Below are 140,002 nucleotides of genomic sequence, written 5' to 3'. Positions count from 1 at the left end.
TTTTCCCAGACGCCAAGAATAGCAAAAAGCTGCCGTCTTCTGCTGCCAGCCTCCTTCCTTCCCCGACAGCGTAATAAGCTTGACCTTGAGGAGGATCTGGAGGGAAGTGCTGGCACGGTCTGGGATCTGAAGTGATTTAATCTCCCATTAGTGCTCCAGGAGGAGACAGGCACGCCGTCTCCTCTGCGGCCGCCTGCCGCCAGAGGTATTCGGGGTTTTGTTCAAAAACCGAGATCCAGATCCTCCGAGGTCGCTTCAGGTCAAGTGCCTGAATCGAAGCTGAGCCTCAGCCGAGCCCTCGCTTCCCCGAGAAGTGTGATTTATACAAGCCTCAAACGCTGCAAGCGAAAGGCAGCGAGCCCCGAGGACTGGCGTTTCTGTTTAAATAATAACGCCGCCAAACCCGGCCTGGCATTGCCAGCTCCGCTTGTGCCGGGTTGTTCTCAGAGCAAAAAAAAAAACCATGCCTGCAAAGAGCAGCCAGCCGCCACTAAGCGCCTTGGCAGTGCTGGAAAAAGCACGTCCGCTTCCTCGCTTTCCCTCCCCTGGAGGGAGATGGCAGCAGTGGGATCAGCCCGCGCCGCTCCTGCCGGCCCCCTTTCCCGCGGTTGCCCCCGCTGCCAGGACCCCTCCGCACAGCCGGGAACTGTGGCAACGGGCAGGAGGAACAGCCGTGAAGTTTCCATCTCCGTGCAAGCGCCCTGGATGTAAACTAAAACCCGCAGCCACACCGCAGCACACAAGGAAAAGCTCTGCTAGAGGAGGAGACTTGCTTCTAAGGAGGCGTTTGGGTTTCTTCCTCCCCAAGCTTTCCATAGCAGCCTCAGCTTTCTTCCTGCTCATTCGCTATTGCGGTTGAACTGGATTTTGGAGAGATCCTCGCTTGGGCTGAGTGGGTGCCTCCATGGGTGGTGGATGCCGGGCCCTTTTGTGCATGCTAAACACACAAGACAACAACAGGCACTGAGCCCGGACCCTTCGGGCTTATTTTTACCAGATGCGTGAACAGGATGTCCAAAGGGTGAAGAGGCCACCGCTGTGTTGAGAGGAGGATGCCGAGGGTGGAGGAGCTGGTGCAAGTCCTCCCCGCGTTAGAGCACAACGTGACCTGCTTCTCTTGCCCCCTACTCTCATCCTGCCTGTCCCCTGCGGTGCTTGGGATCCCTCACACTCCACTGCACCCTGAAGGCTCTCTGTAAAGCATAGAAACCTCCGACCTAGCTTTTTTTTGAGGAAAAAGTCCCCCTGGCCAAGCTGCTGCTGCTGGTAGCAAGCCGTCTCCAGCAGAGCTGTGTACTGCACCTTGCCTGCGAATCTGCTCCCTTGCTTCCAGGCAGAGCGGCACAGTGAGCACTGCTGCCAACGGAGGCAAAGCTGAAGCAGGGGAGATGCAGAAAGCGAAGATGGTGCATGAGTCACAACAGTGCCGTTAAAGTTTCCTTCCCCCCAGTACAGCAACCCCCCTGGGCAGAGCCACTGGGGCGCACTGGGAAGCCGTGTTTGCTGTCGCTAGCTTCTCGCCACGTCCCACGTTTGCCAGCCGCTGGGAACAGGTATCCTGCTGAACGCCGAACGCCGCCGAAAATCGCGGTATTTCTGCGCCCTCCTGGGCTGCCAGGCAGCTCTGCCCGTTCCAGACGCTGCAGCCAAGCCCCTGCGGCCACGTGCTTCAGATAGCAACGTTGCTGGTTCCCAAAATAAATGCTTCGGGGCCATTCCCAAAGGCACGGCCAAGGCGCTGCAGGTCCAGCTTCCCAACGCCGTGCATCCCCCCACAGCCTGTCAGCAGCGCACGAGGCTCCTCGCCTGCGTTACCTGCTGCCACGCTGCACATCTTTGTCCTTTACCGTCTGTTTTCTGGCTTTTTCGCCCGAAACGACGATGGCATTTCCCCTTGACATGACCAAATCGGGTGGGGATGGTGCAGTTTCCCCAAGCTGAAGCGTTGCAAGCTGTAGAGGTAGGTGATGCCAGCCGGTGTTGCACGAACTTCTTCAGCCACTTGGGACTGGTCCGCTTCGAGTATTTCTTTTCCAGGTGGGCCATCATGCGGTCTGTCGACGCCACGCTCTGTTAGACCTGCTTCTTGCCTTGATTGAGTTGTTTTCCTTCACCAGAAAGCAGCCTCCAGTAGACCTGGAGTCTACCCGCTTTTCCCATTATCCTGTAAGTTGGTCTCTCACCACCAAAGACTCTCCTGGTGGATCATACACGGAATTGGATCGGATAAGCAGGTAGAGTTCAGCACATGCAATGTCCACGCACATAAATAGAGCTATCACACATCTACATCTATCACACATTTTCCTATATATATCTTCTTTCTTTATATATATATTTTTTAATGCAGAAGTCCCATCCTGGCAGAACCTGATGTTCATTTATCTCAGATTTTGGGCAATCCACAGTCTGGGCAGGGCAGCATCTTCGACCGGGGTGCCAAGAACCTGGAAATGCTGAATGCGCCCGCTTGAACAGATGCACACAAACATTTCTCTGGGAAAACCCTGGAAAAAGATGGGCTGCCATTCTGCGTGGATGTATATTTGTGCCAAAGCTCCTACTGTATCTTTGCTATTTTAGAATAATAGCAAATAATAAAAGATTTGAACAGTTTCTGTTGAAATTAAAAAAAAAAAGTTCTTGGAAAAGTGCAAATGGGGTTAATTCGTCTTAAAAGGAAGAGAGAGCACATTTGGCCAGCGCTGCTCTCGTGGGAAGGAGGTAAACCATCGGAAAGCCGCGACGGTCTGCAAATTTAGGAGGCCTTTACGAAAACCGGCACCTCTGCAAGGCTGGCGGAGTAATTCCTGAGGACAGTTCCTCCGTCAAACACCTGGGCCGTGTTGGTGTCCATCCACAGGCACCCTTCTCCTGGCAGGTAGATGTCCCTCCACGTTTGCCCTTTTTCGGTTATCGGGGCCACCAGGACCTGCAGTTAAGAAGAGAAGCGCTTTCAGCACAGGTGGGGTTACCTGAAGGCAACGCCAGCTGCTCCGAGCAAGCCAGGAGGCCAAAGGCGGACATGAGCAACCACAGAGAAACCCAGGACTAGAAATCCAAAATAAGAAAACTTAGGAAAGCTGGTATTTCCTACACAACAACACTCCCGTTTCCAGGCAAGTTGAGCAGGATGGAGCAGGTGTAGATAGCACGATCACGGTGAGTAACGGTGCCTGGTGCTGCGGATGGGATGGGGCTGGCATGGGACACCCCTTACGGCAGCTCCATCAGGCTAGACAGGACAGATGAAGGTTATGTTAGACTCGAGGAAAGCCTGCCGTGCCCACGTCGCATAGGAAACTCATGGCAGAGCTGGGAATTTCTCTTTGCTCCCACGACCCTGCAGTGCAGACACTTCAGCGTCACTGTTTTTAATCCGTTAGTCCTATATAATCTTGCAAGAAATCAAGCAGAAACTTGTCTTGCAATCAGAAATCAACCCATTGCTGGGGATGGGAGAAGAGCCCCCGTTTCCCTCAGCAGGCTTTAGCTCTAGGCTGCCAGAAGGGAGGGCTTCAAAAAACTGGAAAAACAGCAAAGAGGAAAGAGGCCAAGAACGGATAACTCCCGTGCCAACGCACCGCCCGCCCCGCAGCTTGCCAGCACTCGTGCACCGAGCTGCTGTCATATCTACGTGCTAATGGAGGTGGCACGTCCTGCTCCCTCCTCTCCTTCCCTTCTGCTTCCCACTGCTGTCTGCGTGGCTCAACCCTCCCTTCCCAGCTCCTGAGCTGCCCAAGAGCCTCAAATGGTTTTCAAAATCTCCCTTTTTTTGATTTATGGCAGAAGAACACTTCTAAATTGCTGAAGTCGCCTGGTTGGCAGAGGGGTCCTGAGATCTTTTTCTCCCTGCTGCTGCAAGGTAAAAAAAAGCAGTTCCTAGAATTATTCCTGATAAATTATTTCACTTCAGAAACGGAAAGAGGTTTTCAGGACCCTAAATGAAGAATTTTGCAAGAAAATCACAGCCCTTATTTGAGAGGAAAAAAAAACCTAGCTGCTTTAGCTTAAATTTAAAGCTACTTGAACAGCTGAAGCTTTGAGCTGTATTCGTGCAGAACTGGGTGCGCGGGACGATGAAGGAAGAGATGGTAAGAGGAAAAAAAAAGAAAATAAAACTATAGAAAAGCAGGATTGTTGTTCCCAAGCCTGAGCCAGCTGTGGCGGCATGGGGTAGAGGCATTGGAAAGGGAGGAAAGCCTGGTGCAACATCTGCCCACATCTGCAAACGTAACTCAGCAACGCAAGCCGCTCTTGTACCAAAACGAGGACAAGCTCCTCATGAACCTGCGCCGGGTATCCCAATACTATTTCTCACCTCATCTCCGATGAGGAATTCGTCCTCTATCGTGAAGGCAGCCGGATCCGTGGGGCTGAGCCACCACACCGGCCGGAAGATGGGATATCCCCACTCCACCCAGTCCTGGCTGTATTTTACGATGAGCGGAGCCACAAAGTCCCGGTGCCTCTGGATGCATTGCCTGGTGAGATTCAGGACCTGCGGGGAAAGACACGGCACGTTCCTGCATCCGATAAACAGCAAGGCGAGCAGGAAAGAAAAAGAAATATAAATATATGTATATATAAAGTATATATTTCTTGCAGGAAGGGACAAAAGCCTGAACCGCTGAATTGCAACATCCCGATCAGGTCGCGCCAGACAACGCGGGGCGAGCAGGTTTGGTACGGTGGGTAAAGCCTGCTTAGATATGACCCGCAGGGTCAGGGGACAGCTGCTGGCAGGCAATATGTGCCTTTAACCAAAGCAGCGAAGTCTTCTCCTGCTGGCAGAGAGACTTGGTCGCTTAGCAAGCGGGGAAAGCTCACGGGACCCAGGCAATCTGGGCCAAAAATGAGGGCGAGAGCGTGCGAAGGTCTGACCTGGTGGGTAGCCAGCAAGCCTTGGGCAGGGATTTAAGCCACGACGTGCCCCAAACGCAGCGGGGGGGGTGCAACCCCAAGCGGGAAAGCAGGGACGTACCCAGGCGTCGCAGCAGGCCCACGGCGGCGTGCTGAAGGACATCACGGGCAGGAAGGTCACGATCTGCAGCCACCGCACGTACAGCTCTTGGTCCGCCGGCGCCTCGTCGGCCAGGGTCCCTCCTGCCGGGCAGAGGCGAGCCGAGACGCCGCTCGCATCCCCATCCCGCGTCCCCCCTCGTGCCCACGTGGCAGATGGCGCTCCCTTACCCACGGCGTCGGGGACGAAGAAGCTGTAGCCCAGGAGGCTGTAGTGCAGCGCGGCGGGCACCAGCCCCTTCAGGCCGCCGTGGCTCCAGTCGGCGCGCAGCGGGCTCATCCGCACGAAGAGCGGCAGGTGGCTCGACCTGGGGGGGCACAAGGGGCGGCGCGGCCTCCTCGCAGCGGGGTTTTCCCCAGATCGAAGCGCGTGAGAAAGGCGGCTGGGGGCCCTGATAAATCCTCTTCACGCTACCGCTGACCCTCGGCTGCCGAGAAGTCCCCGCTCGCGCTTTGACTCCTCGCAGCGGCCACGCTCCGAAGCGGCACGGAAGCAGCACCACGTTTCCCCACAACCATGAATTAACCCCGCTGTGGGTTACGCGAGGATGAAAAGCAAGAAAACCACATTTTTTTGCTGCCACAAGCCATCGCCAATGTGGAGGGGTTGGCCAAGGCTCTAGTGCTGGATGCATTGGAAAAGTGTCTTGGTTGCATTGGAAAGGTGGCAGCACCCGGGGGCGTTTTGACTCTCTAAAGTATAAAATAATAATAACAATCAAGGAAAAAACCTCCTAAAGGAGGAAGAAGGGGAGATCTGAGAACAACGCTGCCCTCAGCCTCTTCCTGCCCGGGCGCCGGGGACCCACCTGGCTCCAGCGGTGACGATGGTGCCATTGCCCAGCCGGGTGGCCACGGCGGCAAGCGCCTCGGCGTAGCCGTCGCCCCGCAGCCGGCCGGGTGGCTGGAGGCCGCGCTCGAGGTAGGCGTTGCCTTCGGCGCCCTCGAGCGCCGCGTGCTCGGCGCCCAGCGCCTGCCGCAGGCGCCCGGCGCGCGCCACGAACCAGCTCACGGCGGCCTCGCTGGTGGCGTCGAGGCGGGCGGCGAGCTGCCCTTTCCAGGGGGAGAGAAGCGGCACCTGCGGCAGAGGACACGGATGGTGGCATTTTTGGGGAGGGGAGGGCTAGATTTTTCCCAGGAGGGAGGCAGGATGCCGGGAAGGGGCGGTGCGACGTACTGAGCCCTCGGGGCGCAGGCGCAGGCTCAGCCAGCGGCTTGCCGCCGCGCCGTCCCCCAGCGACCGCAGGAAAAGCGGCGAGGCCACGCCGGCGTAGGGGGACAGCGTGATGGAGAGCTTCATGGGCTCGATGGCGGAGAGGTCCCAGGGCTCCTTGGCGCCGCGCCGCCGCCGCCTCCTCCTCTCCGCGGGCACGCTCCAGCCGTCCTGCGGGGCGGAAAGGCAGAGGCGAGGGAGAAGGAAAACCCAGCGTACGGCACCGGCTCCTGCAAAGCGCCGCGGCGGCGAGCCGGGCGCCGCGGGCGGGCGCGACGTACCACGTCGGCGAGGGCGGCGGTGCAGCGCTCGCCCAGGGCCAGGAGCCCGTCCTTGAGCCGGTGCCGCTGCAGGCGGTTGGAGAAGGCCCTGAGGCCCCGCTTGATTTTGGCGGCCGAGCCCGCCGGGCCGCGGTACCACCAGATCGGCGACCTGCGCGGCGGAGGCGGCGCCGTGGGCACGGGGGCGCTCGGCACCCGCGCCGAGGACCGGCGGAGCCCAGGGCCGCCGGCGACGAACCCCGGCGGGGGCGGAAATTGGGTTTCGAGCCCGGAATCGGGGCGGGGGCAGCCTTACCGCAGCAGGGCGGCGTCGGGCGGGCGCCGGGGCGCCGGGGCGAGCTGGCCGCCCGCGTGCCGGTGGGCCGCGGCGACGTCGTCGCTGGCGCAGAGCCGGTAGCGCAGGGCCGGCGCGGCGCTGCCGGGGGGGCTCTCGAGGCAGAAGCGCCTGCCGCTCTCCACCGAGAGGAAGAGGGGCAGGTCGGGCGCCACCGTCACCGTCACGCCTGGGGGGGGGGGGGACGAGAAAAAACGGGGAGGGAGGGGAAAAAACAGCGCGTCGCAGTCATTTCCCAGCTCTTCTCTCCCGCCGCTGCACACGGCCGCTGTCAGGCTGTCCGCGACGGGACGGGATGGCTTGTTTGGCCCCGTTCCTCGTGAGCCCGCTCATGTGGTTTCGCCCCGGCGCTAATCCGCTCCCCGTGACGGGCTTGGTTTTTTTTTTTTTTCCCTTTTTTCCCTTTTGCAACGAGGTTTGATGCCGCTCTTGCCGAAGCCAAGAGCGGGCAGATCCGTGTCCCCGCGCCTCCTCTCCTGCACCCCAGTTTGGGAACGCTTCTGGGCATAAAAACGCTACGGGAAAGTCCAAGCCGTTGGGGCACAGGGCGAGAAGTAGCTGGGAGGGCTTGTGGGACCGTGTTGAGCCCCGGGGACCGCGTCGAAGCAGCATCTTCAGGGAAGCAGGCAAAAAAACCCGACCGATCCAAGCGGCCCGGCTGCCGTTCGCGCGCCAGCGGCGATAGGAAACGGAGGAATAAAGGAAGCGGTCACCTGTCGATCCCAAAAAGTATCCCTCCAGCACGGGCCCGTAGCCGCCGGGGTTCCGGCCGAAGTCGCTGATCACGAAGGGCTGCGGCTCGGCGTCCACGGCGTTGAGCAGCCAGCGCGGGGCGCGCACGCCGCCGCCACCGTACCAGGAGACGTTCGCCATGGAGAAGCAGTCCTGCGGCGCGGGAGAGCGCCGTGAGCTGCCCCCGGCCGCCCCCCGAGCCGCGGGGTTAGTCGAAATTATCAAGCGGCGGGCATGAAATGGGGGAAGAGCGGAGGAAACGAAAAGAAAAATCCTAACAAAACTCTGGAGCTTGCCTTTAGGACCACAAAAGTCTTAATTTTTTAATCTAAAGCTACTTTTGCTCCCTTTGGCCCTTATGCCAGAGTTCAGCGCGCAGCTGGCTGGAGGAACACGCAAGTCCCGCCACGGGAATAACAAAAAACCTTCAAATTTAGTTTGCTTTAAAAAAAAAAAAAAAAAGCACACGCAAAATACCCCCAACACCCTATGGTTTCAGATAGATGGAACTTAAAGGAAAAGAAAATCCATATGAAACACCCTGACGTCCCGGCGGTAACACCGCTGCATGATACCCAGCGCCCCAGGGATCCCAAATCCTTCACTTCCGCACGCGACAACAATTATTAAAATTAGCCGGTTTTAATAGTTAGAGCTGCTGGTGGGAAGATGCTGAAAACCAGCGTCCGGCTGAAAAAAAACCCCTTTCTCCGAGGCCGGAGAGCACCGAGCACCTTGCGCGGGCCAAACCCCCCGGAGCACGGCCCCATCCCAAGCCAAAGCGCTTTAAAAGGCCCAAATGCCGAGCGCTGCCCGTTTCCCTGCCTCCGAGGCCCCGGGCCACCGGCTTGGCGGGGCTCGTTCCCGCCGGGGAGGCAGGAAGAGGTTAAGTCTCCCCGAGGGCCGGCGAAAGGAGAGCTGAATTATTAAAGTGGAAATCTTCGAGGCGCGGAAGAGCTGGGCCGGGTTTCAGCTCAGCTGTTTGCACCAGCTAGGGAGGAAAAACAAAAAAAACAGAACAGCAAAAAAAACCCTATTCTTGAGATTTCTGGCTTTCTCCGAAACAGGAACGTTCTGCCAGGCTGAATCGCCACCCGAGGGCAATTTTTGGCCGAGGAGGAAGAAACTATTCGCGCGCCCCATCCCGTTCCCTCGCCCGCTGCCCGGGGAGCATCCCGACGGCATCCGACTCTTTTGTCTTTTTTTCCTGCCTTTCCCTCCCTAGGCGTTGTTTGAAGAGGTGCTTTTTTTCTCCCCCCTGCCGAGGAGGCAAAGCAGAGGCTACGCAAGCAAAAACCCCCCCGTAAATCTCAGCGCGCTGAACAGCCACCCTGGGCCTGCGGTCGGAAAAAAAAAACCCTTCGCCAGCTTTTCCCCCCCACGGGCCACCCCTGCCCCTCCGAGCCTTGATTTATCCCACCCGCACGCAAGCACGCAGGCACCCTGCGGCGAGGGGTGGCTATTTCGGCGCCTGGCCCGACCCATCCCGTCCCCAGCCCGGCGCCGCTGTGTCTCCCGCGGGCGCCGCACCGAGGCTGCTTATTCCTGCGTGGGGGCTGCTTTTTCCCGCAGGGGGCCGCGCTGAGGCCGCTGTTTCCCGCGCAGGGCCACTTTTTCCCATGCTGGGCTACACCAAGACCACTTTTTCCAGCACAGGACCACTTTTTCCCGCACGGGGCCATGCTGAGGCCACTTTTTCCCGCACGGGGCCATGCTGAGGCCGCTTTTTCCCCGCATGGGACTGCTTTTTCCCGCATGGGGCCACGTTTTCCCGCGCCATTACCTTGAGCACGGCGCCGGGCTGCAGCGGGGTCCAGGCGAGGCCGTAGCACTCGGCGGCGCCGGGGGCCTCCTCGAGGGACACGTGCAGCTCGGCCGCCTCATCCCAGGCGCCGCAGAAGCGGCCGCCGTCGGGGCGGCAGCTGTCGAGGGGCAGTGGCAGCCCGGCGGCCGCCCCGGCAGCCAGGACCACGGCGGCCAGCGGGCGCCCGGCACCGCCGGCGCGACGCAGCAGCACCAGGGCGCCGGCGCGGCGCTCCCAGGCCAGGCCGGCCGCGGGGCCCCGCAGCAGCCAGATTCGCCGCGGCGCCTCCGCCGCCTGCCACGAGACCACGCCGATGGTGAGGGCGAAGAAGACGGTGACGCCGAGGCAGGCCACGGCGCCCCGCCACGGCTCGCGCGGCTCCGTCGAGGCCGGCTCCCACAGCGGCGGCAGCGGCTGGCTCGGGGGCCTGGCGCGTCCCGGCGGCATGGCGCCCCGGCGGCTCGGGGCTCCGCTCGCCTCCTGCCTCCGCACTCCCGGCCGGGGCCGCGCGCGAGAGCGGAACCGCTCCTCCTCGGGTTACTCCCCTCCCTCCCAAAGCAGAGAACAACAGAGTGCAAAAAGAAAAAAAAAAAAATTAAGCTTCAATCCCTCTTTGCAATAATAAAGCGAAAAAAAATTCCCTTTGGCAGCTTTTCCCCGCCGCCGCGGAGGCTAAAGCTGCTTGTTTTCCCCCCGTGCGCCAGCGAAGCTCCGGCTGCAGCCACGGGAGCCCGAGGACGTTACTCGCCGAGGCTATTTGATCCGAAGGCGCCCAAGAGTGATACCTAAGACCAGGTGTCTCCCACCACCGCCGCCGCGCTCGGCCCCTGCCGGGCTGCACTCACCCTCGGCTACAGCAGGGCACTTATTCCCAGGGGAAGAGCCCAAAAAAGGAGTTAATGCAAACTGCCCCCAGGTGCTGCGGCCGGAAAAACAGGTGCCTGAGTGGCAGCGGCAGCTCGGGATCAGCCCTATTAGACACCTGAGAATCCACCTGTGAGGAAGCTGCGGCACCGCAAAGCGCTGCTGCTTCTGAGCGCCAGCTAAAATACAGGGAAAAAATAAAAAATAAATAAAATTTGAAAAAAAGAAGGGAGAAGCGGTACTTTTGCCCCCCCGGCGACGCTACGGACAAGGTCTCGGGACTGGCAACAACCGTGGGTAATAAGGGACTTCTTTAATAATTAATAAAACCTGATCCCCGCCGCGCGCGGTTCCCCGGGCGGAGGCTCCCGCGGGCCGGCCCTCACTATCAATATTTTCCCAAAGCCCCACGGTGCCGGGGACGGGACCACTCGGCGGCACGCCTCAGCCGCACCGCCGCGGGCGCCTTGATTTATTTTTTTTAAAAAAGAGAGAGAGAGAGACGCCTGGCTTTGCCAAAAATAAGAAAAATAAAAAAAAATTGGCACTTCTTCTGCCCCCCCACCCCGGCGCTGGGCGCGGGAGAGCGGGAGCAGCCCGGCGGCGCTGAGCCGCTATCCCCATCTGCTGGATCGCCGGGAAACGCGGCGAAACCCTGCCAAAAAAACCCCCAAAACAACAACCGTCCCCGGGGAACGAATTAAAAAAAATTAAATTAAATATTATTTTTCATAGCCCCCCCCCATAGGGCCTGCAAAAGGCACCCGCGGGGGATGCACTTATTGTGCTTTATTTACGGCGGCGTCCAAGGAGAGAGAGCGCCGGGGAGCTCGAAAGGGTAATAAATGCCTTTTTTTCTTTTGTTTTTTCCTTTTTTCTTTCTCTCCAGAAAAGCCAGGGGTTAACGGGCATCTGGGGCGCGAGCAGTGGGAGGAGAAAGAGGAGGAAGGAGGTGAGGACACGGCGCATCGTCCCGGCCGATCCACGTCAAAAACAAACCACCACCCCCAAACCCTCCGTGGACTCTGAAAGGTCTCCGAGATGCCGGGGGCCGCGGGCCGCTCACTCGGGGATGTAGTCCCTGAAGGAGTTGAAGCTGAGGCTGCGGCCCGCCGGCGCGGCGGCGGAGCTCGCCGGCATCCTGGGGATCTTCTCCAGGAGCTTCGACGGCGTCCTCCTCTTGAAGGAGCCCGGGGAGAAGTGGCCCTGCCTGCCGAGCTCCCGGTACAGGGCGCCGAAGACGGCCACCGCCTCCTCGTAGCTGTCGCGGGTGGAGATCTCGTGGAAGGGCAGCTTCAGCGCCGTGGCGAGGCCCTCGCCCTCCGCCGTGGGCACCATGCGGTCGTACTGCAGGTCCTTCTTGTTGGCCACGATGACGATGGGCGGCTGCTCGCCGCCGCCAGCGCCGCCGCGCTTGGGGCCGCCGTGGAGGTGGTGGACGAGGAAGCAGAGGCGCACGGCCTCGTCGAAGCTGCAGCGGTCCGTCACCGAGTAGACCACGGCGAAGGCGTCGCCCCAGCGGATCTTCTCCTCGAGCCGCAGCGAGTCTTCCTCCTGGCGGGGCGCCCACGCCGGTCACGCGGGAGGGTCCCCCGGCCCCGCCGGAGGGGACGCCGGGAGACCCACGCGCGCTTCCCACCTCACCTGGCCCGCCGTGTCGAGGATCTCGAAGTGCACCGTGTCCCCGTCCATCACGGCCACGTGCCTGTAAATCATTTCTGGGGGACGAGGGGACAGAAAAGCGCCCGTGAGAGGTGCCACCGGCTTGGTCGCCAGCCACCCCGGGGCGGCAGATTGCCACCCGCTGCAAACGCCTCTGACACCGCCACATGTCCCCGTTGCAAGTATATAAATATATTTATATAAATATATTTAAATAAATAAATACATAAACAAATAAATAGATAAATATATATATTTGATATGTGTGTGTGTGTATATATATATATACATATATACATATAAAAACCTAAGAAGATGCATGGCCAGCAACTGGCTGGTTTTTGAGATGTTCCCGCAGCAGCTCGGTTTCCAAAAAGCAGGTGCTCAAAAATCCCCCCCAAACCCAAATACAAGGAGAAAAGAAAAAAAAAAAAAAAAAAAAAAGAAAATCAGCCCCGGCGCCTCCCTCCCCGACCATGTCTCTGCCACAGATTTTGCCTTAGAGGACCATCGGAAAATATGGGAAGAGGGATGCTGAGGCTGCGGGAGCGAGGGTGGTGATAGAGAGGGGCTCTACCTACCCAGCGTTGGGTCATAGTCTCCGATGAACCTCCGGGTGATGAACCTTACAGTCAGCGCTGGGGGGGAAAAAAAAACAAAAAAACACCCCAAAACACAGCAGAAAAAGCCAGTTAGGATCAGCAAAGCAAACGGTGGTGACTTGGGAACGAACGGGAGCGAAGCTGAGCCCCAGGCCCGGCAGGGAACCGCGAGAGGCGTCCCGGCAGTGGGACGGACGCCACCACACGCGTGAGAGCCTGGCGCTGCCTCCCAAATTCACGACCACGCACCCAAAAACACCACTCCTAAGAAGCCAGATGGGCTTTGGAGCACAGGGGAGGCTGATGAATGGTGTTTTTTGGCCCTGAGGCCGCACAGGTTGATGCACGTGTCATTTTACTGCAGCCACCATGTCCACCTCCCTGGGGGTGAAAGTCATGGGCCCTCCTTGCTCCAGCCCCATGCTGCCGTGGGAAGAGCCTGGTGGCTCCATCCAAAGGTGGCCTCCTCCTCCTCCTGTTGCATCCTTTAGGATGCAACGCTTCCCGCGAGCAGACGCCGGGAGCAGCGCAGTGAGAGCAGCGCGGGGACCGCGTGGGGGAAACACGCCCGTCGCTTGGCCCGAGCGCTCGGCCGACGTGACCCAAGAGCCCGTGGCACTGTCTCGGAAGCGGGGAGGGCGAGAGCGGTCCGTCTCCGTTCCCAGAAAGCACCTGATGCCAGCGCCGGAGCGCGTGCTGCTGGTGTGCAGGAGCAGCCGGAGGAATTCGATTAAAACCTGGCTCGAGCGCCAGAGCACCCGGGCAGCTGCCAGTCGGAAGGGGTGGATGGAGGCAGACGGCCCTAAGCCCGTCCAAGGGGCCATATAAGGAACTTTTTCCCTCCAGCCAGCACAGGAATAACCCCACGGCGGGCTCTTGCTGGGGACCCCCGAAGCGCTTAGGCTTCGGCTCCTTTCCAGCTTGGCCACGCGTTCCCACAGCCGGCATTCCCGCAGCCGGCACGCCAGTGCCCGTCTGTCTTTGCAAGCGGCGCTTTGCCCCCCCACCCCGAAGCACGGCACCGTTTCCACGGCCCAGGATCACCGGCACGAGGTGGGAGCCGATGCAAGGCGAGGGCTGCGGTTACCCCCCCTCCCCACCGCCGATGTATAGAGCCGGGTCGCGATCTCCGACGCGCCGACGGGGTTCAGCCAAACTCGTCCCCGCTCGGAGGGTTTTGCATCTCGGCTCCGTTCGTCGCACAGCGCCGCGAAGGCATTGACAAGCCCGAATCCCCCCCTCCGGCTTTAGCTCTCCAAAACCGGACTTTGCTTTCTGCTCGCCGCGAGGACCCCCGAACCCCCCCCCCCCCGCCGAGAGCGTTTTTCCCCCTGCAGCGGAGGAAGGATTCGCCGGCGAGCGAGGAGAGGGACCCGCCGGCGCCCGTGGGAAACGCAACTCCGGCCGCGCGCGCGGCCAGCTCCGCGGAGCCCGCGGCGCCCCCGCTCCCGCCGCGGCGCCCCCCTACCCGTCTTGCCCACGGCGCCCCCCTACCCGTCTTGCCCACGGCGCCCCCCTACCCGTCTTGCCCACGGCGCCCTGGCCGAGCACGACGAGGCGCAGGCTGCGCGCGGGGCTCAGGCTGGCGGAGCGCCGCAGCGGCCGCGGGAAGCTCATGCCGGCGGCGTCGGGGCAGCCGCTCCGCGCTCCTCCCCGCAGCGCCCGGCCTGCGCCGCTGCCGCTGCCTCCTCCTCCTCCTCCTCCTCCTCGCTGCGGGGAGGTGGTGACATCCCCCCCCCCCCCCTTTGCACCCGCTCGGGGGGGCTCCGCTGAAGCCGACGCCGGCTTCGGGGCGGGCTCGCGCTTCCGAAGTTGGCAGGGGCAAGCAAGGCTGCAAGGATGTCCCCCCCCCCGCTCCAAAATATCCCCCCCCGCGCCGGTACGCTGCGCCGCCGCCGGCCTTTCGCTCCCCGCGGCCGAGCAAGGTGAGGAGCGACTCTTGGCTCCCCCCCCCCCCGAAATCAGCAGCTACAGTCCCCACTGGCACCAAAGAGCCAAGACTTCAGCTCAGACCCACAGCCCAGCTTTGCCACAGGCACTGGCAAGGGGTGACAGCGCAGAGCGGCCACCGGAGCTGGCAGGCGTGGGTGGTCACGGCCCAAACTCACCCCGGCGGGCAGCAAAGCGCTGGGAAGAAGGGGAGGGCGACGTGCAACGTCTCGACTCCGGGACGTGCCCGTGGCGGAGCAGATGTCTGGGTGACACCCGCAGAGGAGACCTGACCAAGGCAGCGCGTATGGGTCTGGCCTCTTAAGGCTTTAGTCATTTCTCTGGCACGGGGGATCTCTTGGTCCGACAAACCCGGGGGACTTTGCTTTGCAGCGGAGCGCAGATCGTCTGCGCTGCCTTGGACCAGGTTCAAGGTAACACGAGACCTGCCCTATATTTATAGTCCATATCATGTATCAAAACCAAGCCGTGCTGGTGCCTACAGAAGACACCAGCGTGCAACCAGCAGGCCAAGTGAGCGTCTCACCTTCAACAGAGAAAAAGGACATCAAAGCGTCGCTGCAGCCAACAGAAGACCCATATCCATTAGCGCTGACGGGAAAAAGCTCCGGCTGGAGAGGGGGATGGTCACACGGGTGCGTCGAGAGGGAGAAAGCAAGCGGAAAAGGCAGGGAGGAGATGCTGAGAGCCGGTGACTCAGCCCCGAGCGCTGCCGGCCGAGGAGCGGATAAGAGTTGAGCTCACAAAATTTCTTCAGTCCGCTCCTTCCAAACCAATGCCCCGGCTCTGCAGTTTGGGAGCCCCAAACCGTTCCCATCTGCACTCTTCCGCAGATGGGCTTGCTCTTCCCATGGCAAGCGGGGCCCCATCCCGAAATTCATCTTGCCGTCACGAGCAAGCATATGGTTCCTGGCATATCTTTCTGCACATCATCCGCTTGCAACGACCACACTCCTGCGCCTCTTCTGCAAAGCTGACAAAAGACATTTTGTGCCTTGACTACATCTGGAGGCCAGAAGCAAATGACAGGAGCTCTAAGCCTCAGATTTGAGGACAAAAGCTCATTCCCAGCTGGGGCAGGGGGGAGGGAGGTCAAGGGAAAAAAAAAGTCTGTTATGTTCCTTTCCTATTTTTAGCCTGGTTTCCTACAGAAATGAGATGTTGGCTGGTCCCTCTTAAACAAGATTTTGAATACATTGGCCAATTCCAGCCACATCCAACAGCCCAAAGCCACAAATCTCTACCTGCCTTAACTGCAACTGTTTTACAAAGGCGTGGATCTATAGGGACACGGAAACGGATCTGACGAGACTTCCCAAATCAGAAGTGTCCATGAAGCTGGTTCTCCACTCCCTGCTGAGGAGCTGCCGCTTCTTTGGCAAAGCTGGACAATGCCCACACCAGCTATAGGAGGATTGATGGTACCTAAAATCCAGCATAAAGCCTGCAAGAACAGTTACCTCATCCAAAGCTTGTCCGCGACCTGCAAGCAGTGAGTTTGCATCAGCTGCGCCACGTTGCAGCAACATGTTTAGACCGAACACTGGGTTTGCCATGACCTCAGTCCTCTGAGCAGCGGCAGATTTGTAGCTCTGGTTGCACCTCCATGCTGTGGGTAGGATCAAAGCAAAGAAATAGTACTGCAGTCAGCTGAAAAGGCAAGAGAGTATCAGGGAGAGCAATCCAGCAGAGTTCAGTTGGGACACGGGAGCTACCTGCCTCTAAAAAAGAGTCACAGAATTGTTCTTAGTCGCACATATCCAGAATCTCAACCCCCCCCCCCCCCAAAAAACAAAAAACACCCCAAACCCAAAGCCCTCTTACTCGTTGAACTGTTTCCCCAAAAGGCTTGATGTACATTCAGCAATGACAGAGGAAAACGACACTGGGTCTATTTCTGCATCTCCTTCCTCCAGTATCAAGGAAAAGACAAGAGATGGACCTTTAAGAAAAATCTATATGGCTCTGCTGCTGTGTCGAGGAAGCGATAAGACCTAAGCTTGGATTTTGGGACTCTCTTTCAACAGACTTTTTAGACTGGCTTCTAATGCAGCAAAGCTTTGGGAGCTGCTCAGTGAGTTAGCGTGTCCTCCTCAGCTGTGACAGAGCTAAGCATTTCAAAGACCTTACAGATCCCTACAAGGCTTCATGGGAATAGACTGAAGGTGGAGGAGACTCAACGGGGAAGGCTGCAGGATGAGCTCAGCCCTATCAGGCACAGGAGAAACCAGGCAGAAGAATCACCGTAAATGTTCTCAGCATGGGGAAAGCATCGTTCAGCTCTGGGGCTACCTTACACCTTAGTCCATCAAGCTCAAGAAACATCCTTAGGGAACCGATCTTTCATCCGTTAGGCCCTCAGTGACCTCTTCTGAACCTCTCAAGACTCTCACTGGCGAACGCAAAGGCATACCGAGACGCTCGCCAGCGCGTCCAAGGACAGCTCTCACCAAACCAGCTCTGCAAGGTAGAAATGCTACTCAAAAACATGGGGTGCTGCTCTTGCAGTGGAGCCCACAGAGGAGGTGGTGGAGAGGTGACATTTCTGTTAAGCTGATCTCCTATGCTTTTTTAGGGCAACACCTTTGGGATTGAATACCAGCATTCAGTGGAGTCCACCTAACACACGCTCTGGTTGTGGTAGGTGTTTAAGCCCAGCCAGGTGCAGAGTGATCTTTTGCTGCTCACTGCTTCATGAGGAGAGCTGGTATCCATTGCTAGCCCGTGACGGGGCTGTGAAGGAGAAACATCTCTGGATAGCCTGTGTCCCGCTTCCCTCCCTCCCTCCGCATTGCTATGCTGTTTCACTTACCTCCAGAAAGCCCCGGACTAGAACTTGCATAAATTTGGTTTTTGTCCTCCTGGAAGGAAGTCAACAAAACCTAGGAGTGCTACAATTTGCACCATTATGCTCAGCTCCAACACGGCAAAGTGCTGGCCTTGAGAATCACTGGATATAACCACATGCTGCAGAGAGGTGAAGCAGAAAGCACCTCTAAGAGAGGGAATAGCTCCACACCGTTCAAAGCCATCTCCAGCAACCAGGTTGGGTCGAACCACTTTGACCCCAACACCAGCTGCTTGAGAGGACAACGGAGGCAACACTCATGTAAGCCACCAAGGAACAAATTTGTCTCCAGGGAAAATGTATGCCTGACTTCTCCAGAAAAAGGTTGGCTCGGGCCGTGGCGCTAGATCTCCTTTGCGTGGTGGGAAGAAGCTGCATCTTCCTACATGTGCATTCAGCTGCAGTGCCACATTTGCGTGGGACCTTTTCACTGGACTGCAATGGAAATAAGGCTTTATGATTTGCAATCACTGACTAGATCACTTCTTCCAAGACAGCAAAGCACCTGCAGCAGAGCCAGATGAAAGTAGGTGGGGCAGATCTTGTCTTCTGTTGAAATATTTGTGGTCAGGCTATTCCATGCTTGCATTTTTTTTCTAAAGACGCCGAGTTTGCATTGGGAAAGAGGCCAATTTCACCCATGAATCACATCCCTGCACACACACAAATCCAGCAGAAAGAAAAAGTTGTCCGAAAGCAGGCAAAGAACAAACTCACCTTGGGCTGTGGCCTCAGCTCGCGGGATTCCCATCATGCCGCCATTAGGTCCAACCTAAATCCCTGCTGGATCGCTGGCTATTTTGAGGTCCAAACAAATTTGAACTTTGCTGCCTCTGAAAGAAAAACAATCGGCGTATTTATTTTCATTTTAAAGAGGAAGGTAAAAGAAAAGCTGGTCCCTTTTTTCTCCATTAAATGAGTTGAAGGCGCAGCAGCTGAAAGACCTAGGCAGAAAAAAAATACCTCTAAGCTGCTTTTGGAGCCTTTACCCTGTTTTCAAAAATGACTAAGGGGTTTCAAAGCTAAAACCAACGTTTAGCTTAGTCTACTGAGCCCCCACCCCGTATTTCCAACTCACCTAAGTATTACACTTGATCCTCTCTCCTTAATGACTGTACAAGTATTACTCTTATTGAGACATTATACTGTGCAGCAAGCTTCACTGCTGGCACGCACCTTGACAGTTAATGTAGGACAGGGCCTTCAGAAAACGCTCTCCAAGAACATAACTGAAGCCACGCCACCCTGTCAATAAACATATTTTTGGTTGCTACAGCAAAGACAGCATGCGATTAAAACGTGCTCTCTGGCTTCAGGGAGCGATGGGCCGGCTCCTTTTGTCCTAAGCCGCTTTGCAGACCCATTCTCTGCTTTTACGGAAATCAAAGGCTGTCCTTGCTTCAGAGGAACAAATATGGCCAGAGCAGCTCGGGGATGGATCCCAGTTGCATCTCCCCGTGTTTTATAGATAGGAAGAGATAAAGGAGATGAAAGACGCCTAGCCCCGATGCCTGCTCACGCCCAGGCTTGCCGGTCGCTGTCGGACTTCTCTGTAAAGGTTTTGCAATGGCCCAGACCCAGCGGTGAAGCATTTCTTTTCTCTCCTCAGTAAAAGGGCTTAATTTTTCCGGTCACAAAAAGGAAAAAAAAAAAAAAGAAGAAAAACCCTCTAGCGCGAAGAGGAATCAAACCAGCACAATTTCCCAGTGTTGCATTCTGCCTGCTGCTGAATTCTAACTGTCAAGGCGTATTTCGATGTGCAGCCAAAATGCGTCCGGATCATGCTGAGAAAATAAATCTGGCTCTGCGTACGAGTTCAAAGACGCCTTTGCAAAGCAGACGGGAACAAAAAAAAAAAAAGAAAAACCAAGGGGGCACATTAGCAGCATTTCCCTTCCACCCTGGAAGCCTGAACGACATGTCCTAGGAGCTCCTCAAGCTGCTTCGCCACTGCAACAGCATCGACGCCCGCAGTTTGCGACGTGGCAGCGAACCCAAGCGTTAAGCGGGGCCAAACAGCCCAACTCGGTCGCCGAGTCCTTTTGCAGGCCCTCGGGTCCCCCGAAGAGGCGCTTCCGTGCCCTCCCGGCTTTCTGCAGAGGCCGGCCGGCCGCGGGAACGAGCGGCCACTAGCACTCGGCACGTATCTCGCCCTTCATTACGCCGCGCAAACAGCGGGCGCTCACAATGGGAAGCCTTCCCGTGGCGAGAGATGGCTTTGGTCGCGAAGCTTATTTTAGACCGCGGAACGACTTGCCAAGGGAAGGAAGAGAAACCCCGTCACGTCGGTAATTTAAAACTCATCCAGACAGCGCTGGGGAGACGTGCTAGCCCATAGGATGACCAGCACGAGCTGTTTCCGCTTCGCTCATGACGTTCTCCTCCTTGCTGCCAGGCCGCTAAACCCAAACGCAAGCGCCTCCAAGCTACAGGCTTTGCATCCCGGCACCCATGACCTTCCCATCCCGGCATCCTCACCCAGAGCTGAGCAGCACCAAGAGGAGATAAGGAGGGTTCTGCTTCTCGTCTAACCCCCGGAGCCGCCCGCGCTTCGCAGACGCCGGGCCGAGCGCCGCTCCCAAATTCCACCCTGCTCCGACATACCGCCCGCCACAACGCGGTGACCTAACATAAATTTCCACTGTGAATCAGTACTTTAAGCAAAAGTCTCTTCTGCTGAGGAATTCCTGCTCTTGCTCAAACTACTCGGTGCGGCAAATATCAGCCTTACTGCATCCAGTGGGCGAAAAGACCAAAAGGGGACTCCCACCCCTCAACTCCCCGCCCCCCCCCAAAAAAAAACACCGCGAAGCCACCCTAATTTCATATAGTATCCCATTTGGATTAGAATTATGTTTCCCGAGGGCTTTTTTGGGCGGTGGGGGGAGACCAGTTTCAGAGATCAACTCAGGACATTTGGTTTTCCTTTGGCAGAAACACCGGGCTCTTTCTTCCAGCTTCTGAGCCTCGAAGTCCCTTTTGTTATTCCGCAGCGTTTCTCCCCAACCGGCAAGGCTGGAAAATTCCCCTTCCCTACTCCCGCTGCCACCGTGAAAGCCAGGCCACGCGTTCGCTTTCTTAGCCCCAGCAGTCACAGGCTTTAAGAAACACCCAAGGACCATGAGCTTTCCAGTAAAATTGTTTCAGCTAGCACCGCCGCTTCCGCTGCGGGCTGCGAACAGACTGTAACGGGAAGGCAGTCGCTGCGCTGGTCTGCGCCGGTGTACTCTTTATGCCAGCCGCTTGACACACTACGTAGTCCAACTATCGTTTCTGCTGGGGTCTGTGGCCCCAGCACAGAGCTGGAGCCCCCTTTGGGATGGGGAAAGGAGGTGGTGACACCAGCGGGACAGGATCTTGGAGAAGATTCCCTCCCATTCCCTTTGAAAGAGCTCAGAAAGGAGGATGCAGGATGCAACTACCAAAGCCAGTGGCAGAACGGGCCCTGTCTAGCAAGAGTGAACAGCTGGCTGAACAGCTGTGCCCTCTGCCTTAGGTCTCACCTGAAATCCTGCGGTCAGAGGTCTTGGTTCAGCGTGAAGGTCTGATATGGAGTCCTGTCGTCACCTACTCAGCTGTGCTGTCGCAAGGATTTGAGGGGCTGCACCCCCAAATGACTTGAGGAGCAGGTCTAACCTGACCTGGCTCATGGCACAGCTTCACAAACATCTGTCCTGGCAGAGATGAGGGCATGGCAGGGGATGGAGGGCTTATGCCAGGAGCTACCACCAAAAAAAAAGTCTTCCTCACGCTATAAGTTGAGGTTGGCTTCATCTTTTTACCCAGTAACTTTTAAAATCTAGTTGTTCAACTTCCCTGTAGAGTTAGTAGAAAAAGAACAGCATCTCCCAAGGGATATTCATGCCAGACCATCCTAAAGGGGGAGAGGCAAGTTCTCCTCTGCAGACGACCATCTCCCTCCAGCAACCAGACAGCTGGCTTAACCCAGTCCTACTCTTTCTCTAGCTGAAGTCAGGCGAGATGAAACACAGCCTGAACCTGTTTATGGCATCCAGAGTGATCTCCTGAAGGTTTATACCAACTTGTGAAAGACTTACAGGGCAACACCCCGATACATGTTGTTCAATAAGTGACAGTGCTCGACTCAAAGACAAAGTGGAGGGAGAAAAAAATACTGAGACCTAGAAATCAAGTCAGACTCAGTAGATGAGGCACCAAGTCTGTGGAATAACTAGGAAAAACACCCTGAGCCACTGATATCTGCGCTATACAGACAATTTATTACTGGGCAATAGACTGGCCCACCTTTAAGAGGACAATTTTTCAGCTGCATCTCGGCTTGCTAGTCTTTAAGGATTTGCACTGCTTAGCATGTAGTAGACTTGGGACCCTGCAGTCAGTAATTTTCACTGCTCTCTTCAGCTCCGTGTTTGCCGTGGGCCGTGCTGTACCACAGCTTATTCCCTGAAGCCATGCAACACCAGCGTTATATTAACTTTAGGCAGAGCTGCAGGAATTTTGTCATGAGAGGAAGGCGAAAAAAAAAAAAAACCCACCACCACAACAAAACATTTATCACCCTTATGAAAACACCTCACCTATTTATAGCGATGTCCCTGCAGTCCATGGAGAGCAATGAGCGTTGCCAGAGGGCAAATCAGCCCACCCAGAGCCATGCCTGCCTCTCTGCTAGCCTTGAGTGCCCTCACAGCCCCAGCGCAGGGAGGCTTGCAAGGACAGCAATAACTAAGCCCAACAGCAGGATGTTCCTAAGACACGTTTCTAAGATGAAAACCTGATTTCCTATAGCAGCTGGAAGCACCCGGAGAGGTGCGCGGCCGTCGGCGTGAAACAGCTTGTCAACTAGCAGCAGATCCTGGGTTGTCTAAGACTCCTTAACAAATAAACACCATCAAGGCTGAAATACTAGTTCTAACAAAAATATTTCATTTTGCTTTTTTAAATAAAGAGAGTTCCTACAGATTTCCATTTCAGACAATAACAGGAAGCCCAGAACTTTCCGATGACAAGGCGGTTTTATTTCCACGGTTGCCTCAAGCAATAATAAACCCTGAGCCACGCAACACCCAATCAATCAGTCACGACAAACTGGGGAAAATGTCTATGGTGTTTATCCGGAGGACGGCCTGTGGGTTCCTGATGACTGAAAAAGAATGAGAAGAGAGAGAAAATAAATAAATAAATAAATAAATAAAATCAGATCACAGCACAGAACTGCTGTGTACCTCTCGAGAGGCTCCCGCTGGCAAAGCCGCACGAGGCTGAGGCATGCCAAGGCGTGACAGTTTCTAGGAGGGGGAGCGCTGACAGATGCCGCCACGTTGGCAGGACAGCCACATACCATTGGTATGGCATGAGCGAGAGGTCCAGGCAGGGCTCCCATGGGAGCACGGCGGATGGGTCAAGGTTTTAATGTCCGTCCCGCTAAACTCTGTCATGCTCTTCCTCCCTCTCGGTCATATCTGAGAAGGAGCAGTGATTTGGGAATCAAAAAGTCTATTGCAGGATACCGTTAAGGCTTGTTAATATCTGCGACTACGTATCTAATATTTGAGGCTTTGGAAGAACACCATTGCTTCTCCACCCTGTATATATATATATATTTTTTTCTCCCCAAAAAGGTTTTTTGCAAAGATATCCAACCAAGGGTGCTGGACGCAGGGAATAAAGCCACTGTGCTCCGAGTACCTTGGGTCACGCCTGGGGCGGTGGGCTGGGAAAGAGGTGTTGTACCATGTGGGGTCCCAGGGGCACAGCAAATGAACGTCCCTCCCCAGGCACTGCCCTCGGGCCGTGATATGTCCATCTCCCGGACCCAGCAAAGAAGCAGGAAGCTCTGTATTCTTTTTAGCTTACTTTTCTTCCTTTGATAATTGTGTCTCTTCCAAAAGCGCATGTTAATTTTTGGCCACGACTCCGTCTTTTCGATCACGGTAGCCTCCACGCGGACAAGATCTTTCCTTAAAAAGAAAAAAAAATCCCACCTTGTAATTCTTTAAGTTCTCCTATCAAAGGGCAGGTTTCTAGGGAAGACACAAGCAATGTGTCCTGCCTTACAAAGCCCAGGTCTGCAGGAACTACTAAGTCACTGGGGAGAAGAGGGAGATCTGCCTGGTTGTTGGCTTCCCAGCACAAAAACAAAGGCCTCAAGGCGCTACGTGGATCGGCCAAGCGATGTGCTAGTCTGCAGGGCAGTACTCTGCCATACCAGGGATAAGATCAGGAACAGTCAAGGACGCAGTAGTAGTGGGAGCCTGCAGGAACTTGCAGGATTACAGCGAGATAAATTCCCCTGGCAAGTTTACATGGTTCTGTACTTTCTGCTGCGCTTATGGTAAAGTTAAACCCAACCATGGGCCTTTTTCCTGTGCTCTACTGGTCAACACAGAAGTCCTTCCTCCTTCTATAAAGCATCACGGCCAGCTGGAACAAGATCTCACCTTACTCACCTAAATAGCCCCAGCAAAGGCCGTGGAAAGAGAGCAGCTCTGCCCCACTGTTTTTAGCAGGAAGCACAGCTAATCGGCTGCCGGAGCAAGTTGCTTCTCCTCCCACACGCCTCTCTTCTGCCTCCCACTCTTGGTCTGCCCTGGTTGTTTACTCCAAATCGGAAGAGAAGATGGGGCCTCGCGGAGGATTTCACGTCCTGCTCTGTTCAAAGGGACCTCCCGGCAGCCAGGGGAGCTCAGGGATGAGGGCGAGACTACTCAAAGACTCGATTGCTTCTGGACCCTAATTCTACACATGGAAGCTCTCAGCAAGCACAAATTCCCTCCCCCCATCTCTTTCCACAAGGATGGGGTGGGAAAGACGAATATGGCCAGCGTTTCCATCACACGTGACTAAAATCACAGTTCTGCCCCCCCCATTCCCTTACCGACACAGGCAAACACGCCTCATGCCCACGCAGGTATTCTATGGCGCACGGGGAGAAGTTGTCCTACCGAAGTTAGGAAAAGAGCTCTGCCATTTTTACCTGCCAACTGAAAAACGGCAGAGCCGAAAAACAAGGTGATTTGAAGCCCGCACTGAAGGACAAGCTCCCTGGCTGCACAACAGCTCCTCTCGCAGAAACCCATCGCCTCCAGACAAGAGCCAGACTAAAGCTCTGGAAAGCGTGGTTTTAATCAACAGCCATGGTGGAGGAGGAAGAGACACTCTTTCATGTTGCATCACTGCAGAATACCATTAAAAGCTCATCAGCATGCTCGCTTCTCCACCAAGAGACATTTAAAGAACATTTTCCTGACAAATGACTCTATCTGCACTTAAAAAGGGGGTGAGGGGAAAGCCCAGCTAGTCTAACTCTTCACCGAGGTCACTAAGAGGCCAAAGGCATTGAGATGTTTACCATCTCTATTAGCATTCACCCTCTGGGGTGTAATATATAATCAGAGATTGAATCCTTAAGGGAGGAGGGAAGGACAGCCAAAGAGAACCGATATATCTGCATTTAGTGACTAATCCAAAAGAAAATAGCTGTAACATAATCTAGATGTTAGAGACCACTGGGTGACCCTGACATCCCAGCTAAGGGATGCTGCCCAGATCCGGCCCAAGGATAGGACCAAGAGCACTACTGAAATACACGGCATTGCAAAGCTAGGAAAGAAAGCAGAAAATGAATGGCACTTCAGGGGTTGGCTGTGTTTCACCACCATAATTAGGGAGCTAGAGGCTTTCTGGGTCTAACTCCCGTCCACCGGAGGCAAAGGGAAGGCTAAACTCCCACTGACTTCTCTCAGGCTTGGATTGTAAAAGCATGCAAGAAGCTTGCTAATGATGATCACATGGGAAAGCTGGAAACCAGCCAGGCCAGAAAAAAGCGACCGGGTCACTGAAATCTGTGCTGCTTTTAGGGGAGCCCGTGTTTGTAGTAGCACAGCCAAACCCTCCTTGCTCACTGCTGGGCCATGCTAGCCTTCACAGGCTTTGGGAAGTATTCAGACAAAGAGAGCAGCACTGATACAGATTTGTTGACGAGTGACCTCTCCCCATGCTGTTCGGAGATGCTGACAGCCTTGCAAGCAAATCTTTTGAAGGGTGTTTTTTTTAGATACAGTTGAATATCAAGGCAGCGGCTTCACTCCGCAAGTCAAAGTTCAGGGCTGGAGGTCCCAGCGCAAGGCTGAAGTAGGGCAGAAACCAACATGCTGCTCAAGCACAGAGGAACAGAGAAGTGCTCAGTAAAGTAGGATCTAAGACAGAATTTTTATCAAACTCTTAGGTACGACTGAAACGTCCACAAAACATTTCCCAGATGTCTGAATTATGTCAGCGGCTGAGATAGATATTCAAGCCTGCTGTTTTCAGTGGCAAAAAGTTTCACGAAAAAGCACTTCTAATAGATCTTTGAAGGAGGTAAGAAGAATTCATACTGAAATCTCATAGGTCTAAATTGGGATGAAAGCTGCTGTTAAGCAGTGAAAGCAATCCTTTGACCCCAAAAGATCAAAACTCTTAGAGATAACAACTTTGCCATCACTGACAAGCTCTCTCCTTCCCTGCAGAAGAGGCACCTGCATCTCAGCCTGTCTTTCTGGGAGGAGAACAGGTCTGCTGCATGTTGTCATGTACTTTCCCAAATCTGCAGCCACTGGAAGAATGGGCAGGTAGCCAGGAGAAAGGCTTGGGTTACACCTCTGGGTCCTTTAAAGGAAAAAATTCCCATCAGCTACGCTTCGCACCTTTGTAAATAAGCAAAACTTACTTCACTTGGGTCTAAACATTGAGGGCCTGAAATGCAAACCTGCTCGAGCCTACGTTTGCTTCTAATGACAGCTTTAAAAGCGCGCAGCAATTTCTGCATTATACAGCTAGGCATGAAGTGACTGCATACCACTTGCTACCCTAGCGCCAGCTGACCATCAGCGAGCAAGCTGCTTGAACAAAGACAAAACCCAACAAATCCCAGAGCAGAAGCCAGCCAGAAGTTCCCAGAACTGCCTTTGCCACGCAGATATGTTTTGTTGTGTTGCTGTTTTTTAAAGCTTTAAAAGGAGCGTCATCTTGGGAGGTATCCGAATGCTAGAGAAAATTAGAACATGACCATCTGTCCAAAACAGGACAAGTTCCTACCCGCCTCCAAGTTTGAACGGGGAGGGGGTGCAGCTGTAATGAACTGTCCTACGCAGACACTGGTGCAGGCATTCACTGATGTGTTTATTTTTGAAACAGAAAAAAAAACAACAGAAAAGCCTTTGTTTGCATCCAAGCTCTTATCTCTCCTCCAAAATGTTTGTGGTTTAGGCACAACTGGGAACTATGCGAAAGAATTACAGTTCACGTTGCCTCCAAAACACTGGGTTCTGCTCTCCTTTCCTCGGCTCGCACAGAAGAGCTGAGGGAGTTGGGCACGTGGGAGGTTTCCCTACAGCTCTCGGAGGGAGGACAGGACCTCCCTACCACCTTTTCTCCTCCCTTGGTCAGCCTCCTCGCGATCCTCCTCTGCCAAAGCTACTGCAGGTCAAGCTAACGCTGGCAGATGTGCAGCTCGGTCTGCCTCGCACACTTAGAGCGCTTGCAGGGATCGAGCAGCAGTTTTTCTTCTTGGCCCAGAGCTCCTGGGTCACTGCGCATATGTCAAGCCCAGCACGCAAGCAAAGCTGCAAAGAGCCATTTCAGAGCCACTAGTTGACAGTGCCTGGCCAAGGACAGTGCTCCTAAAGCACCTGAAATGACACATCTCTGTCTGCAGAACCCGGGTTTTCACTTGAGCTATGGCAAGATGATGTTTCGAAGTCCTAATAATGATTCTTCCCCTTCCTAACCTCTTCCACAAATGGAAAACCTGGCAATAACGCACAGGCTCCTATCCCAGATCTATGGACAGCACAGTTAGAAAAGCTGGCAGACCCCAAAATCCTGTGCAACACAGGGATCCCATGGTTGTTAGCAGCAGTGCAGCTGAAGCCTTATTATGAACTATGCAAACATTTTAAGAATAACTCTTAAATCCAGACAACCTGCCGGTAACAAAGAAACCGGCCAGAAGAAAAACCAACCTGAAACCACATGGTATTTCTACCGTGAATCTATAAATCACCAGAAAATACTTCTGAGATGTACAAACTCCTCTTTATCTTCCCGTCCTCCACCTCAGTGGCTGCAGTTCAAGCCAACACTGCTAAACGTGAAGTCTAGCCTGCAACCGGGCAATAGCCAGGGCTTCCAGACGCTCAGCTCTCTCGCAACCCACCTTACCTTGACTTGTATTTTGCCACTAAAACCTGTTGTTCTGGGGAAAACCACAGTTCATGACTTCGTTTTGGCTAGTGCTAAGAACTGAAACAGTAAGAGCTAGTCCACATACCGCTTCTTTTGGCAAAGGAAAGGCTGAAGAACCGGGCATATTGCTAGTTATTGGAGCAGGTCCTACAGCATTAGAACTGAGCTGGTGCCAGTGGGGTAAACTCCTGCTCCCCCAATTCTGTGATCCCTGGAGTCACGCGACCGCGAGGAAGGGAGAATTACAAACTCTAAGGAAGGATTAAGGCCTGCGGGGTTAGGACGAGGGCAAAAGAAAATGGGTTTAACAGCCCCCCCCTCCCCCCAAACAACCCTCTCCTCACTCAAACTCGGGGATAGGCAAGGATTTCTGGGTTATTCTAAGATGACCATCACTGCAATTAGGGTTAGGGAGTAAAGATGCCGAAGAGCAAGATTTACAGCCAATTTGTGCAAAGGTTACGCAATAAGAAAAAGAACCATCCCAACAGAGGTGAATATCCTACAGTTACCTTCGGAACGGGCATCGCTGCTCTATCCTGACACCGTGGTAATGGTTAGAGTTGGAAGAGGCTCGTGATTTATTGGCGATTCTTTCAAAAGCCACAGAGCTGGGAAAAGGGCTAGCGCCAATAAACTCGCAAGGTTTCTCTTCGGTTGGGAGACTGTAGGAGCCCTGGAGCTACAACTAAGTGTAAGATTTGTCTTCGATATGGTTCTTGTAGCAGACACCTTACCCCAGGAGCGGCCTTCCAATGAGCGTGAAGTCATCAGCACCAACCAGCAAAACCTGCGGAAAACAACTTAATCAGACATCACTGGTTCATCGTGCAGAAATGCAAACAATATTGTCCAAATTCTACAGTCACCATAAAGGAGCCAAACTGCTCGAAAACAGGCCTTTACACATTTCAAACATTAAATTGTTACTGGATAGGGATGGGGGGGGAAAGGCAGCTAACAGCCAAGAAACAGACTCATTAAATAGACACACTCCCAGGAGAATTTATCTCACTAAAGCACGCTTTAGAAGCCTCTTTCACACTGATCAGAACACACTGAACGTTTCTGTTCTGGGTCACCAAAAGTTGCAAAGACACGAAAAGTGATACAGGGAAGAAGGAAAATATGCCTCGTGTGGGATCTGAATGAATGGCAGCTCTTAAAATCAGTGGATTTTTATAGCATTTGCTACATATCCTCTAGCGAAACACTTTGCTCATCCTTCTCCATGAGGCCCCAAGATGGGTGATAAAGAAACGGATGGCTGGGGTGGATTCACCGCAGGTACTAGCTCTTTTCTTCAGGGCATTTCAACCACCTGCCTACGTGTAGGACCAGGCAAGGTAATAAAGAAGGTATCATCAGAAGCGGCAGCGTTTCTTATGGTCTGTCTCCTTCCCACACTAATTGTATGGCAGCAGTTAAAAGCAATACGCATACGGTCGTTAAATGTTCTGGTTTTTGCTTTAGACAGATACTTGCCAGCAAAATCCCAACAGGATTATGATCGCAGATTAGGCAAGTTTTTAAACCTTCTTTACCCTCATCTAGGTCTTTGCACTCCTAGCTGGCTGCTCCATGTGAATCACTCCCGTTGCACGCAAGGATGCAGGGGACAGCTGAAAAGCTGCCTCAAAACTGGACTTTAAAGCAACAGACAGGTAAAAAACCTGCCTGTCTCCTTAGCCATTCTGCTTGGCTTAAAACAACCAAAGATTAAGCCAGCAGAACCCCACTTCAGAGTCTTTCACTTAAGATTTGGAATAATGAGTCTCTACAAGTTCATGCTAGTTAACCAAGGCCAAGGATAAAGATATTGAATTGCATTCTGGCAATTATCTCCTAAATGTGCCGTCCCTCTCCCTCCGCCCGACACGCTCAGCCTGATAAGGATCTTGCAAAGCGCTGAGCGGTGACGGTCCCTCTGGGAGTACTCCGAGTGTTTTGGGTGTTGCAGTCTCAAGGTAAACACCATCCTTAGGTGCCGTCTCTAAAAACAACAACTGTGGTTTTTTTCTTTCGGATGAAGTCGGTACAGCAAACATCTGCCTCCTAACAGAGTCTGGCGCAACTCGTTCCAACCCTGTTCAGTGGAAATCACAATCATATTATCACTAACAGGGTAACTGAACCTGGAACAAAATTAAGGCCAAGCAAATAGCTGGAGTAAGAATGGGAGATCCAACAGAAGCTCTTCAGGACTTTTCAAAAACCGGTCATTGCTTTTGCCTCAAGAAACGTTTGCAGACAACTTGTTCTGCCCCCCACACAGCATGGGGGCTGTGGAACCAAGGCACGTTACCTTTTCCATCCGGATTCGGTCCCCGCATTCAGCCTCCAGCACGTTGTCCATCATAATCAAGTCTTCGCTGGTTACTTTCCACTGCTTGCTGGCAAAGTGGACCACGGCGAAGAGCCGCCCATACTGCCCAGTCGCGATCATCTCGTTCACCTTTTGTACCACCTCTGTTGGCAAACAGTGGGGAGGGAATCAGCGGGAGGGGAGAAACAGCAAGGTGTGAAAAGCTGTTCAAGACTAATTCAGCCACACTGCTCTCCCACAAAACCTGGCAGCATCTTGGAATCCTTGAGCAAAGCTCAAGGACTATGTTGTTTCCTACACACGGAGCGAGCCTCCTTTCCTGCAAACCTATGACCCATTTGGACATTAGTTGCTGGCAAAGCCTTACCTAAGCACACACCTAATGTAGATACTGGGCTCCCCAACCTATTTCTCAGGCATCCTGAAATGCCCCGTGTCGCAAACAGAAAGCGTTCCAGAAGAGAGGGCCTGTTCGTGCATCAGGAAGGGAGCTCTCCTTAATTTCCCAGCAATATACAGAAGACACAGGCCTCCGGATACTTTGTAAGGTATCCGGGAACACCAGGAAGAGTTCTGCAAAGTACGCAGGAATAAGGACATATTAACAAAGCCTGCACTGAGAACTTGTACCTGCTGCACAGTAGAGCTCTTCCTGTACGTGCATACACACAGAGCTGGTGCCAGAGGCAGTACAAATCCCTGGGATGAGGCACCACACACGCATCAAACTCAGTTTTCTGTGGTCGCTTTTCTGTGCAGTCAGGCCAAAACCAGTCTTTACAGGAACATCGAAAGGTTTGGCTTCATGAGTGCCTTTCCCCTGCCAAATTGCAGCTTTCCACCCCCTCGAGTTGTTCAGAAAAAGAGTAACTTTGTAACTGGAAAAGTAGATTTTCTTCATTGTCCTCAAAAGCGTCTGAATCATTTTTTCTTGGAATGTAAACAAAATATAATACCCATTTGGGACAGACAAGAATTTAGCAGTCGGGCAAATCAAACCCAGCCCTTACAGGAACACCCTAAAAGCGTCCCAACAGACACAAACTATTCAAGGTTAAGAACAACCGAAAACCAGAGGTTAGAACAGAAACTATTTTGCAACATGGCAGTTGCTCCGGTTCCCACTACAACAAGAAGCAGAGCTTCTGTGTTGTTAGAATTGCTATCGAGGAAGAAAAGACAACCGGGTGCTCTTCTCTGACACAGAGTGGTCCACCACAAAAGGTCCAGAGAAGAACCATGATCTCCTTCTCTTTGTTATGCCCTCAACTGCACAACAGGATACAATAAAAGAAATTTCTTCTAGCTCGAAACCACTGGTCCACTTGTATCAGTAGCCCGGGGGTAAACGTTTCAAAACAGCATGCCAATCAGCACTCGGAACGCTCACAGCTCCCACTAAAGTCAGTGGGATTTGTGGATATCCCAGATCTCTAATTCAAGCTACTTAGTGGCCTATTCACACAGCCACACATGAAAACGCTGGCCTACAATTTTCTCTTAGCCAGAAACATGCAGAATCACGCTTTAAACAAGGGTTATTTCCGTGTCAAATTTCAATTGTCCACCCGTAGGACTATAACAGGAAAAAGTATATTTTCTTCACTGTAGCTAGGACCTAAAATCGTTGGTAACTCTTCCAAATATCTCTAGTGACAGGACACAGCAACTGATATTACCATCTGATTGTCAGTATGGCTTGTACCTCAGCACCCCATGGAGCGAACCCACTGAAAATATTTATGGCTGTTTCTACAGCCAGCAGGACAAGATAATGCAGAATTCAAAACGCTCTAGATGTTGTGAGTTTAAGACAGCCATAAAACCACTCTGACTTTGTTTTGGATAAGCACAGTCAGAACACAACGACGCAAGCTCGTAAACAGCAGAGGGTTACAAGGCATGTAAACCACAGTGGCCCAAAGATCCTGCGACAGTCAGCCAGAGGAATGCAGCATCCTGTTCACCACAGGGCTCAGTAAACCAAAATGAGCACTTTATGGTTCACCGGGTCACAGATGCTCTGGGACAGGACACCCATTCATCACTTGAGCAACCCCAAAAGCACAGAGGGGACAAAAAGCAGGATGAAAAGCAGCCAGAGAGGAGACCTGGAGCAGGAGACGCTCTGCAGAACGCATCACTCACACAGTTACTAACGCGCTTCAGCTACGTGACAGGAGACTATCTGCAAAAAGGTGGACACGGCTTAGCCCTGCTCTTCTCACTGTTCCTCGCACGAGAACTTCTCTCCTTCACTTCCTGGGTCTCTTCAGCCCAAGGCAGGGAAGCTTTTCCAAGATGTCCCAGAGGCTAGCGCAAAGAGACAGCGAGGCAGCCTGTTAACAAACACAGGAGCTCGTTCCCTGCGCGAAGCAGGCAGAACTGCTAATTGCTACCCCCACGGCAACTGTAAAAGAAAGTCACCCGCTGGGGCTCATTACTGCCGATGTCCAAGACGCATCCTGTACCGGCGGCAGCTTCCCCACTACCGTCCCTAGCACGGTCTGGATGACAACGGCCCCACCTGGGCAATATGAGACTAGACACGTACGCTGTCTCGGCATTTGATTTTCACACCTCCATCTGCCAGGGGAAACCGCCTGATAACAAATGGAAGACTGACATATCTTGATCAGGCCAAGCAACGTGAATGGCTGCTACACAGCTACGTGCGCTTCACTTGCTGACGGCTGTGCGGTCCACGAGCTTCTCAGGTTGCGTTCAACTGTCCTGCTGACTTGGGGTGGGGACAAGAATACGTCCGCTAGCGCTGCGTCACGCTTCCCACCCGCCTGTTGCTGTACGCCACACCTCTGCAGCTCTGCGATGTGCCCATCGCTCAACTGCCTCAGCCAGCTGTAGCATTTTGGTTTACGCGTAAAACCAATATTGCTTCCTCCTCGCCAAAAGGCACATTTCATTGCTTAGGTCGCAACATATCACATCAGGTAAGACTCCCCTGGGAGCGCTGCAACCTGGCAAGCTGTCACAAACTACGGAGACATCACATTCTACCCAAATCTCCAACACCAGTAGCTGGAGCACGAATCCAGTAACACTAAAACACGTCAGAAACGAGACAAAAACGCAAAGAACAAACAGCAGCTCCAATCATCGAAGACACTGATTTACGCCCAGTCAGGCCACCAAGGACAATACCGGACTATGAGTCTTCGCTTGGAGACTTGAGACCTTACCTGCATGATACTTTGCTTCTTCTAGCGGATCTGGCAGTTTCACTTCAGGCCATGGTGGTGAGGATAGAGATGTTTTGGCAACAAGTCTGTAAACGATAAGGTAAGATTCACTTGTAACAAACAGATATTGTGAAGAGATACAAAACACGGAGAGTAGAGAAGGTAGAAGAAGTTGGAGACAAAGTAGAAAGCCTGAGTGCTTTTCCCCTGTGGGGGCAGAAGTTGTACAGGAGACTTAATGGTTTGGCTGCATGAAAGATTCAACCCCAAACGGCGTCAGGCCAGAAAGCAATTTCCCCACAGACCACGTCTGACTTTGCAGCAGCTCACGAGCAAGGTGAGGTACCAGCCTGAAGTACGGTGGACAGAGGGTGGCAGGCAAAGCAAAAGCAATGATCCACCTCCCCTAGGACTTGCTCCAGGTGAGGATGCTGGATACGGCAAAGTCCCCAGACCTTCCTCCCAAAACCTGACAAAAGCACTCCAGCGGCACAGGAAACACCGCACAAGTGACGAAGCTGCAGCCTGCCTCAGAAGCCTGTTCGAGCACGCGCGGAAAACGCTTGTTCTCATTTCCGAGCTAAACCTGCAGATGCTCTACCAGAACACGCAGTTGCTGCTCCCAGGGCATAACGTCATTTAGGTCCACCACGAATCGCAGCAAGCTTTAAGCAAAAGACTGAGTTTTAGACAAGGGGCTCTTGGTAAGTTTTTCCAGGCACATTTACAAGTTACCTCCATCGCAGCTGAGAGGCTGAACACGCGAATGCTCCTCAGTCAACTCCAGCGCAAAGTACAAAGCCTTGGACTTATCAAAGAGAGGGAAGCATCTGGGAGGAGACCTGCCTTTGATGGGGAAGAAGCACTGAGAAGCATTCTTATATCAGCCTCAAGGGCTACGCATGAGTGAGTCACACACATCCTTTTTCCCCCCCCCCTTTGTTTTTAAAAGATCTTCACTGTTAAATAGATAGTTTAGAGAGGGTCCTGAGACCACAGCTGGGTTCTTTGCAGGAGACTTTGAAGCTGCTCATCCTCTGACACTTACAGGTGCATTCCCCGAATGGCAATTTCAACAGCTTCTGTCACCTCCGGTGCAATTCAGCATTCAATACACTAAATATTCATCCCCAAAGCCTCTTCTGTGCCACTACCGTGTCTGTCTCCAGACAACACCACCGCGCTGGACAGGGACTGGAGGAGGGCTCTGGCAGGACTTGTTTGACCCTCGCCTACCTTAGTTCTGGTGGACCACGAAAGGGAGCGGGACTTTGCACTATCTCACACCCAACCAACCAGGCCAGCACAAAGTTCCTCCTAACGACTGACTTCACTAATGTGCCAGCACATTCAAAAGGGGCATATTCAACCCTAAACCTTCCTTCAAGGTCTCGTCTTCCAGCTGTGACACAAAATCCCTGTAATAACGTCTCCTTTCGAAGCGCTCTGGGACTGTACTGCAAAAGCCTCTCCCATTTCAAGGCTTCACATCAGTCCCTGAGGATCCTCCTGGGGACCAGCCCAGCCCTGCACCGTTTTGGGCTGGCACTAAGCACCACAGGCAGGTCGCTTTAGTATCATTCATCGACACGCTCACAGCTGAACGACAATTAACTCCACTCAAGTGTGCCACGGGGTGTTAATTCAAAAATGAAACACTATGTGAAACTCACAGTTTGAGGCTGCGTGGAAAAAAAGGCAAACGGAGCTTTGCAGTAACAGGCAGTTTTTCCGAGATCTCTAGGACAAGCAGCAACAACAAGGAGGACCAGAGGCAACTGTTTACATCCCTGTCTTAGAGACAGCTACAAAAACTAGTGATTTGTTCCCAAAGCGACACAGCGGGGGGGGGGGGGGGGGGGAAGCACCACCCTAACCAGAAGAGTACTTTGAACGGGCAGCGTTTTCACCAGAACAGTGACCCACGTTTCAGGGCGCAGGGAAAGGGGGCACGAGGCACGTATGACAGGCTTTAGAGATATCCCGAGAGATGCCTTAACGCACTAAGGGTCACGACTGAAACGCATCGGCTCATAGCTCCCTGTTGAGCCAGAAGCAGTGATGGAAGGGTTAGGTTTAGGTTTTAGGTAAGAAGACTTCGGTTTAGGCGAGCGAAGGGAGATTCAGGCTGGCTCTAGAGGAGCTGGGCAGAAAGGTATCGGCTTCTGGCATGCGAAGAGAAAGGCACTGCTCAGTAACCACCGTCTCCACCGCGACGGGAAGTTAAGGAGCTCCTGGGGGCTAAGATCCACATTTCCCACAAATAATGCAGCGCAAGGCGCATGAAACCTTTGGGAAGGAACAGGAGACTCCGCGGGCGGGGGCTGAAACCCGCCGGGCCGGGCCAGGCGGGGAAGGCGCCGCACAGGCCGCGGCAGCGGGGCCTCTGCCCGGGAAGGCGCCGCTGGACGTTACCCGTGCTGCGGGACCTGGCTCTGGGAGCTGCGGTGCCGAACAGCGAGCCGAAACCAGGACGCTACAGGGGGAGAGAAAGAAAGAGAAAGGGGGGGGGGAAAAGGGGGTTAAAACCAAGCGCCGCCCGGGGGGCCCCGGCCCCCCACCCCCCGCCCGCCCCGCCGCGCTCACCCGCCGCCCGCCGCGCCGCCGCCATGGCCGCGACCCGGAAGCGGAAGTGGAGGGAGGGGAAGGGGCGGGGAAGGGGGAGGGGGCCGGCGGCCATGGCGGCGGCGGCGGCGCGGCGGCACCTGGAGCTGCTGCAGGAGGAGCGCGAGGCCGAGCTCGCCCAGAGCAGGTACCGCCCGGCCGGGGCCTCCGTGCGGGAGCCCGCCGCGCTCCTCCCGGGGGGCTGCCGGCGCCAGTGGGGAACCTGCGGCACCGGCCCCTATAGGGCCTGCTGTCACCTATGAGTGACCCTGGCAGACCGGCCCCTCTAGGGCCTGCTGTCCCCTATGGGGAACCCTGGCAGACCGGCCCCTCTAGGGCCTGCTGTCACCTATGGGGAACCCTGGCAGACCGGCCCCTCTAGGGCCTGCTGTCACCTATGGGGAACCCTGGGGGACCAGCCCCTCTAGGGCCTGCTGTCACCTATGGGGAACCCTGGGGGACCAGCCCCTCTAGGGCCTGCTGTCACCTATGGGGAACCCTGGCAGACCGGCCCCTCTAGGGCCTGCTGTCACCTATGGGAGACCCTGGCGGCCCAGCCCCTATAGGGCCTTCTGTCACCTATGGGAGACCCTTGGCGGACCAGCTCCTATAGGGCCTTCTGTCGCCTATGGGGAACCCTGGCAGACCAGCCCCTCTAGGGCCTGCTGTCACCTATGGGAGACCCTGGCAGACCGGCCCCTCTAGGGCCTTCTGTCACCAATGGGAACCCTGGCAGACCGGCCCCCCTAGGGCCTGCTGTCACCTATGGGAGACCGTGGCGGACCAGCTCTTATAGGGCCTGCTGTCACCTATGGGGAACCCTGGCGGACCAGCCCCTATAGGGCCTGCTGTCACCTATGGGGAACCCTGGCAGACCGGCCCCTCTAGGGCCTGCTGTCACCAATGGGAACCCTGGCAGACTGGCCCCTCTAGGGCCTGCTGTCACCTATGGGAGACCCTGGTGGCCTGGCCCCTCTAGGGCCTGCTGTCACCTATGGGAGACCCTGGCGGACCAGCTCTTATAGGGCCTGCTGTCACCTATGGGGAACCCTGGCAGACCGGCCCCTCTAGGGCCTGCTGTCACCAATGGGAACCCTGGCAGACTGGCCCCTCTAGGGCCTGCTGTCACCTATGGGAGACCCTGGTGGCCTGGCCCCTCTAGGGCCTGCTGTCACCTATGGGAGACCCTGGCGGACCAGCTCTTATAGGGCCTGCTGTCACCTATGGGAGACCCTGGGGGACCAGCCCCTCTAGGGCCTGCTGTCACCTATGGGGAACCCTGGTGGCCTGGCCCCTCTAGGGCCTGCTGTCACCTATGAGTGACCCTGGCAGACCGGCCCCTCTAGGGCCTGCTGTCACCTATGGGGAACCCTGGCAGACCGGCCCCTCTAGGGCCTGCTGTCACCTATGGGAGACCCTGGTGGACCAGCTCCTATAGGGCCTGCTGTCACCTATGGGAGACCCTGGCAGACCGGCCCCTCTAGGGCCTGCTGTCACCTATGGGAGACCCTGGCAGACCGGCCCCTATAGGGCCTGCTGTCACCTATGGGAGACCCTGGCAGACCGGCCCCTCTAGGGCCTGCTGTCACCTATGGGGAACCCTGGGGGACCAGCCCCTCTAGGGCCTGCTGTCACCTATGGGAGACCCTGGTGGACCAGCTCCTATAGGGCCTGCTGTCACCTATGGGAGACCCTGGCAGACCGGCCCCTCTAGGGCCTGCTGTCACCTATGGGAGACCCTGGCAGACCGGCCCCTATAGGGCCTGCTGTCACCTATGGGAGACCCTGGGGGACCAGCCCCTATAGGGCCTGCTGTCCCCTATGGGGAACCCTGGCAGACCAGCCCCTCTAGGGCCTGCTGTCACCTATGGGAGACCCTGGCAGACCGGCCCCTCTAGGGCCTGCTGTCACCTATGGGGAACCCTGGGGGACCAGCCCCTCTAGGGCCTGCTGTCACCTATGGGGAACCCTGGTGGACCAGCTCCTATAGGGCCTGCTGTCACCTGTGGGTGACCCTGGCGGACCAGCCCCTCTAGGGCCTGCTGTCCCCTACGGGAAACCCTGGTGGCCTGACCCCTATAGGGCCTGCTGTCACCTCTGGGTGGCCCTGGCAGACTGGTCCCTCTAGGGCCTGCTGTCACCTATGGGTGACCCTGATGGACTCCCTCCCATAGGGCCTGCTGTCACTTCTAGGAAACCCAGCCAACTCACCCCTATAGAGCTTGATGTCACCTCTAGGAAACCTTGCTAACGCACCCCTATGGGGCCTGCTGCCACCTATGGGAGACCCTGCCAGACCCACCCCTATAGGGCCAGCTCGTCCCTGTGGGAAACCCCCTTGGCCTGCCCTTTAGGGCCTGCTGTCACCTACAGGACCCGAGACCCCGCCACCCACCCCCCAGAGCCCCCCCTCTCCTCCCCCAGGCCCTGGGGGGTGCTGCGGTCCCACGGCCCCCCCAGCGCTGCAGGGGCATCACCCCAGAGACCTCCCGCCCCAGAGTTTGAGCCTAAACCATCTCTCACCTGCCCGCTTGGGTGCATGGCGGTGGGGAGGGGGTGCTGCCGGGCCCCCCGGGGGCCAACCGAAACTTCACCTCTCTGCGTCGGTCCGGCAAACGACCGTCGTGCCCGTTTTGCAGGACATGGCAGGAGAACATCTCGCTGAAGGAGCTGCAGCGCAGGGGCGTCTGCTTGCTCAAACTCCAGGCCGCCAACCAAAGAACCGGCCTGTACGGACGGCTGCTCGTGACGTTTCAGCCCCGGACGCACAATTCGGATGCTGAGCTGCCCTCCAACAGTTTTGGGCCTGGTAAGTGACGTTTCTGTTGGGACAAAGTAGCTAAACTAAGAGATGACCAGTGTTTTCTCACGTTTTTGCCATGCAACATTTGTAAAGACTGAGCAGTTGATGCAAAAAGAGAGGAGAAAACTTTTAACGACTGGAGGATGAATCTAGAGAAAAATGGCCCTGGTCTCTTGTTATTAAACGTTTCATGGCACGCTTTGTACAAACCAAAGCGTTGATGCTTATGTCTTAACCTGGTCTCAGGGTAGGTAACGAGGTTCTGTTCCTTCTTTTAATTTCCAAATGGAAAGCGGTTTGTCCATTTCCTTCCCGAGTTGCCACGTTTCCTCCCTTCCCTGTACCGTTATTTTTTGCGAGGAAGAGGCAGCGAAGTTCGCACCTTATGTATGAGCTGACAGGCCTGGATATCTGTTGAAAATAGAGGCACTAAAGAAACGTGAACTCACCAGCACACTGCCTTCCGGATCTCAGGAGTCCAAAGATGGGGACAGATGGTCCCCAAGAGAAGCTGGCTGCCCCAGCTATTTTGCCCGTTTAGTTTACTTTGGTTTACTAGGTTAGCTGGCTTGCTAAACACGTGTGTTATGAGGGACCGGACAGCAAAGAGAAGGATGTGTTCCTTCCTTAAGGGCTTCACAAATTCTGACCTTGGCAGGAAACATGGAGCTGGAGTTGTGGTTGATGTAGGTGGACCCGCTCTCGCCACTGGGCTGTGCTGGTTGATGCTGGGTGAGGATGCTGGTTGCTCATCTCCTCGGAAGAGCTGCTTTTCAAAATGCTTGTCCCGCTTCACCTTTCCTCCTCTGACTTGTCTTTGCAGGTGACATTGTGGGTCTTTATGAATCAGCTGGCCAGGGTGATCCGCTCTCCACCGGCATCGTAACGCGCGTCACCTCCAAATCAGTGACTGTTGCCTTTGAGGAATCTCGAGATGGCATGCTGAGCTTGGACCGAGAGAGCTCCTACCGCCTGCTCAAGCTGGCCAATGATGTCACCTACAAGAGACTGAAAAAGTAAGAGCAGTGGTGATGCAGCTCACCTAGAGCTGTTCCACTTAGGGGTGCGATAGCCAACCGAAAATTGCTGGGCTGATTTGGGGAAAGCCGTTCAGAGACTGATCTCAATTTACTTCTCTCGTCTTGGTTTCTCTTGTTTCCTATCTTCTTCCCCTTAGTCCTACAGCAGCTCCAGCTTAGGGGAAGTATCCACCTTCTGGATGTGCCTTTCTCTCTACTGACTGCTGAGAGAATCCATATCCCTTTCTGAGCTGACTCAACTGGGTGTCTTGTGCTGCAGTGCCCCAACAGCATAAATTTATCTGCCTGCTTATTGATACAGTCCTGCCCCTCCCTTCTTCCCCACCACCCTCTCTCACCCTCACCACCCATTTTAATCCTGTGTTGTACCAGTTCTGGTACTCACTGGATTCTGTGTGGTGCCTTTTCTATCCAGAGAGGAGAAGCGAGTAGCTTTTTGCTGAAGTAAGGTGCTGAAGAGGTTCAGCACAATCTGACTGTATCAAACCAGAGCAATAAGAGAAAGTGGAAATGCGTGGCCAGCCTAAGGGATGTGTGAGAAGCAGGGGGGATGCAGCAATTGGGTAGGATTAGTCTGTTTTGGAATAACATCCTCAGCTTCAGAAGAACCGAATCTGTGCCCACAGTCCTCTGTCATTGGGATACGGTGTCCTAGCCCTTAATGTACTTGGGAATCTCTGAAGGAATTCATATTGTGCATATAACCATGCTATTTTCTTCTTTGGCAGGGCTTTAAATGCACTAAGTCAGTATCGTGGTGGTCCAGCCTCTGATCTGATCGACGTCCTCTTCTTTTCTTCTGATCCAAGCGCGTTCAGTGAAACAAGTAAGGATGTTTTTTTCTGAGCATTGATAGCAGGCTGGTGGCAGGTGCTTTCTGGTCTCTTTCTAGAGAGATTTTCTGGACCCTCAGGGTCAGAGCTCAGATTTGTGAGCTCTCCTTCCATCAGTCCACTTGTGTGTCTGTCCATCTTGCTGATTATTACTACCCTGTGACTTGCCAAACACGTGACATGTCTGCTCTGTAAGCCCTGGACCTTCATAGCCCAGCATACGCACTGAGGCTGCTGCTGCTGCTTTTGGTCTGCCTTAGCTCGCGAGGCTGTGAGCTATGCAGGTGGAGAGCTCTTTTGGATGTATCAGTGAGAGCAAAGACATTATTGCCCTCGTGCAGGTTCTGAGCAGAGATCCTGGAAACTTATCCTGAGGAAGGGGGAAAACTTCAATCTCCAGAACAATCAGCAAAGCCTGAAGTTCCCTACCCGCAGGAAAAGGGCTCCATGCTCCGTTATGAGGATACTCACCTCTTCCAAAGCCACATCTAAATGTGACAGAGGCAAAGAGCCTTAAGGGATGCTGCGATGCTACTACTCCTCTTCCAGACCTGCAAGTCCCCTCTCTGGGGCTGAGCAGCTGAGAAAGGTGCTTTTGGCCTCTCAGTTCATGACCTGATCTTTGAAACTGCCCACAAGAATGCAGATTCCTCTGGTTGATCTTTGTGCAGTTCTTCTCATCCACACCAAACAGGCTGCTCGCTTTGCTCTGGGGAAGACCCGAGTACTGTATGCAAGTAATAAGCGGTATTGTAGCTGGCAGCACTGAACACCTGCTTTTCATACTGGTTTGTGAGTGGTTAGACATGCCTACTGGTGTAAAAGCCCTGATCATCACTGGAAGTAGGGAGAGAAATATCTCAGCTGTTCAGGTGGCTAATGCTCCCCCTTTTCTCTGTGTGCCAGGTAAAGCTGAAATCTGACATGAAGCATGCAGTATTTGTGATGGTGCAAGTTGTTTGCACACATTCCCAAGTCTGAAACCTGATTAAATTTATGGGGCATTTATTATTTGGCTTCCTGCCCCCTGCCATCCATAAACTTCAGGGATCAGAAACTGTCAGGGCTGCTTCTACGGTACTGAAAATCCATTAACTCAGCCTTCATGGGAATTTGAAACAGCATGAGAACTCATGTGTACTTTTTTTACAGCTTTCTAATTATGTTCAGTCAAGTTGGAGTTGTGCAGGCTGTCTTAGTTTTATCACCAAATACTTAAAACCTCTCAGATTAGCTTTGCCAACAGCTATCCCCAAAAATGCATAGAAGTATTTTACTCTGATCTTCCTTGATGCAAGTCTTTGGAAAATGAAAGAAGAAATTACACAGCTTATTCCTTCAGAGGAACCATGGGGAAACCAAAGCCTCTGCCTGCTTAAAGCTTCTGATCAGCAGAATATCCAACCGCTTGGCAATTGCTAATGAATGCTCTCGCTGCAGCATCTCTGGAAAGAAGGGAAATATTATCTGGGCAGAGGGTGGATTAAGTTGCTTAACGGGATCAGGCAGGTAGGCTAAGCCAGAAGGAGAAGGCAGGTCTCTCCTGAGGTGCAGTCAAAAGCCTTTGCGTGCTCACCTGGAGGGTCACGCTGTTGATCCTTGGTCCCCTTGCTTGCTTTCCTCCCTGTCCCAGCATCCTGTGCTTGCTGTTGCAGCTTTACTGTTATCTTGGTTACTGCATTTGGTTGTCCCCAGTGGTTCGATGCATATAACTATTCCCCTTTTTCATGTACAGTATCCCATTCCCTTTCAGAATACCTTCAGGCTAGATTTTTGATATAATATACCAAGGATGAAGAATTAATGTTAGTGTGAGTCATACCTCCGTAGTTCTAAGCACTGAGCTTAAGCTGAGTCAAACCTCTTAGCCTTTTGGCTACCAGGGACTTCGGTGTACTCAGGTTTTTAATATTAGATAAAAGAATTAAATTTTAATGAACCGTCTTTCTTAGCAGCTTCAGCTCTGCCTTTTCCCCATAGTGGCAGAACTGCCTCTCTAATGAAGAAAAATTCCTTTTCACAGAATTTCCCAGACGTGCCAAACTAAGCGGAGATGAATTTTACCTCTCCCCAGCGCTGAGGATATTGATAGATAGAAACATTCAGCCACATTAGAGAGAGGAATTGCAATATGATAGGACAGCATATCATCTGAAAACAGCAAAATGCGCTGGCAGGGTGAAAAGCCCTTCCATTTACCTTCTCGCTATATAGCTTGTTTCTCGCCAACCAAGAGGAGGTTATGCTAGCCAGGAATTAAATAATAATGAGTTTAACTTTACACAGGTCCTGCAAGGTGCCTTGAGCAAGCTGCCTGCTTCCACCGAGTTGGAGGCGAGGGCACTCAGCAGCTTGGCTGGATCAGTCTCAGAATTAATAAGTTCCTGTGCATTTTCATAGGACTAGATGTCTATACAAAGGAGACCTCTATTAATGCCACTCCAGGCTGCAGTGTAAGCTCCACTTCAACTGAGTGCCTAGAAAACCAGGAGCAGGAGTGACCCCCTATAAACACCCATACAAAGAAAAAGCTTGCACTGATGCTCATGCAGGAGGAGAGATCAAGAGAAAGGCTCAGAATAGATGAGATCTGTGTCTGGAGGGGGAGCCTTTGTCACTGCTTCTTGGGTAAATCATTGGGAAGAGCCAAATTACAAGGAGATTGAGGAGCAAGAGGGCCAGCAGGGATCGTAAGCACCCAACTCCATGCCTAGATATTCAAGGGTGTTGTTCAGGTGACAGAGGGCAAAACAGGCCCCAGCAAGTGGTATGGGGAGCAGCAGAATCAGTGAAGCCTAATTTTGCAAGTTTGGGAATCTCAGGGCTCTCGCGTGGGCTCTCAGAGGTCAGAAAATGGCTTGAAATTGGTTCAAGCGTTACTGGGGCAGGAGGGTAGACACTGGCAGGGTGACAGACACACAGCAAGTCTACAAGCTTCACGTCCTTAAGAAAGCAGGCTGTAAGTACCCTGGCTGTGGCACTCGGTGCGGGTTTGAAATGCAGAGCACTTACCAGTAACATTGAGCGATGGAGTTCCTCGTTCCAGCAGCAAAGCTAGCGGAGTCCAAACGCCGTCCTCCACTTTGTTGGCGCTTTCTGCACTCGGCTGTTTCCTGACACACAGCCTTTTAGCCAGGAGGGAAAAACATCTCCATCTTCTTCAAAAGGTTATTTACATGAGGTCTCTTCAGGGCATGCCCAGAGAGGGTTTCACTAGCCTGGTGGACTTTTGTGGCCTGCTATCTGCTAAGTAGCTTATAATTGTGTTTGGGTTTTGCTGCTGGGCTGCGTTTTGATTTTCTCACCACTGGATTGCAGCTGCCTGGGGCATCTTGCAAGAGCACGCTGCCAAATGCTACGTCTGGAGGATCCATATTAAAGTCTGTGGTGTCCCGGGAGGGTGCCTAAACCCAGTTCTCAGCTTATTAGACGGATAAGGAGTCTGATAAAGCCAACTGAAACATGGCCTTAAGTAGTTATTGGCTGCTGGCACCTGACCAGTGTCTAATATTGGCTTGCTAAAGAAACCACCACTATGCACAGAAGGATAATGGCAACAACAGCAATTTAGTGCCCTTTTACTCAACTCCAACTGACTTCCATCATCTGCTGCTGCTGCAAATCTGCACACAGCTGCTCTCCACAGTCTCGAAAATCCTGCTCCTTCCCAGGTGTAATGGGTACAGGCATGGCTTGTACTGGGACAATGTCCTGGAGCATGATTGGTTTGGGAGAGGGCTTTTATGAGGTGGTTGCAAGTAACTAGTAAGCAAAATCCCAGGCTTTTGACCTTGAGAAGCCTGAAATTAGTTGGCAGCAGCTTTCTCATCCCATGAACTTTTACAGGCAACAGGAAATCTCAGCATGTGGGCTCTCCCACCATCGCTGCTGTGAGATGCTCAGGTTGCTCTTCCAGGTCTAGCCAGGAATATGTTTGGGCTCAGGGCTGAGCAGGGCCAGGCCTGATAAATGTTTGGTGTGGGGGGCTGGACTGTGACTGTCCACAGTCACTGACTCACTGTCCCAGCCAGGGACTTCAGGATCAATTCAGAAGGCTTGTGGCTCCCCATCTGATGGGGAGTGGTGGAGGTCATCTCTCCTGCACAGAGGGCAAGGCTGAAACCCTCCTGGAGATCATGAAGAGTGCCAGGGCACTCTCACAGCCCCACACCCATTGCATGGCCGGAAGGATCATATTTCCACAAGCTGTGCCCTGCATACGATGCTGTTCACCTCTCCTCCCGAGCTGCTCTAATTGCTTATAGATTGAGGCATTACCTATAGCATGGCATGTTGGAGCCCAAGTCCTTGCAACACACTTAAAAATACGACCCAGAATAAATATCCTTGGCATAACATAAGAACACTAGACAGGCTGCAAGAGGAATAACCCACAGAGTAGTCTAAAGTCTAAACATGATGGTGTAACCAGCAGGTGGATGGGATCTGCCCTTGCGATCTGCAGATGGGAATGGGACTGGTCCCCACCACAAAGCATTTCCAACCCTTACCTTGCTGCCTCCAGAGAAGTATGGCACAGGAGAATGGGCTTTCCAAAAGGTGAGCTCTAAACTGGACAGGGTTTCTGGTCTTGTCACACTTGGTGGGAAGCAAAATCTGGAAGCCTGTCCGTAAGAAACACTCTCCTTTGCTCTCTTCCTTTTTAACCTGTGCCCACAGCCCAGAAGCATTTAGGGTTTTCACAGTGGAAATCCCTGCAAGAAATCCTTCCCTGACTATAGCTGTTGTCTTGCAGCACGCGTGCAGGGATCCCTGCGCCCGTACGTCGGGAGGCTTTGCTAGCCAGCAGAGGCCAGCATTGCTCTGCTTGCTGCGCGCAACAGGGCTAGCCGGGATGGATGCACGTATTTGCTTTTCTTGCGGAGAATTCTCTATTGCAGGCCTAACCCTGCACAGATGTGCTGAAGGAGAGAGCTGGTACCTACTAGTCCTGCAGCAAGCCAAGAAAAAGCAAGAGGGTATTAATCTGTGTCCAGACACTGGCTGACTCACATGGTCACATGAAATGCAAAAGGCATTGCTTAAATCTAATTCTGCTTAATTGCTCTAAAAAGATCATTAAAAAAAAAAGAATAAAGAAAGCCCAGTGAAAAGGCAGGGGTGTCCCCAGGAAAAGCCAACCCAGCAGAGAGCGCCCTGGGGAAGCACCAGCAAATCCCTATTTACGGCAAAACTTCCCCTGCTGCTTGTCCCCTGCACTGGGCTTGTGCTAAATCACCTGCAAAATCCCAAACACTCCTTTGTCCGTCTGCTGTATGGTACCTCCTGTCATCAAGGGGGCCATGAAGAGGCCCTTGAGATTTGCGGAGAAAACTAGGCAGTCGGGACAGCTCAACTGCCAAATACTTCATAGGGAGAACAGGGACAATTCCTCTTTGCAGGCTCAGTTACGTGCCTGGAGTCTGTCTAGCAGTGTTTGGCTGTAGTTAGGTTATATTGCCGAAGAGCTGATTATGGAGGTCTGGTTTGCTCTTTGTGTCCATACACAAATGGTGAGGAACATATCTTGGAAGGTATATTGAGATGTGGGAGACCCTCAGCTCTGAAGAACTTGACCTTATCCTCCCAAGAGGGAACCATTCTCTCACAGGTGCATTCCCACCTGTGTTTGGTGCAAAGGCTCCTTTCATGGACTTGAACATTGCCCTCAGACATGCTCCTGCCACCCGAATTGCTGGTACCATGCAGAAAAGGACCTTGCTTCCCCCAGCAGGGACCTGGGCAGAGCTGGAGATGGCCATGCAGAGCTCATGCTACACTGCTAGAGCCAGGCTGATGGATGTCTTCTGGCAAGATCCGTGCAAATCTGAAGCAGGCTGCTCCTAAAGAGCAGTTGGCCAGCCCTGCTAGAGCAGCTAAACCACATCCCTTCAGCTGGCACTGCTCAGAGCCCAGCTGCTGCATGGAGACAAGGAGTTTGGAGGAGCCACAGCATCCCTGGAGAGGCTCTGCCCTCCTCCTCACCCTCACTACCATGCCAAGCCTAGAAGAGAGTCACATTTCCCAGCCTGCCCACGCTGCGACTGCTGCCAGTGTGTGATTAGAAGGGAAGAGGGTATGCATGCGTGCGGAGAAGCTGGTTTCTGAGCTCATTCGTTGAGCAAGGAAATATCAATGACTCCTACGCCCCAGCTGCTCCTCGTTGTGGGAAATGCCTTTCAGTTTTTAAGCTTTTCTTTTTCCCTGGCCCATAGGTGCTTGCTCTTCTCAGTCACTGACACACCATCTAACCTCAAATTATACATAAATAAAGCAAGAAGCAGGCTAACAGGAAAAGATACCCTTTTCTTCCCATTTCTTCCTTCCCCACCAAACATCCTTTTAACTCTTATCTTATTTTTTCCCCCTGGACATCTCATTTGGTTGCATTGCTTCAAAAGTCAGTGCACCAGAGGTTACACAGGAGTTGCACATCAATTAGCCTATCTAAAACCTGAGGAAGCTTCTCTGCTTGGGATCAAGCCCTTAATGCAAAGGTAGGCATACGTCAAATGATGCCCAGAGATTTTTCTTATATAAGCTTTCGTGGGAACATTATTTTCAGTAAAACTCAGTTTAATGAGTCATCATCTCTGCTGTAATTAACTTGCCATAATGAACAAGGAGATTAGCAGCAGCATTATGTGGGATGAGAATAAATATGGGTTCAAATTAGATAAATCTGCAAGTTAAAAAAAATGGTTTGTGAGAATCCTATCTTTTGCAATGAGACCTACCATCTTGTAATGAAATTTGCATACTCTTTTCCCTTTTTCCTTTCTGATCATTAAAACCCAAACTAATTTTAGTTTTCATCATTTACACTGGTTGTTTGTGTCTCTCTCCCCCCCCCCCTTCCTTTTCAGTTACTGCTGAGTGATACAAGACTGCTCTTTTCAGCTCACAGACACTGTAATTTTTCTGCTGCTTTTTCCCTAGCACTGTGTTAGGTTTGTTACCCAGAAGAAGAATGATTCATTTGAAAGATCAACTGTTTTTCCCTCTATTTTCATTGACTGTTTACTATTAAGTATTCTGACTTGACTTTAAAATAACCCCACAGGATCTCCCCTCTCCAGGAAGTCCTAAATGTTTGGTATTAGGATGAGTAAATGCCTCCTTAAATGCTGCAGAGTGTCAAAACAGACTAGCTGTGATCAAAACTGAACGCTTGCTCCTTCTGAAGCATAGGCAGGGTAGGAAAGATAGGGGAAAGGAGGGATGTAGGATGGGTAACCTGCATGGGTCATTTGTTCTGAAAGCAGAGCGAGCCTTACTTTCGCCAGTCTGTGCTCTTTTTGTCACCTAGGTAGTACGCGGTGTGCCTTGCTCCCCGAAAGTGTTATTCTCAAATTGCTTTGGGCCAGCTACTGAGAACATCTCATTCATATTTCTAGATTTGTGCTTCTCAGCAAGCACCCAAGTTAGGGTGGAGGCTTAAACCAATCTCCTGCTGTTTCCCCAGAGCCTTTGAAGCTCTACAATGACTCGCTAGATGCATCGCAGAAGGAGGCCATCTCCTTCTCCCTGGCACAGAGAGAGCTCGCCATCATCCATGGACCACCCGGCACCGGGAAGACCACAACGATAGTAGAGATCATCTTGCAAGCTGTACAGCAAGGCCTGAAAGTGAGTATCAGTGGCAGGACTGAAGCGACAGCAGCCCCATTGGTTTATTTTGCAAACTCATTGGGCTTTGCTGTAGCGGATCCAGTACCAGCTATGTTGCACTGCAGCTTCTGGCCTGGCTTGCAAGAGCTGGGGAGTTTTCCCTGCCAGCTGAAATCAGGTGCAAATAAAAGCTTTGAAATTCAGCTCCACTCACTACTGAAGACCCTGCACTAATGCTGCAAAGCAAAGCGAGCATTGCCTTTGGTGTCTGGAGGCTGTGGAGATGTCTGTGGCTCACTCCTAGTAATCGTATATGCCGATCTCCTCCTCTCTGCCCTGCCAAGCATGCTGCTACTTGGACACTGGCGCTCCCGTGCTTCCCTGAACTTGGCAGTAACAAGCCCTTGGTTTCTCCCCTCCCAGGTCCTGTGTTGTGCCCCTTCCAACGTCGCGGTGGATAATCTGGTGGAAAGGCTGGCCGGCTACAAAGCCCACATCCTGCGCCTCGGGCACCCGGCTCGCCTCCTGGAGCCCATCCAACAGTACGCCTTGGACGCAGTCCTGGCCCGTGGCGACAGCGCTCAGATAGTGGCGGATATCAGGAAGGAGATCGACCAGGCCTTTGTACGTGTCCCTGTACCGTCCCTGGCAGGGGTTACCTGCATGCCAACCCTCCAGATTAGCGGTACTCAATCTGCTAGCCAGGCAGGCTGCCTTGTCTATAAATGAGAATTAGTTCTGGCATTTCTTAGGTGCCCTAAAAAGGTACCAGCTATCACCAGGTGGTCTGGATTGCCCCAAAAGGAAAGGTATTTCAGAGGCTGCACCTCTGCTGGGAGAGGTGCCTGAGCTTCCTCATCCCCTGCTGGCAGCGCTCACCTCCATCTGCTGTAGAGGGAGCAGAGGGCAAAAAAATAAATGCTCCTAGTCACATTCCACATTGAAATGGCAAAACCCCATCATTACTGCTTCTTTGTGGGGAGATGCTGCAGTGCCCTGCTCTCCACATTGTCCGTCTGGCATTGTTCACGCCATCCTCTTCACCAGAGGAGAGGAGAAGCGGTCACATCATTGATTCACTTCCTAATTAGGTGTCTGGCTGTCCTGACACTCCCTCCCACTCTCAGCCACCTCAAGTAGAAAGCAGAGTACACTATAAAAACCACATCCTTAATTTCTTCTTTCACCACCTAATTGCCTTAAACTTAATTTAAGAAGTAGCTCTTTTACTTGAGATAATAGCTTTGATGCCAATTGGATTTTTTCCCCCCTGCTTCCCCTTCTGGAGGCAGCATTGTTCAGAAGCAGCTCTGCAGATGTATCCAGCTTGAGAGATCCTGCATCTCACCAGAGGTGCAGGAGAGCATCTTCATACACCTGCACACATGCTGCGTCATATTTGCCCAAGTATATATCTGCCCTTCAGAAAGGCAGTGCACTTTTACTTTTTAGATGATGCCGACTGAACATGGCTTCCGACTCCATAAACACTCATCTGCAGCCACTGCTATGGCAGCAGCTTACTTAAGTTTCCGCAGAGGTGGCTATACATCATGTGCTGTTTCTGCTGCTGTCATCAAGCATATTTGCAGTTTGAGCAGTTGGGGAAGTCGCTTGACAGACAAGTTCGTGCAGATTTCTGCACATCGATATAAGAGAAGGAGAAGGCATCTGAGGGCTGGTAGGGTTGTACTCACAGCTGAGAGGCAGATTTATGAAGGACATGTACCTCTCTGCTGGGCTGGAAACCTGATTATATTCACAGCTGAAAGCTGAGTTTCTGTTATTTCTTAATTCATTTTGCAGCTCTCACTAGCTATTGATTTTTTTTCCCCCCCTTCTCCATGGGAGACACTTTGAAAGGTGGGAGGAGATTTTTTCCCTGCTGCTGCTGTGCCCATTCTCCATAATAGAAAGGAAACTAAGGAGAAAGCAGAGCCTTCAGTACTAAGGCTTCCACCTGCTTCCTCCTGAGCAGGATGGAGCACATGGTGATGGGAAACTGGGACTGGCCACCAAGGTTTGTTCCACTCAAATACCAAATGAAAAGGCCCACAAGCTATCATAACTCCTGCAATTCAGCTTGCACAGTGATGCTTTGAGCTGCGCATGGACCAGGTCTTCCACAGAAGGTGCTCCTGACTCACTACCACCTCTTCTTCTCTCTGGAGAGCTCAGCTCTGAGGTCCTGACCCATCTCTTACCCCTGTGGGGCTGCAGGAGCTTTCTCTGGTTTTGGCCTCCCAGGTTGTCCCATCAGGAAGGGGAAAGGGAAGGGGCAGCCAGGCCCAGCAGCTTTGCAGGGCCTCTCCATGATGCTGAGGGAGCTCTCTGGCTGTTGTCTGCTGTTCCAGGCTCAGCCTGGGGAGGCAAAGTACAACTAGGAAAGCAGAGGAGATGCTGTGGGGACAGGCAGTGCCAGACTTGTGTCCTCTCCTGCCTTAGTTTCTCCTCTCCAGTGCATCCCCTACCTGCCCCTTTACTCAAACCATTCCTTTCTTCTTTCCTCCACCACCAGCCCCAACCCCAGGAGAAGTAGCAACATGTATGAAAGCCTGTGCTCTCATTGCATGGTTTTTCAACCCTTTTTGTCTCCTTCCCTCACTTATTTAGGCTGTGAGCTTTCCATGACATCAGCTCATAGATACTGTTCACACTGTGCTAGTCCACCCATTTGAGGGATGACCTTGGATGGGGACATTCACCTGCTCATATTTTACAGGCAAGAACATAAGAGCAGCAAGCCAGGGTGACAGCAGGGCAATACCCTTACTGCCAAGGGCGCAGTCCCACAGTACCTGTGCAAGGGCAGAGCAGGTCCAGTGACAGTAACCAGGGTCAGCCAGCAGTCCAGATCACCAGGCAAGTCCAGAGCAATAAGGCAGGGCTGCCATAAAGCCAGGAAGGCAAATCAACCAGGTCAGACTCAGCACACAACCCCTATAGCTCAGGTGAGGAGCAAGATCTGACCTTAAATGCTGCTCCTGGACCTATAGGCAAAGGGTGCCTGGGTGGGGGCCCAAACGAGGCAGGGCAGGGCAATTAGAGCCTGCTGGCACCTTGTGCTGACAAGCAGCAGCTGGGATTTGAGCTCACTGGGCTGAGCACCTTCCTTGGGGCCCATCCTGCCATGCCATTTTTACCTCCAGCCTGGGATCCCTTTTACTGGGTTCCTCAGCTGCTTTCAGAGCTGAGATTCAGCCGGATGTTTGGGTCTTAATGCTACCAGCAAACGTCAGAGAACAGTTGCTGTTGTTAATCGTCTAACTGGATCTTTTTGCAGAACAAATATTAAACTTGGCCCAACTGACACCAGCAATCTTGATTTCTGGTCTTCCTGCATTTTTAGGGGAGAAGTTGTTGACGTTAGGCTGCTCTGTGCCTTTAGGTCAGCTAGCAGTATTGTACCTGTAATGAAAATCAGGGTTGATGTCCACTCTTCCCCTTTAGATCAAGCTTTTCATACTGTCAAGGTTTAGCCACAGGCACATTTAGTCTCTATTCAAAAGGAAAAGATGCATGTGGGATCACATTACCTGCCTCTCTGTCTGCGATCCCTCCCTTGTAACCTCTGAACCCATCTGCCAATTTTAACTACACTTAACAGACATGTAGATGCCTCAGAGTCATTAAATTCCTACAAACTTAATCAAAACAGGTGGCTAGGTAGAGGAGAGAGGCACAAATCAGTGTTTTTCCAAGGGGAAAGGCTGCAGCCCGAGCTGATCCCTGTTATTAGACACCAGAGAGTCCATCCATGCAGAAGCTCATTATAGGAACCATCACACTTCATCAGTCCAGCTGCTCCTGGAAGCCCTTGTCCACAGCCTTTTCAGGTTTCTCACGTCATCAGCTTTACCTCCAAGGAAATAATCTGGTTCCAGCGCTCCAGCGCTTTTGCCATTTGAGAGCGCTCAGCGTTTTCTCGAGGTGACTTGGCCGGCACCTCGTAGCTGCCAGCCTGTAGCTGGCGAAGTGCTAGCAACTGGCAGTGATGGTTTGATGTTACAGATACACTTCAAGCGTGGACTGAGTTTGAGAAATAGCTGCCTGGCTCCTGAGTGGCGATGTTACTCCTGCGAGAGCTCCCGATGGGCCAATGTGTGGTGGTACTCTCGTTTTGCTGCTCCACACTCGGAGCCTGTGAGCGTATCGGCATCATCTATCTTTTGCATAGACAGAAATATTCTTTATGCTCCAAGCAACACCGGTGGTGGAAGGGGCTTTCTGGTCAGGGGAGGGAAGAAAACCCAAGATTTTCTGAGGCTGATTAGGATAAGCCAATGGATAATGCTGGACGTAGAGAAACCGTGCTGGATCTGGCAGCTTTGGTTATCTAAGAAGCTGCTGAACGTATTCCTAGGCCTAGAAACTGTCTGTTCTATCTTGATTCTTCTGTTTTACAGGCAAAAACCAAAAAGGCTCAAGACAAGGGAGAAAGAAGCCATTTTCTAAGTGAGATAAAGGCACTGAGAAAGGAGCTGAAGGAACGAGAAGAAACTGCCATGACCGCAGCCCTCACCCATGCCAGCGTTGTCCTTGCTACAAATACAGGTGAGGGATCCTCTTTTTCATGCGGTGTGATATATGTTAGAGCAGCAGAGGCTCTTTTACCTCTTACATGCATCTCACTGCATCTCAGGGCTTTACATCGCTTGCCAGGATGCATGTGTTTGGTTGGTTTTATAAGTCACCCAAGTGGAATAAACCACATGGGATTTAGGGAGCTGGTCCGGGTATTGGTCAGGCGGCGCCTGTAGGCATGTCTGCATCTACAGGGAGGAAAGTAATGCCAGTGCAATCAAAGGGAAAACACAAACGTTTAACGTTTAATACGTGCTAAAGTGCTTTTCTAGATCAGATGCACAATACACCAGAGCCCGGTTATAATCTTCAGATTTGGTTGCTCAGGGATTATTTGCTGAAGGAAAATGTGAATAATTTTAGGTTATGGAAAAAGAGCATCATGGGGCATTCACAAGTCACTAACATGAAAGCTAAATGAAAGAGAAATCCTTCTGCTGTGTTATTTGCTGGGAATTAGTCTCTTGCTTCTGTAACTTTGCCTGAAAAACAGGGAGGGGATTGATTTTCTTTTTTTTATAACACTCATATTTTGCATTGGTCAGACAAAATTCTCTCCTGGGGCTCTGGGGCTTGCCAGCCAGTTTGGAAGTCTGTGCAATTCTGCTTCAGCAAAAGGTAGCGAGCAAACAGATAAATAAAGGGTTTGGATTTTGTGTTTTCCGCAGTTATAGCAATCTTGGTATTTGTCTGAAGCTACCTCGTTCGATGGGACTTATTTATGCAAGCCAAACCGCTCTGTTGCTAGGTTCAGCAGAGAGAGAATTTAATCATGGCAACACACAGGGATACGAGTGACCTTTAGTTACTGGGAGTTCGATAAACTCAAGTCCGTAGGGCTAGAAGGGAACAAACGCTTCCGCACAGCTGTACGCCACCTTGCTACAGTCTTCTTTTAGATAGAGAGACCCTTTTTATTAAAGCCTTTTCCTTCCACCTGCAACATGGCAAAATTGCAAAAGCCAAGCTCAAACTCTGTGCCCCTTGTTACCAGAGAAGATTCATATCAGGCTGGGAAAAAAAATTTAAAGGAGAAAGTGTCTCAGCTGACAAATTGTAACATCTGACCTGGTGCAAAGCTGTACAGGCAGCCGGGTTTACAGCAGCAAAGCAAAATCATCCCTAATCAGAGCTGCTTTCAGAGCCACGCTGCAAAAGCAGAGGAGCTTTTGAAAAGCCGTAAGCAGCAGTCTCCTGGTCTGGCACGCTGGCTTCTTAATCACTTCTGGCCTCCTTTTTCTTACTAATTACAGCAATATTTTTGATGCCTCTGAAATGTACAGTTCTGATCAATACAGGGATCGATATCTTTTTGTGGCTGGATTATAGCAGGACCTTTGTGAGGGCTTGGGAGACCAACATTGCAAACGGATGCGTCCGATGTAAAAAAATAGCCCGTGCCCTTACTGTCCGATTACAGTCTGCTGTGCTTTCCCTTCTCGCGCTCTCCCAAGGAAGGACACGGCAGTGCAGACGGGGACAACAGGGCTGGGGAATCAGGGTCTCTGCTGTCAGAGATTGATCTTTCTCCCTTGGGGTCTCTCAGTACCTCGGGCAAGGCGACTCTCAGGCCTGTCGTCCCCTCGGTTTTGGTTGCTGGGAAGTTTTGTTTGCATTTGAGGGCAGAAGGGAAGTGGGCGTTCATTTTGCTCTGCTCCCGCTCTGCGAATTAGTCAAGCATATTGTTCTGTTTATCATGTGTTTCACTGTTGTTTTCAAAGATACTTGGAAGCCTTTGGGCCCAGATGCCGGGGCGAAAAAGGACAAACAGAAATTGGCAAAAACAATTCTGGCATATACATATAAATGTATATATATTTGGCATGGACTAGAGAACCGAACTGGCAAATCCCTGCCGAGAAACCTTGTTCTACTGCCCTCCCGCAATCACAATTAAAGTGTGCGTGATTTGTGTCAAAAATGGGTCGCTTGCTCTTCGGTGCTAAGCTGGGTACCTTCTCTTTGAATTAGGCGCTTCCTCCGATGGCCCACTGAAGCTGCTTCCCGAAAATCACTTTGATCTGGTGGTGATAGATGAGTGCGCTCAGGCCCTCGAAGCCAGCTGCTGGATACCTCTGCTGAAAGCGCCCAAGTGCATCCTGGCTGGGGACCACAAGCAGCTTCCCCCCACCATCGTCTCGCACAAGTAAGGAGCGGTTCGCGGTCCTGCTTCTCCCATTATTTATGAAGCCAAAGGCTTATAAACTCCTCAGGTTTCACGACATTTTATTAACGTGGGTTATTCGGCTGTATCCTCCATGGGTTGGGTTTAATCACGCAGCCAGAATTACACCAGAGCTGTTTTTCTGATAGTGGCTGCTTAAAGTTTAATGCGGCTCCGTCTGAGCAGGCTTTCCTTATCACATGGTGACGTGACAGTCGGTCGTGTTACCTGCTGCTGGCCAAATCCCATAGTGGGAAAGCGCGTGTGGTTGGCGCGGAGCTGGGAAGTGGCCTCTTGGGCTGGTGGGTGCCCGCTGGGCAACTGCTCAAGGGCTCGTGAGAGCTTTGAGTTTGCAGCCAGGACGAGCAACCTGGCTGGCAGCCTTCAGCCCCGTGCTGGAGCTGCCGAGCGAACTCCGCGAATTGCCCAAGGCACGCGCGTCTTGCTGACTCCGCCACAAGGCTGACGTGACACTCTCGACCAGACGGGAGCAGAGACGTGGCCTGCAGGAGGCTGCACGTTGCTTTGAGTTTTGTAGGAGCAAGCTCAGGTGAGTTACCTTGGTGGAGTCACTGAAGCAAACCCCAAGAACTGCAGGTGATGCTCTACCACATCCTGGCCTTGTTTGCGGTGGGATTACTTGCTTGCAACGTGACAGGGAGCTGTCTACTTTTGAAACAGGGCCGTGCCTGTTTTGCATGGGTCCTCTAAGGTGGATCAGGGGCACAATCGAGCAGCTGGGTGCCCAACCTTTTTGGGGATTGCCATTTGTCCTTGTGCCACACGTATTAGGATTTGCATGCCCACAACAGAGAGGATCGAAAGCCCAAGGCAGACAAGAAGAGCGAGCGCAACGAGGCAGGAAGAGCGGGCAGACCGTCATGCCAAATCAGGCTTCCAGAAGGAAGAGCTGTCACACTGGAGACATCAAAGGTAGCTCTGTGGCAGCGTGGAAACAGCCCTGCTCAAAAGCCTTTGTAATGACGTGGGGACCTTTCCACTCGCTGCAAAGGGCTTTGCCCAAGGCGTAGGGGCTGGCGAGATAAACACCGTGAGGTGGAAGGATGCTCTCCTGGCTTGCGCTGCTGGGGGATCGCTTGTGGCCTTCAGCGTGCTTATCAGCATCCTTCCCTCAGTCATCTGAAACGTGCCCCGGCTCTGAACAACTCCACGCGTTGAGCTGGCAGCGTTTGCTTTTGTTAGGTTTTTCCCCTGAGTGAGGAGTGCTTATGCTATGAACTACGACTGGGTTATTCAAAATGTGTTTATTTTAATAGATCTCTTTCCTGAGAGACAGGTCATTAGCAGAGATACAGTTTTTTGACTCTGCTTCTCAGCTCTGTGTTTGTGTGCTGTGAACCAAATTCTTGGTTTTCTCACTGTTATGCCCTGAAATTTTTAAAGCAGTTGGAAAAGTTGCTTAAAAATAAAAATAAAACAGATCCACATCCGTTCAAGTTAGTAAAATGATAAGCAGAGAGTGAACAAAACAGAGAAATTCTGGTTGCATTGGCCAGTGTTTATATGCAGATTTTAAAACCTTTGATTTAAAAAAAAAAATCATCCATTTTCTAATGATGTTTTTCTTCCGCCTGCCTAGGGGTTTGGCCTGGTTTACCTCCCCTTTGCTGAGGGCAGGCTCTGTGGAGTGAATACAGCCTCGTGCTCTGTTTAATCCAAGTCTTCTCTTCCCTTTATTAAATTCTTCCTCTGTGGTTCCACATTTATTTATCATATTAATGTGGGAGCTGGTCCACTGAATTGCTGCAGTGCTTGTTATCGCACACACCACCGTGATTATAATATTTTGCAATACGTACAACGCATGCATTAAGAACAATTAGCTTGTGGCAAAGATCTGTGTGCAAATTGCCTGCGCTTCAAGGGGGATACACCAGCCGAGGAGTCTCTCAGTGGTTTAAAATACAGACGTGTGCATGTTTGTTTATCGAGCTTTATGTCTGGAATTACTGAACTGTCAGTCAGCATGAGCAGAGAAAGAGGGCTGACTTCATAAGCCCTCTCTCCTGCTTCCAAAAAATCATTAGCAAGATACATATCTATAATCTCACTTGAATTTTGCACACGGTAAATGAAACATCTGAGGGAGGCAGCGGCTCCCAGCAAGTGGCTAAGAGATGGTGCAAATAACGTTAAGGCACCGTATCATGTTAAAGAGAAGTCCGATATTGCTGTTGCCTGACGCACAGCTGCTTGTCGTTTTGCAGATGTCGGCAGGCAATATGCACGCTCCTCCACTGTCTAGAAGAGCTGTCTAGGTTGGTGAACGGCAGAAGAGCCTTTCTGGTACCCCCTACCCTTCCTGTCTCTTGCTGTTTATTTACTGCAAGTTTGCAGGCTGTGTCTCCGTGCCTAGGTTTTTCCATCCATAAGTTGGGAATAAGTATCTTGCCTACACACAGAAGCCAAATGGCTGGCCAAGGCTGGGATGTTTTTCTTCTTCATTCTTCTTCTTCATAGGGGCTGAAATCTGTGCTGAACAGACCACGTTGTTACTACCCTGGTGGGAGGAGAGGCAGCTGGGGGCTAGTTGGGAGCCAGAGCCAGCTTAGCTCCTGGTAAATCCGTGCCTGCTCACAGCAGAAGGGAATTAGGTTTAATAATTTGGCATCCAATAACAAAACTACTCCCAGTGGAGAGGAGCTTCTTGCCTGATGTGCAAGGTACTGTTTGGAGTATGCATCCAGTTACCAACAAGAAGTTTGCAATTTGGTCCTTCTAATTTCTGGGTTCTCATTCCAGCGTTGAGAAACTGCAACGCAGCTGCATGATGTCCTGGTCTTAGCAGTCTCCTCAGCCAGCAGGATTCATCTCGACTGTGCTTCTGAGCGGTGGCACTGGTTTGAGATTTTCCACCCCGCTCTGTGCTTGTGCCAGTAATTTGTTCCAAATTATGAATAAACAGAGAAGAGAGGGATGGATGCCCTTCCTCTCCTTAGGCTTCTGGCTGTGCATGTGGTCATATCTCGGGCCCAGAGCTCCAGCTGCAGCAACACTGACTTATAAGATCAGAAGCAGTAGATGGATGAAAACGCTCACCAAGTTTTTGCCGTGGTCCCAAGGCAGCAGCAGTTGGGATAACTACATGCTAGTGAGGCACATGGGGCTGTCCAGCCCCTCAAACAGAGGCTAGAGATTTGTTTCCCCAAGACTATCAGGCTAAGGGCAGAACGCAGTAGAAATTCCAACTGTATGATCATGGATGAATGGGCCTGACGCTCAGCTGACATCAGTTTTGGCCCCTCAGTGAAATAAAGTAGATTTCCCTCAGGTGAAGAGCTCTGAAGACATTTACAGCATCTGTCCAGAGGTGAATCTCCTAGCAAACACTTCACTCTGGCGTGGCAGAAGGTTTCCCATCCCAAAGGCACCTGTGCTGTGTTACTGTGACAGTCCTTCAGCTCAGTCTGCTGCTTTCTCATGATGGCTGATGCCAGAAGCCTGTACTGGTGCTGCATCTTGGAGATGGTAGCAGAGGTCTTCACTGGTAGGATCCATCTGCCTGCAGATCTCCTGGATCTCCTCCTAGTCCTGTTTGAGGAGTTGCACTGTTCTCTCCTTCAGTTTTGAGTTCATGCTTACGCAGTGAAAAGCTGTCACTAGTTTGCCTCTCTCCTGCCCTTAAATGTGATCATGATGTCCTCTGTCTCCATCAAAAAAAAAAAGTTTTGCTCCTTAGTTCCTCTGGGTATGGCTTTCACCAAGCTGTTTATCTTTGCTGTTGCCATTGTTCTTTAAAGAGCGCAATAGTCTTGTTGTGTATTTTCAGTTTGTTTTCCTTCCATATTTTTAAAATCCTGGTTTCACGAAGAACTGGTCTTTGTAAGATTGAGAGAGAGTGTGGGTAGAAGTCAGATCTTCTGGCTTTCAACCTTGGCACAGTTAACAACTGTACAGGCAAGTCAGTTGTTAGGTCAGCTCCCATCTCTTGTGGAGTAATCCGTTTCGGACCAGAAGCTCTGGTGATGTTTAGACGCTGTGTCACTCTGTGCCCCTTTTTAAGTTACATATGTTTAAAATAAAACAGAACAGAGAGAATCTGAATCAATCGTGTTAACAGATTTATGTCTTGACCTGGTCTACCATTAAATTATGGTCCGAGAGACTTGCTGTATTCAACAAAATTATTGCTCAAGGCATCGACAGGTCTGCGACCCAAGTGCAGGTCAGACACAACACCAGCCACCAGCTCTGTCTTTCAGACAGTTGCATCTTGGAGCGTAAAGTGCAAAAAGCCAAGCTGACTTCAGCTTATAGGAAGGATTTATGGGTTGTGTCCTCAAATGCTGGCACTTTCTAGGCAAGCCTCTGCTTTTAGTCTAAAAAGTAAAGCTGCTCGATGCTGCTGCATATACCAGACTGTCTCCTCTCAGTTCCCTCAGTAACTCTTGAAACTCATTAGCTAACCCGAAGCAAATCTGTCAAGGTGTGGAAATCTTGGAGATCTTCAACTCCATAAAAGCAGATCACAAAGCAGAGACCTGAGTTGATTCCTTCACCCGGGGGAAGGTCGTCATGTGAATTCAGCCGGAGTAGCAGACACAAGAGAAGCCACACAGGAGGGAGCCAAAGGAAGCTAGACTTTGAGTTCTGCTAGCTGTGCAGCTTCCTGTATTTATTATTATTATTATTTGAAGTATGTTAGTTTAGCACTGGAAAACTCCAGCTAGGACCCCACTCTGTTAGGCATGGTATAAAATGAAACAGTCCCTGTTCCGGTCTGAATAAACAGTGCGAAGCAGGAAAGAAGGATTATTGTTTCCGTTTCATCTCGTGTCTTACAGGAAATCTGTGATGGCATCAAGGTCTGAGCAAGGTCTCTTGAGCCCCAGCCTGGCGTTTGTCTATGAGCCCATCTTTCCTGTCCTTTCACTTACTTCTATAGGTTGGCGTTTTATTAAGTGAAGTTAATTAAAAATGGTTATTTTAAAGCTTTGCCCATTGCTCAAGCTGTTGTAGGTGGTGGTGGTGAGAATCAGCTGCCCGCTCGAGCCCTCAGCCATCCTCTTTCTTAGGCCTCTCTGTTGATGGACACTTCCCCGGAGAGTCACAGGAGTCCTTGGGCTTGGACCCTTGGCTGCTCCTGGAGCTTCGCAGCTGTGGACATCTCTTCCTTCCCTCAGAAACTGCTCTTTTCACTGTCAGCTACTGCTGCAGTGCTCCCTCCCTGCCTGGCCGACACTCAGGAGGGGGCATTGCGTGCACTCACCTTTGGCTGTCATCAGCAAAACCTCCGTGCGATGAAGGCCACCTCTTCATCTCCATGATGGATGTCTCCCTCAGCAGCTGAGATGCCATTAACTTCAATGATGAGGCCAAGGTTTTCTTAATAGCAAGATTTCGTCTTATTAGATAAGATCTCATAATGAGATAAGAAAGACCGAACATCTCCTACACCTCCAACATACCAGTGCATCCCTCACAACTTTGCAGTCTCTGTAGAGCCAAAGCAGAGTAATGCAGAGTACCTTGTCCTGCAGAAAGAAAGCTGAGATGAGGCGTGTTGTCCTGGTTGAAGGTAAAATTGTGTAATGCTGACGGAAAGTAGTTTTTCTTTTAAAGCGCTCTTGTTATCTAGTGAAAGCCTCCAGCAAGCATTAGCTTGGGAGTGGAAAAAATGTCAGTGAGCTCCAGCTGGAGTAGCTGACAATATGACTTGATAGCCCTCCTAATTAATTGCAAATATTGATCAATTAGAACAATTTATTACGAAAAATCTAATTATTTTTCCTTTAAACTCCGTTAAACGTAATTAGCTCTTTTCTTTACAATCTGAACTCTGGTGTTGTTTAATTGCCGCACAAGTAAAAGCATTTGCTTTATCGAACATGGCACATATCACACTTCTACTCTTTGCAGCAGAGGCCCCCTTCACGATGCAACTAAAACAGATGCTGGAGAGCGCTTTGCGCAATTGTGGTCTCTGCAGTCTGTGAGATGAGACGCAAAGGCAGATTGCTCCTGTCTACGTGGTGTTAGGTATTTCCAGAGGACTAATTAAGGAGCCGAATCACCCGCTGGCTCCCTCCCTGGTTAATGGGAAGACAAGAGCGTTTCCAAGGGATGATTCACCCAGGAAACAAGTCAAACCCTCCCGCCTACCTGCCTCTCTTCCTCCATTGATGACAGCAGACCCGGAGTGGGTGGACTCCTATTTTGGGGGCCTCAGTGAAGGGTCTAAAGTTAGCTGGCATGAATCTGGGCTGCCAGAAGGATCGTCTGTTACTATGAGATGTGAAGCTGGTCCTGCTTAAGTCGGAAGCCTTTACTAAACAGGAATGCCGTTATGCTTCATAGGTGCGATACTACAAGTGCAGTCACGCAGCCAGGCTTCCCCGTGGCTTGTGTCCAGCTCCGGGAGCCAGGCCCTGTCTGCAGTGCTGTCCCCAACCTAATGGGTGCCCCGGAGCTGTTATGACCTTTTTATTATTGGCTTTTTTCTCCCTGCGCTCAGCGTTTGTAGGGTGCGTTTTGCAACGCTTTTTCCGCTTGAGGCTGACGTAGTTTTGGTGAGGGGGCCAAAGGATGCTTCTCCCCTTCCCTTTGACTTACCTGCCTTTTAGCTCCGGATGAAGAGAAGCAAGCAACTGAGACACGGGCAGAGGTCTTGCAACCGGCTGAGCTGAGCCCTCCCCATGGGGAGGAGTCCTGTGTGGCCAGGGCAGGCCAGCAGTGTGGCATCAGACCTGGTGAGAAAGGTGGGAAAACGTAACACCCGAAGCTGCCATTCTTCCCCCTCAACTCTGTTGACAAAACCCATCATTATTGGGTTGTCTTCCCAAGAAACAATTTGTCCTCCTGGTTTTCATACATCATAAGGTCAGTAGCTGCCCCATGCACATCTTACAGTACATTTGCCTAGATCTTGTCCATGCTGGATGCATTTCTCCAGAAAGAGGTCGCAGCAATGGTGAACACCAGCCTGAGGCTGTTCCCCTCTTGACCATCCTCTCCCAAGCTCACTGACAGCAGCTTCAAGCCTCCGCCTGGGTTTTGGCCCAGTCCCAGAGCGCATCTCCATGTCAGGACACTTTCTGCTGTCTGGCAGGAACATGTGTTCTCCTCATTTTCATTTTAGTCCTCATTCAGTCTTTTTCTGTCATCCTAATTAATCTGTCTCCACATCAGGGCTTTGGTTTATTTATTTGTTTTTACACTCTTCAGATATCTGCAGATGATTATCAGACCCCTTCCTCTCGACTTGTTTCTTAGATGAGCCTGGGCATCTTTAGTGGTCCTGTTTGGCCTGAAATCCCTGTGCTGGTCCTCTGTGCTTAGGAGTTTGATACTTTGCATGTCAGGTCCAAACAAATTTGCTTTCACTCCATCACTCTATAGCAAATACCAGCCCTTAGTTTTCTTTGGTAGCCTCCACGGACAGAAATAGCAAGCTGCCTTCTTCCCTCATATTTGATATGAGGTTGTTGATGAGTGTTCATATTTGCAAGGCTTTATAAAGGCAATATCCAGAGAAAGGGGGCGTCCTGCACAGCCTCACTTAGTGCTTCACCTCCATTTGTGAGACTTCTTAAACCTATACGAGCGTACCAAAGCCCAGAGCGCAAAGCAGAGGATAGCTAATGCTTTGCATGTCCACCACAGCCTCAGCATGTTTTTGACATTAAGGGCTCTCGAGGTGGGCTGACATCCCTTCTCTTGACTCGGCTGTCCACGTTCGGTGATGTGCAGTGGAAATGCGAGTCAAGCCAACATCACTTTCTGTGTCTGAGGGAGGAGAGCAGCTATCCAGCGAATAATTAAAAAAAAAGATTGAAGGTACAGCTCCATCACTCGATGGGAGATTTCCCACTTGTTCCCCCAGTAATGACTCTCGACGCCTACGTGGCAGGCTGGCTCGTCACGCCTGGCCCAAAAAGGGTGTTTCACGCCACAGTGGGCACAAGAGCCCTTGAAATACTTGGTTCCACTTGGCTATAGATATCACTGTTGATTTGCAAAGTTTCCTCCAAAGGCTGGGTGATGACACCTTACCTATACAGCGCAGCTGTGTAAGGGCCTCATCCTTCCGCAGTGCTGGTGCTCACAGGAAGGTGGATCCAGGCAAAGCGCAGTCTCCTCTTGTACCTGAGCCAGAGACTAGCTGCCGGGGGCTTGTTTGGATAGTCTTAGCTTTCCTAGCTTTACTTCAGAGGAGAAAATTCCTGAGCGTTAGGAGTGTGAGTCTGTCTGTCCAACCTCCCCTCCCAATTTCATTGCCCTAAAGCAATTGATACTTAAAAGCTTTGGCTCTGGGATTTTGTTGGCATAGAAATCGACTGTTGTAGGAAGTAATTACGCTGTAAAATAATAGGAAATTTATTAACAGGTGAAATATCGCAAGCAGTTTAATATCCTCATTATTAATTCAATATATATGCTCATGTAGATCCCTGCAGTGGAAACTCTGCTGTTAGTGTATTGAAAGGTATTTTTTCCAAGGCTTGCTGTGAGTTTTAATGCCTGCCCCATGCTTTATGATATATTCTTAGAAGAAATACCTCAGCATGTTTATCACTTGGTGTTAAAAAAACACAGGTTTCTGCTGCCGGTTCTGTATAAAATCAGTTCTAGATTTGATCCTAGGTTTGCAAGAACTTGTGAGCCGAGGGAGGGGAGTAAAGGACAAAATCAAAGGGGAGATACCTTTCAGTTGGTAAGGGCTGTTTACCTTGCTGAATCCCTTTGAGCCTTTGGCAGCATTTTATTTTTGTATTGCTCAGCCGAGCCATGCCCCAGCTCCTGGTTGGGGACCACGTGCTCCTCGTTTGACTTGCCTGATGGGATTAATGCGGCGGACGAACTCTCTTTATTAAAACTGCTTCCTTCCCTCCTTGCCTTTGAGGTCAAGCCTGCCTTTTCGAGAGCCCCATGGGACCGAGCAGAGCTGGGGAGGATCAGGCTGCCAGTGACTTCCCGGCTGGTCGTGAGCCTGGAAGGAAGAAATATAAATCCAGATAAGTGGAGCCAGATCGCAGCCCCACAACTCTGCTCTTCCCCTCACTCTGCCTAGTCTCCTTTTCTCCCGTACCCTCAGCTGGGAGCAGGAATACCCATTTAAGTACATCCATGCCGTGGCTGGAGCAAACATGTTTGCTGGAGCTGGAAAGGCCTGGTGGTCCATCTCAGTCAGCAGCCGAAAGTACCGCACGGCTGGAAACCTCCATTCAGTAATACAGAATATTACTGCGACTCTGAACAGCCCTTCTCCCAGCTTCTGGGGCTGCGTGTGTTGTTTCATGGTCATTATGTTGGAAAAGCCTTTGAAAAAGCAGCACTATCTCTGAGGTCCCGCTGCTGTGATCATTCCCAGTTTATGACCCTTTTTTACGGGTGCTGCATTCTGCCATTTAGCAAGAAGGTCAGCTAATCAGAGGCGACATCTCTCCTCGGAAAGATCTACCCTCAATTTTCTCTTCTGCAGTTTTAATGAATTTGCAGCCTCTTGTTATATTTACCAAGTGCCCTGTTGTTAACATGACAGGCCTGGCCAGTGCGGCAAACAAGACGCTTGCTGTGCTTCCATGTACTAATGTAATGCTTCCCAACAGCAGAAATTGGATGCGTGCTGTGGCCTTTAGCCTCCGAGGGAATCATTTTCCCTAGCTGTTCTCCTGCATCGTTTCATCACTGTCACACTTGCTCACAGTGCTTTGGGAGCAACCAGAACCGCTCGCCGCAGCCTTGTACAAGGCACTTCATGCACAGGATGAAAAAAATTTATGCTCTGAAATGCTCAAAATCCACAATCAAAGCACAGGGATGCTTGTCCTTCCTCCTCGGAAGGATGCGATACCTCTATCAAACCCTTTCTGCATGGCAAGGAGAAGGCAATTAGGCTCCTGGAAGGCTTATTTCATTAGGTGTTTTATTAATTTGTGTCACAGAAATAAGCAGCAGACCTTTGCCATAAATGATGGAGTGTTGGTTTTCTTAATGGGATAATAAAGCAATAAGCACTAGAACGCATTAGTGTGTTAGTCTCGGGTGAGTGGCCAAGGAGTAATGAGAAAGCTTTAGCGTCAAGTGTCTTGATAAAATGCTAGCGAGGTCTGGCTGCGTTGACACCGAATGTTTTAAGAAGTAAGAACAGACATCTAGACTCGGCTTCTGACCCGTTTTTTTTCCCTGCAGGGCTGCTGCCAAGGGCCTTTCACTCAGCTTGATGGAGCGTCTCATAGAGAGGTACGGGGAGAAGGCCACGAGGATGCTGACGGTGCAGTACCGCATGCACCAGGCCATCATGCAGTGGGCTTCCTCGGAGATGTACAGCGGCCGGCTCACCGCCCACCCGGCGGTAGCCCAGCATTTGCTCAAGTAAGCGCCTCGCTTTTCGCTGGTTTATCTGCGCAGCGATGTCTTTTTCTCCCGAGTGCATGTGGAGCTTGTCCATATCCCCACGATGGAGTTTTCCATCCCTCCTGGCCCTGCAGGATCCTCCTGCGATAACATTTCTGTTTCATCCTTTATTTCACTGAGGAATCACTGATTTGGGTTGTCCTGTTTCTTATGAAACAAGAAACCATACATGGTTATCTTCCATTTACTCCTTTGGTGTGATAAATGATGAAACAAAGTACGTCCTTACATGGGCCACTGTGTAGCCCATCTTTGGCCCCAAAATCAACATCAAATTTGTGCCGTTAGAAAGCGACACCCCCTTCTCGCTTGGAGAGTCTTATTGCTAAGAGAGCATCTGAGGTAGGTCTGACAGCATCAGATCCATTTGTCTGCAGCGGTTTACCCTTTCTTTGGTAATTTAAAAGAAGCGACCAGCATTTCATTTCCACTGCATCCTGGGATGGGCCGGTGTTTGCTGACACAAGCCGTCGCTGGCAGTAATCGGTGCTTTTTAAAACTGCAGGCAGCACCGTTCTGAGAGGCGGATGGGAAAACATTAACTCTCTCTGTTGGACTCGGAGGAGTGCAAGATATCGCAGCGCTTGTCTGCATGGTGCCTCTGTATTTTTAGCAATGCTTTTTTTTAAATGCAAGTACTTAGGAGTTTGAAAAACTGATATTCCTCTAGACTCCTTCCATTTCATAGTGGCTCCTGTTTTGGATGAAAATAGCTGGAGAGGCCAACTTATCATGCTTGTTTTGAAATAAGCTCATTTGTGGACAACACCATGAGGTAGGAACCTATGCCCAGACACAAAGGGAGAGCTCTGTACGTGAGACAGCGCTGGCAGGGTGCTCAGACCCTCATCTACACCCGTGGCAGCCAGCAGGACTTCTGCTTTTATCAGTTTGCTGTGTGTCATGGCTTCAGGACTGTCAGATCTTCAGCCCAGCCTGCATCAGTGAAGCAATGCAGACTTCCATCTTGGTTTATATATGTCTATGTGTACATATGTATATATTTATATATGAGTGCGCCCATTGGATTCTGTAGATAGGAGTGGACAAGATATCTTTCTGCGAGTTCAACTGTGCCAGCAGGAGCTCAGCTGAGATGCATGGGCCTCATTCAGCAATAGCTGAGCCGTATGGACCTAATTCCAGAATCGGCGCTATCCAAAACGTTCTCCTTGATTGTTCTTGTTCCTTGCCTCGCTTTTTTTTTTTCCATTTAACTTTGTAATTTAAAAATACTGATGAAGAACCCCAGGCAAAATGGTTTGAAACCATTAACATTAGAAGCTTATTGAAAAGTTGAAGTTAGCTGACTTTGTTATGCTAATGAGCCGGTTTATTTTTATAGTTGATGGAGGAATGAGTGTCCCACTCTCTTCCCAGCCCACAGTGCAGCTTAGTTGCCTGCTCAGGGCCTTATCCCGCAAACAGCGGTTTCTGAACCTGCAATCAAATCTGCTAGTCCACAGTCCTGCCGATACAGCACATGAATACAGCAGTCCTCAGTTCAGGTGCAAGACCACGTACAGTTTCTGTGCTTCTGCAGAAGACCAGGTAATGCAGGGGCTTTATTAGAGTATGATCTTACATTTAAGTTGCTGGTGCAGATCCTTTTATGGTATTAGTGACCGTCTCATGCCTGGTGGTGGCTTAAGCCAAATGATTTGCTTAATCCCCTTCCTGAGCAAGAAGTAAATAGGTTTCACTCTCTTTTCTCCCAAGAAAAGCTGACTTAAGCAGAAGTATCCTAGAGAAGGCTGGAGAGTGCCCACTTGCACATCCTAAAAAGCGGTCAGAGCTTGGCCAGCAGCTGCAATTGCAGCTACAGCATTTAACACGCAAACACTGGGTTTGCAACTTTTTCTTGTATCCTTCCCATGGGCTGGCAGGTGATGGCCAAGGAACATGGACAATCCCAAAGCTTGGCCCGGTGCGAGGAGGAGGATTTCCATCTCTGCTGAATGCATTCAGAGATCTTCCTCTGGAGGAAGATCTGACTGGATGTAGGCTTCAGAGGTGCTCTGTAAACAGGGAGCCTTGTAGTGATCCCAACCATAATCCCTGCTCCAGCTCCAGCATTGGCAAAGCCAGTCCAGAAGGTTACATTCAAGCATTGAAATCGCAAGGACCTTGGTGCCGCTTTTGGAGAGAGGTGAAAGTTTAAGTAGGGTGTCCAAGTTTTGAGACGTGTGGCTGGGAGGAGGTCCAGGCATCGTCTGTTGTATTTATAAAAATACCTTGTGCTACAAAATGGTGGCAGGGAGTCTTCGGTGCAGCTGAACTTGTAAAGCCCGATTCCTGGGGGCCTTCGCTCATGATAACTAAGCTGGGTAGCATCCCCAATGTCTAATAGCAAGGCTGAGCTCCCACTGCAGCCTTTCTCTGAGCAGCGTTGTTGATTTAAATCTCATCTCCTCTACTGGAAAAAGCATAAATACTGGTCTCTGAAAGTATTACAGTTCTGCTCTGAAGGACTCTGTATTCCTGACCATCTTCTGCTCTGAACTCGGAGGCAGTCTGGAATGCTTGGTCTGTGATCTCTTAGTGATTCCTCCAGCATCAAATGCTGTCTTTGTACTTTAAAATTTTGACTTTTAAAGAAGGCAGGAGCCGGGAATATTCTGGGTATACTCCGAGACCATCACTTGCTAGAGACAGCTTCCCATTCCCAAAGGGTCTCTTCATCCACTGTGCATGGGGAGATCCTTGGGGTGCAGTTGCTGATCTCTACAGGTCACTACGACAGTGGACAACCTGCTGGTATCTGCTTTTAGGCATCCTCCCCCAGCAGAAATAATTAGCATTAATGGCAGAGAGGGAATACCTAACTAGAATTAACTGGGTTTCCTGATAAATAGATTTGTGTTTTGTCAAAAAGGGAATCTTTGGTGTCCTGCAGCATCTTTTCAAGGGCTGAGCATTTCCAAGGGGGCAAAGTCCTTCTTCCCAAATCTCCCTTCTTTCTGAAGCAGGTGGCCCAGCACATGAGAAATCCCCACACATCTCCAGACTCAAGTTCAGGAAGCTGCAAGCAGCGTTTTCCACATTCCAAGTCTGTGACTCATTCCCCTGAGAAAGTGGTTTGAAAAAAAATCACGAGCAGTTTCTGCTGTCAGTTTTTATCTAATTAATGTGCTGGGTGTCCCTTCTCTTAGCGCTTTTTTTTTTTGGCGCTAACATCCCCTCACTGAGCGAGGAACGTGCGGGAAATACCCCCAACAGCACGTGCCCCAGAAGACGCTCAGAAGACAGAATATCCCTCGGCTGTGACGTGTAAATCACCCGGCTGCAATCCCAGAGGAAGCACGAGGTCCCCAGGTGCCCTGGGGTAGCACATTGAGCCTGGATCCAGCATCTGGCTGCAGTGACAGCATGATTTGTGATTACAGAGCAAGAATCTCTCCTGGAACAAAAATCCATGCCTGCAGCGATTTGCAGCAGTTGGGAGAACTGCCTCATCCCCAAGGGTTAGCAAAGCGCTGGAGAGCTTTTCTTCAAGGTAACAGCCTGTTCTGCTGCAATCTCTCTGCCTTAAATGAGCATGAATTCTCTGCCCTGAAAAATTTATGTGGATAATTACTCCTCCAAAGCAATGTTCCTGTGGTTGAGATTGTTCCTGGCACTGAGAGATGCTGCAAGGGCTTTCCGTGGCCACCACGAGTAGGCAAAGAATCAGGATTAGCTACATGGAGAACTGGGCTTTTTTTCCCCCAAAGCCTCTGGTCTGCATAGAAGTGGCCAGTGACAGGGCAGCAAGCAGGGCAGGTATTAAAGAAATGGGAAACCTATTAAGTCTTTGTATTACAAAGAGAAAGAAACCCATCTTGCTCTCTGCAGGGGAGGGAATATGCTGATGCGCAAGTGGAGGTGGCCCTGCTCCAGAGGAGATCTGTGGAAAGGAAAGTTGATTGCTAGTCCCTGCGGTCCATGGAGATGGGGAAGGTACCTCGTGTGTCCATCCAAATTCAATCACCGACCAGTCCCAGCAGCTAGGGGAAGAGTTTTCCCTTGGGCTCAGGACCTGCCTCTGCCCTGCTTCGCTGTAGGATGGGGAAGGTGCATCCTGGGCTCTTTTGCAGAGGTTTTGGCTCCCTGGTGTAGCTGTGCTGGTCCCCATACCTTCCCAGCCGTGCATTACGGCAGGAGTAGCTTCAGACAGGAGAAATATGAGTTTCAATCAACAGAGGAGTCTGTTGTTGTTGATGGAGCGAGAAGCGTTCAGAGTTCGCTGGAAGCAAAGGCAAGCGATGGCATACAAATGCAGAGGAGCAGACCTGCAGCACCAGGAGTCCCGGAGACGAGAGGCTGCGGCCAGGGCCGCGTTCTGAACCGGAAACCCGCGGCTCCTCCAAATCCCGCGAAAGCCACGGGGGCCAGGGTCGTGCTTCCCTGGTTGTCCCTTGGGGCTAATCCTTCTTTTTGACCACTTGCCATGTGCCGCGTTTACTTGCAGACCCTTTGGAGCCACAGCTCTCCCTGACTGGTATGCGACGTGCAGCTCCAAGCGCAGCAGCCGGCCAGTCCAGGCTGGGGCCTCGTGCTGCTGCCGTAACCCCCAACCTGCGCTTGTCCGCTCCTTCGGCCTTGCCCCGTTAGCGTCCGCATGCTTGGCCCTGCCACGTCCATATTTTGGAGCTGTCTTGTGGGCTTTGCATTCCCCCCCGCTCCCTCTCCCATCCTCTTGCTAGGCTCTGAATTGAGCAAGACACTTCCTTGGGTATTAAAACATGGATTTTTTTTTTTTTTTTTTTTTTGGAATACAGCTGCTTCGGATGTAGAAACGATGTTAAAACCCAATTCCTCTGTGGTTCCCTGTGCTGGGCTTTCTTCTCTTGCCCAATAGCACTGCTGTCAAATCTCCGCTAATACTGCAGGCGCCGTCTCCCCCCACTCAGCGCCTTAAAAGCGGAAAGCAGCTGCCACATCTCCCTGGCTTTGCACATCTTTCCTGTTTGAGGCCATTTAAGCGAGGTGCAAACACCCACATACCGTACCCTTGCTTCGGCTTGCAGACAGCTACGGTTCGTAACGGCCGGGCCACGTAACATCACCGGCGAGAAAGCTCTCGGCGCTGCTGGCCGGGCTGCGCGAGCCACCGCGGGGCCAGCAGCTCTCCGCTTCGGGGTGGTTTAGCCTCGTCCCTAGGAAGCGACGTACGGCTGCGTTTTCCCTCCGTCGTCGCTGGGTTGTCGGGATGCCCGATCGGCCCTTCGCTGTTATTTCGGTGTTATTAACTGCCCCTCTCCCCAATGCCTTGCACAGGGACCTGCCAGGCGTCACGCCTACGGAAGAGACTTCCATTCCCTTACTGCTGATAGACACCGCCGGCTGCGGCCTGTTTGAGCTGGAAGAGGAAGACGAGCAGTCCAAAGGGAACCCAGGTATTGACATTCGGGCAATTTTGTTGGCGGGAATCGATGGCCCGAGCTCCCCGGCCTCTTGCAGGCTGGCCACGGCGCCAGCTGCAATAATCCCCCCTCCCCGAGCAGGTAGCAGAGGGAAGGTGAGCTCCCTGGGGAGCTTTGCTCATTCAAGAAATCGTTTCCTCCGGAAATCCCGCAGCCTCCGTAGCTCAAAGGACTCCAAGTCGGCGGCGATGACAGCGTGTGGGCGGCCACATCGGCCGCCTCCGTCCCCCGCAGAGACTTTCTCTGCTTCCCATGAGCTGTGGAGCGGGCCAGGGTGGAGGATCCCTGCGACGGATGCCTTGTCCTACATGGGTTGCCAGGGTGGAGAATACCCCTTGCAGAAGGACAGACGCAGCACAAGCCCATTTTGGAGGGGCTGTAGATGTGGCTCAGAACTGCTTCCTGGGTGAACTGGTCCTCTACTCCTTTCATAAAGCCTTGGGTGGCTTTTCTCCACAAATCTTCTCACCCTTCCTCTCAAGGCACCGCGTTTCCTGCTTTCTGACTTAAAAAATAGGTCATTATGGAGCTTGAGTTCAATGTGAGGCTCCATAGCTGTTCTGATAAAGGACGAGCAGAACTTGAGCTGAAAATGTGGTGGGTGGTTGTGATTTTCTGTTCAAGGATGCCACTAGCTCTTCTAGATTTAGTCTGGCTTCTCCACACCTGCCAGACTGCAGGCAGGAGCCGCCTTAGCCTTTCCTTGTTGAAGGGATCCAGCCCTTGGATGCGCTGCTAGCTCCCTTACACCATGGGGAATAACCCAGGGGCATCCTATGGTATTCCCTTTCCCCCAGCTTGATGAGAAGCGGCCGATCTCCAGAGAGGCGGGCAGCAACCCGCCTTGTGCAAGCGGTCGCCTTCGGCCTCTGCCTGCCAGGCTGTTCCCACCGCTTCCCTGCTCCCATCTGCTTTGTGCCCTAGGTGAGGTGCAGCTGGCCGGGTTGCACATCCAAGCTTTGGTGGAAGCCGGCGTGAAGGCCCAAGACATTGCTGTTGTAGCTCCCTACAACCTCCAGGTGAGACAATCCCCCCTCCAGGCACCCCCTCTCCTTCCCTGCACACGCGGAGCAAACACGCCAGGGGGATTAAAGCCTTGGCATCTCCGGGGGCAAGACCAAACCATCTCCACAGGGTCTCCAGGCTCTTCCTGGCAGAAGTCAGCAGAGCCAAACTTTTGATCAATTTGCGGCCAACTTCTCAAACGTTAAGCCACCCAAGGCCACGGAGGGATGTGGTATCAGAGACAGCATCAGGAGTCGGCTATTTTCCATTCCCCACCTCTGGGGTCAACACTTGCCTTTTGGCAGATGTGGGTTTGAGAGAAGGGGACTTTCCCAGAATAGTACCATATCCCATTTTAATCCTTTTCACGTTGCCCTTTTCTTTAAAAGCTATATATCACACGCTTGGTTTTCAGGTGGACATGCTAAGGGAGCACCTTTGCCACAGGCACCCAGAGCTGGAAATTAAATCAGTTGATGGTTTCCAGGGAAGAGAGAAAGAGGCAGTGGTCCTGTCGTTCGTGAGATCCAACAGGAAGGGTAAGGAGTCACTGCTTGCTCAGTTACTTTGTGGAAAACAGGAAAGAAATAGGAGCCGTGCCGGTTGTTAAAAGGTCACTCATCGCGTTGCTAAATGCTGTGTTTTAATTGCAACTCTTATGGTCTCTGGTGCTTTGCTCTGAAAGACTTTACCAGAAACAACCTTCCTTTTTGGTTTTATTTATTTACTTATTTAAACTAATACATTTGCTGTCACGATTGCAGAGGAAGGCTCCCATGCTAGGAAGCAGGTAAAAAGGAAGCCAGCACTGCTTAGTTTGAAGCTTTCCTGGCTGTTGAGGCCTCAAAAGTTATTTAAATGGGGGTCCTAAGTTTGGCAAACGTCAGGTTAGCACCGCATTTACTAGAGTGCCAAGCGCTTCCCACAAAAGCTGGAAACCTGGGGTTCGTTCCTTGGGTTTGGAGCCTATTTTGGGCCACTTCCCCAAAGAGAGCAGCAGCTAGCATTACAAACCATGCGTAGAAAACTTTTCTTTTGGGAGCAAAATCTGGAGCGGAAAATCGAGTTCTTCCCTCTCGGTGGCTGCAGTGAAAGTTAATAGCTGGAAAAAGCTCCTGCCCTCAAGCCTTAAGGCTCCTTTGGTGGAGCCCTTGGCCCGGAGTGAAGGGTTTCATGTCAGCCAGCTCAAGCAGAGGGGCACATGTGGAGCCGGTGGGATCGCACCATGAACCACCTCTCTCCTGTGCACGGCTCACTGCCCTTTTTCAGCCCACAACGAGACACATCCCTTGCAGCACCATCTTCACTGCCAATGCTTTGGGAGATGAGACGCCATATGTGTGTGTGTGTGGCAGGCAGGGGGGGTCCTGATGCCTAGAGTGAAAAACAGGGAAAGGATGCCTGGAAGGAGTGGGTTGTTTTCTTTTTAAAGAAAGCCCGAAGCAAGAAAAGCAGCACTGGGGGGAGAATGGAGGTGGGGACAGGGCTAAGAATAGCCGTTTTTCAGGAGTGACTCACCTCGCCTTGGCTGGGTGGCTCAGAGGGAGCTGCTGGCCTCCATGATGGCATGTGTCCCCCAGCCCCGTTCCCATGGGCAGCTAGCAGATGACGTTCAGATTCAATACAGGGATCACTCACTCTGCTGAGGGCACAAGGCAGCTTCTCATGGTGCCTGGACACAGCTGTGGCCCAATAGCTGTTGTTAGCACCCTTTTAAACCCTTTGGAGAAACCCACACATTTTTGCAATCACGTTTCTCAGCTCAGAGGGGGCCACACACCTCGACTGGTGGCGCCCGCCCCTCTGCAGGAAACCCCAACCGGCTCGAAGGAGCTGGACTTGCCCCTGCCGTCAGGAGAAAGCACATCAGAGAGATTAGAAATCATTCCCTAAGCTGCCGAGGAGGATCACCCACGCTTTGCTCCTTGCAGACAGCACAAACTCGATTGCGCAGCCCCAGCAAGGCCAGGCATAAACAGAACCGGGCAGGTCACCGTGTCGGCCGAGACATTGATTTCTTCCCTCTTGGCCTCTTCCTCCCCAGGAGCTGGAAGCTTGCAGGCCGCCCACGCTCCCCTTCTTGCTCGCTGATCCTCACTGAGTCATCTTGGCATTTGCTAGCTCTTACTGCTTTTCTTTGAGAAAATAGCCAGGGAGCAGAGACAAACCTTGCCCAGTTCCTTGCATGTCTGCTATTTTTAACCCTACGCGTGTGGAAAGGTTGGGGGCAGGTGGCAGGGAGGACTGCATGGAGCAGGGGATATTTTTCTACCTGCGGTTCCTCTTCTCTTGCAAGGTGAGCCTTCCCATTGCTCCGTATCCATTTGCTCCCGCGTCCCAAGCTGATCTCATGTCATGGGCCATCCAGTCAGGAGCATCCGTAAAATATTTCTCCTTTCCGTGTGCTTTGGGTGCAAGCTGTCCTTTCCCCAGCCCCGGGAGCTAACTGGGGATTCCTAGCTCTGGTTCGCAGGTGGTGAAATGAAGGCAGAAAGACCAAGGTCATGGTGTGAGTCAGGGACAAGGACTAGAGCCCAGGAGATGTTGACTCCCAGCCTTAGGCCAAGCGACAGCTCAATCATCTGGGCCAAATCAAGACCTGGCGTCAGCCCTGCACCACTGTTGGTCCAGAGCGGATACTTGAGCCTCTCCGTTGGCCAAAGCCCAATGCGCCGTGCCCCGTAACCCTGAGGATATTCTTGGTTTGCTTCTTGCAGGCGAAGTGGGCTTTCTCGCCGAAGATCGGCGGATAAACGTAGCGGTGACCCGCGCCCGGCGCCACGTGGCTGTTATCTGCGACTCCCGCACCGTCAGCAACCAAGCCTTTCTGAAGCGGCTCGTGGATTACTTCGGCCAGCACGGGGAGGTGCGCACGGCCTTCGAGTACCTCGACAACCTCGTGCCGGAGAACTACTCTCACGAGGGCCACAGCGAGTGCCGGGAGGACACAAAGCTCCCCGCCGCGTCTGGACCCAAACCGCAGCCGCCTCCGGCGCGGAAACGCAACCCAGCTGCTACCAAACCAGCTTCTCCAAAGCCAGAAGCGCGTTTCTCCCCAAACGGCCCTGGGGTAGAGAGCCCAGGGCCGAAAGACACCGCAGACAAACTCAAGGCCATGCTGGTGGCATTCCTGGAGAGCAGCGAGCCGCAGCTGGCTTTCCCTCCGTCCCTCAATTCGCACGAACGGCTGCTGGTCCACCTGATGGCGGAGGAGTACGGGCTGCAGCACGCGAGCGCCGGCGAAGGGAGGCATCGCTACATCAGCGTTCGCAAGAGAGAGCCCGCTGGCCCTTCGCTGCCCGCCGCTGCGGCCCCCGGCAAGCAGCTTCCCCCTCCTCGGCCGCAAGACGCCGCCGGGGAGACTCCTGGCCCTGCTGAGAAGGAGGGGAGCAGCGAGGCCTCGGGGAAAGTGGACCTCAAATCTCTGCACCTGGAGAGAGTGCAGAGGGAGAAGGCCAGGCAGGAGGAGGAGGCAAGGAAGGCGCAGGAGCTGGCTGCTGGCTCTCAGCGTGGCGGCAGGAAGAAAGACAAAAGCGAAGCCAAAGGTAGGTCCTGCCCTTTTTAACCGGTGCGATTGATGGCCTTGCTTGAATGGATGTTGCGCTTGATCCTCGCGCTGTTGCCTCCAGATGCTGGGACTTGTGTGCGTGGCGCATGGGACATGGCTCTTAGAAGGGTCTCTGGTGCTCCTCAGTACAGAGATGGGCCAGATGTGAGAAGGGGTGTGAACGTGCCTCTGCCGGCCCCGGTATCCAGGGGAAGAGAGGGTTTGGATGCCTGGAAGCACATTTCTTTAGCCTTAAGACCAGCGTTGGGGAGCGGCTCCCAGGAAGCAAGTGGTGGGAGGTAGATCGGAGGCTCCCAGCTCTAGGAAGACCAACTGCAGGTGGTACCTGACCCACCGCAGAGCACCTGGGTGCCTCCTAAACATGGAGGCAGGTGACAACAGAGCCAGGAGGACCTGTTCTCGCCGACCAGGTCAGCGGCTGACATCCCTGTTGCTGCAAATGGCAAATTCCTAGAGCTGTACATCTTCTTGCTGGTCGCGGCTCCGACTCAGGGTTGTTTGAGTTCGTCTCCACTTCCCTTGAAGCCAACAGCTCAATGCCTCTTGCCCTGCTCTCCCCCCAGGAAAGCAAACCGGAGCGGCCAGCGCGGCAGCAGAAGACATCGATGCTCTGATTTCCGCTGCCGTTAAAGCCGACAACACGTGCGGCTTCCCCCGCTGCAAAGCCAGCGTTACGACCCTGGGCCAGCTGTGCCTCCACTGCAACAGGCGCTACTGCCTCAGCCATCACATCCCGGAGGTAGGCCCACGCGCGGGTCCCTGCTGGGCAGGCAGCATGGTTTTAACGGGGGAACGGTCCCCGTCCGGCTTGCCCAGGCACGATTTCCTTGCGAGGAGCCTAAAGCGGAGCAGGAGTTCGAGGGAACTTCCGCTTCCCGGCTCCCCGCTGATTCCCTCCACAACACAAGCCAAGGCTTGAGCCCGCGGGGAGCCCCCGTTAGCGATTAGGCCTTCCCTCAAGCGCCTTGCTCTGCCTTAGCTCCCCTCCGCGCCCCCGCGCTCCGCTTCCTTGCCGCGGAGGGCTGCTGCTGCTCGGCCCCGTTTCGCGCCCGACGCCAGCGTCCCTTCTCTCTCTGGCAGGTTCACGGGTGCGGGGAGAAGGCCAAGGGCCACGCGCGGCAGCGGCTCAGCAGGGAAGGGGTGCTCTACGCCGGCAGCGGCTCCAAGGACAAGTCCCTGGACCCGGCCAAGCGAGCCCATCTCCAGAGGCGCCTGGACAAGAAGCTTAGCGAACTGAGCAGCCAGAGAAAGAGCAAGAAGAAAGACAAAGAGAAATGACGGCGCTGACTGTTTCTCTCTGACAACTAAGCTAAATTATTTTTTTGACTTGAAACCGCAGGTCAGACTAGATGAACCAAAGATGCCGCTCAGGGTGCAGGACCGTGCCGAGCCGGAGGAGGAAGGGAGCTCTCCTTTTGCACGGCAGACAGCTTGGAGCCAGCGTGCCGTAAAACTGCTGCCTAAACCGTCGCTGGGCCGCTCTAACCCCCCGAGCTGCGGCGGAGGGAGGCGAGCGGCTTTATTTATCCCGGTTATTTTTATTGACGAGGTAAGACGATGTACGCAGGGAGGCTGGGGAATGACAATAAAGAAGGATATTAAAACACCGGGAGCGATCAGCTGTCACGCGCTGCGTACGTGTGACACCAGGGCGCAGCTCTGCAAGCGCGAACGAGCTACTGGGGGTCCTCGGGGGCAGGCCAGAGGGGGGGGGGACGCCTTTTCCAGGGAGGTGGGTGCCCAGGGCAGCCCGCGCGTGGGAAACGCGCTCGGCGAGGCACCGGGACGGTAAGCGCAGGTGTGAACGTGGGCGAGCGAAATCCCAGCCCCACGCGCAAGCCCGGGGAGGAGAAGTGCCCGCCGGCGGGGCACGCCAGGGCCGCGATGACGCCGTTATTTAAATCACTGAGAAATGGCTCCTTCACGCTTTTTTCACCCCTGCTCCGTTCATTCAAGCAAGGAAATCCCTGACCTGGCTCCCGCGGTAGCGCTGGCTTTCTAGGAAACCCCGGCGCGGGCGAAACGGCTCGCGCAGGCTCGATGCGTCAGCCCCAAACCCAAACCGTGTTCGGGCCGTTGAGCATCTGGCTTTTTCCTCCCTCCCGTCCCCTCTGCCGGGGCCTCTCCCGTGCCGTGTGCGCCAGGGAGGGATCCCTCGGCCAGCGGCAGGCTCCCACCACCACCGGCAAAGAGAAGAACCAGGGATTTATTCTAATTGAAAAAAGCCAGAAGGAAAAAAGGGGGAAAAACGGAAAAATTCAGCACAAACCATTTCCCCCCCCCCCGGGGTTACTTCTCCCTTTTTCCTCGTCGTTGGCCTCCGAAGACGTGTCCGCGCCGATCAAGCGGACCCAAAGCCCACCCGCGCCCCAGAGTGAACGCGCCGTACCCGGCGTTTTATCAAACGTCCCTCCGTCGTTTCCCCCCCCGCCGCCTTCGACAGCTCCCGCCGGCAGCCGAGGGGCCGCTGGAGGAGAGCGTGCCCTTTTCTTTTTGTTTAATCCCCCCCCTCCCGGAAAGTCCCTTTGCCGTCCCCAAGGCGCATGCGAGCGTGGAGCAGCCGGGCGGAGGAGCTGCGGCAATCCTCCTTTTCCTCGCGGCCGCAGCTTTGGGCAGCGAAATCAGCTGGCAAAAAGGTCCCTCGGCGGGGAAGCGCCGCGACAGCGCTGCCATCCTCGCCCGTCCTCGGCGCTCCGCAGAGCCGCTGCCGCCGTCCCGCCGCCGCTCCTTCCTCCGAGCATCGGGCCGGGCTGAAATCTGCCCGCCCGGAGCCGAGGCGCCGGCGAGCCGCCCTAGTTGCGCCGCACCGGGTGCCACATGGACACGGGCTTCCTGAGCGTGGCCAACATCTGGTTCCAGTGGGTGATGCCCATGCCGCTGGCCGAGGGGCCGATGACCACGTGGCCCGTGTTGTCGGCCCGGCCGTCCTCGCCGCACTCGGCCACCGTCACCCGCAGCGACAGCTCCTGCGGAAAGCACGCCGGAGGGGGCCGCTGGCGCCTCTTCGCCCCCCGGCCCGCGTCCCCCCACGCAAATATATCCCCCCCCTTCCCAAGCCCGCGGCGCCGGGCTGACCTGGAGCACGATGGCCGGCACCGAGAAAATCATGGCCTCGTTGAACACGGGGTTGGGGTCGTCCCTCTTGACCGCCGTCTTCTTCTTGCTGATCTTCCTCCCGTCCTGCAGCAGGTACACCTTGACGAAGGGATCTGGGAAAGGGGGGGGAAAAAAGGGAAAAAACCCGCCGTCGGCCCCGCGGTTCCCACAGCGGGACGGAGAGCGCGGGAAAACACCTCTTGCCGTGGGTGCGTTCCCGGGAGCCCGGACGGGCACCGCGCGATAAACACCCGTGCAACGTAGTAACAAGCACAGGGCAGAAACATGCAACGTATATAATATATCGTGTTTATATACGTATAATAGAGCATGCCCCAGCGTGAGCACAGCCGAAACGGCTGGGGAAAGGGGGGATCGGCGCCCGCGCCTCACCGGCGGTCCCTTTGCCGTTGGTCCACACGAGGTTTTTGGCCTTCACCACCACCACCGTCAGGCGCTCGGCCGTGGGCAGGTAGCTCAGGGAGAGCAGGATCTCGCCCACCGAGTCCACCGTCTGCGGCAGGGGGGAAAGCGGAGAGACCCGATTGCAGGGGTGGGAAAAAATATATATCTATATATATATTTATCTATAAACGCTTTTCCCGCGGGAGCTGGTGCTCCGCGCGCACCTTGTTCACGTCCTGCAGGTAGAGCCAGGCATTGAAGGGCCGCGTGGGCAGGTCCAGGTCGGAGAGCTTCAGCTCAGCCACGCCGGTGCTGACGTTCCTCTCGTCCCCGTCAACGCCGAAGGCGGCAAAGCGCAGGCCGTTCTCCTCCAGCGCCGCCGGCTCCAGCGGGACGCAGAAGCGCTCGTCGAAGCACACCGAGCCGGCGCTCCGCTGCAGCTGCCCAGCGCAGGGGAACGAGACGGGGACGAGCGGTTGGGCAGCCGAACCCCCCCGCGCCGCCGCCGCCCCGCTCCCGCCCCGCGCCCGCGAAGCCGGCGGCTCACCCGGGAGATGCCGACGACACGCTCGGCCGGCAGCAGGCTGACGCGCACGAAGCAGCGCTCGAGGCGGCCCTCGTCCTTCTCCAGCAGGTCCTTGCCCTGCAGCAGCGCCACGTGCAGGGCCTGCGACCGCCCGGCGTACTCCAGGCTCACCTCCAGCTGGCCCACCGTGAAATCCTGCCCGAAGCTGTTCCCGATGGACGAGACGGAGCTCAGCGAGTCGGCGGACACCGATTTCTTCAGGGGCCCGTAGGGCGCCAGCCCCAGCTCGCGGCTCATCAGCTCCAGGCTGCCCAGCTCGTCAATGCTCTCCAAGGTGTCGGCCGCCCGCAGCCCCGGCTCCGGCCGCTCCGGCGCCTTTCGGGAGCCCGCCGCGGCCCCCCGCTGCGCGCGCCGCAGAGGAGAGACCCCGCGTGGGCTTTCGGCACCTCGGCTGCCGTCCCGCCGTGGGGGGGGAAGGCGCCAGGAACGGGTCGGCTTGGCCCGAGGAGGTGCCGGGAGGGAACGCTTTACCTTGCGGCGGCCGTCCGGATACGCCACGCCGTATTTTTGCTGCAGGTATCTGTAGTCGTAGTTGGGGAAGGGCGACGGCGCCGGGTAGCTCCCGGAGCGCCACAGCTTCCAGAGGTTCACGGCGGCTATTCCCAGCAGGGCCAGGGCGCCCGCCACGTAGGTGCCCATCTCCCAGCGGGGCGGGCTGGTGGCCACTGCAGGAGAAGGGGGTGACCGGGGGCCAGCTGTGACCCCCCCCCTTCCCTCCCCTCCCCAGGAGGGATTTTGGACTCTGCGCCATCCGCGGTCGAAACGCCTCTCCGAGCCGGAGCGACCGGGACGGGATGGGATCGGTGTGTGTGGGGGGGAGGCAAATCACAGCTTCCCACTCGGGCTGCTTGCGCTATTCCCACCCCGACTTCCGGAGCGCTTGCTCCCGTTTTCCTCCGGCGTTCCCTCGCCCGCTGCCTGGTTTCCCCGCGCAAATTTGGGGATGGGGAGGGGAGAAGCTTCCCGGGGATGCGACCACGCGGAGGAGAAAGCTGGGAGGACGCGGCAGCCTGGGGACGGCACGCCGAGCAGCCGCTGCTGCATTGCGCCAGCCTCCCGCACAGCAGCGATTAAAGCAGCGCCGATCGCTCGGCGTAACGGAAAAAGGGGAAGGGGGGGGAGAAAATCCCTCCGTATCGCAAAGCGCTGCCGCAGACCGGCCGGGGACTGCCGCCAGCCACGCGTCACCCGGCGGCTCCCGCCTTCGGCGGCATCTCCGGCCGGCCCCAGCCTCGCCCTCGCATCAGGGCCGAGCGGAGCATCCCGGCTCTTCCCAGGCGTCTCCACTGCCGCGGCACCCTGGCCGAGCCGGCTCTCCGGGACGGACCCTGCCGTAAGAGCTGGAAGGTTTGGGGGGCCGCACAAAGGTGTTATCCAGCGTGGGCCAGGACAGGGAGACTGGCTGCCAGGACACCCGGATCCTGTTCCCAGCCATCCGGTTTTTCCCCACGGAGCCATGGCCTGGAGGCCGCCGGGTGTTTCCCAGGAGTACTCACCACTTAAGCGGGACCTGCCTACGGGACTGGCCTCCATGGCCAGCGCTCCCCGCTCCCGGGACGGCCTGCGACGCGCAGAGAAAGGGAGTTAGGCCGGGGAAGAGAGACGCCTTTTGCCTTTTTAGCAATTTGCCATTTTTTCGGAAAAGCCAGCTTCCAAAACGCAAGGAATCTGCACCGAAGGCATCGCATGATGCCGAAAGCGATTTATCCAACCGGGACGTACCCAAAGGCGCTCCCACCGCGAGCCACCCCGATGAGCAAACCCAACACGTGCCGCGGGGCCGGTGCCCCCCCCCTCCCGGCTCCGCTCGCCCTGCTCCCGGCGCGCTAAGTGAGCAGCAGTGATTTGCTTTCCCGACACGGTCCTCGCACGGCCCACCGGGGCTCCCGGCAACGGTGCTCTGCCGCTTAATTCCTCTTCGTTACGCCTTAAGAGCCTAATTGCTATAACCACGTAACTGCCAGAGCGGGGTTTTGACTGCTATAAAGTCACTAATTAAGCTGAGACGATAACAGGACCGCGGTGAAGCTTAGAAACGCCGGCTCAGCTCTGCCCATCTCGCCCCGCGGCCTCTTCCCTCGGACATAAATCTCTGCAGGCAGCAGATAAACACTCGGTAATGGCTTGGCTGAGAACAGGCTAAACTCAGTTCACACGTGGCCCATATTCCTCTTAAAAACGTTCCCTTTCTTTCCAGGCTTTTCCCCTAAACACCCGTATGGAGCTCTCTGGCCCAGCGGTGGCTCCGGAAGGTTTCCGAGACATCCCCCAGAGAAAACCCGATGGACCGCGGCGTCCGGGAGCCGAATCGCGCGGCACTTCCCCATCAGCAGGACGCCGGCCGGCTTTCCCGAGCGCGCGGGCAAAGAGCTCGCCGAGGGGATCGAGCGCGCCTTATGCGATCGAATCGCGGGGGTTAGCGGGGAAGTTTTGCCCCGGGGGGGCGGCAAAACTCACCCGGTTATTGCCCCTGCTCCACTAAGGCGGCAGGCGAGTGGGGCAAACGCCTCCCCGAGGGCCACGCCGACCCCCCCGGCCTCATCCCGCGCCGCCCAGGCGCTACGGCAGGGCCCGACGCGGGAGCCGACGCGACGCCCGGCGGCTCCGCAGCAGGCGGAGAGGCCGGTTTTACCTGTGCGGGGGGAAAGGCCGGCGGCAGCGGGGGGATCCGTAGGGCAGCGGGCGGGAGAGTGGGGCTGGCTGCCAGCTGCCTCGGCGCCTCCGTCATGAGCCAGCCGGCGGCAGCGCGTTCGCTCCCGCGGCCGTCACGGAGAGGGCAGAGAGATGCGGCAATTTCCGCGCTGCCGGAGAGAGAGAGAGAGAAAAACAAAAGCAGGGAAAGGAGTGAGCGCGCGGCAGCGAGGGGCTCCGGGAGCTGCCGCCACTGCCCACCAGCTATGAATTTTCCCGGGAGCTTCCTGGGAGCAGGGGGAGCTCCTGGATCAAAACAACCCCCCCCCCCCCAAATCTGACGGAAGAAGGGGTGGCCGAGGCGCTTCGCCGCAGCGGAGGCGATGGGGCCGCCCGGCTTCGCTTCCTTCCCCCCGGAGCCCTGACCCGCAGGTGCCTCACCAGTGAAACAAGCCCGGCGGTCTCTGCTCCCACCGGGGAAGGCAAAAGCGCGGAGCCTCCCAAAAGCGGCTTTTGCCTGGACCAAATCCTGGGGCAAAGCTTTCCCGCTCCGCACGCTGGCAACTTTCCTTAGGAAGTTGCTAAAATATATATATATGTATATATGTATACATGCCTCCAGCCTGCAAGCCGAACCCCAGCAGCGTGGTCCGTGCCCCCTTCCCCGTCCAATGCAGCGGCTGCCTGCAGCCCAGCTCTGCTCCAGCGGCTCCTGGGTGGGAGCTGCAGGCAGCTGCCTGCGGGCAGAGCCCCACTGGGGGGCTGCACCCCCTTCCCGCCCCCCCGGCCGCTGCCGCTCGCAGCACCTGGCTGAGCAGCGCCGCCAGCGCAGCGGGCTACTCGCCGCTCCTCGGGGGGAGATGAGGCAGGTTTTTGGGGGGGGGATGGGGGGACAGCCAGCAGTTTCCCATGCGGAGAGGCGCCGGCTGCAGCGGGGTGGGGGGGGTTGCACGGCGCTAGCGGCATCGTGGAATAGGAGAAGGGATGGGGAGGGGGGGACTGCTGCCCCTTCCCTCTCCCAGCACCTCCTCCCAGGTCCTGCTGCACCTGCGGTGGCTTTCCTCTCTGCTCCTGTCCCCCCTCCATCGGGGAGGACCACCCCGCCGACCCTGCCTGCCGCTCCTCAGCTTTGCACCCTGCGTCCCCTCCTCTTCCTTCCCGCGGGAGTAAGGGCGCTGCTCTCCTCCGTAAGGCTCTTCGGGAGCTGCGGATTAAAATCATTACCGGAAAGCTGAAGATTCGGATCCTCATCTCCCTCTCCTGCAGGTTTTCAGGCTGCTCATCCTTCCCATGGCTCCAGGAGAGGAGACACCACCCTCCTCCCTCCTCCTCCTCCCCCAGCCCACCTCCCAGCTGACCACGCAGCAGCACTTGGGGTCCTGGGGGGAACTCGGGGCGGCTGCCTGTTCACAACGAACGTCCGTCGGTTCTCATTTCCCTTAAATCTCTTCTCAAAGTGCCAAGCGGCGTTAACTTCTCCTCAAAAGCACTTTCAGCAGTTTGGAGACCAAAAACTCGGGCTCTGTTTGTGCACCAACACCCAGACCGATCATCGGCAGAACCTCTCCCACGTGTGATAGGGATGGAGACTGTTCCTTCTTTAGCCACCCGGCTTCATGAAGGTGTTTTCACCTACCTTCCTATCTCCAATGACAGACAGCAATTCCAGGGCTTCAACGAGGTTTCACAGCTCAAACCTGCAGAAGAGAAGCCTGAAAGGTGCCAGTTGAGCTTAAGGGGATTAGAAACAGGTTTCAATTAAACTGCACTAAGTGTCTCTCTCCAAGGCCAGTCAAAAAAACACCTTTTTTTGTGGGATGTAATTCCCAGGTGAATAGGAACATTCTCATATAATTTGATTTGTTCCTCCTTTTCTTCACAAGAGGAAGTTTCCAGCTAAGTAAATGGAAGGGAGGAGTAATTTCAAACTGCGAGGGGTTCACTTTGCTTGACTTGGAGAGGGTGGAACAGAATAATTGCAATTTGGAGGGGGTAAAAACACTCCCCCCGAGCAAAGATCGTCTCAGCTGGCCATGCAGCATGGTGACGCTCCAGAGGATGCTCCTAAACTCCCAGGAAAGCCCGTTACACCTAGTATCTCTCATAACAACAGCCAGCTGGAGAAGGAGCTAGACGTGGCTTTATTCCTTAGTTTCCAAACTAATTTGCAAGAGAGATTGCAGACTAGGCACCCGCGCGCGAGGGGTTGCGGCAGCCCGTCCCCCTCCGAGTGAGCCCCGGCCACCAGCACCCTCTTGTGGGCCAGCGCAAGGCTCGCTCGCAGCAAGCGCCGCGTTTGCTCTCCGCAAACCCGCTTCTGCCTTCGGCTGCTCCACTTTTGCCAGAACCGGCTGCTCGGTGCCGGCCCGGCCCTCGAGGCCCTCACCCGGAGTAAAAGACATTCATTTCACAGCGGGTCTTTGGAAAGAGCTCACGCTGGCTCCGTAGATAGGAAAAAAGTTTGCTGTGGTTAAATCTCGGCTGTAAATGCAGCTGCAGTTGATCTACAGAAAGCTGTTTTAGATAGAATTTGGTTTGGCTGAGTTTGGTAACCTCTGCAAGGTCCAAGCGTGGCATCTAAAGGTTCACCCAGCCTCACTAACATACAGATGCCATCCAACCTATTAAACTTCAATTTCGTACTGCTGACAGATGGTGCGAGTTTATTACCACCTTCATGTTCAGGTCAGGCCTTAGATAACTGTGGAGATAATTAAATAACAGCCTCGAGATGATGCCGCCTGATAAACAAGCCCTTTTAAGGACCGCAGCAGATGAGCATCGCGCAGTTCAGCTAGTAGTAAGCTGTCCCTGGCTAACCCCAAACCCTCCCTCTCTGCACCATGAAAGCCTGCTGAAGGAAGTGGAGCGAGCGGTGTTACTAGAAATGATGCCTCACGCAAGGCCAAGGAGCATTCCTGGGCTAGCAGTAGCACCCCAGAGCTGGCTTAGTAGGCACCGACTGGCTCCCAGAAAGACCTTTCTTGGATGAGGCACCAATCGCCCTTTCTCCTGGGATGTGAGGTTTCCAGGCTGACACCGGCTCTGTGAAGCATCTGCACCAGCCACGTACCCAGAAGAAAATACAACTTTTGGGCAACCAGGCTGTAACCACCCCAGCTGCTGGCCTGCAAGGTTCTGCTGGAGACACGGGCAGGGCAATGGCCAGACGAGCTCTGTGCCGACACTGCCTGTGTTGTAACAACCACGGCCTCTTGCTGCAGTCACCCCACCACTGAGTGAGGACATCTGCCATCGCGATCTGCTTGTGGCAGTGCGTTCAGCCAGCTTCCTGTGAAGTGAAGAGCTATTTATTCCTCTTTATTCCAAAATATCTTGCGAGTGCTGGTCATTCCTACATATTCACCCGTGGGGTCTCACTTTGCATCTACCATAGCAGCAAAAGGCTTTTCAGGTGCTCTTTTAGCTCTGGGTGATTTACCTTAAGTACTTTCCCCTGCCCAAGCCTGAATTTCTGTAGAAAAGACTGTCTAGAGCAGTGTTCTGCAACCTTTTAAAAGTATAAAAAAGAACCACTTATCCTTTTAGGAAAAAAAAAATATATATATATATATATATATACACACACATATATACAAAGAAAAACAAGAGAACACGCTTGACCCTAAAGGACCCTGTCCGGAGCTGGTGAACAGAAGGCAAGAAATGTTGTTTACATAGCCCAACAGCCAGTTAGCCAAAATCCACATTCACTTACGGCTCTCACCAGCAGAGGGAGAGGAAGACATTAAAAGATTCCTTTGAGAAAGGAGCAGCTGTAGAAAAAGAGCACCAATAGGCCCCGTTTCCTCCTTTGGTTTACCTCCCTGCAGGAACAAAATCACTGTTGCTTCTTCACCCAGCCTTTTCCAGGCAGGTGAGCAAGGGCGTTTCTTATTCCTTTGCTAGGCAGACTGAGCCTGGCTTAAAAAACCCCACCACCCACAGAGCAGAGCACTTGTGTCAGAAGCTGATGGTGCCACAAGCAGGTAGATGAGACTCTAAGAGTGCCTTGAAAGCAAAGGACACCCCTACTGTTTCATAGATATGGACGTACTGCATTGAACACACCAGCTTACCGCTTCTACCAGCTTACCGCTTTCATGGCTCAGGAGCTTAGGAGCTGTCAGGTGGAGCTTCCTACCTCATCATCCATAGCATGGATAGACACCACCAAGTAGCTGAATTGCCACAGTTCAGCAGGCAAGACACGAGGTGCGTGTGCTCAGCGCAGGGTCAGCATCTCCTTTGTGCAACACACTGCCGAATCATGGACAGCTCCTCTTCTATCAAACCCAACAACTGCAGTCAAGTAAAGCAGCGATTCCCAGACAAGGCCACAGCAGATGGTCTACAGTTATTGTACAAGCCACACCATAACAGTGAGATTTGCACTGATTTGTGGAGCTTTTCATTGAAAGTTTGCAAAAGGGAAACAGCAGCTGACAGAGAAGGCCAGTGGTGTGCTGGAAACTGAAGGCCAAGAGCCCATCCAATTGTGGATGAAGACAGGGAAGTCTACCAAGGCTCCAAAAGCAGGATCAATCCTACTGGCAAAATTAACTTATAATGCGAGGTTACCTGGAATAGCTTTCAACCATAGCAAACGTGCGCCTTTACACCAATGGCTGGAGCTTTGGAAAAGCACCAAGGAGAGGGGACAGCAAGGAGAAGCGACTAACAGGCTTTTAAGGGCTGTGGAGCATCACTGCATCACGTAGAAGCAGGTACAGCCAGAAATGAGGATGTCAGCAGGTGTCTTCAGAGAAATTTGTCTGGGTATTTGCCCCCCACCTCAAAACAACAACTTAAAACTCTATTGAAACAAATATCATAGTCCACACAAGTGGGCTTGAGGGACACCCGAAAGTCTGTATTTCAAAATAGCATCAAATCACCTCCCAGCTTGCCTCCAAAACAAACTGCCTGCAAGAAAAAAGCCACACACACAACAGCATTAGCCGAGCATGCTTTCACCCCCCCAGCCATGCTGAGCCCATTACCCTGCATTCTCCCTTTCTAAAGCTAACAACTTACCTTTGATAAATCTCGCTCCAAATGTCAAGGCATAACCAGACAAGGAAAATACCTTCCTTCAGAGAAACCCAAACAAGATAACCTAAGAAAATGTGAAATAAGATATGGATGTGTATGGAAGTGGGAGACAGCTGCATCTTTCATCTCCATAGGGATGGTCTCATTTTAAGCCACTCCAAATGTTATTTAATTAAGGCTTATCAGCTCTCCTTTCATCTTCTCCATACAAGGTTCCTTTCAAGTAGTCTTCATCAGATAGGGATGATTACCAAGGGGTTCCTAAAAACCGGTATGATTTCAATGATTAGCGCCCACTTGCAATGCTAGACATCCATCTGGAAAGGAAACACTGAGAACACAAGGCTATTCAACCAGCTGTGCATAGCCCGATTCTGTTTTACAGTATACTGATCACTCTTGCGAATCCACTTCAAGAGATGTTTCTGAATAACAGCAACAGACTCGGGAAGGAGCAAGGGGTTGTAACATCCATTTGATCGAAAATCTGGACAACTTCACCACCTTAAGGCCCAACATCCGTTACAGACGGCACCAATGTATTCGATAGTCTCTGCACCAGGGGAATTCAGAACAAGTTCCATCAGCCCCACAACTGCACTTGCGAGGCAACGAGTGAGATAAAGCCACAAGCATGCACACATCATACCAAAGAACACACCAGCAAACATTGCTTTATTACATTGGTTCAGTTGTCCAGACTAACCATAAAAGCTGTTTAGATGAATATAGACGGACACAAGTTAGTGTTTATGTATTAGGTCAAAATTCCAGAATTGTTATGAGGGAACAGGTATTCTTCGGTTGTTTCAAATGTACATAAGTGGGTCTTGGGGGTGGGGGTGCAATGACAAGTCCTCCCCAAGTGTGCCGGTACCACCTGAATCATGAAACAGACCCAGAAGGTTGTATTTCAAAGAGGTCAGAAAGGGGACCCACAGTGTTATTTAGCACAGACAGACAGGAAACACACTGACCTGAGCCTTGCTCAAATGGGACTACACAAGCACAAGACACTGGTACTAGCTACCAAACAATCAGTTAACAGTTCATAAGACTGGTGTAAAGCCAGAACTAGAACAACTCTGGGTGGAAAGGCATAGAAATAAATACTTGCTCAACTCAGCGTTGTCTGCCCATTTTCAAACCTGTCAGCATCTAGTTACGCAGCCATACATTCTTCACTACCTTAGAGCAGCAAAATACTACGGTTTAAGAGCAGCCGTTGAGTGACTATCCACAGTACATTGTACATACTCGAGAAAGAAGCCTGATGCTACCTCTCATATTGGTCATCCTCCTCTCGATCCACTGAGCAATAGGAGCAGCCCCCATGGCCCACAAACTTTGCTTCATTTGCTGAGCTCTTTAGGTGCAATTGAACTGCTCGATTAATTAAAGTCTGCCCTACTGCTAAGTGCTCATTGTTTAGGGGTAGAAAGTATCTGGGTCACTCTGTAAACACGGGAGAAATGCAGATTTTGGTTGTCATTCAAGTAGAAGACCAGAACAGGTCAGAAATATGGATGTTTGCTAAAGTCAGCAGCTCTGCAAGTCTCCTACCACTTAAAAAATTTGAGGTCAAGCTCTTGAAATGTTTGCTACCTTTTACTGGTGTTGTTTATATATATTTTTTTCTGAATAAACCCTTCCCTGAAAAATAGCATAAAATATCCTTTAATAGCCAGATTAGATTACTATATTTAAAAAGTGATATGGTTACAGTTCTGTCAGTGTCTTAGAGGCCAACACAAAGGCTTAGAGCAGGCGTACTTGATGCTACCCCTAAACTGCTGCTTAGTGTAGCACTTACATTTTGGAATAACGACCTGAAAAATGAAGCCCAGGTTTCTAATTTCTTTTCCTAGATGCTGAGTCACCAGCAAAAATGCGGTCTAGCCTGCCCTGCAGACCCTCCACTGCTGTACGTTACTCAGGAAAGAACCACGCGCTTTCCCTTGGCTTGTTCTTTTGGCAGTGATGGCAGTGCGTTAATGGCTATTTTGCGCGCGACTGCAGAGAACGCCTTTTCCGGTTTGCTTCGGGAGGCTCAGCAGGAACGGAGCAGTTCTGAAGGATGGTAGAACCTGACATGCCTCATACAGCAGATACCAAGAATGAAAACCTCTTGATAAGCAAAGTAAAATAGTTGAGAATAAGGCAAATAACTTAAGACTGATGGAGTAACTCCCAGTTTTCTCCTTGCAGCATATTTTACTCCATGAAGCTAATGAAAGGCAGATTGAGCTTTCTCATTTAACTTTCCCTTGCATTTGAGAGATGACCAATAATAATAATAACAATAATAATAATAAAAAAAACAAAACACCTAAGGACAAGTCTTCTGCCTTCCAAGGGCTGTGATATAACCTAAAACTATCATAGGTTATTTCAGGATGTTGAAAGTCAGTTTAGAGAAAGGCGATAACCCCAGCATTACAGGGGCCGTAACAGTAGTGTACTGTATTATATTCTGTGCAAGTTACGCAACTTGTTCGCAAGCTTCAGTCACCTATCTGTGTTCGTCTCGCTGCAGTTCTGTTAACTGGCGGCTGAAAATATTACATAATATTACTCCAGAGCTCAAGGTAGTTTCAGCAGAAACACAAAATCCATTTCCTGTGACACACATCTGTATTCTCCAAAACAAGTGTTCCTAATGCCCAAATGTCAAAATTGAAATCTCACAGTTTACTGGAAATAGATCGACAAGATTCCTTTTGCACTTTGTTTTAAAGCCCCTTCTCTCCAAACATTGTTTTGCAAGGAAGACACGCAACATGCTTGAATGAAGATCCTTTCTTGCTGAAACGGTGTTGGTTCTGACTTCCCTCTACACAGACTTTTTCCAACTCTGACTAGGTGTATATGAGGAGAAAGGGTGCGTATGTCAAAGTGACATCTTTCCCCAAGAGGATTTTCATGTGTCGGAAAACTAACAATGAAAATTACAAATTAGGTAGGATAAGGTTGAAACTGTCCGCCAGGCTAACTTGAGCACTACGAGTTCCTTTTAGCCCTTTGTCCGTTGCTCAAAGTTTCCTTTCCCTTAGTTTGTTCCCATTTTGTTCATCCAGTATTGCAGAATGTCTGTCACCATTGCTCAAGCATTTGTCCCTTTCATATTTGTGCTCTTGCTTCTGTCGTCTTATCTCCTTATACCGCAAGGTGATGTCCCTAAAAATAAAAAACAAACAGATTTATACTAGGGATGTGAACAAGCAATTTAATTTAAATATCCAATAAAAATAATAAGGAAAACTTGTTCTGGATGTAAGTGGCCTTGGGATAATTTAATCCATTTCAGTCTGCCGTCTCTAAGTTTCTAAAATTGCTAACGGCATAGATTCACTTGGAATTTGCATTTCTTGCTAGTACTCTGGTTATCACCACCACTTTCAGAGGCGTAACGCATTTCAGAAGCACACTCAACAAGAGCAGCTCCTGCCGTTGTATGGGGGCTGTGCTGCAAATTACTCTAAATCTTCCAGCCACATGCTGCTGCTTTTCATTTACTTGCGTGGATAGCACATGCTAGAGCAGCATCCAAACCAAATATGTTTAACTTGGCTCTCTTGCTGTTGACACTAGGAGAGCTTGGACAATTGCAACGCAGCAAAATGTTCTTGCAGCGAAGCTGTGAAGCCTCTTAATTTTCTCTGAATCACAGTACAAGAAAAAGAAAATGCTGATCTTGGCTGCCATCTTCATTAATCCTGGAAAGCCGGATGCAGTCAGGCACTTTTAACTGTTCACCTGCTTCTACAGCAGCAATAACATAAGGAGTCCCACAAAGACCCACAGGTTTGATCCAGAAAGACTGCAAGAAAACTGCCAGGATCACACAAGGAAAACTCCCTGCCTATTTAATACTTCTCAGACAAAAACCCTGTAGCTCCAGCTATCCAAAAGTACAGTGATTGTAATCTACCTTCAGGAGGCACTGAACGCTCATGATAGCCTACGTTCGAAGACACACTGTTGGATGGATGTCCAGAATAACCCCACCACGAGACCCAGGCTAAACCTGGATGTAGCACATCGCACTGCCTCAAACGCTTCGTACCGAATGAAGAAACGCCAGGCCGTCCAGGTGAGCACGAGAATGATCCCCAAGATCCAGCACTGGGTAATGTAGAACGGAAGAGAAAGCGTGAGAGTGTAGGGATCGTACTTCACGACAATCAGAAACTCCGTGGCAGTAATAGCAGCAACCAGCCAAGCCTGCTGACCCAGTTTCTTATGGAACTTCCTGCAAAATAAATACATAGATAAAATGAAGCTATAACTACCAGAGTAAGCATTCAGAGAAATATTAGTTCATAAAAAGACAAACGGGGTAATGCTTTCATTCAGCTTTGCATAATACTAAAAGTCTAGTTTGGATTACACATGTCCTAAGCCTATGCAGGCTGAGGACTTTCATTCCTGATATTACTTTCTCTCCCCTCAGAGGCTCTGAAAACACTTCAAAAGTTAAGCTTCATCACCACGTAATGTAGCAAAGTATCCCTGTCTTCAGTGGAATGGTAAATCCACGTAAAACAATTATCTGACCAGCTTGAGATCAGGTGAGGCTTGAGGTAAGGCATGAGACATGAGCTCTACTGGATTTCCTCTGCAAATATAAGTCACATAACTGTATTTAATGCTTATATAGCTACATTCTGAAACATACTCACTTCCAAAAAAGCTGTTCAATGAGTTGTCATTAATGATCTCTGAAGGGATTTTAAAAGGATAACGCTAATAACAAACAGATAAGATACTGGAGGACGCAAGGAAGGTATTTCACTTCAAGGACAATACTACCCCAGGGCAAAAACATGCTTAATATTTAATCACAGGGGTTAGTTTTCAAGCAGTACCAGACAAGCAAATGAGAAGCTATACTGTTCTGTACAAATCTAGTGCAGTGCTCACCAATCAATAATGCTAGAAATTAAATTGCAGTAGAAAAGATGTCTATTCAGAGGATCTACTTACAGAAGGAGAGATTAGAGACTTACTGTCTTTTAGGTCACCTATGCAAAATTACATATATATAATATATATAGTATATTTATAGGCTGCCTTTCAGGAAACCTCATTACCCTCACAGGCAATAGTTTATTGCTAGAAACTTGGAAAAATTGCTTCACATCTAAACCAGCTAGGTTCTCCACTTCGTGGTCCTGTCTGTTCGTGTCATTACTAGGCTTGACATTTTTACAGCTTACTGACCTGACAGAGTAGATGATTCATATGTCAGTTCTCAAATGCGGTTCTATCTGGACAACACAAGACCTTTTTGATGCCTTGCATCGCACCAGAAATCCTGCTCACCATAGCACCACTGGTGCACATGGATGTACTGTCTACCAGCAAAGAGTCAAGAAGACCACTTCCCATTTGGTAGACTAACCTTTTCTTTTTCCATCACCAATCAGTGGAACCTAAAATGGGATTTTATTCCCATTAGTGGAAAGAGCCAAAAGAAATATGCTAGAAGTTGTATGCTTTTTTTTTTTTTTTTTAAACACATGATTTAACAACAGGTTTCCTGAAATCCAACTCATTTGAATCAAGGAAGGCTGAGTTCCTGCTTTAGAAAAGCAATACCCTCACTACTATAGCCACCAACTCTTTTATCTGCAAGCACAGGCATCTTTTCTTAACAGCCTTTGGATACTATCTTTTATTTAAAAGCCACAGAGAGAAGCATTTCACTGCTATTGCTTTCTCCTATCCCACCTTCCTGGGAGCTCTATAATTAGCACCTAACCCACAAAGTTTTATTACTCCTTTGAAGAAGCCTCCGGAAATAAAACTATCCAACTAGAAGCACCACTGACTAACCTTAAAGACAGTTATTTATTTTGCCTTCTATTACTCCTTCTTCTACCTTTGTTTTATCTGTCTTTGCTTTTATCAAAGTAGCTATAATCTTTCTTCACAGGAAGCATCTATCCTGTGGAGGTCCTTGCCCTCTTGCTTACAGTAACGTATGCTAAAGTATGTTCTCCTACCAGGTCCTTTCTCCTTTGTCCAGCTTACTGTGTTACTCCACTCCCACTGCAGCATAAGAAGCAGGGTGAAACACATCAAGGAGGAACACAGTGCAAAGTGGCAGAACTCCCGGGGACGGAGCAAAGTGATAAAACAAAAACCTACAGTGCGCTGGGGAGAGAGGGATGAACACGTTAAGATGACCTCTGCGGTACTAGTTAGGGCACGGCAGCGATGGGAGATTCTAGTCTGGCCTATGACTGCTGTGACCTGCAGCCTCGTGTCTGGCTAAAACGGTGACTTACTAAATGGCCTGATATTCAGTGGCTGCGTAACCCCTTTGGGCTATATTTTTCTGGCTGGTTTTGCCATGCAATGGAAAAAAAGAGAAGCCACCTAACAAATCCCTGTTTGCAATCTCCTCAGAGAGTGGTTGCTCAGCTAATGCTTCGCTCTGCTGGACAGAAAAGCAAGCCTGCCCTACACCTTGTCACCTCCAGCTGGTATACCGTCCAGTTCACATAGGTTAAAATTAGGCCCCAGGCACCTCTAGGAGTGCTGGGGCAAAGGCAGCCATGACCAAACGTTTTCTCCCAGTTTCTCTTCCCCTCTACTCCTGTGAGGCCAGCAGCTGCACAGGGGAAAGCATCCTTCCTTCAGCAAGCGTTTCCCTGTGGCTCAGGCACATCCACTCTACCAAATCCCTTGGATTCTCAGTGTCTGGAAAGGTATCAAAGCACAGAGAGCAAACAGAGCTTCTCCTCCCTCTCCTGCAACCCAACAGACAACTAATAGGAAAGCTGCAAGCAGGAATAGCAGGGAATGAACAGCAGTCCCTCGGTGCTCCCAGATTGCAGTAGAGCTACTCTTGAAGCAGAAGCCATTAGGGAGGAAAAAACTCCCTACAGCCTTCAGCAAACAGAGAAGATCAAATACTTCAATCCTGGAGAGGCACGGTAAGTCAAGCACACAACACACATTTTCTTTAACATGAGGCTAAGAGCCATACTTGACACCAATGAGTAAGATCAAACTACACAGAATTGTCCAAATACACTGGGAAAAAAAACTTGAAGCAGTAAACCAAGAGCGTTACTGCTGACACAGATGGGATGAGTATATCCCATTTAAAATAAATAAATAAATAAACAAATCCTGCCTAGACCAACTCAGATGAAAGGACTTTAAAAACTGTTCCAGGTGGGTCATCTGGTATGACAGATTAAACGGGCAAAAACTAGCTTTAACAAATGGATGGAGAGAAACAAAAACCAGCAAATCCCTAACTATGAACTCAAGCTGTTCAGACAACTAGGTCAGCTGTCTGCTTTGCTGATCTCCTCCTTCACTTACCATCATTTTCTTTCACTAGCTTATGAGAACACAGCAACAAAAGAATCCAGTGTAACCCCAACAGAAGAATTGTGCAGATCCTGAGGTTGCCACAGAAAAAAGTTGGTTTCCTACCTTTCTACTCATGAAAGATTTTTAAAGAGAAATCATTTTCTATTTGAAGTTTGAGTTTAAAATTCGTGGCCTTAATGCAGGCTCGTTGGAAGAAATCTGAACACTAGAAATCAGAAAGATATGGAGAGATTAACTGCAGATGCTACAGACTCTTGCAGTGAGATTTTTCTGGTGGGGAACATTTCACGTACGCAGTCTTCAAGAACTCAGAGGCAGCATGTTAATTGCAATAGGAGACATGGTATATGAGTTGGACCACGGCTTCAAGAATCGCCCCTCTCTTGCTGTATTTCAGTTCTAGACACTTTGCTGTCACCATGCTCAGATAAAGTTCCTGCAAGCACAGTCCTAGAACTGTCTGCAGACACTAAGAATCCTGAATGAGGAAGAAAGGAGAAAACAAAAAGAAAAAAGAAAAGAGTCTTTGTATTTGAGCTTCATTACTTTCCATAGTAAATATTGCAAGGTTAGCTGAAAAGATGTAATGAGTTCGTCTACCTCAGACAATCCAGTCAGTAATGGATGAGGCAATGTGTCATGACTCTGACAAGGAAGGTCAGTGGAATATTCCAACCTCCGTCCATTAAGAAGTTGGGTGAGTTTCCAAAAGGAAAAAGTCAGAAAGGTTTCCTGTGTGCTGTTGGCTGGGAGCCTCCCGTACAGCTGGCTCCTCCACAGCAGCTTCTCCCTACAACACAACAAGAAAAATCCACCACAGTTCTTTGTCTCACAATGATGGGCAAGTGAAAACACATCCAGTTAAGTTGGTAAAACAGGGGCAGACTGTCTCTGCTTGGATGACATGAAAGAATCAAAGATCACTTGCAAAAGCCTTTGCAGAGCAGATATTAGATGAGACCAGATGCTAGGATCTGCCATTCTTCAAGAAGAGTCTGATGAGGTCAGGTCTGTGGTGCATCAAGCAGACCTCAGAAGTGAGAGGGATAGTCAGTCACCTTGTCTACCAAGAAGACGAAAGGATAAGTGGTGGTGGCAATGATGAAGACATGCAGTTCAGAATGAGATTTTTCTGCGGGCTGGATGAATTTCTCCAGCTCACTGAAAGAATGGCAACAAACTGAATCAGCAATGAGGCACTGGCGATGATTCTCCTAAATCTCAGTGTTATGCCACATGGTTGAACAGAGGGCAAAGGAGTTGTGTTTCCAACCCAAACACAAGGACCGGAAGATGAGGAGTGGTGCTAAGGAGAGGAGCTCACCAGTGAGAGGTAGAGACCTCTTCTTACCTTTGAGTTGGAGGCACGTCCCAAACCAGTAGGTCCGACACGAAAGGCAGGGGGCAGCCTGCCACTGCTGAATGTCCTGAAATCCGACTAAGCAATGTGGGTTGGCCCTTCTTCCCACTTCTAGGAGTCAAAGCCTTGCAAGGGAAACTGATCTTCAGAGAATGTTGGAACCCTAAATTCTGAACACAGACACTTTTTGCGTTGGTCAGTGACAGACAATGAACAACCCCTAAAGCCAGACATCGTCTTAGACTTAAGATGTGGGTTCAAGCAATTTGTGGCATCACTACTAAAACTTAAAAGAAAATGTGATTTTGAGAACAAAGCATTCTCAGGTCTTACATGGTCTGCAGAAACAAAAGCAGCAAGGACAAATATGATGCTTAAGTAGGAACAGTCTGAAAGTACATGCACTGTTGTGTGGGGGTGCACTTTGCCTTCAATACGCTTTGCTAAAGGGTCCTCTGATCTGCAAGAGGGTGCCACGAGAGCTCCAGAGGACCTGAGACCAGTTGGAAGACTGCTCAAGAAGAAGCGCCTTTAAGAAAAGATATTTAACTTGGGCCCTGTTGTCCTTAGAAGGTACCTCTAAGGACGGTAGTTCCTGGCTATCATTCTGAAAGTGGAGTTCAGTACTCCTCTGCCCACAAGCCAATAGCACTCCAGCTAATTTACACATTGCATTCTCAACAGAGCGATCATTTTATTTATGACAAGCTGAGGTTAAAAACAGTGCACACCGAATGCCCTTAACAACTGTTCTCTAACCAGATATAGTCAGAATTTTACCTCCAAAACAAAAGAAAACAAAGCAGATGCTTTAGGCCTTTTTTCTCCCCGACAAGCTGAACTATTGCTCTGAGATGGATGCCAACAAGCTAGAGCAAACTGGAGCAAATTCAAAATAAAGCAAGTGAAGCTTGATATGGTATAGACACAAGAGGACTGGCTTACGGGTCATCCATGAAGTCGTAGATCTCCCTCATAGCCACACCTCCCACATTGACAAAAAAGACAAGTCGCAACAGGACCAAGTAGTGTTCTGGCGGCATCCAAAGGACAAACTTCAAGTAAAATGTGTTCAGCTCTGCCAATAAAAACTGAGAAAAAGGACATTTTAATTAAACTCAGAGGACTTCATTGAATGAAGCCTGAAATCTCCCTCTCTCTCTGCATGACTCCCCCCCACCATTTCGCTGTCTCCACAACATCCTAGTCAGTAGCAGTGAGCCCACTGTCAACAGTTGCAATATGAGCAAGAACAGTTTCTTTTTTATTTTTGCATGTTTTGGAAGATGTCTGAAAGCAATAAATACAAGTGAGAAAAAAAAACGTAAATGCTTGTGCATAGCACATGATGCATATGAAATCTGGCCTATCACCACCTCTAGTTTTCAGTAAGTTTATCGGGAGTTTGAAGTAGCTCCAGAACTACTGATAACATATCCTTAGAACAACAACTCGTCCTTTCGCTATCATTTAAAATCTGATTGATGGAACCCAAAATAACGAGAGGCATAAGCAATGCAACCCTCCCCTCTCCTCTTTTTTTACACAGTTATGCAGACATGACATCACTGCCAAGGCCAACTTCGGAGCATTGATTATGTATTTACAGCAAAATGTTCTCAGAGGGAGCAGCCCTGGCAATGTGATTAAGTGAGCAGGTAGGCACAAATTTCTTGCTTCACAAGGAACGATAACAAAAAGCATTAATATTGTTTAGTTCAGAAGAATGCTGCTTATAAACTGGAAGTCAGCTGCAAGCTGAGTTTTCCTAAAGATACGCTATAACTTCCCCAAACTAATACAAATTCAGTGTTTCAGAATCTGCTCCAGCAGCTAAAAACTAACGGCCTTCAGGGAGCAATAAGCTGAATTTAAAGTATGCAAAGTAAGCATTCAGATAAACAAGCTTTTTTTTTTTTCTTCATACTGGCACATTTACTTTACTTCTCCCATAAACTATGGGAACCTCAGCAAGTCTGTTGTGCTACACAAACTTGGCAAAAGTTCTACGTAACAGATAATGGGTGATTTGAACTTGTATTCAAGTGACCGCATTTGCAAACTGCCTGGCACTCGTTGCTGGCACTGCCTAAGCTGCTTAGTTAGTTACAGACAGTACCTTGTTCTTGAAGCACACTCAGGTCTGCAGCTTGACAGCAGCATAAAGAGCAATGTCATTACGAGAAAGAGGAGGTGGTGGCTTGCCAAGCTGACTAATGTGTCCTACTCAGCAAACCGCAATAGGGAACTTCACTGGACAGACCCCAAAATAAACCACCACCAGCTTTCATATTCCACATCTTTCAAGATGATTAAGTGTACTGTTCCAGTAACTGTTACAAAATGCACCGATCTGTTATACCCTGGACCAGATCAATAATACAGAAACTGGCTAATGCCTGTTGTCTTTGTAAACAACAAAAGCAACAAAATGCTTTTTAGTAAAATTTCAAAGTTGCTGAATTAAAATAAGTTCAGGTTGCTCAAAACGAGCCAAGTGACATCCCATAGATACTATGAAGGCCAAAGTCCCCTAACTGACAAAAGCCAGGCAGATAGTATCTAAGCAAAAGCGCTTAAAACACCAAGTTTATCCTCCGTATCAGTGTCAGGTGCAATACCTGTGACAGACTGAATGGAAGTTATGAAGTGAAGATGATGCATTCCCATAATATAGATTTAGCCTCTTAGTTGGCTAAATTAACCAGGTAGACTGTCAATTTGTTGCGACTACTGGAGAAGCTCACCTTCTCTTTCGTTTAAATGGGGCCAGCTAGTTTACCCGAACCCGTCAAGCTGGATGCCATCAGTACTTCAGTCATGCGCTACATGTCCAGTGTAACATAAAAAACAAAACCAAAAGAAACCCCCTCCCAAAAGCCCATCCAGGATAATGGAACAATTTAAGTCTGTATTAAAATATTTCTCAAGGCAAAACTGTGTCCTCCAGGAGCCATACTGTCTAGAGCTAACATACAGCAGCCTGAGGCTTTGATTAGACTCCTCTCCAACTGTAATGTGATATTTATCTGCTTACGGCTAGAGAGAAACAAACCCCTTTCAACCAAAGCCAACATTTTTCATAGCAGCAGTTACTTTCTGAATTACGTGTAGACCATATTTTAAATTGCTTGCATTGTCAATCTTCCAGCTGTTCAGCAAGCAAGAACAAGTATTTATGCAATGAATCTGTAGATTGTACCAGAGACAAGAAAATAGGCACCTTTTCAGTAGGACATGGAAGTGACCTCTTCCAGCCGCAACCGAAAAAACATCACCAGGCCACAGTTTTTGCCTAAGCTACCGTTTGTATATTTGCTCGAGTGTTACAAAACATTAATACCAATCGTTAAACCAAACGATCAATAAAGAGGAAGAAGTTTCCTTACTACAAAGATTATGCCACAAACTGCTAGCCATCTGCGTAAGCTGGATGCTGGCTTCCACTCAAATTTGACCCAGCTATATGGGGTGAACTGGAAGACAATTCTCTTCATTTTACCTCTGAAAGAGAACCAGAACATTTTCTTACAATTTTAAGAAATAGCAGGTAAGAGACATCTACTAACACTTCATTTCAGACACCAATCTACTTGCAAAATGTCTCCATTTACTCCACACAAAAAACCACTACTTAATGAGAGCCATTTTGAGTGAGCGTTCTCTCAAGAAGCAGCCTGTATCTGGATTATCGTTTTAAACTTCAGATGTTACACTCATTGTAGCAAGCAATTTCTCAATTCTGCTTTGCTAAGCAAGGACAAGCTCCAAAAAATGCTAGTTCATTACTGGTAGAAGACTATAAGGGATTTATTCAAATTTGAGTTTCAATGTCCCAGTTACATCAAAGTTCTGATTACTGGTGAACTCATTACTTGCAAAAAGGACCAAAAACAGCCTTGCTGTGAATGAAGGAGTCTTGTGGTCATGCACTTGCATCAATCTCATTTCCACAAGACGCCCTCATTCCTAGACAACAAAGTTGTTAACAGAAGGGTATATTTGCAACAATTTCATTTCTAAATTAAATAAAATTCATATAAACAAGCTTCCATGCAGTAATAAGTTACTGGATATTTCAGTCATCTAAACACAGGTGAATTCCATAACTCACATTAATCATAACAGAATAACCTTTCAACAGCTAAGATCTTTAGCAAGGCCCCAAACTCTGGGCTGTGTTACTGCTCGTGGAGTTACTCCTACATCAGCTTACTTGTACGTAGGAATGTTCCAAAGTCCTTGCCATTTGTATGTTTTCAAAGAAAGCCAAGACAGAGTCTTCATCCCACAGTAAATTCCTAATCCGTTACATAAGATCACATCCATTATCCACTGAGAGGGAAAAGAAGAAAAGAAACTGATGACGGATAACAAAAACTAAACTCTGTAAATGGAAGTTACTGTAGATACACATACTTGCAGACACACTCTCGGGGACAAGAAGTGAGTATTCCCAGAGTATTGCTGTGTAAACAGTTTGGAGAAAGAATCTCAACTGTCCAAGTCTACTCAAACAAAGCAAAATTGTTCTACAGATGATGGCTGTAAATCCTCCTTTGCTATATTCATTCTGCTATGGAACAGACCTCCACTACTTACTATCAGCTCATCTCCACTCAGTTAGATGAGTTAACATTAAAAGCACACCAAAAAAATCTTAACATATTCCCACGGACTGGATTTTACCATGCTCGGTAACTTAATATGCTCTTTACATTTCAGGCTGCCTCTCAAACTATTTATCTCTAGGCTCAGGAAACTAAACAAGTGATTTCTCCCCATACTCTATCTCACTGCTGAGCATTAATTCTGGAGGTGGAGCTCGTGAGCTGAAAAAAATTGGCTGTCCACCTCATTCACAGAATCAGAGCACAGAGTGTTCATTTCATTACAAGTTTTTTTGAAGGCAAAATAGATTTGCTCCTGGAGAAAATCCTGCTTCTGCTCCTTTCTTTATAAAAATGCATTTACTTCTATGAATGTAACCATGTGGCAAAGAATTATAAGCTTAGGAAAAAGATTGTACTGTAAGAAAAATTAAAAAATATATATATGTGTGTATATATATATATATGGCATCAGAACCAGAGCTGCATGTCCTGAATGCAGATAATTTTGACTGCTCCAATAATCAATTTATATTACATAGGAAAAAAAAAAAAAGTGTGTCATTTTAAGCCATAGAGCTTGCTTCTCCCACAAACTAAATCACAGTAATCGCTCTAGCTTGAAGAGCCATACAAGCAGTATTTTAAAACATGTATGGTTACAGAGTATCAAGTGCAATGACCATGCAAGCTTTTCCCTAACACAAATATTTATAATTCCAAAAGGCTTTTATAAACCACACTAAAACTTCTAAAAGTAATAATATTTACTGTTTTCTGAAAAGAGTGAAGATAGGTTTACATGAAAGGAAAAGCTGAACATAAATCACACAGAGCCTGTTTTCTCAGCAGGCAAGAAGAAATGACCCTCTGAAACTTTATACACAAAATATTACATTTCTCTTAACTTCAGATTTTGTGGTTTGTACCATCGTCAAGTATAGGCAAGTGCTCAGTGTAAAGCTTTAGCTTCTCCCTCTGGTGTGGAATGAATCAAAACAAATATTTAACTGTGTGCAATAAAGTTGCCATTCCACAGAAAAATGTGACAAACCACAAGATTATACACGTACAATGACAAACATATCACAAGCTCAAAATGGAGAAGCGCCAACGTGCCTGAGCTGCAGTGGTCACACGCACATTTTTGGCCGCATCCACATCATACAATTTAGTTTTCACCATTTCCTGCCCCCCTTTCCCCTAAAACATATACTTCAGTTTACATAAATATGTCTTATGCAGTACATACGTGATCCCACCAACATTCGCTGAAGTTTGGAAGCTGGTGCTCCAGACTGTATTCCAGAAATTCAAACATTACACTGATGATCATACACATCCACCAGTCTCGAATCATTAATGTCTATATAAAGGGGAAAAAAAAAAAAGAGTCTTTCAAATATCTGCAAAGGTTATATAACATATTAAAAACCATTACAAAAATGAATACTTGCACACCGGACTGAGTAGGACCAGATACCATTTACATTAGTGTTCCTTTAGAATAATAAATAAAGGAAAACTCCATAAATACCGTAAAGACACAGGCTGGATTTATAGTTTCTCAATGCAGTAGGGACAAATTATTATGCTATTTTCTAGCCTGAAGACTGACTGCATGAGGAATAGGAGCTTAATCCTTCAGGACCCTGAACACAGTGAGCATACATGGCTTGACTGGTTGCCAGTTATTTCTACAGTTGAACATCTTGTCTCCAGTATCCAAAATGATCAGGAAACTCATGACGATTTTATTCTTATGATGTAACAGTCTGGTAAAGGCCAAACGGTCCCAGGTCTCTAAACTTATCAAATATACAGCCCAATAGGTAAGAAAGACACTAAAGAGCATAGATGATGACATTGATATCATCACGTGAAGGGGGAAGGCAGGCATACGGGATTCAGTACGGAGGAAATAAGTCAAACGAATGGAATTCCTGGGTGCTTGACCACCACAGGTAGCGTTTTTCTAGTGCAGCTCAAAAAAGGCTAACCCAGAGCCTGCCTAAGGCAACCTTTAAAGTAGGTACCTGTGGCAAACCTCATCCAGGACTGCATCAGAATACTTGGGTCTACTTTATCCCAGCTGGCACCTTGTTTAGGTGAACAAGAAAGAAGAATATCCCCTTCCACATTCAGATTAAGGATTCAGCTGAGCTGCACTCCTAAATCTTATGTATCGTCTTAGCCTACTGTCAAAACGTGGAAAGAGATTTATAGTAACACTCTACTTCATATTTGCAAGTGGATAAGAGCAAAGTCAGCTGGTACATCTATACTGCTGCATGGGAACTCAAGTGCATACGCAAATCCTCAGCCGGGTGCCTGTAGGGAAGGTGGCAACTGCAAATGTGCTAGTACTGATTAAGGAAGGAAGATGCAACTTTGCGTTGACCTCCTCAACCAGAAGGTAAAGATATGCCTCATCACACTGGTTTTGAAAACAGTTATTCTGACAATGTGTGAGCTAAATGATATCAAAGTGAATGAGGAGGCCCACCATTATTTCTCACAAATGAGACACATTCATTTTCAATACTGCAGCTGTGATGCTTTGAGGTACAATGTAAGAGTTTGTTACTCAAACCAGAAACAAATCAGAAACGCATGCTCACCTCTGTTTACAAGGACAATACACCCAACTTCTGTTTTTTTATAGAAAAATATGTTAACTGACAAAAAATAAAGCAGACAGTTTCTTTCTAGCTTAGCAGCATAGAAATTAACACCTTGTGGAGAGTGCTGGGCTCTTCAAATCAGACTGCACGTCGACAAGATGATAAGTTATCTCAAGCATTTTTGTGGAAACATTCTCACAAGTCACTTTAATATAAAACCATGGCTTCTTCCAGGGCAAGAGAGATAATAGCTTGATTGAAGAGACTGGATTCTTGAATTCTACCCCATACTAGTTCTTCAGGAATATGTTACTATTCTGCTTATGTCTTTTTTACCAGGCTCTCACTATTTAAGCACTCTGGACTTTTGAAGAAGAAACAGATACAAAGCAACAGCCATAGCTTATCTTTAAAGCAGGCTGTGCTTTTTCAATTTATTATTTCTGGTGGTCTTGTAGGTAAAGAACAAACTAGGTCTCCAGGGCCAAGTAGTTAGCCAGTAAGTTTGTCTAGCTAACAAAGAAAAAGCAGCCAATATTTAGACCCAAGTATTCACCAGATGTATCGAGTGTGTTCTGCCAGACACAAGCACAGCTGGAGTTACTTCCACAGTTGGCTGACATTTACTAAAAAGTAACAAGAATTGAAACATTACCCTTTCCATAATTTAAAGTCCTGCTCTGGAAGCCATTGGGAAAGGATGAAAAGTTTGCCTTGGAATAACACTAGTATATCATCATGCATCTGTGATTTGTTAACAGTAACTTTCACTGTCTGCACCGAACGCTATCTTCCTCACACTTGATATTCAAAGGTCACTCAAGGATTTACGTTGCTGCTAAAGTAAAAGTTTTTAACTTTTATTGATCTGACCTCAGAATTTGTTACAGTGGAGGAGGGAGCCTGTCAATGTAATGTTACTAAGGAAAGAAATGAGATGACTTAGCATGGCCAGAAGAAGAACAAAACAACAAAAAAAAGCTTTTCAGGTTCTACAAACACTTAGTCTACTTCACAGATGACTGCCTAATATAATTGATCATGAACACTGGCATCACTAAAACAGAAGCAGCCTGGCTTTAAAAGTAGTATAGCACTGTAACAGAAATGTAACAGAAGACCAGTTCTTACTTTTAGGTACCAGCCAAAAAAGTGAGCAGGAACAAATCCATCCAGTTTGTCCTAAAAAATAAGAAGAGAAAGCAGGTCACTTTGCCCTATAAGCAATTACCAATTCTTGAGGCTTAGAGTTTTCCAGGAAAAATGAAGCAATAAGCTTAAGTTATTTCACATATAAATATTGGATACATTTAAGCAGTTTCTTTGTTCTCAAATACAGCAAACAAGCTGTTTTTAAAGCAAAGTCAGAAAATTTAAGGGGTAGAAATTGGAATTAGGATTGTATTGATAAAGCAGAGACAGCCTTTTAATTCTAATGTCATGTTCCTTACCTCCCAAGTGGCAATAAGGGGACAGAAGCAGAACACATCCAAGCCAGGCATAACAGGGCAAGAACATATATTTCGCCATCTTACCACCACCTTGTATCTAGCGGAGTTTCTTAAATCTCATCAGTTCTGCCAACAAATATCCATGGGCAAAGAGTGCCTTTCCTCCTCCTAGTGTTGGTTCAACACTAGAAGAGGACAGCTATTACTGCTCTCAGTCATTCTGAGTTATTCCTGAGGTCCTACAGGTTGGATGGTAGCCCCAAAGAATTCAGTGCTCCTCACTACACACGCACTAATAATTTCACGGAATTATGGAGCTGTAAGGAAGTAATCATAATCCCTTTGCCCTTAAATTTCAAGCCTTCTGTTTGCCAGCTAAAAACAATATCCTGACAGTTTGTGATATTCCAAGCCAGGGTTCAAGAAAGCGCAATTTATGGGTTGCTTGGCAACACGTAAAAACGATTCGAACTTTGTGCCTCTACGTGACTGTGCGCAGAAAATTCCCTAAGCACACAAATAAATCCAAACTCTTAGGGGAAATGGTTTACAGCAATAATCTGAGAAACAAGGGTAGTTAAACAATTTACCTTCCTCTTCTGGCAATGTAATTGGGATAGAAAGAGACACATCTCCATCTGATCGACAGAAAAGGTCCACAGAAGAGAAATAAGGAAGCTAAAGATTCTGAAACCGAAGCAGCAAGCATAGTCATGACCTGTTTTCTGATTTAATACTCAAAGAGACTCATGACTGCACTTTAAAGAGTTCAATTCAGCAACCTTTTACCAAAAAATATTCATATTCTTTAGCAAGTAACTGGATTTTGTTTCTTACCCAGATATTGTGAAGTGGATCGGTTTCATTGCCAGGATCATAGATAAGGCAGTTGCCACCGTAGTCTCTTTCTGGCAAGGGAACACCTAAATTCGGATCAATGTACTTCATAAACTGTCTGCCATCTTGTACAGTCTGCAGAAGGAATACAAAACCCACGTTTCCCTCTTAGCAAGTATTAATAGACAGAAAAATATGACAAGAAGTTATTTCAACAGCCTATCTTCAAAATGGATTTTTTTTAGTCTATGTTGCAAAAGAGTTCTTGAAATATATTCAGACGTCAAAGCATAGCATAAGTATACACCTGAGTTTCTGGGCCTCTGATGCCAAATATTAAGGAAACCAATGGCTATGGAATGAACTTAGGATTCACTAAATATGAAAAATCAGAGATAGGAAACTCAGTTTCCTAAGTCACTCTGCCCGCCCTCCCTCCCAAAAACTCAGCACTCTGGACCTGGTACACAACTCATCCTTCTCGCTGCCCCTTTTGCCCTCCTCCTCCCCTCCTTGAGCTTGGTGAGGGTAAGGAAACAGCAGCCAATAACTCAGGAAAAGCTCATTCCTAAAGGATGCATCTCCTACGTTAGTGACCTTCTGGTTTCCTCGAATGGCAAACATCCAGCAGCACTTTAAACATGCAGCTGGAAACTAAATGCGGTACATGCAAACGTCAGCAGATTGAGCATGCAGACCACGCGCACTGTTTGCGGGATTAGGCGTGTAGGTGCGCTCAGCTCACTCCAGCTACAGAAAGTTCAGAATTGTGCTACATTTCATGGCAGGAAGAAAAAAAAATAGTGCAGATCTCTGAATAAACAGTCAGTTCAAACTAAAGTCCCAATAGCAGTGCAGGAGATAAACTGGAAGCAAACAGCGAGGAAGAAATTACCAAAATACCAGTTACAAAAGGTGACCAAAACTTGGACTAATTTACTGGGAACTCACATGTACATTTGCTGAATACATATTTTCTAATGAAATCACACACTGCCGGAGTGAATGTTTTATAACAGAAGCAATGCAGCAGCTATGACAGAAAGGGAGTAGCTAGCAGACAGCAGGACAGAAAAGGATAGAAAAGCAGAGCAAGGTCAAAAGTAGTTAATGGCAAAAATAATAAAATTATTGAATAAAACTACTAAAGTCACATTAACTAAGACACATTTCAACTATATGAGTGAGCTTGTATTTGCTTTTAAGGAGGTTTAGTCACTTAGAGAGTCAGCATAATTTTAACCTTATTTGAACCCGTGCTAAGTAATATGCATTTTCAGTAAAGAATTGGGCAACAGCTAGTCAGTGTCCTTAACAACTAAATGGCTGATAACTGAACACTGCCAGAGGAAAGCAAAGCAATTCCAGGCTTTTCTATGAGAATTCAGAAACTACAACAGTACTAAGAAATCAAAATGAAACACATTATTCATTTTGACTGCAGCTGCTCAGGAGTATCATTTACAATGATGCCTGGGAAAAAAAAAAAGAAGTGTGACATGAAACAGCAAGAGCATAAGAATAAATTGGAACTGAGTAAGTATTCCTCAGGGGTGAGGAATAACAAAAAAAAAAAAAGGCAAGACAGACCTGTTCATGCCTGTGAAAGGATCAGAACTCCACTCTCTCCGAGCAGGGCAGGCAGCCTGAAAGAAACCCTACTGACACATTAGGGCCCTGCGTCAGGGTTTGCATTGAACCCCCAAGATATGTCAACAAGACAGAAACACATCTTTTTCTTTACTGATCTACCATGGACACGTTCTAGCTGCCCATTGAAGCAATAAGCCAGGCAAAATAAAAAATATTGGCAGTTTTGCGTTCTTAAAAGAACTTGGCACTGCCTTTTGGGGAGGTTCGAGGAAAAGAGTCAAGCTGAAAAAGAAATGCTATTTGCAATCAGGCTGGAAGGGTTTGATCAATATTAACAACTTGTTTGCAAAGCAAATACAGTCCAAAAGGAAGACAGAAGATGGATCCCGACACTTCTGAATTCTAGCCCTGCTTCTGCAAGCTCACTTGGCTTCTAGAGGTTTCTTAAAAACAAAACAAAACAAAAAAACTTGTTTCTCATCTTTCTCTCATCTAAAATGATTTCTTTCAAAGCTGCTTGATCAGTGCGCAATAGTACTCACACAACCCTTTTAAAGGCACCAAATGCTACTAGGTTTCAGAGAGAAGGTCATACTTATCTGAAAAGGAACAACTGAGGACTCTGGCTGGAACCTAAATCTGAAAAGCAGTAAAATCTCTGACAGAACAGGACGTTCCATTCTCATTCTTCAATACCCCCATGTTTCCTTTTGGTTTCGAATCATTTTGTTGCCCGAGGAGAAGGCCACAATAATTGCATCGCATAACTGAGAAAAGGATGCGTCACCTTCAAAATCTAGAGCCCTTTCTTGACGCTCAAACTTTATTTGCAGTGGTATCTACAAAAGTGCTGATCTACAATTTTAGCAAGTCAAATCAAGTCCAACAGAACACAGATTAAATACCAAACGCACCAACTCCTGGTCATTCGATCTAACCAAGAGCACTGACTCCTTATTAGCTCATTTAAGAAAGCCTCACTGCAGTATGTAATCTGCATTGAGATTAATTGGAGGTTAGGAGAGACAGCAAGGTGAAATATTTCGATATCATCATTTTCTTCAACCTGTCAGTCTCATTAAATAGCACAATGTTTTTATATCAAAAAAAAAAAAAGAAGGAAGAGGAGCATCTCCTGTAACCAGTGAGAATTCTAAAGAAACAATACAGAGGATTTTATATCCACGTTAGACCTCTAGTTACCAAAAAGATGGTTTATGTTACTTACCTGAAAGAGTATAAAGATGAGGAAGAGCTCATATACAACGCTGACACAAAGCCAAAACCTCCAGTAAGCTACAGAAACAGACAAATGGGATGTTAGCAAGACTTCAAGCAAAACAGCCATCAATTATTCATTTGCTGTAATGTAACTAAACATTTCAAGAACAGATGCTCTGAGCAAGAAATTATAAAGCACAGTACTCAAGTAACGTATTCGCCATCCTTCCTAAAGGAGCACAACCAGAACGGCTCCTAAATTATCATTCAAACAGGTTACTGTGTACATTTTCCAGCATTGCTCAGGCAATTCCTCTCGCTCTCCCATCCCAGAACATAGGGACCCATGGGAACACTTCAACCCAGTGAACTAAACATTGAAGAATTAGAGGGAGAGACGCATGCCATTCGCAATGTTTTCTGGCAGTCTTTGGAGCAAAACTGTTCCCTTTCTCAACTAATCTAATTTCCTTCTCTGCTATCTCACGCAACCTGATCTTCCCAGCTTTGGTCTTCCGAGTCCTATCACAGCTAACCTGCTTGGCCAACTTCTGCCTATGTCTCACTAAGGCAGGGCAAAGACCAGCAGGAGGGACCACCACTTTTACTTTGGTAAGCCTATCTCTTGCCCTAAAGACAAAGTTCTCTCCTCAATGGGCAGAGCGCATTTCAAAAACATGAAAGATACTTTCACTTTTACTAGGAATTTAATAGAAAAAACAAAATCTTAGCAGGCGCTTAGATGCAAGACCTACGAAATCATCCGAAACTCTTCATTTAAGAGAAACATCATGCAAACCTCAGCTGTTTCAGAGTCTGCAGTTATTTTTCGCCCTCCCAAGACATGCAATTTTAGCTCTTCACACACTCAAGCAACACCTGAATCTAAAAGGTACACAAAATATCTGTACGCTTCCAGCTCCATTACTGTCGCCTCAGTTCCTCTGAAAGACCCAGGCCTGAGGTAAAAGGCCCTTCTGACTGTCCTGGACAAAAGCTTTGTGGGTCCACGTGCTGCATCCACATCCAAATTCATCCTACTCCACCCAGCGACTGGTTTGGCCTCCATTCAGTGAAGTCATTTCTGCGCTCCGAACTCTCATCCAGGGTTTTTATTAACCCCTACAGAGGAGGAAGCAGGCTAATGTAGAGCCAGTACGTGTACAGACAAGAGCGCTCTAACATTTTTTCCTAATCACATTCAAGAATTTACACAGGTTAATTCAGCAAAACCTGACTCATTGTAAGTGGACATTTAAATCTCTCAGCAACATCATGTACTAATCACTTAGGAATGATTTTAATAGACTTTTTTTGAGGTGTTTCCTGTTTGCACTTATAAAACAGAGTTCCTCCATGGTTACACCTAGCTGAGAGTTAGAACTGGTTTGAGGCGGAGAGGAAACAAGATGGTCATTCGTATGGTTGAGTGGGGACAGGCAGCTATTCCACTTCCAAGGAACATGGTTTGCCATGGAAAAACAACAGGAAACTTTAGGCTCAACTTTAGCACCTAATTCTGTTAGCTGCAAGGGAACTTAGCTGTGTGAATGCCTAAAAATCAGGACCATGACATAAACTATGCAAGAATTAGAGATTAACTCCCATCTTGCAGCCACACTTGTTATCAACTCAGAACCTGAAGTCATCTAGACATGGTGTCACAGCACTTAGGAGAGACTTGTTCATCCTCTTGGAAAAAAAACCAAAAAACAAAAGACAAAAATAAATGTCATCTTTGCCCAATTCAGCCTTACGTTGGAGAGAGAAAGAGAGAGAAAGAATCTCTCTCCGTCTCTCTCAACTAACAGCCTGCTTCCGACACCATCATTAAAATAGACTCAAATGTGAAAAGGTGTAACCTTTTCAGCAAAACTGCTAAATTTATCTCATCAAAACGGCCTACTTTACACTTTCAGGAAAAAAAAGCAGCTGTGACCTGGATAACAGGAAGTCCAGAACTCTGCATGTAACAGCTTTCACTGGAGTTTCTGCACTGTAAGATTTTTGCTTCAAGTTTACAAACACAATTGCCATTTCTTAATTACACAAGAGAATGAAGTGTCCTAAACGGTCAATTAAAAAAAAAAAAAAAAAGCCTTCTAAACATGTGCTACGTGCTGCACAAAAAAGCCCTCTGTATGTCCTGTTGCTCTTGGTGGATTTCCACTAGCATGTCTACCAAGATATCCTAATTAGCCTGACAATTCTCTTTAGAGCATCGTTTAGGTTGCTGAAGTATCACCTACGCATCAAACTTTGTCACAACACGTTCATAAGCAAAGATTAACGTAGCTCACAGGAAAGATAACCTGAAGCAAAAACAAACTCCTCCAATAAAGGCCTGAACAGCTTCCAAGGAAGGAGGACTGCCAGTTCAAACAGGTCGTTTGGCGAACAGCGGAGCTAGGAAAACCTCCTTTCCTATAGCTCTGGGTTTGTCCCTCAGCTTCCTCTAGGGAAGGAAAAGTTGAGTTCAGCCTGCCTTCTCCTGGGTGAGTGCCTCTGTCCGGCTGCCTACTACGCAAAAGTTGTAGAAACAACTTATTTAAGACTTCTGGCCCTCTTTCGGATTTGATTAACTTTCAAATTCACTGGTCGATTTCACTAGGAAGGACTGATTGAGAGTGTACAGCCTGTTGTCCTTCTAGAAGGCAGTTCAGGAAAAAAACCACAAAACTCCATTGGCCACAGATTTATTCAGAAGAGAAAAAAACTTCTCCCCAAACTGGCACTATTGTACTGCTGGAAAATATTTAAGAATTCTGCAAGCGAGTCTGCAGGATAGAAATACTGTAGTGGCATAAAAAAAAATTATAAAGTTGCTCATTTGGTAAGGTGTTTGATAACATCTTCCCATACTGACTGCATACCTTGAAGAATAAACGCTATGCTCAAGCCAGACAAATTAGCCTTTCATTAACCCACTTCTCCCACAAGAATTTAGCTTTATTCCCTTTCTACACCAACTTCAGACTAACAGCCTTAACAATGCTGTTATCTTCTGATCTCTAAAAACTTGTATGACAAAATTTACACTACTCGCAACCATCAACATGTCATGTTCTGAAGCTGATGTACAGCTCAGACAACAGAAGAACCTAAATCAGTATATGAGCTTCTTTCTCCTCCTATATACATAAAGTTCTGCCAACAGATGATCTGCAGCTGCTGAATACACTGAGCAATACTTACTGAAGCAAAACATTTAATAAAAAATTAAGGTCTGGTTTAATTTGTTGTGCTTTCTCCTCACCAGACACAAGCACCCAAGAGGTTTAAGGATTACTTTATAGCTGTACAACCTACATGTACGCTAGAAACAAGATGTTTTCAAAGCTGTACAAACATTGTGTTCTCTCTCTTCCTGGCCCTGCCTCAGCTTTAGCTATGAAGTTATTTTTGGCATACCTCTATTATTTGTTTTCCTTAAAGGTACTTGTCATCATGAACCTCCCTCAAAGTAGGGCTGTCTGCCTGATTAAGGAGGCCTCAAGTAATTATTTACATACCCAAGAGTTTAGTGATTACTATGCTCAGAGGCTAAATCGTTGTCATTGTAGGGAGACATGAGAACACAAGATGAACACTTAGCAAGAGAGTGTTGCCTGGCCGAGTGTAGAACTAGCCACTTACCTCTATTTATCAAAAGAGGTTTGAGTTTGACCTATGCAACATGAAAGGCTAAAAGGAGTTAAAAAAAGAAAAACAACCCTCTTGAGAACTGTACTAAGTTATTTGTTCGAACTAACTGTTTATTTTGGAGCTGTTAGGGGGGAGGAAGCACTGAAGTGCTAATCAGAAGTTGCAGAGAACATGCACACGGAGAACCAACTGCCCGGTCTGAGCAGTCAGATCAGCATCGGCTGGCATATGCCTGCTTGAACTACTGCTAGAGAGTACAAGATGTCCATGGCCAGCTCAGGTTCAGAAGCACCACCTGTGACCTGGCAGTTGCAGTGTGACTAGGAGGTGGGACAACAGAGTAACTGAGGGAAGATAAGGCTTCAGACTAGTCCTAGCTCAGTGCAGCCAAATTTATATTCCTAAACATAATGCCTGAAAACATTAAATGACTATGTTAAGATAGAAGAGTTTTAGTTAAATGCTCTGCTTGTCCAAACCCCTACATACAGGGTAATTTATCCCACCCAGTCAGTGAAAAAGCAGGCAATTAGCATCACTATTCCAACAGTCAAAAAAAAAAAACTATTCAACAAAAGTAATAAGCACTAAGATTCCTGAATTGTAAAAGTAGTAGTCAGAAAGGGGCACACCGTTAACTATTCCCTTGATAAAGTTCCAGTGAAAGGATTTCTTCTTTGCAGAATTACAAGGTAATCAGCTTCTCCATCCACTTTCATCAACAGCCCACGATACCCGTGCTGTAGCTATTATACGCTGGGACAGGTACAAAAGAGATCCAGTTCTTGTCTGCTCATTTCTAGCTACTTCAGCCCTCTAGCCTACGGTTTACTGAAGAACTCAACAGTTTGCTCTCCAAACTGCTTGTGCTGTCAGGCAAGTTGTACTAAGTCAAAATAACTGATGACAAAGGTTGGGAAGATTAAAAGTTATTTCTTAGGGCATTTATTACTGTTACGGAAGGTGTCATTAAAATTACAATACAGGTGCGTTATCTTGACAAAGGCAATAATGCATCACTGAACTCTTGCAACACCACAGAATAACCAGCTCATTTGGATATTCGAGGCTCCTTAAAGGTTGTTGACAATAAGAATCAAGAATATCTTTTTTTTGCAAAAACTAAAGAGACAAAATATCAGTGACCTTTATCCATGATTAACGTAAGTACGAAATGCATTATTTTCTCCAAATTTGGGTGTTTGCCCAGCAATTAAGGGATCCTCAAGCAAAATATAAGATTTGTCCCCTGTGAAAAATTGTTCCGTGAGAATAAGAGCATCTTTTGCTGGATGGTTTGGATGCTGTTTGTATCTTGCTGAGCCACCAAGAGGCAATGCTCTAGGAACCAAAGGAAGGCCTTGAAGCTATGGGTTTACAGGAAGGAAATGGAAAATGGGATAAAAAGCAGGGAAAGGATGTCAAAAATCAGTCTTTCCTAAATAAACACGCATACTTATTTTCATGGTAGTCCTAAATTTCTGAATTTGGGTAAGGCAATGGGTATGGGTCCATGATGGGAATTATTAACTAAACTGGAGAAAATAGGGAAAGGCCATTAGAAAAATGGTAATGCTGGATGAGCTATTGGCTAAAGCAGACAGAGCAGGTAATACTGGAAGGAAGGGGGGAAAAAAAAACCCACACAACAGTCTGGATTGATACTATTTACATGATAGATCTAAGACCAATTTCACCGATTGCCTTAGTGAAAAGCAGGTTAATGACACAAAGCACAAAAACAGCAGTAGCAAGGAAGACAGGGACAGCAAAGAGAGAACCAGATAATCTCAAAGGACTGGAGTAATAGAAAAGAAGAGTTCAGACTATCGCCATACACTTAGGAACCATAAGCTTTCGTATATGATGGGAGCTCATCAGCTAAAACAGAAGGTTTGGGTATTATCTGTCAGACACTGAGCTACCACTCCAATGCAGCCATGAAAAGAAAGCACATGCAATATGAAGACACAGCCATCAAGGTACTGACAGAGAGATGTTGGGAAGCATTAATGCCATCATGAAAAATATAAGCGGTAACACATCTGCAATATCCTGTACAGGTCTGGACAGCCATTTTCAAAGAAGATAATTCAAAATAAGACAGAGTGGTTTTGCTAAAGCAAGAAATTCTACGGTGAGATGGCATACGTGAGCTGTGTATAAATTAATCAGGTACATATTTGCTAGCATTACATACTAGCAAACACAAACTATTACAAACACCGAGTAAGAAGAGCTATTTAAACAGAACAACAACATGGACACAAAAAAACAAGCGAAGATATAAAACATCTCCAAACTGGTCACAAATAGGTATAGACAGACTGAATAAGAGGGCTCCAAACCAGAGGAGAGGGGCTCGGGAATCACCCAACAGAAGCAGGGCATGAAACCTAACTACTTCTAAGATACAGCTTGAAGAGTTCGTAAAACAGATCTGATGGGGCTGTATGTGACTGTAGTGACAGGACTCTGACCCAGAGGCTTCTTTCTGCCCTATAAATGGAAGCAGCGCACGCCAGCACACTGCTGTTAATTCTTTTGAGATGAGATCTTTCTCTAGCAACGGCATCAAGGAACAAAGGTCAGAGACTCAATTTCCCCATGGGCACTACCCAACACACCCCTCCACAGCCCTCGGTAACTGGAGAGCTGATACCGAGTCTCACAAGGCTTCAATGCCATGTCCTCTGCTGCCTGCAAGAACCTTCCCACAGGAAAGGTCTGCAGAAAGATCACCCTTCTCCTTTAAACAGGCACCCAGATACCTTGCTGCGACTGTGGAAGTAGCTGCTACCCCAGAACTGCTAGAGCCCCCAAGAATCGCTCTTCAGAAGATCATTGCATCTAATAAGCTAGAGGCAAAGACGACGTTAATACAAAAGACGATGTTAATATACTCAATCTGTCTACAAGAGTACTCTTAAAATACTGACTATATTGAGAAGGAACGTTCATGTAAAGAATACCTAGCATCAACATAAAAGCAGCTCTAGCTGCGAGCACACGAACTCTTTGGCTTCACAGAACATAGTGACTGCAGAGTTAGGATACAATCTGATTCACTTGTAAAATCATTGTACAAAAGTGATTGAATACAGGGAAGCTTCTTCAATCACCCTGTTCGTGGATGATTTGATGCTGTTGAAAGATCATCAGCTTCAGTCCAGAAAGTGCTGTGTTTCCAAGACCGTAGCATACAGAAGCAGTTGACATTGGATCAGTCTACACTAGCAGTTTGTTGCAGACGTCTCCGACCTTTGGACTTTCCTCTCCCAGTTTGTACTGCTTGGCTACTAAACGTGAATTTGGGAATAAAAACCACTTCCACTCCAGACAGAACCACTGATGTTCTAGAACTGAAAGTTACAATAGAAAAGCACCCAAATATTACTGGTGTCCTTCAAAGAAGTAATTTCCCTTATACCAGGAATCAGAATTAACGGTAATAGGAATGAAAGATTAAAAGCCGCTACCTAACAAGACCTCAGAAATGCAAACTTTTGAATAAAACCTTAAATTTGCAGAGGTGTGCTGCGCACTTTGCTCTAGAAAAATCTCTGCTTTGATGATGGTTTTTAACCTATCTGCTGTTTCGCACACAGAAAAGGATTCTTAAACTGAAAAGTTAAATTTTTGGCATAAGAAATACTTATAAAAGTTTTATTTGACCACAAGACAGCCTAACGTTTTCAAGGATATTATGCAAGCCTATATAAATCCCCTTAATTCTTCTTCTCAACGATTCAAAAAAAACTAAAAATAGCCAGAAGATCAAGGATGTTAAAATATTTTCATACTTCACTTGATGTAACACTACATGGAAAAGGGTTTATGTTGGGGTTTCAAACCCGTTCAAGACTTGCAGTCTTACCATAAGTCTTCAAAGTATAATAAAGGGCTTCTAATCTACCAGTTATTGTGGATAGTGGGCCTACAGCAAAGGGAGGTTAGTGTTCTAGCGACTGGATACTTGGTCAGAAGCACAGTCCCATTACACAGCGGCGGGGGGAGCACAGGAAGGGGAAGTTAAGGTTTCAAGAATCTGGCAATTTGCATGCAACTCTTCTCTAATAGCAGAAAGCCAGAACAGGGAGATTCAAAGCAATCCTACGCTACAAGCAGATTTATGACAGCACAGAATGATCACTACCCTGCTTGGAATGTCTCTGAGTTTTAGGAGGCTGCTCTGAGAAGAGCGAGGAGGAAGAGAAGTGCCACTAGGCAAATCCCTTGCCTTTATGCATAGGTAGGTTAAAATATTGACAGTTACAAAGAAGGTGTCTCAAACCTGGGTGAAAGCTGAAAAACTACGTGACAAATGTACAGTCTTCAACCTATATTGTTATTTAAATTCTGACTTACCTCCTCTAGAAGCAACACAAATATTTATATTCAGCATAAACCATTCAATTTATCAGAAATATTTGAGGAACTTAAGTGATTAAAATTACCTGGATGAGGTCTGGAAAATGGTCCATCTTTAGCTTGTGTAACTCCAAAACATAAGAAAACCAAAATACTGGCAACAATACCTCTGAAAGTGAAAAACAAAACAAACAGTTTATATTGCTTCATCTTCCTAATGAAATTGTAAATTATATTCTTGGATATCAGCAATGTCTGGTGTTTGTTTCTTAGCTGCCAAACACATCAGCCACAAATAGATTTGTTTTGTAGATTGTGTTTCGGGGAAACCTGTATAAACTCCTATACTTTGAGTACGCTTGCACACTCTCAAATCCCCAAATTCTCTCAAAACCCCAAACTCCCCTGCCCACCCCTCTCCCTTCCTCCCCACTGACTGCATGCTTCCATCCCCTCCTTTCTGCTGTCATTACTACTAGCACCCAGACAGCCAGACCGGGAGTTGGATCTGGCTGAAAACTCATCCAGCAAAAACAAAATGAGTAACCCCCGATCCACACAATGATTCTTAGGCTTTAGATGATCATTAAGTCACACTTTAAAAGATGTATAATGAGGCAAACACTTTCCTATATCTTTAACAAGCTTTCATACTTGGTTTGCCAGTAAAACTTGTAAAATTCAGCAGGGAGAAAGCTTTCAAGTTAGAGAAGTACCTTCTCCTTGCTCCAGTAAAACTTTAAAGAAATTTAATGACAAACAGTTGAAAAGCCAATTCCCTGTTTGTTATTGTTTCAAAACATATTTTTAGTCAACTAAAGACAAGGAGAAGCTTATAAGACCAAATACTGCTGCTGTTTCAAGAGCAGAAATATAATATAGAGCCCCTGTAACTGAGATGTTAAAGAAAATCAGACCCCAAGCCCAGGTATCCCAAAGACCTACAACCTCATCCCAATAACCTCAGGCCAGCTCTGCACATTTTCTCTCATCCTCAGTTACCGTGTAGCTCCACAGCATTATCAGTCCTAAGTGAGGACTGTCACAGTCCTGCCCTCTTTCTCCTTCCTGGAGGCAATACTTCATGACCAGAACAAAACAGTGCAAGGACTGATCTGGCTTAAAACTAACCCAGGAAAAAAAAAGTTAGTTTTCAGTTGGGTCAGCTCACCACTCACTCAAGGAAGGCATAGAGCAGCCTCTGTTTAAGGCTAAGCCCATCAGTTTAAGCTAATGCAAAAAGGATCCATCCCTTAAAGGTAGACTACTGGCTACAAGAGCATGTTGTTCCAAGAGGGACAACAAACTGAACAAGCAAGATTCAAGATCTAGAATTTGAACTCTGATGATTACATACAGCATGTTTTAAAATAAATTTTTGTTTTACAACCAAAACAGAACTGAGAAATGCAAGTACTCCTGCCTGAGCACCTAAACCTTACCGTCAGGAACCCCAGACATTTAGTACACAACAGACCTGAAGAGAATGAGATGAGAGTCAGGTGGGTGAGGTCTAGTGGTTAATTTCAAAGTATCTAATATCAATTTAAATTTCTCCTGGGGTAATTTGGATTTTAAACATCTCACATGTACAAAGCAGCACTTCTTTTTCAGAGGTCACCACTTGTTTTTCATTAAGAGAGTCCCATGGTTCATACACAAACGTGTTCCTTTAAGCTTAATGGACGAAATGGTATAATGGATGAAAACGCAGTCTAAAAGGCTAGGTTTTCTACATTTGAACACCCAACAACTTTCATGCTTTCTCAGATTAGTTGCTTAAGAGCTGGCTAAAGAATTACAGATAACTGATAAATACTTTACTATGCTGCCAGGTAAGTGTAGGCCATGTTTACAGTTAATGTTGTGGCTCTTGACTGTAAACACAATGGCTCTGTTGGCAGGAACCAGAGAAGCCTAATGATTCTGCCTTTGTTTAGAAAATCTGTTACATACCAGCAGCCTGTCTTTAGATAGGCAGCACTGTCACCAACCAGTAAAGAAAAGATGCAATATAGTTTGGGAGCTAGTAAGTACAAAGTAGCAATATCAGACTATTTATGCTTTAAACATTTCAAACACTTCTTTCAAAATAGAAAATACGAGAACTGATGACAACTATTTTGTCACTTCATCTCTAAGTATAAGCAGTTTGTGCTTCACAAAAATAAAAATGGGTTTTATTTAACAGATGTAACCCTGTTGTTTTGCTTGCTTTATGATACTTGGAAACACACTGGTTGCACAACAGAATTAGCTACCGAATTAAACTGTTAATAGATAGTTCCATCATGATTTTCCAAAATGAAGAAGCCAAAAAAGTTTTCAGCTGTTCTCAAATAATGAGAACATTCTGCACTTTGAGTCACCGCTCTGTATTTGGAAATAACAGGACTATAAAACTACGTTTGAATGAATAGGCTGCATTCTGTCTCACGTAACAACACACATCTCGTTGTTCACTATCATTATGCTCAACCACCAACCAAGATGTCCAAGGTCAGTGTCTTATCCTCTGCGAAGGTAATTTTCCCATAGCTAGGGATGACCCGAAACTAAATCGCCAAGAGAACTTACAGTTATGTTCCTTCCTCTAAAATCCATTGAGAAGAGTTGCATCAAAATAAGCTGCGGTTCAGCTATATGATTTTACTTTAAGTTCTCCATGGGAAGTTTTGAAGAAAATGATGACGTCGCATAGCATCCATGCCAGCTCCATAACCTTTTCTCCTGCAGTGACTAGATTTCTCCCCTTCACATCAACATAGTGCCTCCTTATGAAGCTTTCAAAGGCTAACCTGCACCTTGTCCTGCTGGCTTACCATGCCTTGAGACAAAAACTGCTGTAGGAATTGAAAGGAGGACAAGGTTTGTTTCAAACTATCCCTGCAGATAGCCTGGAGGGACATGGCTAATGTATTTGCTTGAGTAGCACACCAGGAAGATGCTAAATAATAAAGCATCTACAAAAATAATTTTAGCACTTAGCCAAACGAAGAAACGGAGAACATGGAAACTGTTTCATTAGTACAAATAAAGTATTGTTTGTGTTATTTTAAAAGAGTCGATTCAGAGACACAAGACAATGAATCTTGTCTATGAGCATCTGTATATCATCCTTTGTCCTAGGCTTTTAACTACACAGCTCTTGTTCCCTGTCCTTTCTCTGGCTGTATCTACATTAGCGTGACTGGCACAATTCCATCAATGAATCAAGAGCTGAAGACTGGCAGATGGAGGTTTAGCCTCCCTGTTACCTTACCTTTCTGGAGGTTCAGAAGACAGGAAATTAAAGATCATCAACTTGAAAATCACATATACCTACATTTGTTACCATGGCTAAATGCAGTGATCAGTTATTTCAGAAAACTAGTGTAGAAAGGCATTTTAGAAGAGAGACTGTTTTACAGCTCGAAATTCAGTGTACAACCCTGATACATACAGGCTTTTTTTTTAAACCTGAATGCATCTTTTTTTTTCCCCCCCCCCCAAAAGCCTCTGCTCAGCATTATAAATATTTGGGAGATGTAGATTTTTTCCACAGCCATGGAATGTAAAGGCAGTCATTAGGTATCCTCAGAGCTGGAGCTCTGTCCTGTCAACTTCTCCTGAATGCCTAAAAGAAGGAGAGAACTTGACAGTTGTCTGATAGGATGGACAATTTCAAGGCTTTAAATACTGAGTAACTGCGTGAATAAAAACTCTCATTGACTGGACAGGTTACTGCAGTGCAACATCCCTTTGGCTAATAAAGTAAATTTTCAATTGTCTTTAGAACAGAGACAATCTGATCACATACATCGCATGATCACATCAACATCTTTGTGTATGATCCTAATAAACTTTGAACAGATTTACTTATAAAACATTTTTGTAAACTTTATCTTAAAAAAAAAAAAAAGTTTTAAAACCCTCTTTTAATGGCCCTAACATGTTCCAGCAGGGAAAATGGCCCTCAAGAGTCAGAATATAAACAGAGGCAAACGTAAATCTTAGCTATAGATGCCACACTCCAGGGCCTCATGGAATCATGCTCTGAATAAAGTTTTTTTTTTGTGCATCATTTCTCCTGAGGACTTACTGCATGAATCCTGCCACCCACCCTCAGCTGAGCTGCTTTAGCCAATCCAGGAAACACAGTAACATCAGATAGTACAGCAATTTGTATATTTTGCTACTGTTATATTTTTCCCTAAGCACCTAAAGCAGTTTACAAGCATTCTGGCATCTCTCAGTAAGAGCCTGTAAACAGAGACTTAAGTGTTTGCAAATGTTTACTTCGACTCTGCACCTAAGGACTGAAACACTGCTCCACTGTCATTGTGCAGGAGTTGGAAATAAAAAGGCATGACAGCCAGAGACACTGCTGATTGTACAAACTGTAACAAAACTATTGATGTTCATTAAGCAGGCAAGTGTTCCCATGAAATATTTGCGTAGAGTAAGAACCTCAAACAGGCCAAAATTTTAGATCGCAACACACAACAGCTCTACATTAAGACTGAAAGATATCTTAGGGCAGAAGAAAGAATTTTAAGTCACACACATTGAAAGTTTTTGGTGAAAATTGAGGATATGGGTATACTTATGCATACTGTGACCATCTTATTCCTGCTCAGAAAAGCCTCTCTTTGTTCATATGTGCACCTAGAGAGCCACGTAAAACTGGTCAGGAACAATGACATATAACAGAAAAGCAGGTGCACACATCCAAAAGAAGATAAGAACAAAAGCCAGAACATGAAATGAGCTGGAATCCTTCATGCTTTAACAGTGCCACACTCAGCAAATCACTTTTCTCAAAGACCTTCGAAAAGAAAAGAGATTTAAGTGAGCACAGATAAGAGTTCATTGAAAATTGACTCAGCACAAGGAGTGTGCTGAGTTAACACAGACGGTTCCTCCCATCGCATAAATCGGATTCAAGGCAATAGAGGTAAAGCTTCAGAAAGGCACATAGAACTTGTGTTATGCATGCATTGATTTATATCTTCAGATAAAGTAACGCTTTGGCTAAGTCAACTGCTATCTCAGATCCCAAAATTTCTGCAGGGCAGAAATCCAGCTGGACTTGAAGTGGTAAACAGCCAAGAAGTTGTATTCCAGATTGTAGTTTAAAATACAAGCAAGCTGTTGAATTCTCCCCCAAAATAAATGCCAAAGCTGAACACGTTAGTTTCCAGACTTCTCCCATGAAAGCCTAACTGGCCAGGAAATATCCATCACACACTCAAGATGAAACAGTCCTCCAATACAAAATGCATTCGATTAATTCTTCTCTGAGAATACCAAAATAGGCATGTGGCTAAAATGACTATGGCAATAGCGCAAGGATAGAGTAGGAATGGAAGCAGAGATGTATCTTTAAAAAAAACAGAGAAAAGGTATCGAACCAATATTTGGAAGACTTTATACAATTCCCAGGATGCTGCTTTTCAGGTATTTTTGCAGCTATTTTTTGCAGCTAGATATTGCATGCAGTATTCTACAAGCAGCAATGCAAAGCCATCAGAGAATATTCACTACTCGCCACTTAGTACAATGCTGTTAAATTTATTAACAACTGGAAATGCTACTCTCAGGACTGAACTTGCAGAAAGCAACATTTATTTCATGAAAGAAAGGTTAATCTGATAGTTAATCTTCTTTAGTTTTGTTTTTATTAAAGCCATAGTGGCTCTAATCTCAAAATAGGATATTCCACTGAGTCACCTTATTACATATCTATGTTATCTCCTAATGAGGTGTCATCACTTCTCTTTCAGCTTTTCCCCTTCTTTATTTTAAATTGCCATGTCACACCTCCATCTCTTGCCTAGACACACTCATTCCTGTAACTAGGAATAAAATGGCATTTGTTCACACCGAAGCATTTCAGAAATTTTCCCAGCTCCAGACAAGGCACTATGCTCCAACCTGTTTCATTTTACACCCACACAAAAAATACAAACCCTCAGCTCTGCACAGATATGTGTGTGTGAATTATATTAACTACATCTGTTGTTTAACTGACAGAATAATAACCAAGATTATCTCAGGAAATACCCTAATTCCTGCATCTCCATGACAATGAATGCTATATCCTGAGACACTTAAAAAAGAAAGAAAAAAAAAAGTAGGAAAAAACCCGTTAACAGCAAGGGGAAAATTAGTCAGTGTTATATTTAAGAAACCAGACAGGTAGAAAACAGTGATTTTCATGGTTAGCAGTCAGGTACTTTGAAGCCTATAAGTAACCCTTAATTCTTAAAATATACTTAGATTGAAGAAAGACTGCTTTTCTTCCTCCTTTTTGTCCCCTACCATATTTCTTTATAAAGAAGAGAAGTTCAGCTACGTGTAATCAGTTTAAATCATGGTAGAAATGGAGCATACAAGAAAGACTTGGGTTTTTTTTTATTTTCCAAGAGTTTCCCTTTGAGCTAAAATCCTCATGTTTATTTTCAACCCAAATCTGCGTTAAAATCTCAAACATAATTTTAGATAAATACTAAAGTCGGAAAAATTTAGTCACCGTAGACATAATTTAGACTGGTAGGTTATTTTAAGAAAAAGAGCCAGAACAGTTGCCCAAGAAAAACATCCAGTACTCTGAGGCTTTGGAGGAGTTGTGTGTTTTGTTTTAAATCACACGCGCAGCCTAGTTATGACAGTGAGCAACACTAAACTGATTAGAAATTAAATTCAAAGACCAGTGGCAAAGCGGCTTATATATTTAAGTTTGGTCTTGTCAGTTTGGAAGGGTTTGGGCATGCAAACAAGTTAACGCAAGGTCATTTTAGGTAGCTTATCCACAGGGTAAAAGCATACACAGAGGCAGTTCCCAGGACACCTATTATACTGTAAATTCGTACCTTAGCTTACCACGAGGTAATGCAACCACATAGCTACCCATTACTAATATACACCGTACAGGAACACTTTCTCAAACCGTATTTACCTCTTTGTATTGTAGGCTGTATCTTGTGGCGTTTCTTCAAACAAGGTTACGTATCCCAGAGCACACGTGAGGATGAACAAGACTGTTAAGGTGTGAGCTCTCCTAAAATTTAAAGAGAGAAAATTAAAACCAGAAAGCAAAAAAATCCCAGTCTTTCCCTGGGTCAGTGAAGCCTCGGGAAGGCTACTATCTAGACCATGGCCAATATTAACACACAAGTTTCATGTTTTCCAGCCACGTTAGATTATTTGTATCATTCAACAGGGAAAATAAAGAACTTGGTGTTTGCACTAAACTTAGTTATCAGTCAGTCATCCACAAGCATGCGACAGAAGCCTATCATAATAAGATGTCTTGCTCATTTTCTCCTCAGTTCTTTGACTTAAAATTTGTACAAACACTTGCACAGTGAACAACAGCAAATGGAAAAAATAGTACCAATTGTGCTAATATCCAGATCTCAAGAAAAAAAATATCAGTTTATAATGACTAATATTAGTCATTATAAATAAATAAATAAAAATATCTATCTATCTATATATATATAAAATCTCCAAGAACAATTTCAACTGTAAGAACTATGATGTTCCCTCTAGTTGCCTTATTTCCAGTAATCCTTACAGTTTCATTTCATCTTAGATCTGAACAGCAAGTTTAAACCGAAGGCTAGAAGTTTGTGCCAACAAAACCGCACATAAAAGCTTGCCTGGCTTAGGGGGTTGTTCTACCACACTGTTAAAATGTGCAGTCTTGCTGGTGCGATATAGTGCTGCAGACAGAGCACGACTGGCGGACATGCAGCAAGAGCTCTCGCTTCCTCATCTAGGAGAGTTCATTTGCTTACACAAATATCGTTAAAGCGCTTTGTGCGTGAAAGTAAAAAAAGAGTTAAGTAAGCAGAGACAGACCCAGGAGTTCAGAAGAGATCTTACTGCAGCTTGTTGATCTGCATAAACAAATACCTACTAATTATGTGATACACAATATTCTTATGATGCAATGGCAACCTTTTTTTTTTTTAAAGTTGAAAATCCCTTTCATAATGAGAAGCCTTTCCTTATTTTCAGCTGAAAACTCTTGTCTGACCTCAGCTCGGAAGCGAAAGCACGGGAAGTCTAGTCATTTAAGACCAAAATAAAGACTGAGCTCTGTTTTAGAAGACTACACCAGACTCTTAATACAAATCACTAAAATATCACAGGTATAAAACATCAAACTCAGAGAACAGAAAACAGCAAATGAAAATTACTAAAGTGGCAAGTATGGGTACATATTTGCTAGTATTACACTCTTCTTTTGTATTATATTGTAGTACAAGCTACTATTTCATTTCCATTTTATACCAAAAAAGCAAGTTCTTTTCCTCAAGTTATACAGTCCATGACAAACTAAAGCTCACCGTACATTTCTAAGAAGTCCACTGACTATCTCTAAACATCAAACCCAATAATCAACCGCAAAAATCACTCTGAAAGTTAAGGTAAGCATTATTTTGTACTGCAATTTGAAGTTTATTCTAATCCAAAACATAACCAGCTCTCACAGCATCCTTTTAATCCCACTGGAAAACACATGCAATACCTCATAAGCAGATGCAATCCTCTTCTGCCACTGATAAAAAGGCATTCGGTATTTAACACTATCCTTCCTTGCCGTCCAGAGGACACAGGCTAACCGACTCCAGACAGAAGAAAAGGACACGAATATTCTCAAAATTAGCACGGAATCACTATGTCAGAAAACACGCAAGGACTTCACAGCAGCCAGCTTCCCGGTCAACAGACGCATTTTCCCTTTGACTTGCCTCACAGGATGCCAAATAACAGGTGATTCAGACATCACATACTTAACATTCATTTGACAGTCACATGACTCAATGCCTATTTTGTAACCTGGCAGTAGTCAAAAAAACAGATACAGTCCTGTCTTAAAGGATACGGTACAACAGAGACATGAACTCAATGGTCTAAATTCACTTAAATCAGAATATGGTCTCTTGTTTACTGCAAGCAACTGTATGTAATTAATAGAAAAATCACCTATTTTCTGATCACAGAAAGAAGCTACATTAATTGCAAGACTATGCATTATATTTCATACCTTGTTTTATTACTTTTTTTTAAAGAGTATCTAAGAGAAATAAATCTAGAAATAGTCAATCTGCACACATATACTAAGCCAATTACTTTTCCAATGGGTTTAGTGCCCTGTAGATTGCCAAAAAAATCAGTTAATAGCATGCCCTCACTTAGATAAATGCAGCTAGAAACTCATCTGCTAGAATACAATGGTGACTGAGTTTTATTCTTCCCTGGGGGGGGGGTTGTAGCAAAGTGAATATTCAGTGTTTGAGAGCTTCACGCGCCCTGCCTTTGGTCTATTTTTGATGCTACAAGCCTCAGCTTGAAATTTAGCAAGCTTCCCTGCTTAATAAGAAACAAGAAGCTGCATATCTCATCACTCCCTTTTTGCCGAGTCTTCATTTCCAAGCAAAGAAAGATTCTCTTGTAGAAAATTTTCAAGATGCTTAGTCATGTAAATATATTTTCAGTTCAGCATGAAGTTAAGGAACCAGAATGAAAGACTTCTCAGGCTGGATTCTCTTCTGGAAACAGCAAGTTAACAACCCTAGCCAGAAAAATGCTAATAGTGACAAAGTTATGACAGCTAGCAGAGCGTCCCGCAAACCTACTTGTCAGAGCAAAAAATTAAGCAAGCAAGCATAGAATCACACCATATCTTTCCACATCTTGTAGGGGTGGGGTGGGGTAGGGCGGAAAATCCACCATAACATGGAACAAGAGAAACTTAAGCATTTACAGCAGCCAGAAATACGACTAGCAGAAATCCTTGTGAAGAGTGAAATGAGTCAAGATGAATTAAACTGCATAAAGAGGGATTATTTTATTTTCCACATACACTTTAAAGTAATACGTCAAGAGGAAGGCAATGCTGTAGATGTTCTTGGCTGCAAGGTAAGCATTAAGGGAATTAGGCAGAAAGGCTTATGTTCTCCTAGCTTGGAGTCTTTGGAGAATGAAAAGAGCTAAGCTAAGTAGAGTGCATATCTTCTTGAAATTATAAGAGAATTTGGGCTGCATACCAAAGGCAAGAAGTACAAACTGCTTGTTTTTGTGTGGAAAAAAAATTCCTAAGTTTTCACGTGAAAAAATCTCAAAAACAGTGCCTAGAAAGATACACATGCAACTATACATAATGCCAGAAAAACCAAAGAGAATTCGCAATAAAACCCAAACAACAAAAACGTCGTAACTTTAAGTAGGTTACTTTTCTGCACTAACATTTTTCTATATCTTATATCCAGCATTTTCCCCACTGGAGCACAGGACATGCCAACTGGGGCACTTAAGTGAAATAAGACAGTTTTTTTTAAAAAAATACTTGCCTTGGTAACCTAGTTAAATGCCAAGTGAGAGGAACTTACTTCAACAGGCAGCATTCACTTGCTACCTCTCCTCCGCTATAGCTTGAAAAGCAGCGGGGGCTTTTCCAGAGAATGAGATCGGTACATTTCTAACTTTACTTTTTGGTGGTAATTAATTTTTCTTTCACATTTAGAAACTTCAGGTTTTTCAAGAAACAATAACTATCAGAACTTCTACATCCCCTCCCTCCTCCCTAAAAATGACTTGGGGAAATTTTTAAGAATCTTTTCTTTTTGAGAGGTTATTTTCCAGACAGATCAGCTCTCCGAACTGAAAGGAAGGAGTTGCATCCAGGCGGCAGCGAAACAGACAGGGAAGGGTGTATGACCTCTGTCAAACTCCAACACAAACTGCGATCAGCTTGAGTGAACTGAACCACACCCTTACTACCCATTTCTTTCCATTAGTGTCCTCGTTTGTCATAGATGATGCACCAGCTACATTAAAAACAATAACAGTCATTGAGAAACCCGTGCAAAGGATTTCTCTCTTTTTTCCCCTCCCTCTTAAATCTTGTATATTTTGTTGGCTTTTTAAGAGCTCAAAAGAATAGCCTGTATTGTTTGCTGCTTTGGTTTAAAAATTGTCATTAGTAGCTACTGCTAGAAAAAGTATCTGTCAGCAAAAACGTATAGTGGTCCTCACTTCAGCGTGTTCAGAAGCGTTGGCAAAAGCACCTGTCAGCAAGAATACATTATATAGAAGCAAAGCAGTTATCCCCATCTTAGCCCATCATCAGCTTTTTCATAATGACATTGTTTTTCTTGATTCCAAGCAATGGGAAAGTTGTAAAAGCATTTTGGAAAGAAACTTTTAAAAGATGAGCCAATGTCAAAGCTTTCCGCTCTCTATATACCTACACATCATCCGACTTCGAAAGATACGTGGTGTGAATTATAAGAAAATATGATTAATCGAGTACTTCAAATCTATTACTTTCACCACAGTATAGCATTTGACTAAGTTTCTGTGAAGAATAAGGTGCAACAAAAGACAACACAAAAATTTAAATTAACTATCATTTTGACATTCAAAATCAGAATCCTAATTAACAGGGACACAATCCTAAAAAAAATTGACTAGTCTTTTTTGGGTAGAGAGAGCAAGAGATTTGAAATCTTTAACAACAAAAAAAGAAAACAAAAAAATCAACCTTCTGTCATAATCTTGATAATACATCCCAAAATTAGAAACATGAGACTAAGCTGTTCATGTTACACACGACCGAAAAGATCTCTGCCCATGAAAGTAAAGGAAGCTGTCAACCTTTCAAAAATAGGAGTTCAAATGCCAGACTGTGACGTGAGACCTCGGGTCAATATGCAGTTAAAGCTAGGAAAGTAAAAATGCCTGAAGTATTAAGAAGTTGAAAATAGAGCAAGCTGCTTTGAGCTAGCCAGAGATAGATTATACGTCTCTGAGTAAGTTGAAGCAATTAATATTAAACGGGCAATTTCACATCAGGCTTTCCATAAACATTTAATCTCCAGAACAAGACGAATAAACAGATACTGGCTGAAAACATTACTACTTGAGCTCAGTTTTCGCTCATTAAATACACCTTTCTGGCCTTTTCTACTTTCTGTAAAGACAGACACCTTGAAGAAACCAATCAGTGAAACAAAGAGATATGCTCTGTCCTGTGGTCTCTCCCTCATTTGCTGTTCTTTCTACCTTCTCTGTCATCCACATAGATCACAAAAATAATAGTAGCAACCAGAACAAAGTATTTACTTTATGCTGCAACGCTACCTGAAAGCTCCAAGCAGCTTCATCTGTAACATAACAAAAATAAACATCGTTGTTAGTTTAAGCAGGTTTTAAAATACAAGCTAGAGCTTAAGAAACTCTTATAGATAATCAAAAAGTATCTATTCTTAGGCCTCTAACAAGTCTTCAGTACATCTGTAAAAGCACACAACACTGATTACATTTCTGTACATACTTGTGACACTCCAAAATAGTAACATTCATTTCCCTTGCCATCAGTTTTTCCACTTATACGAGTTGGTGACTCTCAGAAAATGATCACTTGATAAGAAAGGCACAATGGCACATACTTCCATAGAGAAGCTAGAACAATGGATTAAAAAGCAAACCGTGCTTTGGCAATTAGTCATTTTCCTTTCAATGAGAAAAGAGAAAAAGCAGCATCTCCATTCATCTTTTCTGCAGTTGGCAAGTTAACCAAAGCTTCAAAAAGAATCTATTTTTAATAATAAACTCTTTTTAAGTAAAGCTTCCAACCTATTGCAATACCTCTATTTCAAGTTTTAGTTTAAAACAATTCCACCAAGACAGTGAGATTTTGTATTACAGATAAGGTACAACACTCAAGGAGAAGACCAGCAGGTCTTCTTAAGGAGCAGGTCTTTTAAAAAAAAATGCAATAAAAGGGAATAGAAGGAAGGTGCCCTTACGCCAGATTTAATTGCATAAAAGCATGGAGTTATTTTTTCAGGCTGATGGCTTGTTTTGTAAACTGATGCAGAATTCAAGTCATATGACAGCGCCCTGATGAGCCAGAGTTCAAGCACCAGTACTGAAGCAGCTCTCTGTAGAGAGCTCCTACCATCGCAGTGCACACACAGAAAACAACACAGGAATTCATTCTAGCACAGGAGATGCACTATTACAAGGAAAGTGTTTTTCACAGGGTGAAACTAATCCCCTGCACCCCTGGTGCGCTGAACCTTTGATTTCACCAAATACTGAAAACTCAGTTGCGTTGCTTGTGTTGCTGGCAGCCTGTCTTTGCACTCTCCCCAGACAAGCACCCCTAAGTTCATGCTGACTCGCACCAAGTCCTTCCCATCCTCCTTAAAAATGTTGAAAAGCATTTACAAAAAAAGAAACCGATATAGAGAAATAATACTAGGTCTAAAGCCCATTAGGGGCATTAAACACTCATGAGATTTCTGCATAAATATGTTCCATTTAGGCCTATCTTCCTTGTCAGAACTATATGCTTCTTTCCTTTTCCTCACCAGGGCCTGCTTTAAAGCAGCCAGCTTTTACAGTGTGACAAAATGCGGCAAACATTAAGTTTCCAACAAGCTTAAGCAATGTCCCCTTGAAAGTGCTGCAGTAACCCCCACAAGAGGGTAAAGAAAAAAGCTCATGCTAATTTGCAGATCTTCCCTCTTGGTATCTCTCTTTCAAATAAATCATTCATCTCTTCTTCCAGGAGTCCTTTTAGAAAACCTCTTGCTACTGTAAGCTTAGTCTCTTAGAGATAAGAATTATATGCAAGGAATGGCTAATTAACAACTTTGTTTCGAATACCAATCCTATATTTCCAAAAATGGTTGGTTTGCATACTAATCCTCATGTCCAAAAAATGACACTGTGCTAGTGACCAGGAACGATTTCCGATAATACAGAATACAGCGAGAGAAACACCTAGGTAGAGGGATCTACAGGCTGCCTTTTCCTCAGATGCAGTTTCTACACTTCTTGCAGCAAACAGGCTGAATTAATTCCTATGAAAGCTGTACTAGCCCACAGGCTGTTCTGCCTACCACTCCCCACCCTTTTTTTTCAGTTCCTGAGCTCCGCAGATCTCTCCTGTCGCACTAAGACCATATGACCTTAGTAGCCAACATCATATCCACATGATGGCAATTAAGAGTTATTTACTGTGACAGAAAAAAGCACACCAAGAAACAACAGAGGATATTAAAGCTAGTTAAATTCAAATTAAAGTAAGGCTTAGTAAAAGCAATTAACCCATGGAGCCACAATGCAACATGGTGGCAAAGATGTATCTGTTGGCTCCTGACATCTTCAAATCAAGACAGGATGTCTTTCTGGAGACTATCCTTTGGTTAAATACAAGTTGGGAAGTAATACAGAAATCCATGGCAGCACAAAAGTTTTATAGAGAAAATTATATACAAGATCAAACTAGATGATCCAGAACTGATAATCCAAGACCAGGGTGGGCTGGCATAAAGAGACATAACATGTAAGATAAATCAACAGTCATTCTTCTGCAGGCAGATATCAAATGACTGATGATTTTCCCATGTTAGTTCAGTACAAGTATCAGATCTAGCATGTTTCACTGTACAAAAAATAAAAGTCAATCTCAGCCATAAAGAGGTCCTTTGTTTGTATTCAGAAAGCTAACTTTGTAACTGGATAGGCAAGAAACATTTAAATGTGCTGTGAATGGCACTGAACACATTCACCTAGGACAGCCGCTTACCACGCACACCTGGATATTTCTAGCTCTTGTCTAGTAGTAATAGATGTTTAGAAATTAGTGCAGGGGATAAAAGATACCAGTTTATAAAGCTACTTCCCATTTCCTTTGCTTGATTTTCCCCATGACAAAGATAGCTGTCATGGTACTGACCATGCAGGATCCCATAATGTAATTAAAATACAGTATTTTCCAGGCTAAAGTTATTGAGACTGAATAAGAACACAAAGCTTTCTACCCATTCAAAACAAAACCAATTAAAAAATCTGTAACACCTAACTGTTTTCCAAAAACAGTTTTTAAGTGTTTTAAAAAGAGTAGGCAAACAGCTAAAAAGGACCACCTTTCCAGAGGACTGCATTTTTAGCAGTAAACTACCTTTGCAAATTATACTACATTACTTCTAGAATGATTTCTTACTTTACTTACAAGTTCCAAATTCTTGAATTTTTCCAAACTGAGCAGGTCATAAGCGTAACCTTACCCCCCAGCTTTGGGGCTTCTAGAAGAAAAGGTACTTTCCACATAACTCACATGATCAAAAAGACAGGGCACCTACCCTCTTAAATTTCAATTTTCTGTGACCATGTCCCTAACAGACAGTATGAGAACAGCATCGGAGGCCACAGAAACAAAGTACTTACTTTGGGCAAGGGGTAATGATTATTCAGAGTAAAAGTTGAGTCATGACCAAAGGATACGCTAACAAAGCACATGCAACAGTGTCATGCGCAGGTCAAAAGTAACAGAAGGAAAAATCTGGATACTTCCATAAGCATTTAACCGCCTGACTATTTGCACAAGCAACATGCACACTTTTCTGCCTTTTTTTTTTTCCCCCTCCCAGTAGTCTATGTTAAGGAACCACTGTATGACACACTTGTCCATATCATCCTCCTTGAAGGGACTAGCCAACAGTTGTCCTACAGAAAGGTGGCACATTAGTACTTTCAAAAGAAAAACAAACAAACAAACAACTTTTTCTCAAGAAAGCAAACTGCACGCTGCACCAACATAACCACAATAGAGAAAAAGGTGCAAAAGGAGAGATTATACGATACAAGCAGCATCAGGCGTTTCTAAGCCATCAGAAAGCAACTGGCAAGACAATAAGAAAGTGACAGTTTTACCCATTTTCCATTTATAAGATGACACTACTCAGCAGACCTCAGGAAGATCCAGTTACTTGATCACTAACTCAGCCTACATGCGGCAATGCTAACGTGTTCTCTCCAAGAAAGTTCACCTGCCCTCAAGACGACAATATTCCTGGATTATACTTGCGTACGGCAGGCTCCAAATGCTTCTCTAGCAACCACCCAGAGATCTAGCAGTATCCAAGTGTTTCTTTAGTAAGGGAGTTTTAAACTGGCAGAAATATCACCTAATATCAGTGGCCGCATCAAGATCAACACCACCTCCCCTCTGCTCCTGTCCAGATTGGCAGGGTCAGAGCCAAGCACCCTCCCCCTCCCACTTCCATCCCGCTAATGTCAAACTCGAGCCAAATCATATCACCCTTAGCTCAAATTCCAAACAAGCGACTCTAATGTCAGCCGAGTACGTTCTCTACTCTGGTCGATGATGAAGCAAGCAAGCGTTTTACAAGTGGTTTCCTTGTCCAAAAAAAGGGCATGCACGTAATAGAAAAAAAGCCAGAGAAAAACTATGAAAATATGCACGTGCACACTAAAGTAGATTTCTAAAACAACTCTAACAAGGAAGCAATTTAGAAGCACTTTTCTAGGTATGTACAAATCTGTTCCTGGGAGGGCTGAGTTTAACAAAAAATGAATTGCCCTGTCTGGCCTAGCATGGACAGTCAACACACTCCTGGACAGTACATTTTTGCATAGATTTTCTGGATTCAGCATGCCACAAACCCAAGTGAAATGCAGTCTACCTCACCAACCGAACTTAAGCATTGCAACTTCAGCTTTCAGGAAACAACGTGGACAGACGAGACCCCTTGCAAGACTGAGGGAGGGAGAAGAAACAGGTGGAATGCTTATCTATATATGATCTGACAAAACAAATGGAAACAAGCACAAAACTCCACAAACTGCGGGCCCTTGAGAGAGCCTCTGAATTGCTTGCCTGGTGGGAGAGAAAAAGTTGCCTTGGCTAGCAGCAAGGAGACCGCTCGCTAGATATTTCAAGACCGGCTTTGAGAAAAGAGGCGCCGCTGGCAGCAGCCAGCCTTAGACAACGGTTTGCTTCCACAACGCCGAGAAAAACACCTTGAGACGTAGCCTACGGTTTCGCAGTGTTAGCGCCGGTGCCTGCCGCGCCGAAGCAAGGGCAAGACGAAGCGCAGGCAGCGCGCAGCAACTTCCCGCCCGTTCGCCCAGGCGCTGCGAGGCGCCGCGCGGCAGGTGCGCTGCCCGCGCCCGAGCTCAGGCGCACCGCGCCGCGGCGACCCACGGCCGCCGCCGCAGCCCCGCGGGAGGGGAAGCGCCGCAGCGCGGGGGGCTGCGCCGCGCGGGAAGCGGCGGCAGGAGGAGGGGAAGGGGAAAGCCGGGCCGGGGAGGCGGCGCCGGCAGGGCCTCGGCGCGGGGGGAGCGGCTCTCACCAGAAGAAGGTGTTGGTGCCGTCGTCGTACACCTCGGACTCGGTGCTGCGGCGCAGGCCGGCGCTGTCCCTCTCGGGGCCGGGCGGCGGCGGCGGCGACTCCTCGGCCGGGGGCCGGTCCGCCGCGGCGGGGGCCCCGCCGTTCGGCAGCGGCGGGGGCTGCTCCTCCAGGGCGGCCTTGCCCAGGGCCCCGCCGTGGCCTCGGCGCTCGCCGCGCCGCATGGCGCCGCCGCGGTAACGGCCGGTAACGGCCGCGCACGCGGGGGGGGTGGGGGAGCGCGAGGCGCTCAGGCGGCGCCGCGCTCGCGCCGCTCCGCCGGGCTCATGGGGAGAAGCGACCGGGGAGGGGGGGGGGGCGGGGGGAGGAGAAGGGGGCGGGGCACGCCCCTGACGCGACCTCGCGTCGGCGCGGAGCGCGCGCCGCGGCCCCGCCTCGCGCAAGCGCAGAGCGCTCCCGGGATGGGAGGGGTGGGGCATCCTCGGTTGCCGTGGCAACCGCCCGCGGCCGTTGGGGGAAGCTCGGGAGGTGCCGCCCCGCGCCATGGCCGCGCTCCTCCTCCTCCTCCTCTTCTTCCTCCCTGCCGCGGGAGGCGGCGCAGGAGCGCCGGGCCGCTCCCTTTAGCCGGGTGAGGAGTCACGGCCTCCTCCCCGGAGGGACTCGCGCCCTCCGCCATCACGGCCTGCTCCCCTAAAGGAGACGCAGGAGACGTCGCGTCGTCCTCCCTGAAGGGAGTCGGGCCGTCCTGCGTCCCAGCCCGGCAGTGACTCCCCCCAGCCGCTAGCGAGGAACCCCTCACTTGGGTGCAACCGAAATCGCAAGAAGAGGAAGAAGCCCCACAGCATCACCACGCCCTCCCCGGGCCGCGGAGTCGCCTCCTCACTGGCACCCGCAGCAGGGTAGACCTGCTGCCCAGAGCACAGGCCAGGGCACCAAGTGAACAGATGCGTTAATCTGCTTCAAAGATTGTTCCGCTCAACGTCCTCACTGCTGAAAGTGAGGTGCAGCAGCCCCCGAGCTGGAAGCTGAAGTAGCTTTCTGATAGCATGCAACAACATTTCAGGAGGGGAGAAGGGAACCTAATTGAAAGCACACCAGGAATTTAGGTGTGTCAGCAGGCAGCAGTTTCACCACAGCTCAGGAGTAAGCATCCCCAACACTGTCAAAAACTCCCACTTGGTCTTTGGTGAATATGCCTTGAGCTTGTGAAACCTAAAAAATATCTTTGTTCGAGGTGTTATGGCTGGAAGCAGGCATTTGCTGTGTTGGATTATGTCAAAGGAAAGAAAAAAGTTATGTCATTTTCCTCTTTCCAAGAAAATATGAGGGAGAAAAAGCAAGAAAGAATTAGGAAAGCAGTCCTTTCAGCTGGGACAGGATAGTGCTATGCTATGAGGACATAAACGTAGCATTTGCAAACTGTAGCAGTAGTGGAGTAATATTTAATGCTATATTTGTATCTTTCAGCAAAAAGTAACCACAATTCTCAAAGAAAATGGTTTAGTTTTAGACACATTCCTTACATTATCCAGAGACAAATGAAAACTGTAGAAGTCTGGCAAAAATCAAATACTCCACATTATGCTTTCCAGTTGTCCCATCCCTCTTATCCAGGCTGTTCTAACTCCCTCTTCCTTGCACAGTGAAACATAAACCATTGAACCAAGACAGTTTGCTGATCAGAAAATTAACAGTTGAAAAAAAAAAAAAAAGTGAAAGATTCCTCTGTGTCTGGTAATGATCCCACTGTAGGTTGTGCCGTCTCTTTAGAGAGAGCTCAGATGCTGCATATACTGCCACGCGGACTCTCTAATGTTAAGTATTTGGCTGCTGTGGGGACTTTCATGTATTCGTAAAAACCGCAATGAGCAGATGCGAGAGGGCTTTGGTGGCAAAGGCTTTAATCTCCACCTAGGCAGTCTAACCAGGGCCACAAACAGTGCAGCTGCATCAGAGCCTCCTGCTCGCTCATTCGGGTGCGCACACCGGCATATCTAGAGAGAAAGCTGCAAATGCTCCTTGTTGTGCGGTCCTGTGTCCTCAAGCCTGCTGTATATATATATTTTTTTAAACCTCAACCCCGTCGTGGTATCTCTTACCTGCAGCAGATTGTCCTACACTTTCCAGACTATCTTTTGATATCGACATGAGGATCAGGCTCTTAAACCAGAAGAAATCCAAACATGAGATTCTGTTCCTGGCCTGCAGGCAAGGAGGCCTTTCTTGTTGGCAAGATCCTAGAGCCATCCTCATACTCTCTGTATGAGCAGAAGATGCTTCGTGGAAAAAAAAGAAACCTGCAGGAGCAAAGAAAAGAAAGTTGGGGGAAAAAAGGGGAGAAAACATTTGTGTGACTGTAAATGAATGAGCTGGCCACATGATGGCAGCAGCCAGCTAGGCAACGAACAAGGTGCGTGTGGTTTTTAATAAGCGCCCCGACTCTGCCAGCCGACGTTGCCTGTAGCCCCCAGCTCTGAAATATTAAAGTCATTCGTTTGTATATGAAAGAAGCCTTGCTGCGTTGGCAAAGCCATGCTTCTGCTCGTTTTCTTTCTTAATTAGTGGAGATAGTCCAAGTCTGTGTAGCTGCAGATTCAGCCAAGGATTCCCTGAGAAGGTGCAACACTACCCTTTGGGAAAAATCAATTCTACAGATGCATAGTGACCCTGCTGGCCACTGTACAATCCCCTACCAGCTTGAAACACTGTCTCTCTCCTGGCTATGTTTTACGAGACCTGGAGGCTCTTAGCTTGTTACAAGAGACCTTCTACTGCGAAAGCAAAGACTGAGGTCTCACAGCTCTCTGTTATAGCAGGGAACATCCACCACATCTCACAAAGAAAGTCTAAACAAACTCCTCAGGGTGCCACATACACACACAGTCTAGAGCCTAGATATGTGCAAAGCATGAAAGAAAACAAACCTGATATCAGGCAGCTGACGACGAAGCTGATGATGCAACTCTATGCAGTCATGCCAGGCACTGAACCAGGTCCAGGCCTCTTGGTCATTTCCGGACTTTCGTTTCCCTGTGCCTGTTGACGTAGATCCATCACCATGGCTTCAGGCCTTCAGGACAGGTAGAAGCTCTAAGGGATGCACTGTTATCTTGTGAATGACATATTGGGGTGAGCCCAATGATTTCTTCAGCAGGCTGAGCAGTACCACATACGCTGCAAACAAGCCCTGAGGTCTCAGTGCCTCCCATGCTCGCGGGAAACGGCACAAAGAGCCTTTCCCCATGCTCAGAAAGGAGTTGTCCTCTCCTGAGCAGCTCATATTTTGTAACTATAAGCAGGGCTGCCCCCTTCCTCCCCACCAGATACTGCAGCTCCTCTGCTGTAATGCATCAGCTGTAGCTCCACAGATACCAGTAGAGCTGAACAGTCTAGAGGTTGGATAAAAGTGCCGTCGCTTTATAAGGGAATGCAGACAATTGTACTGCCATTCAGGTCTACAGCAAAACGGCCTTTGGTATCAGAGTAGACTTTGATGCAGTGGCCATAAATCGCAGCCTGGCAAGTGCAGTTTGAACACTAGCAGAGGCTTTTTTACTAGGAGGCTTGTGCAGCACTGCAATGGGTCGCCCAGATAGATGGAGGAACCTCTCTTAATTACAGGTTTTGAAGATTCAGCTAGACAAAGCCCCGGCTAACCTAGCCTAGTGCTGACAATACACCCGCTGTCAGCAGGAGGTTGGACTAGAGACCTCCAAAGGTCCTTTCCAACAACACTTCTGTTTGTATGATTTACGAGGTGAAGTGAAGCCTCCCAATACTTTTGCCTGGAGCAGCACCACATCATACGGCCAGAGGAAGGCTACAAAGCCCTGCTTTGCCGTCATCCCTGGATCCAGCTGTGGGCTAGCCTCTCTCTGCAGCACGTGCCTGCTTTGGGTGCCATGCTCTCTGTGCGCGCAGTGGCTGTTCCTCCGCCTGCCCTCATGCTTTAGTCTGAAATTTCAAAATAAATCCTCAAAGCACAGTTGGTGGAGCTAGAAGACAGCAGCTTGAGATTTCAGACCCAACACATTTCCAGGCTCTCAGTTCTTGGCCAGCTTTCTCATTTGCAGTGTTTCTAGCAGGATTTTTACTAGCTGCTGAGAAACATACACACTACAGTCACTCTTTAAGCCTAAGAGGTTCAACAAGCATTTGTTCAACATCACTGGCTTCAGAAAGCTGCTTGTCTTTCCCTCCTTTTCCAATAGCAGGTAGGTTTCAAGCTTAACATGAATTCTCTTCTGCCCATTTCGTTTAGCAGATTTTTCTGGATACTTCAAGCTAGACTTTGATGTCTTCAAAATTAGGACATTAAAAAAAAAACCACACAGAAAGGTCCTAAATTGTTTCCTTTGTTTTCCAGCTATTTTGTCCCACTCAGACTATACAAACAGACTCCAATTCTTTGCAGCAGCTAAGAATATCCCCACTGCTGGGAACTCATATGAGGAGCTGGCTACGCAGACTGTCTCTGCTCAAGCAACAACATACCTGGGCAGGATGGAGAATCTCTGCTCAAAATCAGTCCCTGAGTGACATAAAGGTGCTCTAGGGACCACAGCCCCCGCTAACCAGAAAGCTGTGGTTGCGTGCTGAAAAACATCTAAACAGCCTCTTCTGAGGGATCTTTCTTCTTTCATGCCCTTCTAGCCAGATACACAAGGTGGCGATGCCCTTTGAATTCTTCTCCTGCAAAAAATCCTAGGCCCTGGGGATTGAAGAGAGCAAATAAATATTTTATCGCCATCCTAAATTAGGGATGCTTGCATGCAGTATAGCGTTTGTGCACTCAGAACGGCAGCTCACTGTCAGAAAGCATCGTTACAAGGAAGGGTGTAGGCAGGCATCCTCTATCTAGTCGAAGTGGTTTATTATATTAAAGACTTCAGCAGTATGTTATCACTTCACAGATGGAAATTTCCATTTCCGCATCTGGCCAGGATTAATAGGTCAAGAGAACACTCCTAGACAGCTTCAATGCCAACTTGCTCGATTTAGGCCAAACCACTGCCCAGAGTGCTTTGAGTTTATCAGGCTGACATGATACTATAGTGGATTACGATTTGATCACCTGACCTGCCCCAGCAGCAATAAACTGTTGAAGGTGATAATTCAATAATTCTAGCTGTTTACAAAGGGTTCATGTGGTTGTGCAACGCAATGCCTCAGTTTATGCATGAACTGGAGCTCCGCACCACTTCACGTCTTAAGCAGATTTTTCCCCCACAGATTGGAAGGTTTATTATCTCCCTCCCTCGCTGCCATCCTCAGCACCGTTCCCCCAAGAACTATAAATGCCGAGATAGCGGGTTATGGAAGGGTTGCCTTTGGCAGGGGGATGGGTGATGCCCATGTTCAATTACTGGCCTATCTGGAGGGCAAAGTCCTCTTGTTCCCCCTTGGCAAAGTTTGCAGGTGGAAGAAACAGATGTGTAGGCAGAGCCACGTGGCTGTGCCACCTCCATATAACCCCATTTTGTTTAACCCAGCAGTGCTCATGTTGCAAAGCTCTTCGGTCTTCTGTCAGGAGATGCAGAAAGCACGACCAGTGCTATCTTGTAAGACTTCAGTCCCTCTCCGTATAAACGCACATACGTTCTCCCACACTCATGAAGAGCTGCAGGTGATAAAGACAGTTTTCCCCTCCTGACCAGCCCCACAGATCACCTCTGGGAGGCTAAAGGTCTACCCACTCCTTCCCTTCTCTGCCCTCCATGTCACATACAGCAGGAAATTTGGAAGACTGCTTTTTTTCTTTTTTTTTTTTTCTTTAAGATTTGCAGGTCTGATTCAGAGTCTGCCCAAGGCACTGGGCAAAGCCACAGAGCTGTGTCAGCTTGACTGGGAATGACACTCGGGAAATGCTAGCTGCCTTTCCTGCCAGAATGCACCTGGATTACCCCCCAGGACTCACTTTATTTAAGAGCTACCCATAGCAATGCCCTTGAAGGGCACGAGGGAATCAAGACTGGTTGTTGGGGGTGACTAAACCTTCCATAACAGGGAAGAGACTACTACTCTTATTCCAGAAATTAAAACAACAACATCAGGAAACAGATATAGTGAGAGCTGTCAGACACGGCTTACAGATAGCAATGCTTTCACTCCTCCTCCTCGTAAAAAGAGCAGCATTTACACCCTGCTTGAGGATCCCCCTCAAGCTTCTGTCAACAAACCCACCGCAGTGATTTGGGTATGATTTTCAGCAGACCGTGGCCCAGCATCACGATACAAATGTCACAGGGCCCATCAGGAAAGTGGAGGCTGAAGTAAAGCCAGCCTAGTAAATCATATCTACTAAAGAGCGACAAGATTTTAAAGAGCAGGGAGGCAGGAGGCCACTGCTGTTTGGGGGAACGATCAGAGGACACTTAGATGCTTCGCTCTTTAGCCATGAGGGAAGGAATACTTGTTCTTAAGGATTATGAAATACCAACAGATGTTCCCTAAATTGTTGACACCGGATCATGAAGCCCCACATGCAACAGCACGAGGTGTATCACACACCCGACTCCCAAGGGTTACCTGCCTGCCTTGATGGGCGGTACTGGGCTCGCCACTCCTTGAATGAGGGTGAAGGGCAGCTTTTTCGCCTCCTCCTTGGTTTCTGTTCATTGCTAGGCAGAGGCAGCTCCCTCCCAAGGCGGGAGAGTGTCCCACACGGAAGTCACCACTCAATTCACATGAGACCTCAGGCAGAGGAGCAGGGGAAGCAAACCACGCTCTGCCTCTGCGGCAAACCCCCAGTAGCCTCTCAGCTTGTCCCGCTTCCCCCAGGAGCCTCTCAGCTTGTCCCGCTTGCAGCCACGGCTGCGTCATCTGCCTGACGGACAGCTCCTAAGAGATCTGCCAGGAGGAGCAAAAGGAGAGAGGGAGAAAGGGAAAGACTTTCCACTTCACCATGCAGGTAGGAAACAAACTTTTTACCAGTTTACAGGACATTGTTTTTTGGCACCTC

At 48.8% G+C, this 140,002-nt stretch overlaps 6 protein-coding genes across 7 annotated transcripts; 1 reads left to right on the top strand and 5 right to left on the bottom strand.

Moving 5' to 3' along the window:
* Window positions 1-2,704: 2,704 nt before the first annotated feature.
* LOC106482200 (SITS-binding protein-like) lies at window positions 2,705-9,833 on the bottom strand. The gene is made up of 10 exons (XM_067295331.1): window positions 9,366-9,833; window positions 7,564-7,735; window positions 6,812-7,019; window positions 6,517-6,667; window positions 6,200-6,406; window positions 5,832-6,100; window positions 5,194-5,330; window positions 4,985-5,106; window positions 4,322-4,501; window positions 2,705-2,932 (listed from the first exon to the last, which is right to left on the bottom strand). Exons 1-10 carry the CDS (start codon window positions 9,831-9,833, stop codon window positions 2,759-2,761), a joined length of 2,088 nt encoding a protein of 695 aa, XP_067151432.1. The 3' UTR covers window positions 2,705-2,758.
* Window positions 9,834-11,299: 1,466 nt separating this feature from the next.
* Window positions 11,300-15,243, bottom strand: LOC106482201 (ras-related and estrogen-regulated growth inhibitor-like). 2 transcript variants are annotated; one of them, XM_067295495.1, is made up of 4 exons: window positions 14,035-14,174; window positions 12,494-12,550; window positions 11,895-11,968; window positions 11,300-11,804 (listed from the first exon to the last, which is right to left on the bottom strand). In XM_067295495.1, exons 1-4 carry the CDS (start codon window positions 14,129-14,131, stop codon window positions 11,313-11,315), a joined length of 720 nt encoding a protein of 239 aa, XP_067151596.1. In that variant the 5' UTR covers window positions 14,132-14,174; the 3' UTR covers window positions 11,300-11,312. The 2 variants fall into 2 exon arrangements, with proteins under 2 accessions (XP_067151596.1, XP_067151597.1); XM_067295496.1 differs by lacking the exons at window positions 12,494-12,550; window positions 14,035-14,174 and adding an exon at window positions 14,991-15,243.
* A 7,047-nt stretch (window positions 15,244-22,290) lies between these two features.
* On the bottom strand, window positions 22,291-35,668 carry MRPL21 (mitochondrial ribosomal protein L21). The gene is made up of 7 exons (XM_067295921.1): window positions 35,634-35,668; window positions 35,463-35,523; window positions 33,048-33,133; window positions 29,827-29,990; window positions 28,259-28,311; window positions 23,151-23,254; window positions 22,291-22,437 (listed from the first exon to the last, which is right to left on the bottom strand). Exons 1-7 carry the CDS (start codon window positions 35,656-35,658, stop codon window positions 22,373-22,375), a joined length of 558 nt encoding a protein of 185 aa, XP_067152022.1. The 5' UTR covers window positions 35,659-35,668; the 3' UTR covers window positions 22,291-22,372.
* A 55-nt stretch (window positions 35,669-35,723) lies between these two features.
* IGHMBP2 (immunoglobulin mu DNA binding protein 2) lies at window positions 35,724-76,469 on the top strand. Its single transcript, XM_067295920.1, has 15 exons — window positions 35,724-35,799; window positions 38,291-38,460; window positions 39,278-39,470; window positions 40,223-40,320; window positions 47,793-47,956; window positions 48,362-48,562; window positions 52,345-52,492; window positions 54,494-54,668; window positions 64,839-65,021; window positions 70,323-70,441; window positions 71,393-71,487; window positions 71,889-72,012; window positions 74,191-75,018; window positions 75,605-75,780; window positions 76,122-76,469. The coding sequence occupies exons 1-15, from the start codon at window positions 35,726-35,728 to the stop codon at window positions 76,317-76,319; spliced, it is 2,946 nt and encodes a 981-aa protein (XP_067152021.1). The 5' UTR covers window positions 35,724-35,725; the 3' UTR covers window positions 76,320-76,469.
* A 759-nt stretch (window positions 76,470-77,228) lies between these two features.
* Window positions 77,229-83,069, bottom strand: SYT12 (synaptotagmin 12). The gene is made up of 9 exons (XM_067295919.1): window positions 82,984-83,069; window positions 81,761-81,929; window positions 80,625-80,689; window positions 79,600-79,793; window positions 79,090-79,470; window positions 78,767-78,982; window positions 78,531-78,651; window positions 78,117-78,250; window positions 77,229-78,007 (listed from the first exon to the last, which is right to left on the bottom strand). The coding sequence occupies exons 3-9, from the start codon at window positions 80,659-80,661 to the stop codon at window positions 77,834-77,836; spliced, it is 1,257 nt and encodes a 418-aa protein (XP_067152020.1). The 5' UTR covers window positions 80,662-80,689; window positions 81,761-81,929; window positions 82,984-83,069; the 3' UTR covers window positions 77,229-77,833.
* A 4,403-nt stretch (window positions 83,070-87,472) lies between these two features.
* PTDSS2 (phosphatidylserine synthase 2) lies at window positions 87,473-133,265 on the bottom strand. Its single transcript, XM_067295918.1, has 12 exons — window positions 133,045-133,265; window positions 122,820-122,921; window positions 115,966-116,048; window positions 107,871-107,938; window positions 105,050-105,184; window positions 103,893-103,943; window positions 101,390-101,503; window positions 99,744-99,862; window positions 98,917-99,031; window positions 96,473-96,618; window positions 90,881-91,066; window positions 87,473-89,991 (listed from the first exon to the last, which is right to left on the bottom strand). The coding sequence occupies exons 1-12, from the start codon at window positions 133,263-133,265 to the stop codon at window positions 89,847-89,849; spliced, it is 1,485 nt and encodes a 494-aa protein (XP_067152019.1). The 3' UTR covers window positions 87,473-89,846.
* Window positions 133,266-140,002: the final 6,737 nt, after the last annotated feature.

The sequence above is a fragment of the Apteryx mantelli genome, chromosome 4 (genome assembly GCF_036417845.1).
Source record: "Apteryx mantelli isolate bAptMan1 chromosome 4, bAptMan1.hap1, whole genome shotgun sequence".
NCBI lineage: Eukaryota > Metazoa > Chordata > Aves > Apterygiformes > Apterygidae > Apteryx > Apteryx mantelli.
The sequence above is the reverse complement of the archived record's forward strand: the minus strand, read 5'-3'. Positions and strand labels throughout refer to the sequence as shown.

Bases quoted from the DNA above. Each gene is read 5' to 3' on its own strand.
- LOC106482200 (XM_067295331.1), bottom strand. From the start codon at position 9,833: ATGCCGCCGGGACGCGCCAGGCCCCCGAGCCAGCCGCTGCCGCCGCTG. The intron at 6,407-6,516 runs GTACGTCGCGCC...TCCGCCCCGCAG, and splicing joins CCGCCGCCCTCGCCGACGTG to GACGGCTGGAGCGTGCCCGC. The intron at 2,933-4,321 runs GTGAGAAATAGT...TCTTAACTGCAG, and splicing joins AATTCCTCATCGGAGATGAG to GTCCTGGTGGCCCCGATAAC.
- LOC106482201 (XM_067295495.1), bottom strand. From the start codon at position 14,131: ATGAGCTTCCCGCGGCCGCTGCGGCGCTCCGCCAGCCTGAGCCCCGCG. The intron at 12,551-14,034 runs GTAGGGGGGCGC...TTTCCCCCCCAG, and splicing joins GGGCGCCGTGGGCAAGACGG to CGCTGACTGTAAGGTTCATC. The intron at 11,805-11,894 runs GTGAGGTGGGAA...GCGCCCCGCCAG, and splicing joins TCCTCGACACGGCGGGCCAG to GAGGAAGACTCGCTGCGGCT.
- MRPL21 (XM_067295921.1), bottom strand. From the start codon at position 35,658: ATGGCGGCGGCGCGGCGGGCGGCGG. The intron at 29,991-33,047 runs GTAAGGTCTCAA...GTTTGCCAACAG, and splicing joins AGAAGCAAAGTATCATGCAG to AGGTGGTACAAAAGGTGAAC. The intron at 28,312-29,826 runs GTAACGTGCCTT...TGTTTTCCGCAG, and splicing joins ACCGAATCCGGATGGAAAAG to GTTTTGCTGGTTGGTGCTGA.
- IGHMBP2 (XM_067295920.1), top strand. From the start codon at position 35,726: ATGGCGGCGGCGGCGGCGCGGCGGCACCTGGAGCTGCTGCAGGAGGAG. The intron at 39,471-40,222 runs GTAAGAGCAGTG...CTTCTTTGGCAG, and splicing joins ACCTACAAGAGACTGAAAAA to GGCTTTAAATGCACTAAGTC. The intron at 75,019-75,604 runs GTAGGTCCTGCC...CTCTCCCCCCAG, and splicing joins AGACAAAAGCGAAGCCAAAG to GAAAGCAAACCGGAGCGGCC.
- SYT12 (XM_067295919.1), bottom strand. From the start codon at position 80,661: ATGGAGGCCAGTCCCGTAGGCAGGTCCCGCTTAAGTG. The intron at 78,652-78,766 runs GTGCGCGCGGAG...CCCCTGCCGCAG, and splicing joins ACCTGCAGGACGTGAACAAG to ACGGTGGACTCGGTGGGCGA. The intron at 78,251-78,530 runs GTGAGGCGCGGG...CCCCTTTCCCAG, and splicing joins CAACGGCAAAGGGACCGCCG to ATCCCTTCGTCAAGGTGTAC.
- PTDSS2 (XM_067295918.1), bottom strand. From the start codon at position 133,265: ATGCGGCGCGGCGAGCGCCGAGGCCACGGCGGGGCCCTGGGCAAGGCC. The intron at 105,185-107,870 runs GTAAGTAACATA...TTCCTTCTGCAG, and splicing joins TCATCTTTATACTCTTTCAG to ACTGTACAAGATGGCAGACA. The intron at 91,067-96,472 runs GTAAGCCAGTCC...TTTATTTTGCAG, and splicing joins TACGACTTCATGGATGACCC to GAAGTTCCATAAGAAACTGG.